The 143,457-nt window shown below is 45.9% G+C and overlaps 1 protein-coding gene across 1 annotated transcript; it reads left to right on the top strand.

The window, feature by feature from the left end:
• The first annotated feature begins 40,337 nt into the window (after positions 1 to 40,337).
• On the top strand, positions 40,338 to 142,588 carry FGF12 (fibroblast growth factor 12). The gene is made up of 5 exons (XM_068406414.1): positions 40,338 to 40,536; positions 63,291 to 63,401; positions 71,545 to 71,648; positions 133,357 to 133,555; positions 142,151 to 142,588. Exons 1-5 carry the CDS (start codon positions 40,338 to 40,340, stop codon positions 142,267 to 142,269), a joined length of 732 nt encoding a protein of 243 aa, XP_068262515.1. The 3' UTR covers positions 142,270 to 142,588.
• The last annotated feature ends 869 nt before the right edge of the window (positions 142,589 to 143,457 follow it).

Here is a 143,457-nt window from a genome sequence, read left to right as displayed (position 1 = left end):
CAGTAAAGAGTACAATAACCTACTGGGAAAAATGGGGTGGTGCTCAAGCCATAGGGCATGCTAGGCTGTAACTTCAGTGAACCAGAAGCTGATGATAATGTCCTAATAGTTGCCCGGCTGAGCTGGTTTGGCTTTACTGGTGGATCCTGTGCTGAAGCATGCTTGATGTGTATGTGGTGATTGAATCTTTCCTTATCTCTCCCGCTCTGATGGAGTGACACTGAACATTGTATAGTCTTTGTATTTAATGATGTTGTGCTATAAGGAGGTAGTCCATGGGAATGATCTCCTATCATTATCTTCAGCTGACATTGTTCTCTGGGTACTAGCCCTATGCCACGAGCCTGAGCACTCCAGATGTCATCTATTGCTTTGAATCAGGCTGCTAAAGTATGTTCCCTCTTCTTGGCTGCATTTGTTCCTTTTCCATTAAGGTTGGGCTTTATGTTCTTGAAAAATGTGTAATAAAAATGAAAGCTTCCACCTTTAAAGGGGTCGCTGTGGGGCTGGGCCTGCTGGAGGAGAGAACTCATTGCCATTTCTTCAAAGGGGAAGCATGCTTCAGGAGATAGGCGTATACTCCTGCATCAGCCCTAAAGGTGTAGTGCTGTGCCCAGCATGGCACTGTGGAGGCTATGCCAGTCAGAGATGTAAACCAACAAAAGGATTATAAATTACAGGAGAGGAAGGACCATGGAAACACAGACTACAACAGCAGTGGCATAGAGCACTGTGAGCTACTTACATGTCCTTGATCCTCCAATCTGAACAGTTATACTAATAGTAGGTGGTTTATGCCAAACTATTTGGCACTTTGTGCACTTAAGTTGAATGACAGATTGACTAAGCCCTTTGCCTTCCTCCTACCTATGTTTTCTTTAATGCAAACAAGTCATAAGGATGTAAGCATGTGTTTAAAGTCAGATTCGTACTTGTGTGTTGTGCTGACTCAGAGCCTTAGACCACTCCTGATTCTGACAGAAACTAATGCACGATGCTTCAAAGAAAAACAGTGAAATATGGAAGATAGTTGTAGAGTACTGTGCAGCTCTGTTGTGAGATGCTAGCAAAAACATCAGCAAGATTTTTGTTATTGCTATGCGAAGACCTCCCACCTTTACTCTTAGCTAGCTCTAGCCTGTTGTTTTCGTACGCTCCACTTCTGAGGTCTGCTGACACTTGTCTTAGTCTGTGCAGGGGGAGGCTTTTTTGGTTGCTTGAGCAGCACCTTGCAAAATGGGGGTTAATGGGTCTCCAAGGCACCACAAAAGTGCAAGTAATTCATAGCAATGCAGAGCAAGAGATTTATTCCTAGTCCTTTGTGTATTTCTTTGCAAGTATTTTAGCATAGCAATGTCCTGCATCGTCTTCCAGGTGTTTCACTTATCTTAGTTTTAGAATCTGTAAGCTGACTGATTGTATTGCATTTGCAGAGATATTTCACTTCTGGATGGTGCAATCATAATTAATTTTGTTAAGTATTTTTTTAGTTAATTTATTTTCTCTGCTAACACCTTTTTCCCCTTTGCTTGGGAGATGTGATTTGCCAGTCCAGAATTTTTTTTGCTTTTGGCTTCCTAGTCAACATTATGATGTAGATAGCTACTACACTTTTAAGTTCGAGGTAAACATCAGATAATGATTGTAATGTTGATATAACTGAATGGAGTTGTGAAAAAACATTTCAGATGACCTGTACCTGGTTTGCAGCCACTTTGATGCAAAAGGCCATGTATCTGTAGACTGCATTAATAGCAGCATGGAGTTTTCGATTAGTGAGTGTTTCAGTCCTCCTCCATAAGGACTTCTTATTTGGCTGTGCGAGTGGTTCTGTCTCATGCCTCTTCTGCCCTTGGCTCCTCTACAGGCTTTCCTGTGAAATTCATCATGGCTAAAACTTACAGATATTTCTCACGTCATCACATCTGCTAGCAACAACATTCAGCAGCAATGCATTTTCAGCTTTGTTTTCAGTAGTAGAGGCCTGGTTGTATTCAGACACTGATTTATTCCCACTCAGGTAAGAGTACTTCTCAGTTTAAATTCCTATTGTGCAAATTGATGCCTTCAGTAGAAATTAAGCTCATATTGAAAGTAAACCCTGAACTTGGCTTCCCTGGAGCTCTCACACTGGTAAAATTTGGAGATGCTCCTGGAAGTCTGCTGATTGATACTGGCTTTATGGTAAATTAAAATAATGTCTGGCACAGTAGGTCTTCATATTTCTCTTAGAGTTACAGCACGAAGTTTAATATTTGGAGCAATAGGAATGAGCGTTCTGCCTAGGTGGGCAGGGTCAGATTGTGGCTTAGCCTGTCTGTTACTGCCAATACACATCTTTGCATTTGTCCGGAGACTATTTGGGGCACTGTCATAACATGTCTGCAGTGTCTGCACATGCAAGACATCTCATCTGCAGATGCAAGTGGAATCGCACACATAGGAGGTACAATTGCATATTCAAGATCAACATTTGGCTCATGACCAGAGCAGGGGTTCCTTGTTTTGCTTGTGCAGTGATCTCTGCATTCGTGTACACTTTACTTACACACACTAGTTCTAGAAAGTTTTCCCACTGCTATTTATTCCAGTAGACAGAGGTTTATAGTATATAGCAAATACTGTACAGTCAGCTTCAAATTAATGGAAGCAATAGCTCTGTGTACATAAGTGACAGATAGTAAAACTTGCAATTCCTTTCTGAGTTTAGGGAGCACTGAGAGCCCTTCTGGTCTGTGGCAGTTCAGTGTGGTATGTGCGTTGCTGGTGGGAGATGGGAATGGTGGCTTAATGCTACTGAACTGGAGATGGGAGCTGGTCACGCAGCTGAGAAGCAGTGATGTTGCACTGGGGGTCATCAGCACTTTTCCCTTCCTGCACCAGGTCTCTTGCCTGCCTTTTTCTGCCACTCTTCAGAGTGTGTCAGTGTTCCTGCGTACATTTTGCTCAGGCTGCCTTTTCCTATTGTGTGTCTTTGGAAAAGTAACACTTGCTGACCAGCTGAAATTAAGTACCTGTGCTGTTCTGGTGTAATTCTTATTGTTGACACTCGTATGCTAGTGAAAAGAATACCTTTGTCTGATTTAGTTTAATTCACCTGGGAAATGAATTGAGCAAAACTCTGAAAAATCTTTTTTATTTTGTAATAGGAGCACTCCTCTAGGGTATTATTCAAGAATAGCTATAGCATTTTAAATCCATGCTTTCCTTTATTCTGAAGTAACCTTCTCATGTAGACATAGGCTAAGCACCTCTCCTGGAAGCTCATACTGCTTGTGCATCTTTGTAAAAGAATCTGTTCTGGCTGAGCTAGAAATGATGGATTTGATAGAGTTTTTATTTGGTGAAATTGCTTGGTTTCTATCAAACAGAAAGTTTAGAGACATAGATTGTAATGAACTTAAAGTTATGCGCATATAACTGCTTAAAGTGCTCACAGCCAGTTCTGTGTAGTAATGCGAAGGAAAGTCTTTGGTATTTTGCAGGATTTTATTGTTCAGTTTGCAGTAAAATATTTCATAACTCTTCAAAAGCAAGTGTGGATCCAGGGGGCTCCCTTGGGTGTAAGGTGCTTTGGCAATGCATAGTTGTCAGCCAGATGTCTGGGCTTACAGAGCTGGGAGTTTGGGATTGCTGGATCTTCACCCAGTCTTCTGAGTCTTGAAACTTGTCTGGGTCCTACCAGAGTGTCACTGATATTGAATCATATTTGTGAAATGCTTTACTTTCAGTGAATGAGAAAATTCAGGCAAAATAAGCTTCATCTGATTTTTTTTTTTAAGTAACTGTAATCAGGGCAATAGTACTCTGAAGCAGAGGTTGGCTGGTTTACGGCAGTTCTCACCTGGAGGCTCACATGGTTTTGCGATGGAATAAAGTTTAACTTCCTTCACTTCCCAAACTAAACCAAGGAAAGAGGAAGAGTTTGTCTCCGTTTGAATAGCGTGTGCAATTGTGACACTTTTTCCACTCAGACTTACAGTTTATAATGTTAACCAAGAATGTAATTGAAGATTTTTCCAGCTTTTCCATCAGTTTTCCTGAATAACTCCATACACAAAATACTGTCTTCTGTGTTCCTACACAGTAAGTAGGAACAAAAGAGTTCAAGTTCTTAAGCAGATATTTAAAGGTGATGACTTTCAGAGCAAACGCTTTCAGCTTAAGAGCTGTGTGAAGATCGTCAGGTCACGTCCACTCAAAGACCAAGGAGTATTTCCGGAGGTAGGTCTCAGTTCAGCGAGCCGTCTCAGTGCACATTGAATTCTGCGCGTGCACCTAGTCCTGTTCTAAGATGATCATGTGCTTGAATACTTATCAGAATCATTGTTTTAGATGAGTGGCTTTCAACCTTTTTAAACCTGTATCATCCCTAGAATTCTTCCTGTTTTCCCTGTCCGACAGATCATTGACGGTAGGCTTGTTCTCTGTTTTCAGCAGACCCCTCTGGAGGTATTCACAGCCATGAGTTCCCAGTTGAAAAGCCCTGTTCATTAAAGAAACTCCAATCCTACTGCTTTGTTTGTGAGAATTATCTAGTTTACTGAACTTTGTCTCCAAACCAGTCCACTTCTCTTCCCACAGCCCTTTCTGCTGCTTTCCAGAAGTAACCTGTTCCTTTTTTACCAATCTGATACTAGTTGTAAACATTTTAAGCCAGGTAGTACAGATATCATCAAAAGTTCAGCAGGCTCTGAAAGCTAGATGAGTTTGCTTATGCGATGGTAGTACACAAAGCTTTCAATCGTATGAATAGATGTATGCTTAAAAGGTCTTTAAATAGATTCTTCCCCTTGGAGGAAAAGAGATGTGTAACGTTTAATAATAAAACCAGCATTTCTTTCCATAGCCTGAAATGGCATGGAAGGAGGTAATCGTGTTTTGTATGGCAAAGCGTTTTTCTAAATGGCATGTTTATGCTTTTCCAGTATTGTGGCTGCCATTGGCTGCTGGGTCTATTTGCATGTGCTAAATTGCAGTCCCGGAGATCTGTGAAAACAACCCAGCAAAGCCAATCTCAGCTGGGAGCAGGGAAGCTGCTGCTAATTTTGTGACGAGCCACCCACAGGCCCAGTGTGAGTCATTATCATGGTTTTGTTTTCCAGAATTCGGCACCGAATGCTTCCAGGATCCAAAGTGTGGATTATCTCTGGAATTGTATTTATTCCCTCATAGCTTTGTTTGTTTCAGATAAGAGGAAAGAATAGGGAAAAAATCTGTTCTAAAAAATATGAAATAATTAATTGTTTCCTTATTAATGTCCTCTTCCTGCTTTAATGTGCGTTCACAGCCATTTGTTGACTTGAAAACTCACTTGTGCGTAGCCTGGCCGTTGTACTGCTCAGTCCTAGTCAGCTTTCTTTGTGCCACCGAGGAGATGGGTGGGCAACAGTAGGTACAGTGGGATGAAGCGACTCGACTGAAGTCATTGCTTGGCTCTGGCAGAGCTGAGATGGGGAGTTTCTGCTCTCTGTTCTCGTATGCGTCCCACTAGTTTCTCAGTAAGTCTTTTTATAAAGTCACAGCTGTGCATGGGACCGGCTGGGTTATCCATTTGCTGTAGGTCAGGAGTCTTTCATTTGAGAAACACACTGGCCTTGTCCCCAGGATCGTAGGCCTGACACCCAGTTGCTGAGGTTGCTGGTCCTCCTGGAGATAGGACAAGGGGTTGGGAGAACAAGAAAATCCCCTGCCCTGTGCTGGGATTGTGACAAATGTAGTCAATTTGGTCTTAGTTTTTAGCCGTTCTTCCAGGGTACCTTGTCCAACAGACTTCTTTGATGTGCCAGTGACCATGCAAGTGAACGTGCAGGGAACGTGGGCAGGATGCAGAGGAAATGCTGGGTCCTTCAGGGGAAAGGTCCAGGAGCAGGAGCGTGTGTGTGTGTGCATACAGAAGCATGGAGAATTGTTTGAAATGCAAAACTTGGACATGCAGTGGGTAGATAAGACATGGACAGTGTGGGAGGGCTACGTGAGCATGGGAGTGGAATAAGGGGCTGAGAGCACTGACAAAGAGGGATGGAGAAGGGGGAACTTTTAATGAAACTGGCTTAAAAATGTAGCGAGACATGCTGCACTTGCTTTGTGGATAAAAGTACCCAACAAAGTGCTCCCTGCTCTGCCTTAGTCTAGTGACTTTTCAGGATGCCTAAGTCTGCTGGGAGGACCCAAGGTATGCTAGAACAGAGAGACTCTGACAGTCTGGGGACACCTTCCTCTGTCCTGGTGCATGGTGCTCCCCTGGCTCCCAGCTCTTTACTTACCTGCTTTGTGAGTTTAGAAATAGCTTAGGGGTGTTCCAGGTGGTGTGTTGGTGAGGCTGGAGGGACTGTTAGGTGTTGCTTTTGAAAGGCTGATTTCCCCAGGTACACAGGTTCTGTGTAAGCAGGTATAATCTTTGTAAATATTTGGTTGGTTGATCTGACAAATATGTGTATAAATATTCATGTATGGCTCCACATCCTGTGGCTGTGCTTGGGTATTCCTCTCCAATAACTGGGATTTACCTTTTATGGAATAGATAAAGAAACTCTTTTGCCTTTTCCTCTGTTTCTGCATTTACTGGAGGTTCTGTGATGAATCCTTCACTGTTCTCACCCTTAACCCGAAGCGGCAGTTCTAGGGATATAATTCCTGTCTCCCAGCCGCTTGCAGGCTGCTCAGCAAGTGAAATGTTCCTTCCCTGCCTCCACCTAGCCTGGTAAATGGCTGACATACATATTACAACATCTTGCTGGAGATCTGTTACTGCCCTGCAGCTCATTCATAGCACCTCGGCCAAGGAGGTGACATGACTTGTTTTTTAGGGTTGGTTTGGTTTGATATTTTTTTTGAGGTTAGAAAAAGTGAATTAGAACAATGAAATTTCTTCAAATGGTATGTCAACATGAATAAGGAGCACAGTTAAGTGGGAGCATGTCCTTTTCTGAGGAAACACTTTAGTCAATGAATTTCGCACTTGTTTGGCATTTCTGGCAAGTGGTGGGTGTTGCTGAGAGTGCTCCTGTGAGAGCTTCTCTCCTGCCCATCAACAGCCCTTGCCCTTTGGGTCGATACTTCTCTAAGACGCAGGCTGGCAAGGCAAGCTCTCCCCTGAGCTAGGGATGCTCCAACCTCCCAGAGAAGGTCAGATAGTCTGCTTAATTTAAAAATACTCAAAACAGAAGCTTTTCTTTGTTAGTAGTGGAAAAAAGAAAATCCAAACTGTAAGAAATATCCAGACAGGCACACTGCTTCGTGGAGTAGCAGGCTGTACCAGCACAGGGTGGCTCCTGCACTGTGGGGAGAGCTCATTGCCTACGTACAGGTCCACTGAGGAAAAGGGATTTTAATAAGAAAATCCTGTTTTGACAAGGGCCTGGGAGGGTGCAGAGAGAAATGCAGAGCCCTGAGTGTGCTGGAAAGGCAGGTGTGGGTCTGACTCCCACCCAGAGCAGGGAGGAGGGGCTGTGTCCATCCCCCGTGCTCAGCCCGGAGGTGTCACTTCTGTTTCTCTCTGGTCCCCCTGCTCACTCGGGTGAGCTCCAAATGCAGTGCAAGTCTCAACCCCACCAACCTTTCCCCACTGCTTTGTTGCTCCTAGGCTGCAGAAGGGGAGGACAGCACAGTGCTGGGGAGGAGAGCAAGGCATCGTGTCTCTATTCTTTATGAGAATGTTAATTTGGCTGGTAAGACACTGCTGGGATTAAATGTTAGAGAGGAAAGATGTGCTCGCTACTGAATGAGCACACATTGCCCCACTAACTGCCAAGGGACAGTCTTCTGTTACAGCACTTTTATAATTTCTCTTTAAGCCTTGAGACCAGGAGCCAGCATGTCTTACTCCCTATTTCAGCCTCACTTTATCCACAGCACTGTTGTGTTACAGAGCCAGATCTTCACTGGGTTTAATATAGACTGGAGAGAATTATTTGGCAAAAAAAAAAAAAAAAAGCAGCCTGTCTGAAAAAAGTTACCAAAAAAAAGGCATATGGAGGCAGCATCAATTAACAGGAAAATATGAGAGCAATTAAACTGGGCCAGACTAAAGTGTCCATCTAGCCCAGTAGTCTTTCTCCATCCATGTTAAACAGATTTAAAAAAGCAAGAAAGCAGCAATATGATGTGTCCCCCAAATGCTTTTCCAGCTGCTAGCTATTACCAGACTCTCCTTGAGTTCACATACGTTTTTAGCATCATAGTGTCCTATGGGAAGGATTTCCCCAGACCTATTGCATGAAGAAGCCCCTCCTTTCCTTTGTTTTGAACTTGGTTCCTGCTGGCTTGGGGTGATACTTTCCTGAGACCTCATATAGAATGAGCTGGTGAAGAACTGATCCTATCCTTCTCTCCTGCCACTTTTGATTTCGTGGACCTCAGGCATACCCCTCCTAAGCTGTCTCTCTCACAGTCTAAAGAGTCTTTGATCTTCTTTGTTGCCTTTCTCTAAACCATTCCCACTTCTAGTAAGTGCTTGTTACGATGAGAGGAGCACAACAGCACACACAAACTATAGCTTGAACATTGTAGGGCTAAATGGGAAAAATTAACTGAAACCTCCTCTTGTGCTGCTTTCTGAATTTGTTTGCTCTTGAATGGTTTTCTGATTCTTGTGCATGGAAGGGAGACACTCCTGGGTTTACTGGAGGCTCAGGTTTGCTGTTCATGTTCTTCCCTGTGATTTCTCCCTCTCTGTGGCTGTCAGCTGCATGCCCAGCTCTCCAACAGAGGCTGAACTAAAGCTGAAGGAGAAAGCGGCTGCACTGTCAAACAGCCCATCTCTGCATTACACTTCCATCAAAAAGCTCAAGCAGACATCTCTCACAAACCAGTTTGCCATGGAGGAGAACTGAATTCTAGATAAATCCAAATCCCCACAACTGCCTAAGTTCAGTGTGTCCTCCAGAACGAGAAGTCCCTTTTTGAAGAGCAGGAGGATCTGAGGCAGACTGGCCTCCATGACATGCCATGTGCGGTGGCACTCTCCATCCTCACCTGGCAGTGCCTGCTGACAGAAGCAGCTCTTCCATTCGTTTCCTGGGGCCACAGTCAGGCATCTCACTCCTTCATTCCTTCACTTGTCTCAAGCACCAAGAAAAACAAGGCAAAGCACCTATTTGCTTTGCTTTCATTTACGATGGACAAGATGGGACCCTGCTCCCATCCACAGGGGGTCACAAACAGTGGGGTCAGTTCAGCTGGAGAGGTGCTGGTTGTCTTGTGGGGTGCAGAAAGGAGCGCAGGCTGGTGAATAGGCTGTTACGGCCAAACAATGAGTTTCTGTATGTGTCAGTCCCTACAAGCCTGTGATTAAACTGGTATCTCAAGCCATGTGTGGACTCAGCCTTAGTCAGCCGTTTAGCCACGTCAGGAGATGAGGATGGCTGTGCCGAAAGCCCTGTGTGTGATGAAGCGTGGGGGATCACCTTGAGACATGATTTCATCTTTTGGATGCTTTGAACTCCATTCTGCATGATGAGCTGTGGTGGCGGTCCGCTGCCCATGGACCAGAGCAAGCGGCAGGGACCCGGTTCCACACTGATGCGAGATGGTGGGGCAAGGGGTGAGGTGCTGCCCCTCCAGTGCAGATTTCTGTAGCTGACCTGGGCTTGCCTTGCAGCCAGAGGAGAGGAACTAGAATGTCTGGGGTACAACTGAGCTCCTTTGTAGTATGCATCTTCTGTATGGTGAGATGAGCTGCAGCTTAAACCCTGTTGATTGTATTGACAAGATGTCCAGCAAGTATAGGGGAAGCCAGGGAGAGTTGCTCAGTCTGACATTTAGGCTGTGGGTGTCTGCATGTAACTCCACCCTGGGTGCCACCACAACTCCTTCTGCCTCGTTGCTCCATCTGTGCAATGGAGACAACACTGCCTTCTTTGCAAGGTAGCTGTGGGACTAACTCAGGACCTGTAAGGACCACTGAAGAACTCTTAAGTTTCAAAGTAATTTAATATTACTCTCTCTGGACACTGGAACTGGGGGAATGGGTTAGGATTTTAGGTATTTAGCAGAAAATGAGCCATGAGAATTTTAGAGTACAGTTGAGATTCCTCATTTGTGCTTTAAGAGGCATTTGAGACTCCCAGCTATTCAGTAAGCTCCCATTAAAAGCCCATGCATTATAAATTTCTCATGTAAAAGTATTTAAGGTTCAGTAAGAGTGCAGCTTGCCAGGGAGAATATGTTGGCTGCCTGTTAAGAGAGGCAGATGAAGGCAATTGCTTTCTAAGGGTTAAGTGCTAGCTGTAAGGCAAGGCCTTGCTAACCTGCAAGTGGCCAGCCGCAGCTGGGGTAGCGCAGTGATGGATGTGTGGATAACAAGTGCCTTGTCCTTCGTCTCTCCAAAAGAGACCCTTGCTCAGTGAAGGTTTCTAACACTGCATCAGCAACAACAATCTGAAGTGCTCAGTTACAGCTTCTGCACGAGGGCAGAGCCACTAAATGTCAATAGAGGTGTCTCAGGAGGCAGATTTCAGAGAAAACAGGGTTTTCTCTGTTGTTTGGGGCTTGCTTAGTCTCTCTACATCACCTGCAGCAGTGTGCTAATGCATAGGCAAAGTGGGCTGTGACCTCAATCAGCTAGTTAATTTTAAGCCCATGCTTAAGTGATTTGCTAAAACTGTGCTTATTCAGAGAAGGAAAGCAGACTGTATTTTCATTGCTCAAGCTAGGTGAATTATAACATGTGATTTTAATGATGAAAGGGTAAATTATGCTTTGAAACAATTATTTAAATTTCCATAAAGAATATTAGTATCAGACAATGTCAGATGGTAGATAGTCATGTTTATACTTTGATAATAGCCCCTTCAAAGTTACCTGAAACATTCTATTGTGCATTTACATTTTTGTCTCTGTATTTTTAAGATGAGAGGAGCTCATTAAACCAAAGTGATTTTATGGTTTGTGTCAATAGAAAATGTTCTTTTAAATGTTCAGAAGGAATTGGTTACAGAAGTGTGGGAAAGATAGGAGGGGATTGTTTTCCTTTTGTGTTCAGGATATTCTTCATCCTTTTGCTTTTTGATGACTAAACTGTTCTGTATTTGCAATTGAAAACTGTTGATTGGAAACTCTTGTGAGAGTAACACAAATGAGGCTTGATTTTGAAAAATGTGTTCGTGATTGTTTGCCTAATTTGTGTGTGCAATTAGCATGATTGCCACTGGAAATGGCCATCTGAGAACAGGGTTTTGGAGATTTTCTCTGATCTGTTTTCTCTTTCTTCTTCTTAAGGTGCCAGCTTCTGTGATGTCTAAATATTACCTATGGAAGTTTAATTTGATAATATGTTTATTGATTTCCTTTCATCTCTTACCTCTCCACTTTCAGATGTTTGTTAAAAGCCTGAGGATGATTATTCCCTTCTGCTTCCTTAAGTCCACTTGATGTGACGTAAGAGAGGTTCTTTCATCTAAGTGGTTGATCTTGCAATTTAGAGAGTCAGATCCCACTAGGGTCTCTGTAGATTCTTAAACGGCCATAGTAATATTTAAGCAGTTTCCAGGCATGCACAAAGGATTATGGCTCTCATCTGTCAAGTCTCTTACTCCCTCCTGAGGAGACTTGTGCATGCAGGGGACATTTCTTGGTGACAAGGTGGGATTTTGTTTTGTTTTGTTTGAAGTATGTGATGAATTTAAAAGGTAAGATAGATGAGTCTCTAGAGTATTCTCATCAGGAGGCTGAGAAACCTCGTTCAGGTGAGGGATTTGCAGGGCACATTCAATCTTTGAGCTGACTTAGAGGTTGTTCTTGTAGGAGCATGGTACTGAGGCTGCAGTTCCTCAGTGTCTTCACTGTTGTGTAATGGAGGGGAACAAGCCTGTGCTCCCATCATCTGTGGGCACATACGCTCATTCCCTCCCTGTGCTGATGCTAGTGCTGGGTGGCAAGCCAGAGCAGGAAACTCGCTCTTTTTTTTAAAAAAAATTATTTATCTGTGTTTTGCGTGATGAAGTACTGCACCCCTCTTAGTGACATCTGCATCATGTTCATTGCTCCTGAAATTTTCTCCATCCTGAGATACAACTAAGTCAAATCTAAAGATTAGGTGTCCCTCCCATTTTGGGATGTGACTCAGACCTACAATTGCAGAGGTGGGCGAGCCATGGCAGTGTTGCAGAAGACAAATATCCCCTAGATCATTAATTACGGGATGAAGAGCACACTGTCTGATTGCTTATTGGCTGTGGTCTTTCATTAAGAATAAACTCAATTTTCCCAGTATCAACAGCTGCCTGATGGAGGGGCTGTGCTCTGTGGCAGGCATTGAACTGCCAGAAGCCAGCACCCAGAATACAGCTGTGTGTCAACAATGATACCAGCAGTGTGTTTCCTTCTTTTCTTCTGCTCCATGCTCTGTCCTTGTTGAGAAGAAACAACTTCTAGGGATGAGATGTTAAATATGCCAGTCCTGGCCAGGCTGCTAGCTAGGAAATGCTGGGACATTAATGTACTTTAAGTGGAGAAGCTGGTTCTTGTTTGTCCTTGCTCATTCCTGGCCTGGGTTGGGACTGATTTAATTATAGAAATGTAGTACCACTGCCAAAAAGTCCCCCAAGCCAAACAAAATCTTTGTTTTCTTCCAGCCCAGTCCTTCTGATCCTTCCCAAAGCACAAACGTTTACTGGGCTGTGAGAAAGAACTTTGAAAAGAAACAAGCAGAGCACGTTTTGCCAGGGACCATCAGTTTCTGCTGGCCCCAGTGGTGCTCTTCCCCCTGCCCTGTCCAACCAAGGGCCCTCTCCATCAGCACAGCTTGCTCGAGCATCTTCCCTCCTCATTCTGAGAGCTGCTCCAGCCCCTTCCAAGCATATAATTATAGACATGAAAAAATAAACTTGTTTTTATTCAGCACCTGATAAAATGGTGACTCAGGCATTTTCATTTTGCATTGGAAATGCAAGTTCTCACACATTCAGAGTGCTCACCAGCATGCCGTCTGAATCTTAAAAGGAGCTGTGTCTGCCCAATGGAAGGGCAAAATGGTTACAAATGCAAAATGCCACGTGGAGGCTTTCATAACTAACTTACTTTGTCCACGTGATGAAGCAAACCAAGGTCACTTACCTGTCTTTGCACTTACCCTTGCAGTGTAGTTATCTCAGCAAGACCCTGAACTGCACCTAGCAGTGGGCTGCAGAGATTTTATCTTCATATATTTATCCATTCCTGATAGTCAGGATAAATATTCTGCCCTTGATATCAGACAGCCTGCAGTGGGTTTTGCTAGGCAGACCCCTGCTAAGGGGGTCTATTTTCTGCCAGCTATACAGGAGAGTAAAGCAACTTGGTGTGTGCAGGGAAATGTCGAGACTCTCAGCCCCTGGCTTTACCCACTAGACAGCCTTGGCAGGAGGGAGCACAGCCTGAGGCATGGGAGGTCTGAAGAGCATCTACACTCCTGGATGGTCTTCTGGGCAGTGGGACTCCATTAAGTCCTAACTGCAGCTTCATGCTTTAAAGAAAGATGCCATATAGAGCAGAAGAGCAGGAAGGAGAAATCTTGGACAAGGCAATTCCTTGCTTGTCCCTGCAGACAGCCTCATCCAGGCTTCTGGAGTATTTACTTAAGCCAAACCTGCAAACAACTAATGGGGATTCATGTAGGAGTGCCCACGTGAAGCTACGTGACCTTTTGATGCATTGGCAATCAGATTAAATGCACAGGAACAAATGAGAGAATTAAACCAGGCCAACTTGGCAACCAGGAGCTCTCTGGCCACTGGGGCTGCAGGTCCAGCCCAGCGTTTGGACAAATAGTGGAGCAAAGACACCTGATGAGGTTTAAGGTGGCCCTTGGGAACAGGGTGACGACACCCTGTTCCTAATATAAAGATGTTTCTGTGCTGTGTCAAGAGATTGCTGGTGTACAGGCTGGAAGCAAGATGCTTGCTGAAAGGTATAATCTTTCTAACCTGCTTCAGTTGAATTATTTTTAAGCTTGGGGCAGGCAGTGCTATGAATCCCATCCCATTAAGGCTGGAGGAGTGGCAGCCAGCAAGATGGGCTCTGGAGCATGAGTCCTGTCTTCCTCCTGCCCACATTGCCCTGTGCCATGCAGAGAAAGTCCCCAGGCTGTGACAAGAGTGGAATGATAACAGGGGCAGCAGCTGAAGCAGCCATGCCCTATCTCTGCCAGGCTCTGGGAGGGAGGGCTTGAAAGTCCTCCTGGTAAGCTAGGTAGGTACAGCATGTTGTTTGATTTTGTTTTAGAATTAATTCGTTAAATAGTGTTTTATTGTATGTGTCTAGAGCAGCCAGAGTCATAGGATAACACAGAACAGGTGCTGGGTTAAGGAAAGAGGCAACAGATGTACAAATACATGTTTTTTCCCTTGCTTCTACCTGAAGGTCTCTGAGGACTTTGCTGGAAACAATTATTTCTTATACCCCTTCTGGACATGAAGCTTTTTTGTATTTTCACATAATTCAGGAAACAAATGCATCCATGAGGCAAAAACCAAGTCTGTACCTGCTTCTTCTCCACCTCGTGCCCAAACCTAGCACTCCTGGCAGCTTTTCACAGGAATATACTGAACCAAACCCAAACTGGTGGCTAGTCCCTTTTCTCCAAGCATTTACACTTGCATCGAATGCTGATACAGCTGAGTGAACAGGACCCCTCATGGGAAGGACTGTAACATCTCTGAACATGAGCCAAAATCCTTTAATCGTAAAGAGATAATCCACTAAGTAATTTGAGCTCAGCGGTCTGCAGGGCATGGGGGATGCTTTCTGGCTTTGCTCCCAAAAATTCACTAGAAATCACTGCCCTAGTGAAGGAAACAGAGGGCACAGCCAGTAGAAAAAGATATTTGGATTGGGGGTTTTGTTTTTTTCCCATGATAACGTAACCTGCTAAGTAAAAAAAAAAAAAAAAAAAAAAAATCTTGCTTTGTTCTGGTTTTGGTTTGTGTTTTTTTTTTACTCTGTTGGGGAAAAGTTGAAATTCCTTGTAGAAAGAAGGATCTTTCCACAGGATATTTCCTACATCTTATTCTCTCTGACAAAATGCGGGTGAATTTTTACTGATGAAAAAGTCTTTCCCTACGTGTTGAAAGATGTGGAAGCAGTGGTGCTTTACAAATCATACTCTGTCATGAGCTACAGATGAGCGTGTATGTATTTGTGCATGTGTTCCCACTGCCTGTGGTGAGCTCTCACCAGCTGTGTTGTAAGCCCAGTAGCATTAGCAGAAATGCCTCCCCAGCTCGGGCAGGGAGGGGATATGTTTTGGAAGGGCAGGAGCCCAGGCTATCCATCGTGTGGTCCAGACCAGGTTAACGGCATGCTGGTGATCCATCACTGTGGCTCGTGTGACACAGAGCTGCGATAACTCCGTTGCTTTGGCTCTGGTGATCCAAACACAAGAGTTTTCTCCTTGTTTCTATCAAGTTGTATGAGGCTCACAGTGCGTGATCCAGCATCAGGTGGGAAGTCCCTGGTCCCCCTCCAGATATTTTAGGTGGTCATGTGGGCTTGTCCTACCCAGCAGTTCAAAGGAGGCTTCCGCCTTTTGCAGGGCCTAGAAGGAAATTTGCAGGCAGCCTTGCAGGGAAACTACATTGCAGGGCTGCCGTGTGCTTTGAGCGGTGTACAGGGCGGAGGAAAGGTTTGTCAGTGGCCCAGTAGCAGGATGTTTGTCAGACCTACAGTTCTGGCAATCTTAAACTGCTGACAAGAGGCTGATAACAGGAGAAGGGATGGAGAATTAGGATGGCACTATGGTGGGGCAGAGCCTCCCTTGACCCTGAGCATTGCTGCAGTACTGTTAGGAGAGCAGGGCACGCTTGTCAGCAGGGACTGAAGGGCTACCTGGGAGGCATCCTGCCTCTTGGTTACAAGAGAGTCCTTGCTTTTCCCCTCTGTCAGAGAGGTGGAGGCACCTGTGGTGCTCATACCTCTCTCTGTTGAAGGCTTTTAGTGTTACGGTGCTTTGGGTGATCTTAGGTCAGCAATGACAGCCTCCTTGCAGGCTCTGTCCCTGAGAGCTAACCAGCCTCCTTGCAGAGCTGGGACCTCCAGCCTAGGACTCTGCGTCACCTCTGTCCTCTCCTTGGGTGAGTCGCCTTTGATGCTGTCTCCTGGAGCGTCCATTAGCAATTGCTGGGCTCCTTCCTCTCCCCATCTTTCATGTAGTAGTAGTCCTTTTTTTTTTTTCCTTTAGGATGTTTGCACTGAATTTGGAGATGTGCAGAGCAGAGATTTGCATAATTTGCTTTAATCTAGCTAGGTCCAGCAGCAATAGCAATGTCGATGTGTTCATCACATAAGCATATGCCCAGAGCAGCCAGTGTGCTGGTAGAAGTTATGCTGCAGCTCAAGCATTTTATTTTTTCTGCTGTTTTTATTATCCAGGATAAGTAGATTATAGTTAGATGTGCCTACCAATAGCTGAAATACACCTTCAGTTCAGTAACACTCCACCTCTGACCCATCCTCCATGGGACTTTCCAGTTAAATTTATATCCCATAAGAAGCACCAGGATTACTCTTGTCGACCATAGTTAGTATTCTTCCAGTTAATGTGATCATCCCCAGAACAGAAAAATTTTGAGCAACCATCTATTTTCAGCGAAGCCCCTGACATGCCCAGCTTCTACCTCTTTGACAGAAAAGCATGGCCAAATTATTTTCTAAAAAATATTCTTAACTTTGTGGCTACTGTTTCTTCTGTACTGGAGTTCAATTTGTACTTATTCTTGAAACTAGCAAGAGATACATATCCAAATCTGCTAGATAGTTTTTCAAACTATAACCTAGTTTAGATGCATGTATGTGCCTTTTATTTTAGTGGTAACCCTTGGCAAGCTTGGAAATTAGTGATACGGACTGATAGCTATTCCTGGAGGCAACCATAGCCTTAAAATATCAGCCCATGTTTCTGTCTTTTATTTACTTGTTTATTGTCTGTACTGTAATATTCATAGAGTGAAGCAAAATAAAGAACCGAAAAGAGCATTTTAATGTAATTTGTGATACCTGTTAAGTGCTTTGCATGCTTAGCTGGATAATCAGTTGTGCAAAATTCTGTGCTCTTTCTGCCTTTTCTGTGCAATATCAACATAATCAGTGTAGGGAACCAAAGTAAGTACCATGTCGGGAGCAGAGATGCAGATGGGGAATATCTGCTGCAAATTCCTGTGATGGTCAGGAAAGAGGAGTCCATCAAGCCGGTTTTGAAGAATGACCTGTCAGAGCTGGACTGAACTTGAACGTGTCCTGGTACATTTCCATAACGAAGCAGAAAATCCCGCAGCGAGGCAGGCTGATGGAGTCCTGCCGCCGGCTTGAGCAGCCCCCGCACCTCCCGACTGCAAACTGGGTCTGATCAGAGTGGGAGCAGCCGTGGCTTTAAAACGTTCCTTGCCATATGTTCTAGTGCTGCTTGTGCTCGCCAGCCTGACCTGCGACTGTGCGTGACACAAACAAAATCCCAGTCCAAAAGATGCCTGGCAGGCAGAACATGAGATCCTTTTCTGCCTGCTCTCCAAAACACTCGCTGCACTTTTTGCCTCTGTAGTTTCCAGAGTTTCATCACCTGCAGGTCACGGGTGTTTTTTAAAGGCTGGAAAGAAAAAAAAACCCAACCACCTTCTGATTGTTGTCTGTGCTGCAGCTACCAGCACCCTGCGGGCATTAAGGCCAATGTCACCCACACCGTGACCCAGCCAGAGGCAGCTGCTGGCAGGGGAGCCGCTTTCTGCGGGAGCAGGGAAGGGCTGAGGCTTCTTGGTGCATATGGTTAATTAAGAGGCAAACTAGCTGCCTGCTCTGCAGCGTGGATATCTAGGTTCCTTTCAGACAGGTATTTGCTTGGCGGGGTGCTTACGCTTTTTGAGGGGTCTGAAAGCGCTGGTGGTTGTGTTTGTGCAGCTGCGCCTCAAACCTCACACGTCAGGTGCTGTTAGCATGCAGCGATGCCAGCTTCATTAAGGTAATTGTGCCCAAGGCCTTTCCTTCCTCCTCCCGGTTTAATGAGGAGCCAGAGCATCCCCTTGATGCCTCCCTGCGGCTGCTCAGCCGCACGGCTTCAGCGAGCCGGCGGGTGGGAGCTGGAGCGGGTTTGTCCTCTGCCCCTACAGCTCCTGGGGCTGGGGAGGGTGCTGCTGCTGTCACCTGCAAAGGCAAACACTGGGAAGGGGAAGGTGAGCTCCTAAGAGCACGTTTTGCTGATTAAAGCAATAGCTTGGCTTCTGAAGATGCAAAGAAATTCGTCACTCCCTTTTAAACGCTCGCCCCTATTAGAAAAGCTGTGCAGGTTGGTTCTTGTGCCGTGGGGACAGGAGCCCCTGGTCAGCCCTTCCCTAAGCAGCTGCCAAATCCCCGGCGGAGCCGGCAGCGCTGCGGCAGCCCGGGCAGGGATAAATGGGCCATGACTCTGCGGCGCGTTGGGGGCATGGTGCAGGGACAGATTAACCCTCCTTTGTGGAACCGGTGCAGCGATTGCAGCTGGCAGGAGCCCCTCTCCCTGCGGGGGGGACAGCCTGAACATGGGCACGTGGCTCGGGGAGCTCCAAATACCTGTGCTTAGGCAGACATCGCTTAACCTATCTGCCAAGCCTGGCCTGTTTTCTTTCTCTCCACTGTTCTCACTGTACCCATCACAGGAATGCCTTTTCCACAGGGACATGCATTTTCTATGCCCAGTTTGTGATGCATGTGACACATTTAGTGAAAATGAACATTTCTCCTGCAGCATTTGCAGGCTTCTGGGTCCCAAGAGGAGATAATGAATGGGGGTTTTTCAAGCCACAGCCCCAGGATCTTTCGCTAGGGAGTTTGGGGAACACCTGCAGAAATGCACATCTGTGCCCCAATCATGCAGCTGTGGTGTTGTGCCCAGCAGGTTTCCAGCCTTATCATTCATTAAAGATGATCCAAGATGATGACAATTAATTATTCACTAAGAGTTGTTTTGAATTTTCACTGGCTGCAAGAAGGCGCCTGGGGGACCACGGGAAAATGGGCATGGCAGTGAGACATGGGCTTGGTCCATGCCGGCACACTGGGTCAGAGCCCCCCCCAGCCAGCACCCCACTCCCTGAGGGGCAGGCAGGTGCTGGGGGGGCTGCAGCACCGGGCCAGCCTGCTATGAGCTCACAGAGGCAATGACAGGAGAGGATGAACGCTCTGGGGCCCCAGGAGCCTATCTGGGTTTCTGTGCTGTGTTGTAAAAAGCAGAGCTGTCCAGGATCCAAGTTTTTCCAGCTATGCAGACCCACAGAGGAACCAGGGGTTTATTGCACTGCAGGACACATTTTTCCCCACTGTGAGGCAGAAACCACTAGCTCAGGTGCTGTGAGAGGAGGAGAGGGAAGCCCATAGCCAGCTTGTATTAAAGGATGTGATAGAGACCACCGTGGTTCGTACCTGCGTGAGTTTTAGGCAGGCTGGTTTGTGTCCTGTCCGCAGTCCAGCTGCTGAGGGTGATACCAGCCTGCGAGGCTGCGCTGAGCTGCAGGCTGTGTGCCGGGGTTGTCACCGGCAGCCCGGTGAGTGCGCGGTACCTCGCAGCACCGTGTCTGCCTGCATCAGACTCAACAGCGTGAGAAACGTGAGCTTGTTCCTGGTAGTCCCTCGGTAAGTCCAGGGTGACTCCCCAGATTTCAGAGTTAAGTAGGAGCAGCATTTGCACCTCCTTGGCTTTTGGTGAGGCATCATGTGCCTGAGTCGGGGTGCTGCTTCACATTTCTTCATATTTCTGTTCACATCGATGTAGCAGGCATTGGCTGGGAAGTCTTTGTAATGATTCACCACCAAGAAAACTGGAAGAATCTTATAAAATGAAGCTATCTCATAGAACCCCTAATCCCTTCCCCTATCACAAAGCTAACACAGTGGAGCACTAGCTATGTTCTTTTCAGATCATTTTATTCCAGAGTTAATCTTCTACCTGTGCTGTGCCCAGGGCTGTGCTGTTCTGGAGGCTGTTCTGGCTGTTCTTACACCTTGTTCAAAACAAAATCTGCTGGAATAATTGTGAAGAGGAGAGCTCAGTGTTGGCCCATTGAGGCTTTGCAGCATCCTGTGTGTACTTATTATTTGCTGTGATCAATGACACTGCAAAGGCTGTATCCCGGGGTAGGAAATGCCTAATTGTATAAACAGGCTATACTGGGAAGGAAAATAGTACCCAGGAGAGAAAGCTGTAGTGCATTCGAAATAATGGGCTCTATCAGTGTGATTTTGTTGGGCAAGGTAACCTCAAAGATTTATTTAAATAGGCCAGAGATGTGAGTGACTGCTACATTCTCACTTTGTAATACATGTGCCAGTCAGAGAGCAGCTAGCAGTAAAGCCACTACTTTTTACAGCATAAGTTCATTTAAACCATGGCTCTGCAGTACTTGTTCTGTGGTGAGCTAAAGCAATGCCCCACACGTTTCTCTGTGTAGGAGAAATGGGTATTCAGACAGGAACAGCTGCATTTGTGGCTTTTTTCTGTTAATTTTCTGCAAATTTTGAAGATCTCCTGAAGAACAAATATGGAATAGATCTGTTTCCTGAGAAAAAAAGAAAACAAACTTAGAAGATTTGCCCCTGTGATTTATTCTCAGTTCTTGCTGCGGAGTCAGGATGTAGGACCAAGAGAAGTGTGGAAATTTCCTTTTCCCAGGCAAGCAACTAGCCAGTGCAGCACAAACCCGTGTTACTCCGTTAAAATGGAATATAGTGCTTGATATTAACGCTTCGGTGGAAAGCTGTATGCAGCCTCTTTCCTACGTTAATTTCCTGTTTTATAGGACAAATTACAAATGTTGGGCTTGCATGACTGGCAGAGCAAGAACTGCTCAAGGCAACATGAACAAATAGCTATGAATCACAGAGCGAGTGGGGACTTTCACAACTTGCTTGCAGAGAAATGAACAAGCAATACAGCCAAGGCCAAGCTAGTTAGCTGATGTTTTGCTTTGTAATCTGTGCGCCTACGTTACCCTGCAGGTTGTAGGATCTGGAGCTGATGTGGTGGTACATCTGTGTGAGGGGTGTCCCTTACTGCTTGGCGGTATACCCGGAGCCACTCACTGGATTTTGCTGGATGTATATTCAGACAGCTAAGTGCAGAATCTAAGCTTCCCAGCTCTCGCTATTTGTGTAGGATGACTATGCTAAAACAGATGGTAAAGGGGCAAAAGCTGCCTCCTTTGTTGTGAATTTTGTGTATGAAACAACTGCAGGTCCAGACTTGGGCAGCTGCCTCCTGCTTCTGAGTGAGTCCTGACTTGCAGCGACCAGGACCAGGCAGGAGGGAAGGAGTGTGTAAGAAACTGTTTCGTACCACTTATGGGGTAGAAAAAAAGCCCTGAAACCCATATGGTCCCTCTGGTTAGCTGTAAAACAAGGCCAGGGTGATTAATGATGCCTGCTCCAACACTCTGGTCAGCTTCTGACTTGGCTGCCTAGAACTTGCTCGAAAATCCCTGTGTTCGTATGCTGTGCTGTCCCCTGGCCAGTCTCGCAGGGACGTTGCAGGGTGTTGCTCTGTGCTGTTAAACAGGTGATTTGTTCCACCCTCTTGCTGGTTGCATTTTCAGCTGGGATTGAAGTGACCTTGGTACGTACTCAGTTTTCTGGAGTCTGTAAAGCAGAGCAAGATCTGTGGAGGCGAATAGGCATCTCCAGCGTAAGTTATAGACCTTTGCATTTAGCAGCAAGCAATTCTAGCTTAGAATTTGCACTCGGATTCACTGGGTATGGAGCACAAGGGCTGCATGCTGCGAAGGGGAGAGGCAGTTTAACTTAGTGCTGGGAGAACAACAGATCTGGGGCTTTGTGCAGTGGCAAAAAGTTTGGAGGGAAAGAATGAGATTCGAAGCACTTAGTCCAAAACTCCAACAGAAAGAAACACTCTAACTTGATAAAAATCTTTGAATAAAGCACCCTGAGTAAAAGAATAGGCAAGCGTTTGACTTGCAGAGAAAAACATTTTCCTTGCTTTCAGTTCTTTCAAGTTTTTTTCAAACTAGCACTGTAAAATGGCACAAATTCACCAAATATTCTGGTCAAACCATATGCAGATGTCTTTTTGTTTAAATGTGGAGATGATGAGACAGATCATTTTATTGACCTGTCACCTGCAGCACAGGGCACCTGTGCTTCTGTTGCAGAGCTGCCAAGAGCACAAAATCTCAAGAGCCTATTGTTAGGTGAGGGGAAAAGCCCTGTTAAGAGCAGTGTGAAGCTGTAACACTTAATCAGGAGCACGCGGTGGCCCCGGGCAGGCAGAAGAGCCACGGTATTGCTGGAGACACTCTTGCCTTAGAAAATGGCCTCGGATAGATGGGTTCCCCTGGGCAGGGTCTCGTGTGGGTTGCAGGGGGGTTGCTGGGCTGCTGCTGAGCTGTGCAGTGGGCGGTTGGTGTGCGTGTCCCCGTCCCTGTGAGCACCAGGTGGCAGTGCTGCCGCGGGGAGCGCCGCCACGGCGGCAGGGCCGGGCCCCGCTGCCTCCGCGCTTGCTTGCGGGGTGCTGGGGTGCGGGGGAACGTCCTGCCCGGGAAACGGCCGGGATTACCGGGCAAAGGCCCTCAGCCCCCTCCGTTGAAGGTGTTGAGCATCCCTCTCCCCTTGCACTGATTTTCCGGCCATGCCTGTTTCACAAGTTTGAGCCGAAACTTTATTTCAGTTTTCTGTTGGACAAGAACCCCCAGCGCGCAGGGCCCGAGCCCGGCAGGTTTTGCCTGGGACGCGGCCAAGGTGCTGATGTGCTGCGCGCAGCGGCCGGGGGCTGCAAGTCCTGGCAGGTGGGAAGCGGGTGGTGAGCTGCCCCGGCCCTGCCCCGGTTCTGCCCGGCTCTGCCCGGCTAGCCCTGCGGGGCTGGAGCGGGTCCCTCGTTATTCACTCGCTCCGCGGGCACGCAGGCGTTTAGAGGAGCACTCCCCGGCGGCCAGCAGCCCCGTGTCCCTCCCGCTGACCCTACAGCAGGTCCTGGCCCCTGGTACCACCTCCTGGGGCAGCTTTGCTGCCGGGGTGAGACCCCGCTCCTCGCTGCAGACAGCAGGGGGGTCCTCTGCCAGGACCTTGCTCAGGGGAACGCTGCCGAGCTCCCAGCCTGGTTTGCGGGGCGTTGGTGTGCCGGAGGCTCGTGTAAATGAATAGAGGCTCTCCAGACAGTTGTGAAAAAAAAATCTTCTTCTGCATTTACACTCTAGAGTTTTTTTCTTCCTTTTTTTGGGAGGGTTGTATGTGTCTTCTTTTTCCCTTTTTTCTTTTTTCTTTTTTTTCTTTCTTGCTTTCCTTCTTGCTTTCCTTCTTTTTTCTTTTTTTCTTTCTTGTCTTTTTTTTCCTTTCTCTTTTTTTCTCTTTTTATCTTTATTTGCTTTTTAATATTTTGTCTCTTTCTCTTGGTCTCTCTCTCTTTCTCTCTCTTTATGTTTTTCTTTTTCTCTTTCTCTTTTTCTCTTTTTGTCTCTCTTCCCCCCCTTTTTGTCTTTTCCCCTTCTTTTTCTCTGTTTTTTTCCCCTCTTTTTTCCTCTTTTTTCCTCTTTTTCCCTCCTTTCCCTCATTTTCATCTTTTTTCCTCTTTTTTTTCTCTTTTCCCCTCATTTTCCCTTTTCCTCCCCTTTTCCCCTTTTCTCTCCTTTCCCTTTATTCCTTCCCCCTTTTCTTCCTTTTTCTTTCCTTTTTCCTTTTCCTTTTCCTTTTTCCCTTTTTTATTTTTTCTCCTTTTTTCTCCTTTTTTCTCCTTTTTTCTCCTTTTTTCTCCTTTTTTTCTCCTTTTTTTCTCCTTTTTTCTCCTTTTTTCTCCTTTTTTTCTCCTTTTTTCTCCTTTTTTCTCATTTTTTCTCCTTTTTTCTCATTTTTTCTCCTTTTTTCCTCTTTTTTCCTCTTTTTTCCTCTTTTTTCCTCTTTTTTCCTCCTTTTTCCTCCTTTTTCCTCCTTTTTCCTCCTTTTTCCTCCTTTTTCCTCCTTTTTCCTCCTCCTTTTTCCTCCTCCTTTTTCCTCCTCCTTTTTCCTCCTCCTTTTTCCTCCTTTTTTTCCCTTTTCCTTCTTTTTTTTCCTCTTTCTCATTTTTTTCTTTTGTTTTCTTTTTTCCCTTTTTCTTCTTTTTATCTTCCACTTTTTTCTTTTTCTCTCCTTCCTTTTCCCTTGAGTCGGGGGCGGCGCCGCAGGCGCCCTCATGAGCCGGGACGCTCTTATTCGGCCCGCGAGCCGCTGGGCGTCGCTGCCGCTCCGCAGCCGCGAGCCACCCCCCGCCCCCCCCGCCCCCCTTTGTCTTTTTGCTCGGTTTCATCAGCAACACAGAGACCATTGGAAACAAAAGTGGGAAAGCTTAGTTGCAGGGATGACCAAGGCGCCCCCCAAAACCACAAACAATGTTGGATTTAGAGGCAACATGAGAACTTTTCCCAATTTTGGAAAAAAAAACCCCATAAAATCATAACCTGGAGAGTTTTACTTTGTTCCAAATCATTATCTAATTACACTTAAACTTTTTCCATGAGAGACAAATTCCAGGTTATTTTGCAATCCCCAACCCCCCAAAAAAAAGAAGTTGGAAAGTTTAAAAAGTTTTGACGTTTCCTCAAAATTAAACTTTTAAGGGTTAAATAGTCTGGAAAAGAAAAAAGATTCATTTCAAGCAAAATAAAATCGTTCTGTGAACCCCAATATTGTTTTCCTTTTCTAAAAAAAATTCTTCAGAGGAAAAAAGACAAGTCAGTGCAATGCTATTCATTCTTCTTATTTTTTACTCTCCTCACATGCACAAAAAAAACCCTGAAAAATTTCTGAAATTGCCTGTGCTGAGAGCTTTAATCCTATTACCCTTTAGGGCGCAATTGTTCTTGCCATACTGCTGAAGTCGGATCCCTCAGTTGTTTATGCAGGATGGAAAAGGATGCTTCTGAGTGCGAGGCATCTCTGGGAAGCTCTGGTTCTTCCCAGGAGCTGGATGGAGGCTGCAGGTCTGACCACCCTTTCAGCGTGCTGGGAGGACAGGGCTTCTCCAATACCTGTGAGCTGTGTCTCTCACTAGTCAGGATGATTTTGTTGGTGCAGCCCCGAGGTCTGCGAGGGTCTGGGTGGGATTAGCGGGTCCCTGCTGCTTTCTCGGTGGCTGTTGGGGCACAGCGTCAAGTGTGCCCCAGCCTGGCTTGGCACCTCCATCTTCTTCCCCTGCTTCTGGACTGCTGAGCTCATGTGTCATTGTACTGAGTGCAGGGGGACCGTGGGTCTGAAAAATGAAGTACTGGTGAAGGGAGGTGGCAACCTTGTCATTTACAGCAGTGCCACAGAAATCCTGTGGGCTGTAAATACACTGTGAGAGCTGGCGAGCGGGGAGAGTGTGGCTGGTGGGGCTGGGGGTCCTCTGCAGCAGCAGTGCCAAGCCCTCTCCTTAGGGCCTCGCAGGGGGAGGTAAGATATGACAGGATCTCTGCTCGTGGTGGAGAGGAGCTGCTTACTGAGCTGGACACCGAGGGGACGCTATGTGTCACGGTTTAAAGCTGGGCCAGCTATTAACCAGGTGGCAGATGCTCTCTGTTAACCCTCTCCCCCCCGCCCCAAGGGAAAGGGAAAAGGGAGAGAGACTTATGGGTTGGAAAGTTAAAACAGTTTTAATAAACTATAATAATGAAAAAGAATATAATAACAATAATAATAGAAATAACCAAATATATACAAATATGTACAAAACCAAGATCAAGAGCTTGGAAATCCTCCTCAGGCAGAGTTGCTCCCCCAGCACAGGCAGAGGGGAAAATGCAGTACCTTTCCCCAGCACGGGCAGAGGGGAAAATGCAATAGCTCACCCTGCCATCACACCTGCAGGCTTTTAACTGGAAAATTGGCAAAGCTGGTACCAATCAGTGGGAGACAGGAGGGCCCCTCCCTCCTGGGCCCCACCTCCAGGAGGCAGTGGGTTAGTGATAAATAGGAAAGTGAGAATGACGTGTGTGGGATGGAATACCTCGTTGGTCAATCTTGGGTCACCTGTTCTGTCTGCTCCCCCCTGCAGCTGCGACCCCCCTTTGGCTCTTCACTCGTAAGCAGTGAGGAATTTAGCAGTGACCTTGGTTTCTCTAAGACTAATTGGCCTGGTTTGGGCCAAACCAGGACACTATGAAAGGTGTCAGCTGAAGAGTGTGTCGGTCCTTTCAAAAGGGAGGTGCCTTCCTACAGCTCTATCTGTGCGAGTGTGGGGAAAGTGGGGGCTCCTCCGTCAGCACCCCTTACCTGCATCGCTTGAAAAATCCCACCCTGAAATCCATCTGACCCCCCAGGAAAGTATCTTTGCAAGCTTTCCTATGGTGAAGGCTCACAAAAGCAGTACCATCGCCCTCATTTTATGGATGGGAGGAATTTGAAGCATGGGGAGGTGGGTGCGCGCCTGTGGTCACTCTGCGGGTTGGTGGTGGACGTGGAAGATGAAGTGAAGCTTGTCAACTTGGTGCTATGCTCTTGGCATTGAGGATGATCTGCAATGTTTGCATCTCAAATGCTTCAGTGCTGTGCCTGTGAATCAGGCAGAATTACTGCTTTAAAAACAGGCAGTCTAGTTTTAGAGCTGGCATAATCATAATTCCTACACCACTAGGAGCAGGGGGGGGAGGAGCAGATAAAAATCAGAAAATTAGAATTTATTACAATAAAAGCCAAAGTGCTAAAAGCCAAAACTGTCATTGTAATGCGAACTCTATTTTGATAGTGTCCTATTACATTGTATAAGAGGTTGAACATGCGTAAGAATATCTTGGTTGGTAATTATCTGATTTGTGATATGTAGCTAATGTGTATTTGTTGTTCTGCCGTACATTATGCAGCAGCAATTCATTTCTAAACAACATTAACTGGCAATATAGCAGTTCAGTGCAGAAATTACAGGCATAAATGTTAAGTTTTACTTAGGCTGAGTAGCAGCTATGTTGAGAAACCAGCAATCCTGGTCAGGGGAGATCTTCTGGGGTGAAGAGCTGAGGGTATGTCTCTTCCTAACTCACCTGGCCAACAGAATACCCCCTCCCCATCAGATGATACTAGGGATCCCCGAAGCATCCAGCAAGCAGAAAAGACACACGCAGACAGATGTGGGTACCAGCTGGCCAGGGGACCCCGCATGTGGGAGCTGACAGCTTCCCTGCTCTGGAATGAGTTTGTAGAAAGTGGTGTCTCTGCAGACTGCACCGATCAATAGCAAAGATCTGCAGGAGTGGTTTCCAAATTAGATAAGCTTTGGAGCTGATGTCTGAATGATAGTAACAATATAAACACTTGACTGAATGCCCTCCTGTCATTGCATCCCTAACAGCGCTTACATAAGACCATTTGTTTTTTATGGGATCTTATTTTCTTTTGCTTTATTTAACAATGCCACTAAATAAAAACACTCAATAATATTGTTGCTTACTTTAATTCATCAATTAAATAAGCAGGGCTATTAGGATAGATTTATTTTAAGACAGAACAATTAGCAAAGGTTAAAGGGACAGTGCTCATTAAAAAAACCTACTGAGTGTGCATCAGGTGTTTCCCCATTCTTTTAAAGACCAAAAGTATGGGTGCTACAGATGAGAGAAAGGGTCTCTTGGCTCACGTTATTGCAGGCTGTGTCACACTGTCTTTTCACAGTGCCCTGCCCACTGGTCCTATTGGAAGTGTCTTACTCCTCTGATCGCTAGAAACCATGTCTAATTTCTAGTCTAAATTTATTCTTGGCCAGTTTCTACCTGTTTGCTCTTGTGCCAGCATTGTCCTTCAGCTTATCTGTCCTTTGGCTGCTATAATTTATGCCTTGTTTACATTTCTTTCTGCCTGGGCAATGAAGATCTATGAAACATGTCCATTCTGCTTTAGTTTGTAGCCAGTTTCACTTTCTTAATTGCTTCAGTGCCAGGGTTTCAAGCAACGCAAGGGAGCATCCTTTGTTTTAAAAAGAAAAGCTTTCAAGCTGTACAATATTGTGGGCATATTTTCTGTTTGATTGAAGGTTTATGAATGCTCCATATTTTTTTTCTCCACAAAACAGAGAAGCTGGGACAAATTCAAGCTGATGAGCCATGTGAAATGGTTAAATAAATAACAACAGAAAGAAGGCTTTTCAGACCGTATATAGTGCCGGGGTCAAGAAAGAAAAGTAAGAGGATTGCATTAGTTGCTGGAGCCATCCAAGTGCAAATAATAAGGCTGGGAGTAGCATGTAGCCTTTTCTAGAACGAACACCTGGTGCCTGACTCTTTATGTCAACTATTTTTTTGAAGGGGAGCTTTGCAGGAGTCAGTCTGGCGTGTTTAACTGGGGTGAGAGCTGGTGCATGCTGTGCAGGGGTCTCTTGCATGCGTCACGTTAAGCACAGAGCATTGGTAGTGCAAGGGGCTGAGGCTGGAGCTTGCGGGGGGATCCTTGGAGCATCAGTGGGATCTGGAAGTCTGGTTCATTTATGTCCATTTTGATAATCCCAGCCAATGTTTTTTGGCTCATGACAGTTAGGACTTGCTGATGAATAAGCAAGAACCTGAAAGTTGTTGAAGGTAATGAAGTGTCTATGAAATATGCTCCTTGACAAGGACATGTTTGTGTTGCATATGCTCCTTTTACTGCTACTGTCTTCAAGCTTCTTCACCTGCATCTTTAATAGGGAGGCAGACACTGCTCTGCTAGCTACAGATCTTCACACTTAATTTCCTGAGTGCCTGAGTTTGTCATGAGGAAGTTGCTGCAGACTTAAAAGTAGCTCTATTTCTCAGTCACTTCATTGTCAAATCAGTCTTTTCATATGAGGGTACCTTCTTGCACCCCACTTTTTACAGCATTTGAGGTGGGCTGGAATGGGTATTAGAGAGGGTACCAGTCTCTAGAAGTATACGCTATAGTGGACTGAAGAAATGATATATTTGCCTCAACACTGAGAAGGGAGCATGTATTGTTGGCATTCTTTAAGAAACAGAAAGATCCCAAAAGCCAAGCAAATGGGAGATAAAGCTTGCATGAGGCTTTTGAAAACAAGTCAGGGAAGAGAGAGCATCCTTGGAGCTAGGTCACAACTAACCTGCCCAAGCCACTGACAGGAGGCATAAGTCAGCCCTCCTCAAGGCTGGAACTGCCCAGCACATTTTGCTCCAGTTTCTTTGGATGGGGAGATTTTCCAGGAATTCAGGGCCTCTGGGGCTGCTGAAGACAGAGGCACCAGCGGGACTCACTTTTGCTGAGGAACAGGGACCTCGAGAACTGAGTAGCTTCACAAAACCAATTTTGTGCATCCTGTTCCCTGGTGCAGAGGATCTGAGACTGTGAGAGTATCAGGATTTCAGCCTTGCTGTTGCCCTGGCCCTCTTTCAGCTCTGAAGGATGCTCTTTGGGCAGAAAATCCCACCATGCCTCTGCAGCTAATGGATAGCTGGTCATCTCTCTGTGGAGTGCTGATGATCTCTGTTGCCATATTGCCACCTGTACCCAGCACAAAGCCATGTTCTCCTTAATTACTAACAAAAATGTCACTTCAGAAGCCTCCCAATAATTACTCAAGTACCCACTTAAGTGGCTTTTAATTTAGGCTCCCCACCTCCATGCTTGTACATTTTCCAATTGCCAAGCACAGCTAGTCTTATGTGTAAGCTTCTGCCAAAAGAAAATGCAAATAACTTGCCCCCTGGTTTATAGTACCTTGCACGAACTTCAGTGAGCCCATAACATCTCAGAAGATGGTATTTCCAACAGGCTAGAGTAGGAGCATTCAATCATAATGAAAGATGAAGGCTCTTATTGTGAGTTTCCTTCCATCTGACACTTGGCAATGCTACGGCACCTTTTGTTGGAGTGCTGCTCGCTGCTTTGCCAGCTCGTCTCGTTACCAGAAGCTGCCCCTTGCCCCTGCGCTGGGGCAGGAGTGTCACACAGCAGACAGCTGCCCCAGGAGTGCCCATGGGCTGCTGTAAATGCCATGGGGCTGGTGGCATAGCCATGTCCACCGTGCTGGGTACCACAGGATGGGCAGCTGACACTGTCCCTGGGGTGGTGGGCAGGGAGCATTCCCAACTTTGCCACCTTCTTTGTGGGGGTAGAAAGGGAAACTCAGGGGATCTTGTCCTCTCATCCTGAAGGACCTGGCCATGTTCAAAAGGGAAGGCTTTAGGACAGGACTTTGATGGGTAAGCAGGGTCCATTCCCTGTTTCTCCATGTCTGATAGAAAGCATTGCTCTCTCCACTTACTTCTGCTGTTTTACAAGGGTAGTCTCTGGACACTGAATTCAATCAATGACTTGTCTGTAGCAGGCTCCAACAGCCCTTTAACTGAATAATGTTTTTTTTTTGTGTTATGTGACGGAATAAGACCAAAGAGATACTAACTCTTTCCTTGAAGTGGGAAAAGAAACATGCATATGAAGGGGGAGGACAGGCAAGCGTGGCCAGAGAGGAGGAAAGAAATCACACTGTATGGGAATTCCTTGTCCAAGATAGCAGCTGTAGAGAGGTCATGAATAAAGGACGCAAGGAAACAGGGTTGCCCATGTCCAAAAGCTATTCTTGTAAAGCCCCAGAAGAGCCCTACAAAGTGGTTAGAGCAGCTGTGGCAGCTTCTGCTTTAAGCACTTCTGGAGTTCATCAGTCTGAGGGCAGAAAAGGCCAAAACTGTAATTCATGTCAGGGAGACATATATGAGTGATACAGGTTGGGAGGCTGTGACGGCTGCCTGTAGAAGGAGCAGCCAACCAAATCGGTAGTGGTGCTTTTTTCCTTTGAAAAATGCCACTTTATCAAAACTAGGGGAGGGAGAAAGGAAATAGTCATTTCAGAAGAGCCCTTTGCACAGGGATTTGAAGACCCAGTTTCATGCCCCTGCTCTGCCTAGTGCAGAAGCAGAGACTTGAGTCTTGGTCTTGAAAGTGGTGAGACCACCAGTTCTACCACAGCAGCGTGCTTGCTTGCTCTTCTGGCATTTCATCGTGAGCTCCAAAAGGTCTCATTTTCATTCCTTATGGGGAAGAAACATAACTTTGAACCCAAGATTTTCTGCAAAGTGGATTTCTGTTCATATTAGCTCTAATACTGACTGACACCGGGTGAGTCTCTGAAGTCAGGCAGGACTGTTTGTGACTGCGTAGTCTGGTTTCCTGCTTCACTCAAGACAGGACTGCACAGAGCAACCTCAGTAAGTCCTCTGTGACAGGCATATCAATAGGGCAAGGAACTTTTAGATAAGTGGAATTTGGACGAGATGTTAGGAAGAGCCTTTCTCAGCTGAGGGTGGTGCAGAGCTGCATTCCCAAGGGACCTGTGGGATTTCCACTGCTGCAGGTTCCTAAGCAGGGATCAGACCAACCTTGTCAGTGATGATGGAGGTACTGCTGGCACAGTACAGGGGTGACTTCTCCAGGGTCCTTTGTACCCTGTGCGCTATGATATCAGCTCATCTATTTTTGAAAGAGGTTGGCTCTTAGGGTGAAATGATAGAGAATCCATCACAACTCTTGCCATATCATTCTCTTGATGAATTACCTTTGCTATTAACAACAAACACGAGCCTTGCCTTGACTCATAGCCTCCAGAGCTCATCTGACTTTGCTGGATTGAAAGAGCCCCTCCTTTCAAAAATGTTCGTACAGAGAGGTGAGAGATTTATCAGTCAGGGCCAAGTCTTCTCTGTATTCTCTTGGATACAGAGGATCTTAACCATTTTTCTTCTGTGGCCAGATTTTCAGCAACAGCAAACTATCAGTGGCCACAGTATTAACAGGCTAAATACAGCTGAGTACCATAAGCATTTTCACACGGTGGCCTCATGTGGATTCCCCATAGATGTGCTTATTACTGCATTAAAGAGACTGAACTGCTTGATTCTCTCACTATACCCGTATTCTTTGTAGACCTCAAACCCTCTTGGAGCTATGTTCTGATCCCTGCCACTTCTGAAGTGTGGCAACCAGACTTTGTAACTTTTGTGATACCGGTGTTTGCTGCCCTGGGTACAAATGTGACAGAGCATTTCTGCTTCTGCTCCCTATTGCTCCATGCGTGTGCCCATGGGCTTGGGCTCTCCTAGCTACAGTTCTGTGGAGAAAGCCCCTGTTCAGCTCGCTCTCTCTCATGGTTTCCAGTTCCCAGAGTCACTACTTTCTGGGGGAAAAAGTGTCCAATCTCAAAGTAACACAGACTGCACAATTTATCCCCAGAGGTTTGCTGGCTGTGTTAAAATGAAACTTGTGTCTGTGAACTCAGTTTCCATATCAGTTCAGTTTAGTCTCTTCACCAGACCTGCTGCGATCACTAATTACTGCTACATTAGCCTTTGTATCCTTGGCAAACTTAGATTTGCTTCCAGGCCACTGCTATCTTTATTGGTGTCTGGATTGCAGTAGCTGTGAGAGTTTGGGGAGAGAGGACATGGGATTTCATTTTACTAGGGAGATAGAAAAGTTGATTTATTGCTGGGGAGGGAGGTAAATTACAATGCAAATAGCAAGAGGTGTGTTTGGAGGCCAGGGGTATGTGGGGGAAGTGATGTATTCACCCAGATCCTTTTTACCCAGCACTTCAGGTCAGCAGGAGATGAGGGAGTCTTCAAACCTTGTCCTAGCTGTATGACAGCTGTAATCTCTTATTTATGTTTAGTGTTGAGTATGCCCTTGCACTATGCGGGAGAAATAAGAAGGTTTGGTTAAATAAGATGCAATCTGGATGCATGTAACTACAGAGGCATCCCGAGGGCAGGATTAATGTCCCAGCACTCCTGTTCTGCAGAGCTTGATGGCAGTGGGAGTACCAGGTTTTGTCAGTCACTGCATTTCCCGTGAGCTCTCTGAACTGCAAGGGGTCTTTGCTGGGTGAGAGCAATGGGCTGCCCCTTTGAAGCATTGCTCTTCTGACCCACCAGGATCTGAGATACGACCTGGCTCAGGATGTAAGTGCTGAGCTTCTTATGGATTTGGAGGCTGCATGAAGGGACAAATGAAGTTTGGGGTCATGGAAGGCCTCTTTAGGTGTGGCAGAATCCACTACATGCAAGCAGAGAGATTTTATGGGTCTGGAGGGAGTTTGTTATTTCTTCTTGACAGCTTCTCTCTCTTCCTCCCCTCTTGGCCTATGCCAGTGCAATGCATGTGCATTAACAAGGCTGATGTCTCTAATCTCCAAACCCTGACTTGCTGCAGAGCAGACCGTCCCACAGCCCTCCTGGAGAAACGCGATAGGGGTTTCATTCTCCCTCCCTTCCTTTTATCATTCTCAATCACATAATCGGGCTGTTTTGCCTCAGCCAAGATCTAATCAGGAAGGATCTGTTTGACTTTCAGCAAAGTCAGCTTGATGGAAACTTTAAATTGAAAGGCTTTTCCTGACATGCTTGAAAACGGTTTTGGTTGGAGTCAGTGCCTGGCTACATGGTTACAATGTGAGGAGGTTTCACAGCATGAGCAGCTTTCCTTCCTCCCAGGGAGAGGGGAAAAGCCTGAGCAACTCCTTAGACCTCCTGAGCTCAGGGGTTTGGAGGCCCTCAGCCTGAAATTGCACCATGGGGTCACACTCCCCTCTCCACCCAGACCACATCACCTTCAGGCAGGTGAGATGTAAAGCCAGACACAACCAGGTTCAAGGTCCATGGGAACTGGGCACCTCTCGCATTATTGGAAGCGGAGGCCAAAATGGGCTACAGGCTGCCATCAAATAGGATTCAAAGACAGCGATGGGCATGGCTAACCTTTCCTAGGGAGGGGAAGGTTGTAGGAGTTGTCTTGTTCATGAAAGTGCTACTACCCTGAGGTCTGAGGACTAGGTCTCTGCTTCAGACAGAGAAGGGCATGATGCGTGTGTATTCAGTCTCAGGCTCACAACTGGGGTTGTTCTGTGGGGGCTGTTTCATCCTCAAGCTCCTGCTCTGCATTAAAAGCACAAGGGATGTGGTCTTTTTGTCTGTCTTGCATGCTGTATATGCAGACATAAGACCTGGGATGAAATCTCAAGTCTGCACTCTTCCTCCCCTTCCAGTTCCTTGCAGTTCCTGTGGCTTAGGGCTATTAGATGGGTGGCCACGGGTGAAGAAGTCCCTAAGGGGGCAGATGGAGGGAGTTGCTGGAGGTTGGGAGGAGACCAGTGAGGAAGAAGAGGTGGAGGGAGGGAGGAAGGGAGGCAGATGTCTGTCCTGTCTTTCAAATTCAACAGCTATAGTGCAGGCAAGGAGATACGCTTAGGTGGGTGCTTCTAAGCCTGGAGCAGCTGGTTGGCTGTGTGTCCCTTGCTCAGGAAGAGAGGGCTCTTAGCTCTGCCTTGCATGATGTTATCTGCAATAGAGTACCTATCCTTTCATTGCTCCTTGATTGGAGACCATTCAGTGAGGCCTCCTCCCTGCACTGCCTTAACGGCTGAAGTGCTGTGTGGGAGCTGTCACTGGGCAGGTGTTTGCAGGCCCTTTCCCTTGGACTCCTGCTACTGATGAAGCCACAACTGAAGCACATCACTGCGAGGACAGCAGTTTTTCATGCCCTGGTCCCACTGGGGAAGGCAATGGCAGAATAGCTGATGAACAGGACTGCTGGGGTGGGGTGGTAACAGCAGCTTTGAGGTGAGCCCATCTTGAACATGCCTCAGGTCTTGCTCTGGCACATGGGACAGACACTGACCTGTCTGCAGGGGAGTCTCTCTTTGTATGTGGGAACAGTTTCAGATGCCCCCTGGTACTGCTCCTTTTCAGGCTTTGTTTTGGGGAGACAACCTTTGCAGCAAGGCGTAGGCAGCAGAATCAACCCTAGATGGTGTCCCTTCCTGCCATTTCAGCAGGTGCTTCCAGGACCCAGGAGACAAAGTCTGTTCAGCCTTCTAGGAGGCTTCTTGAGGAGAAATGCATCATGGCATTTTCATCCCTAGACAGCCACAATTGCCTTCAGTGAAGCAAAGCTTTCTTGTGTTCCCCTGCCTCCACCTGGTATAGGCAACAAGTCACTGAGGAGAAATAAAACCTTTGTTAAGTAGAAATCCTCTCTTAAACTGGAAAAAATATGTATGAATATATAAAATCTGAGTAGAATTATTTCTTTTTCTGGGCTCCGGTTGGTTTTGTTGTGTTGGTGCTGCTTGTGGCCAGGTTTTTGCAGCAGTGGTTTCATTCTGCAATCTGCATAACTGCTTACCTGCCACTTGCTTTAGGACACAGAAAAGCCCAACTTCTTCCCAGGCTAGAGCTGTTTTTAAAGACACCGGGTAGGCTAATGAATACTCCTGGTGACAATTCGCAAATTTTGTTTTAATTGAATCTTTGAAGCCAAAAAAGGGGGTGAGGGGCCTATTAAATAAATTATTTCAATATAGCAATCAGATGATGCAGGATCTTCTGTATTTATTAAAAGGCCTAGTCAGCTCAGAGCTCAGCTGTGTGAGAAAAGCCCAGAAAGCCAGCCAGTTTTCGTACTCTGCTGCTGTTTTAGGGCCAGATCTCTCTCCCCGAACAGCATATTTTTAAGTGGCCATGTGAATTCTTATTAGGCATCCAAACATAGATATAAAACCATGCATTGTAAACAGAATTACCCTGCACATAAACTGAGCAAAATACTGTAAGGTCTTTTCTTTATCAGGTTACCCAGGCATGTTTTTTTTAAAAAGTCCACCCACACAGAGAGGCTGGGGAATGCCAAAGCTGCATGAATTTTAATTATGCTAGACACACAACAAGGGGCTACCTTGTAAAGAATAAAGTTAATAAAACATGGATATGGGCTTAATTCTGCTTAATAAGCAGCCCTGGCAATGCACATTTTAGATGTAATTTGCACAGCGTGGAAATTGGGTACAATTCTTAAGAGGTGTCTGCATGCAGACTTTCAAACTCCACAGTGCCTTCCTATTGGAAGAGATTTGTTGCTATGCTGCTGTAAAATGGTGAATTAGGCCATTCATAATCATGGGCCAGAGATGGGTGTCTTTCTTTTCCCCATTCAACTACAGCAATCTGCATATACATTTTAAAGTGGTATTAAATTTAAATCTCTTCCTTAACTTTCATGCAAGCATTTTCAGTAGCTATGCAGATAAAACAGCAACAAAACTGCATACACTTCTATCTGTAGTTAGCTCTGTGCGTACAGAATTAGTAAAGCAGAGATATGCCTAATGATTGAATCTACAGAACATAGCCTATGGCTTTTGAAGGCTCTATGAAAAATAAACAGGATATTCTGTTAGCAGCCCTGCGGGAATTATTGCACTTCACTAAGGAAAGATGCCAGTAACCTCCGTTTTGACCTAGATAGATCGTTCTGTTTAGGAAGGTAAGGGAATGCAATTCTAGTTCTCTTTTCTAGCCACCAAAGCCCTGAAATTCAGCCAGGCCTTCATTTTAAACCTCAGCGCTGAGGACAGAAGAATTTATTTATCAAGTGAACAAAACCTCAGAAATGACAATGTCTTGAAACATTTATATTGTCCTCTGTCCATAGCACGCGCCTAATGCATAGGCGCCTGTATGCTTGGGGTGGGGATATTTAATAAGGATTGTGAGTCTGATTCTCCAACAGCCATGGGGAGTCTGACCCTCTGCCTGCTCCTGTGTGCGGGGTAGGGTCTTTCTGCACAAACTTCAGGAGAAGCATTGGCATATCTCTCCAGAGTGATCAAAACACTGTCGTGCTTGTTCATCTTATGAATCTGTGTTATCCACCCTTCCCTCTTCATAGTGCGCACTGTGCAGCTTTCCAGACTGGGACTGGAGGTGAAGAGGGAGCCCAGGGGACAAGAAGTGGGGGAGAAAAATTGCCTCAATGTTTATATAATATAGAGATTATATATGGATAAATATGTAAAAAAAAAAATGTGCCTTAAGGAAAAATGCCATATTGGCCCAGTTTGGTCAAACAATTCAGCGTCCATTGGTGGCAATGAGGAACGCAGCCCCTGGATTCAGCAGGGGCTTGTTGGTATGGAACAGCATAGGCTACACTACCCTCAGAGAGGAGTAGCTGATACAGATGAAAATGGGATATGTTTTGAACCCTGTTTGCCCAAATGGAAGTTGAAGGAGAGAACTTCTACTGGCAGAGACCAAAGCACATGGAGGCTTTTCTGTTTCGCTTGGCAGCCCACCTAGGGTAACGTTTCACCTGCAAGAACGATAGTGCAGGAGCATGATGAGGCTGGTCTTCAGTTCTCCAGCTCAAGACCAAGCTCTGGGCTTGCTTAGTGTTTGTAAAAGCATGGGCCGTTCAGAAAATTTTGTGAAGTTGGGGCATGATCCAGAGTGGTGCAGAGCAGATGTGCATGCCAGTAGTGTCACCAGGAGTTCATGGCGCTGTACCTGTGTTCAGAACTAAAGCCCGTGGATTCCTTGGCTGTCTATAAATAAAAACGGACCTGGATGTTAGCAAATGCAACGTTATATTCAGTTTCACAAGCTCTGCTTTAATTTAATTCTGTCACTGCAGAGGCGGAGAGACCTGGGAGAAGTATTTCTTTTTAGAGTTGTGGCAGCTCTCTTTTCAGATCTGCAAATCACCAGAAAAAAAAAATACTGTGACCAGCTTTATCATTGATTAGGATCATTTTTAAGTGCAGAGCTGCTGCTCCTAGTTTACAGCTACACAAGAAAACAAATTAGTCGCATATCAAAATAACTGAAACTTATCTAATATAAGGGGGGAATAAAACAGCATTCTTTCACTAGAGATTTGAAGAGTACAGGCAAAAAAGTATCTTTATATATAGACAGAAAACCTCTTTCTTGGGAAGATAGCAGATTTTCTCACATCCTTTGAAGATGAAGCTTTGGATAATTCACTGGCAGTTCAGGCAGTGATTCTCTGATTGCAAACAGCTTTCTTTAGGCCATGCCTGTTCCTTGTACTGGAACATTCTTTGATGTCAAGTGAAATAATCCATCAGAGAATTAAAATATGAAGCATTTTAGTTACAGGAAAGGGAAGAAAAATCTTTATTGATTGGGACAATGAGATCTGCTCAAAAAAGTTGGCAGCAGTTAAAAAGAGATCAACAGCCAAACATTTATATCTCCCAAATGGTTTTGAATATCTTCCTCCCCTGTTCTCTCCTGGAGAACCTCATTCCACCTTATTTTGGCATGCATAGGGATTAAGAGTGAAAATGAGGAAGTAATGCCAGAGTTTAGTTAATCTTTATGGACATAGTGGGTGTTTTTTTTCAGTTGCCTGTTTTTTCCAATACATTGTAATAGTTTAGAGCTGAAGTTCTTGCAGTGAAGTAGTTACAAAGATTATTTTGCTGAAGCTGGTAATTCCCCGGGGGTGCCACCAACTAGTTTAAAGTGCTCTCTTCAACTGGGAACATGCTTCACTCCTATAGCTTCAGGGCTGTATTCAGTCTCATCCTGCCGCTAGTACTTGCCAAAGTGTAGCTGGGGCAAGTCCCCTCTTCCCCACTGACATCCCCTCTCCCTCCCTCCACCCTGACTGCTGTACGCTCCCCCAAGTATCTTGCTCATCACTTTCTCCGCATACACTCATTAGTGGTTACTTGAACCTGAAATCTGGTGAGCACCATTCTTACGGCAGCAACAGCAGTTACTTATGTGGATAACCAGGGACATATTTCTGCATCTTAAATTTTGTTCAGTGCAGTTTTGCGGCTGGAGACACGAGGGAGCCAGCAGCCCAGCTCCTGCGGGGTGCCCTGAGCAGAGCACCTGCTGAGAAACCGGTGGTCTGCCTTGGGACCGCTCGTACCCAGGCAGCCTGGCAGTGCCCACCACTGCAGTCGGCTTGCACCGACCCCCCCACCCCGGCAGCGCAGCCCTTGGGGTGCCGGGGGCTGTCGCCCTCTCTCCGCTTGTACAGAGAAGCAGGGAAAGCCGCGGAGATGGTCGGGGGCGGGTGCTAGGGCACCTCCAGCAATGGCCGAGGAGGTGGCCAGGGTGGCTGCACAAGTCGCAGGCGGGTCCCTCGGAGGGGGCGGGCGGGGCTGCGGCTCCGGGGAAGCCCAGTTCTCTGCGGGGGCGGCGGGCCGGCCCGGGGGCTGCCCGGGCGGAGGGGCAGAGCCGTCGCGGAGCTGCAGTCGCTTTGCTCTGCCTGTGCGATTCTTCTCATCCAAACCTCGATCACGTAGGATTGCGTAGAGGAGGGCGAGCGGGAGCAGCTGCAATTCGCCCGGAGCCCAGCTCCCGGCCGGCACCGACCCGACCCGCCCGGCCGCCGCGGGGCTGCGGGACTCCCCGCCTCCTTGGCGTGGGTGTGCGGGGGGGCTTCCCCGGCCCCTCCCTCCCCTCTCGGCCCCCCCCCTCCCGGTTCCCGGGCCGGAGGATGCGGGCGGGCGGCGGGCGCGGCTCGGCTCCTCCTCGCCCCGTCGCCGTCGGGCGGCACCGCGGAGCATCCTGAGCCCTGCACGAAGCGACAGCGGCAGCCGCACCCCCCCGCCCTCCCCCTCCTCCTCCCCCTCCCCGCCTTGTATCGCTCCTCCCGCCGCCGTCCCCGCCGCGGCAGCCGGGCCCGGTGCCGCCCCGGTGCCGAGCGCTCCGCGGCCTCTCGCCGGGCCGGACGATGTGGGTTGCTGCCGTCGGGGAGAGCCGCTGCCGGGGCAGAGGCGGCGAACAGGGTGGAGGGAGCTGCGCCAGCCATGGCGCTGTGAGCCTGGGGCGCGGAGCTGCGGCGATGTGAGCCCGCACCCGCGGCCGGGACGCTTCTTTTTTTTTTTTTTTTTTTTTTTTAAATTAATTTTATTATATCGCCTCTTTTTTTTGTTCCTTTGCTGGCCTGGTGCTTTTTCCTGTGGCTGCTTTTTCCTTCCCCTCCCGCCCTCTCTGCGAGCGGAGTGGGGAGGGGGGGAAAAGAGGAAGAGGAGGAGTGCAAAGAGAAACGCAGCGCAGCTCGCCCTGAGCCCGGCCGCGGGAGCGGAGCCGCGTCCATGTGCGCGCAGTGCCGCGCCGCGCCTGGGAGCCACCGCGCTGGGGCCGGGACCGGCCGCGGGCCGGGGGGGCTCTGACTCATCCCACGGCCCCTCGCCGGGGGGCGGCCGACGGGAGGAAGCGCCGTCGCCTGCGCCCGAGCGGAGCGGCACCGCGCCGCAGGGACCCGCGGATCCTCCGCGCCCCCACCTCCCCTTTGGACACAGCTGCCGCCGGCGGACCTTTGCAAGCGGGGCAGCCGCCTCCCGGATTTACAGGGCGCGGGGGTGCTGCCAGCCCGGCCGGGGGTCTCGCCGACGGCCGCCCGCGCCGGGATTTGCGCTCCCCGGGGACAGACCCATGGGCGGCGGGGTCCAGCGGCCAGCCATGGTTGTTAGCCCGGGCACCCTGCTCCGCCTGGCCGGCTGAGCCCTCCCCGGCGCCGGGACTCGAGGCTGCAGCGCGTTAACCGGGGCGTCCCCGTCCCCGCAGGGCGCGGCGGCGGCTCGGCCCCAGCGCGCCCGGGCGGCGCCCCCCGCAGCGGAGCGGAGCGGCGCGGGGGGCCCATGAGCGGCGATGGCAGCGGCTATCGCCAGCTCGTTGATCCGGCAGAAGCGGCAGGCGAGGGAGTCCAACAGCGACCGGGTGTCCGCCTCCAAGCGCCGCTCCAGCCCCAGCAAGGACGGGCGCTCCCTCTGCGAGAGGCACGTCCTGGGGGTCTTCAGCAAAGTGCGCTTCTGCAGCGGCAGGAAAAGGCCGGTGAGGAGGAGACCGGGTGAGTACGGCGGGCCGGGCAGCCCCGGACCTACTGGGGTGGCTGCTCCGGGGGGGTCCCCCGGCACCTCTGGGTGCCGTCTGGGGACGGGCTTGCTCCGCCCCCAACTTTCGCCCGGGTGCTGGCGGGTCCCCTTCCCCGGGCTGGTGGGATGGGTGGGCACCGAGAGCCGCCAGCATCCCTCCGCCGCTGTCCGACGCGGGAGCAAAGCGCGTCCTCGGGCAGGAGAGTCCCGGCGGCTTAGTCCGTGCTATCTTAACCCCGAATTGTATTTTTCTACCTCCCTGTAGGTCCGCTTTTCAAACAGTCTCCTCTTATTTTCTGCGTAGTGACAAAGAAATCGATAAACTGAGGATAAGTTAGAATTGTGGCCATTTGATAACTAGATCCATCAAGTGCTACTTCTCGAGCAGAGTTGCATAGAGAATTTCATTAGCTCAGAAAGCTTTCCAGATGGCAGCTGCACGACTGTTGCACCTAACAGTGAATTTGCAAGAACCTAGAAATGCTTTTTAGGCTAGTCTCTGTCACCTTTATTTTATCTTTGTGTGTGTGTGTGCACTCAGTCTTGGTTCCTTGTGGAAAACTTCAGCCCTAAGTGTACATGTTGCTCACATTTTCATGATGAAGCCCCACCACCCACAGTTTCAGTTCCGAGCAGTGCTCTGTGCTCTCAGCTGTCCTTGGTAGGCGTGAGAACTCAGTACCTGGCAAGAGTAGGCCCTCTGATTTCTCAGTGGAATTAGTATTTACTTCTTCCTTTATTTTTTCACTGCTATAAATCGCCACTAAGGTAAGAAAACAGCGATTGGTTTGAGAAGCTGCTGTGAACATACACTTTTCTCAGGTGTCTGTTAGTATCACAGTTAAAAAAGTGTGATACTCGTTTACTCAGCTCTTAGGGATGTGCCATCAACCTGTGTAATCCTTCCATGTTTCCCATGTATTTTAATATTTTGTTCGTTGATTAGTCTCTTCATGAAGCCACTTTTCCACACCTGAAGTCTGTCAGTCATGGCTCTACAGCAACGTGTCAGAGCTAGTTGAGGGCTGCTCTTCTGGTCTGTAGATTGAGGTACGTGACCTGTACTCAGCTGAGAAACAAAAAGAAATACAGGAAAAGTCTTTCGCCACAGAAGGCCACTTACTTTGTCAATGAAGGGAAAAGAATAATTACTCTGTTGGGTTGCTGTCAGCACCCCTGATTCACAGGCTGTGGGGCAGGGACTATATTGAGATAGCAAAATGCTTTGAGACTTGCAGTGCAGGGGGTTAGGCTGTGAAAACCAGACTCTTTAATGATCTGTTTTAAAACAGTTACCGAAGAGGATGCCAAATACCTGAAATATAGCATGACTTGAAATATTCAAAAGGAAAAATGTTGCCTCTTTTTTTTTTCTTCTCAAGTTATGATGACTGGTAGCTTGCTGGACCATCCTGTATATTAGTTATCCTGCGAGCACAGGCCAAAAGGTGGCTCTTGCCCAAAAATTGTCGTCATTTTGTCTCAGGAATCATTCTTCGTAGGATCGAGAGTGGGACCTGGGAGTCTCACTGATGAAATCTTTTCTTGTTCCTCTTTCCTCCCCATCTCCATCTGCTATTGAATGAGGTCCATCAAGGACTAAAAGGGCTGGGAAGTCTAGACCTGTTACTTCAATTTCAAGATGCTTCGTCTCATTAACGTCTGAGTGACTTTTATGGCAGGGTGTGGTTGGTGAGGCTTTTTGTTGGTCCTACCACAGAGCTCCCAGCTGCACAGGTCCAATTCTGCTTCCTTTGGACTCATTAAATGCCTGTGAAGAGTTGATGAATTCTAAGAATTCCCTCAACTTTCATGGACTTTCATGTTGAGGAAGGTATTCGATAACTTACCAGAGTGATTTAAGGAAGACTTTTTATTGACTTAGAAGAAGAATCAATGCTACTCAGTGCTGTAAAAATAGAGCTGTTCAGTCTTTAGAGCTGTCAGTCAATCACTCATAACCAGTAGTGTATTCATTTTATAAAATTAAAGAAGTAGAGGAATTAAGTTGCTTTGAAAAAAGTTCAAGTGTCCTTTCCTAGGCTGTGGACTGTGTCTGCTTTAGTTCCCTATATCTATCTTTTAAATAGAGATTTATTTCACTGGTGTATCGTATTCCTGGACTCAGGTGTGCTGCTCAGAAGGCAGCATGCCTCTGGGTTTGCTGCGACTAGGATTGTTTATTCAGGGAGTGTATTGTGCCCAGATAATTTATTCATTGCAGAGTCACTCTCCTGCATGGAGAATGACATGCAAATGAATTGAAACTGGTTTAAAGAAATGTATGTACATTCTGCAGTGACCCACAACCCCAGTGATTATGTGTTCTTAATGACATGCTGGCTCAGTAGTTTGCAAGTCAGTGAAAGGAACGTGAGAAATATCTACGTTCAAAAGGGTTACAGTCCCATTTGGAAATGGTACAGAGAGGACTCTCCCCATTTTACAGAAGGCGAGACCAAGGCCTGGAGCAGTTACCTGTCACAGAGACCTAATTCCTGATGCTCGTTCCAACACACCGCGCTGCCAGTGAGCTTACGATGCGGCAATGGCGGAGCTGTAGCAACTTGCACCGTTACAGAAATATAACCCCGATGGTGGTTTATGTTCCCTTTGCTCTTTGCTTTTGTAAAAGTAACTCCGCGAGCTTACGTCAATTACGTGTTTTTTAATATGCAGCTCAAACAGTGATGTAACTAAAATCTTCAGTAGAGGTGTGCGTGAGCACAGTTATTTTGCACTGGTTGGCATCTTGTGCTCCGCTTCACAGCCTGTGTGAAGTACTCCTGCTCTTGTATGGGAAGGGAGAATTCGAACCTAGGAGAAGTTCAGGCTCGTTCGGCGGTGGGCATGAGTAGTCGCAGGTTTTGGCAAGCTATGGGGAACCAGCTCCGCACAGGGACATCTTGTATAATCAAAGCTATCAGCTCCTAGGGAAAACGGACTGCAGAAACTTCTCATTTGTTGGTTGCAATAAGCACTGTGGTGTAAAATGAGCACTTGTTTTGTCTGTTTTTTCGATGGGCAAAGGCAGCTCTCTCACGTGTGTGCTCTATGTTCTTTTATATCTCTTGCCTACGTTTGGCTCTAAGATGACTTATCAGTTTAAGACAAGGGTGCTGAGTGCTGTGGACTAAGCTGAAAATTTGGACATGTGGACTTAATCCCATTAGCGTGAATTAATACAGGTCATTGGCCGCAATTGTGCAGGTGCCAAGCAAAATATGCATATGTTGAACAGCACCTGTATAAGGTGTATACATGTATAAGGTACAGCTTATACATGTATAAGGTACAGCTAGAAAAGATTAAATTATATATTTTGCTTTGACCGTAGTAACTTGACAGAGGATTCAAAAGAAATTGCTGTATGACATGGCTTTTTGGTGCAGGTTCAAGAGATGGATCCTTCATCAGAGAATGATAGATCCAAGAGTTGAATGCAAAAGACTAGACAAAGCAGCACTCTCTACATGACTTCTCTGCCAACAAATGGTTGAACCAAGTAGTTTCATCCCCTTTGTGGCTGAATTAAAGCATCCAGGCATGTCCCTTCTTCAGCTGTTTTGTAACAGGCTGGAAACCCTGGGCTTGTGGGTCCAACTTGTTTCTGAAAGCTGTGGCTGTTGCTTCACTGACCATCTTAGGCAGAGCTTGCCGCAGAGAGCTGGGTCGGAGGTGGTGTTCCATCATGCCGTGGCCTTCTGTCATGCCATGGCCACTGCATGGCAAAGCCGAGGAGTATGGGTGCCTTGCACGAAGGGAAACAGGCTGGAGCATCAGGCACAGTATCTGTTGGGGGTTGGTGGAAATTTTATCTGAGTGAAGCACACTGAAGGGGTGTCTTTGCTTGGGGAAATCATATTTGAATTCAGGCAGCTTTGGGTCAGGTGGTGTCAGGCACTGTGTAGCATCGTCTCTGTCCCTTCAGGTGTTGCTTCTGTAGGTGAGTTTCCAGCTCAAAATGTGGAGCTCGGTCTCAAACAGGCTTTTTACCCTAGGAAAAACAAAAAAAATTCTGTGTTGTTTTTTTTTTTTTCCTTTTTTTTTTTTCCCGTCTGATATACATTTGATGCTTCTCCAGGGAAAGAATGCTTTTCCTGAAGGAGATCTAAAGGCTTCTTCCAAAGTGAAGGAAACGGCTCACAAATAGAAAAAAAAGCAGTAACTTAAAACATGTTTTACCTCTGCGATATTTCTCACTTTGAATAATAAATGGAGATTTGGAATTTAAAATATATGTATGTAGATATTTTTGTAGCAGTAGAAGTAAAATATAAGAGCAACTTTAGCTGAAGGACACAGAAGGACTTTGTTCATTCAGAGATTCATTTAAAACATTTGAGAAATCTGTCACCTCTGCAAGCTGTTAAATTCCCTGAGTTAAATCCTGAAGTCCCTTCTGATTTCATGCAGGGTGAAAATGATGATTGAAGCTCATGGTAAAAACCACCTTTTTAGCTCCCCGTTAAATTTGTTGTAGTCCTTGCCTGCTTTTATGGAGTGGTTCATCTCAGAACAGCTGTAATATCTGCCTAACCTGTGGAATTTGGCCCCTCTGTTGCTGCAGTGTCCTGATGCTGGCTACATCATCTCAGCACATAGCTGCTATCTGCAGTAGGATTCAGGCTGGATCTGAGTGCTTTTCCGTAGCGTGTGTATGTGTACGTGGGTGTGCGCCCAGCCAAGGAGGGTCCATCACATTCTTCTGCCTGCTTGTCTGCAGGAGGTGCTGTGCCCCATCTCTGAGGAGTGGTTGGAGGGAATGGAAATGTCTGGAAACACTGGCATCGCCTTGCCAGCAAGAGCTGTTAGAAGCGCTAGCTGAGGTGAGGGCATGTATGCCGAGTTCCCAGCCAAACATGAGCCTGGATAACGTCAAGGGGAAGGGGCACAGCATTGAGGGTGTGAGTCCTCCTTGTTTTGGGCAGTTCGTCGTCAGTGAGGTCTGCCGCTGGTGCTGTAAGCTCCTTCTGCACCCGCTAGTGCTAGTGAACGCTGAAATAATCAGGAGGGGGGAAGAGGCTTCCTCCTGCTCGTGACATCTCGGCAGATGGGTTTCATTTTATCAAATCAATACCCGGGGGTGGTATCGCACCCGTTCGTGACTTGCAGATGTGGTGACTGTCATCTGTGCTCAGATATTAGGGGAGGGGGGTCAGATAGCAACCCCAAGCTCTCTGTCTCTAAAATCTGGGGAAGAACTGCAGGCTCCTGGCTTACTCCAGAGCATGGAAAACTCAGCAGCCAGCCTGCTTCGCAACACAGATTGCGGGTGAGCGTGTCAGTCAGTAAGCCACTTCGTACTAGTTCTGGACTGGTTGATGCCAAGAAAATCCGTGGAAGTCATCCAAGCTCCTGGAGGGATGGATATCTTCTCTCCCCATGGCTTCAGGGGTAGCTGAGCTTGTGGGAGCAGTGAAAATCATTAGCCAGCAGAGGAGGTTCACTATTAGAGCAATACAAATGATTGATTCTTCCATCACCAACCAAATGGAAAAGTCAGGGTGAAAAGAGGTTCATGAGTGATTATTTTCCCTCCCCATAAAATAAAAGATCCATATAAATCAGTTTATCATTGATTGATATAACTGTTTTTTTTGGGGAAAAGGGTGCAATTTCATTTGTAGGATTTTTATATGTGTATTTTTCTTTAACTTTCAGGTATACTTCTAAATGAAATGTTTTAGAATAAAAACCCAAAAGCTTGAGTTCCAAAAATACCGAAATGAAGACAAGATTTCCTCCCTCCCTCCCTCCCTCCCTCCCTCCCTCCCTCCCTCCCTCCCTCCCTCCCTCCTCTCCTTCCTTCCCTCCTTCATTCCCTGAATTCAGCATGAATTTAGAAAAATTTCAGTAGACCAGATACTGCATATTTTAACAGATAAGGTATCTATTACAAAAAGAATTTCAACAGGTTGACTTGGGCAGTGTGGAGAGCAGAGCTGCCACAGGAGCTGAAGAGATTGTAAGAATCTCACTCCTATGAGAGACAAGCATGATCCTGAGTCTCACTACGTTGAGGAGCAAATGCAGACTCCCTTGGGCTTATCTTCTTTCCCCTCCCCAAATGGGCACACCATGAACTGCCAGCTAGCATGGTGAGGTAGGCGTTTGTTCCATTCCACTGGCATTCGTTCCATTTGATCCATCCCTCCAAATGGTCATGTGCACATTATTTCTGGGAGTTTCCTACTCCTGCACAGTTGAAGCCAAGCTGTGATTTATTATTATTAAAATCAAAGCAAGAATTTTAACAAGCAAAACACGTAAGAGATTGACATCCCTTTCATATTTCCAAGCTCCATGGCTTGGCAGAAGGTGACCAAGAGTACAGGAGAGAGCAGGTCAGGGAAAGCAGCTCCAAAGAGCTAACCCTTAAATATACAGACATTTCTGTGTGCTCCGTGTGCTGTTATAGCATCATTGCCATGGCTGCATTATTGTTGTGCCTTAATCTTGGAAGTCTCTTACGAAGTAACCTGTACTCAACCTGTCATTGCTAGGCCACTCTCCATCATCTTTGCTAAGTCATGGGCAACAGGAGAGGTGCCTGAGGACTGGAGGAAAGCGAATGTCACTCCAGTCTTCAAAAAGGGCAGGAAGGAGGACCCGGGTAACTATAGACCGGTCAGCCTCACCTCCATCCCCGGAAAGGTGATGGAGCAACTTGTTCTTGGTGCTGTCTCTAGGCACATCAAGGATAGGGGGATCATTAGGGGCAGTCAACATGGCTTCACCAACGGGAAGTCTTGCTCAACCAACTTGATAGCCTTTTATGAGGATGTTACCCGGTGGATAGATGATGGTAAAGCTGTGGATGTGGTCTATCTCGATTTCAGTAAAGCGTTTGACACGGTCTCCCACAGCATCCTCGCAGCTAAACTGAGGAAGTGTGGTCTGGATGATCGGGTAGTGAGGTGGATTGTGAACTGGCTGAAGGAAAGAAGCCAGAGAGTAGTGGTCAGCGGGACAGAGTCCAGTTGGAGGTCTGTGTCTAGCGGAGTTCCGCAAGGGTCGGTTCTGGGACCAGTTCTATTCAATATATTCATTAATGACTTGGATGAGGGATTAGAGTGCGCTGTCAGCAAGTTCGCTGATGACACAAAACTGGGAGGAGTGGCTGAGATGCCGGAAGGCTGCGCAGCCATTCAGAGAGACCTGGACAGGCTGGAGAGTTGGGCGGGGAGAAATTTAATGAAATATAACAAGGGCAAGTGTAGAGTCCTGCATCTGGGCAAGAACAACCCCATGTACCAGTACAAGTTGGGGACAGAGCTGTTGGAGAGCAGTGTAGGGGAAAGGGACCTGGGGGTCCTAGTGGACAACAGGATGACCATGAGCCAGCAGTGTGCCCTTGTGGCCAAGAAGGCCAATGGCATCCTGGGGTGTATTAGAAGGGGTGTGGTTAGCAGGTCGAGAGAGGTTCTCCTCCCCCTCTACTCTGCCCTGGTGAGGCCACATCTGGAGTATTGTGTCCAGTTCTGGGCCCCTCAGTTCAAGAAGGACAGGGAACTGCTAGAGAGAGTCCAGCGCAGAGCCACGAAGATGATTAAGGGGGTGGAACATCTCCCTTATGAGGAGAGGCTGAGGGAGCTGGGTCTCTTTAGCTTAGAGAAGAGGAGACTGAGGGGTGACCTCATTAATGTTTATAAATATGTAAAGGGCAAGTGTCATGAGGATGGAGCCAGGCTCTTCTCAGTGACATCCCTTGACAGGACAAGGGGCAATGGGTGCAAGCTGGAGCACAGGAGGTTCCACTTAAATTTGAGGAAAAACTTCTTTACTGTAAGGGTGACTGAACACTGGAACAGGCTGCCCAGAGAGGTTGTGGAGTCTCCTTCTCTGGAGACATTCAAAACCCGCCTGGACGCGTTCCTGTGTGATATGGTCTAGGCAATCCTGCTTCGGCAGGGGGATTGGACTAGATGATCTTTCGAGGTCCCTTCCAATCCCTAACATTCTGTGATTCTGTGATTCTGTGTACCAAAATCATCTATTGTGTACCTGGGCTGTACACATGTATTGTTGTGCCTTAATCTTGGAAGTCTCTTATGAAATAACCTGTACCAAAATCATCTATTGTGTACCTGGGCTGTACCTGGGCTGTACACCATGTATTCATGGTTTGTCTCTATTCCTTAGCTAACACAGTATTCTTCATATTAATACGTTATCCTTTCTGAGCATAAAGCAAACTGCTACATCTATTGTTTTACCTTTACCCTGTTCTGACATGTAGCAGAATCCTGAAATAACTTGGCCTTTCCGGAGGCTGGTTTTACTTTACATCTCTATTAAAAGCCATAGTAGAGCCATGGACACACTTTGTGCCCCTCACCCAGCAAACACCACTAGCGGGGGCTCCTGGAATAAGTTATTTTTGAAGGGGGGGTTTGTGCTTTGAAGGGAGTCAACGTGGACACTGAATTTTTGTGGCACGGTAGCAGGGCTGTAGGGCTACAGCTTCCTGGCAGTACGGTCTCTGAAAATAGCAGCTACGACACATTTTTAAAATGGTAAACCAGAAGGCAGCTTTCTGGAGAGCTGTGGAACACGGGTGTGGTATTCACTGTTCAGGCAGACCACTCCGGCTTTGCCAGCCCCCACGCTGCGGCACAGACAAGTATCTGCTGCGTTCCAAGTACTGAATCGGGGCTCTCCGAAACCCTGATGGAGCTTGCGCGGCTGCTGAGAAAACTCAGCCGATGCACCCTGACACCTGTCAGACACCTCTGCTGTCCCGTGCTCATTCCAGGTTGTCCTGGCTAAAGGTTACAGAGGGACAAAGCCACGGGCGTAGAGGCAGGGTGGTGGCCTGAGCCCTTCTTGGCCTGGCTGGCTGGCTCCATGCAGTGGCTCCGGCCGTTTCTGCTCTCTGCCCTTTCCCCATGGAGTGGGCTGGGCTGTGCGATGAGGGTTAATGCTGGAAACAGCATCATCACTGAATGGGGCTTCGCAGCTCTGTTCCTGCCTCTCCTCTGTGGCTTTGGGTCTGTCCCTTTCCCCCAATACCACGGGGAGATGGCTGCGCCGCTGTGCCTGGGGTCCCTCTAAGGAGATGCCATACAGAGTTGTGCTGCTTCTCGCAGAGCTCTAACTTTGGAGGAGTATTGAGCTCTTGTGCAGACCCTGGCTTGGGTCAGGGCAGGGGGAGGTAGCAATAGCAGCTCCTCTCTCTTCTCGGCACCACATGCATCTGTTGTACCTGAAGTTGTACGTGGGAGGAAGGGGGGATTTTGTCCAAGAGTCTGCCTTGTGTCAATGCCCCCTTTTCCTTCAGCATTACTGAACACAAGGATGAACTGTATTTTGGATGGTCCTTGGCACTGTCATGGTTCCAAAGAGAAACGCTCAGCTGGGACCTGTGGCACTTCTCTGGCCAGAAGGTGGGCAGCCGTGGTGAAAGGAGGGGAGTGGTTATGTTGCCGCCTGCCTGTGCTCCCTCTCTTTCTTTCTGGGGCCTTTTCAGTGTGATAGTTCATGTTTGGAGTGCTTGACTCCATTGACAGATGTCAGAAAAGGGGAGATGTGAAGTGGCTGGTTGTCTCCAGTGGATGAAGATCCAGGGCTAGATACAGGTGCTATGGTGGTGGAGAGCACAGAGCTTCTCCCTCATCCTGCAGCAGCATCCATGGAGCGCACTGTGCAGAGCCCTCTCCCCATGGCGCTCCCGTCTCACTCTCCCTCCAGCAGTGTGCTCTGGTAAGGGGATATTTTACATCCAGTGGATGGCTACATGCTGTGAACTGGCAAAATATCCACAGAGAGGCAATATAATTCTGTTACTTGTTCCTCTTTCCCAGCTGAAAGCTGATTGCGGTCATGATAAAGATAAAAAACCCCCAAAACATTCCTTTATTGAAATATGTAAGTGTTTTGGATTGAAATGAAGGAAGAAAAGAGCCAGGTCTTGGGGTTAATAGAACATGCTCACTTAATTGATATTTATCTAGAACAGCACAGTTTGCAGTCCCCTCCTCTCGCTGGCTGCACAGATAGTTTCTTTGCTTAGTAATTGCCACCCATATTGCCCAAACTGACAAATAAATGTATTTCCTTCATTCCTCAAAGCAAAACTGTTTGCAAAAGTATGGGACTGCTGCAAGTGAAGCCAGGCTGCAAAAGTATGGGACTGCTGCAAGTGAAGCCAGGCTGCAAAAAGCCAGTCCACATCTTCCAGAAAACTGAAACCCAGTAGAAATTAGCAAAAAGACACAGTGGTTTTGGCTTCCAGGGGTGGGCTCGGGGTTGGGAAGCACGTGGCGGTTGCTGAAGGATGCTCCCCGGGGGCTTGGGAGCTGCTGGGCTGCAGGAGATGCAGGGATCACATGTTGGCAGGCGAGGGGCTTGGACCGTCTGCACATTCCCGAGCTGGTCCTTCCCCTGGCACAGCTCCTGTGACTGGATCCGGGTCTGAGCTGCTGGCTGCCTGCACCCTCCGCCTCGTTTATCGATCTGCAGCCGTTCGTGCGGGCATCCTCTGGTGACCGATTTTCTGCGAAGGTGGCTGAAAGGGCTGGCAGAGCCTGTGGTATAACCACCAGTTCTCTGCTGGCTTTTTATAGCTTGGTTTTATGCTCTTCAGTACGGGGTCTGCCTGCTGGCTGACACACAGCATCGTTATTCAAAAATTTATAAACATTTGTTTTGGCTTTTATTTCATTTCCTTCTGTGCTTCCTTAAACATTTCTTCTGTTATTTTTTCTTTCTATTTCTTCAAACACACAGCTCTACTTTCCATTAAATCAATTTTAGGTTTTAGAGCTAGAGCTTGATAGCAGCTCCTGAATGACTGGAAAGCACCAGGTGAAGTTGGAGAGCTCCTTTGCTCTGAGCCCTTGGGTGGCGAGTCCCTCCCGGGCAGCCGGAGGAGCAGGAGCTGTGTCCGGAGACCTGTTGGAGAGGCAAATTTTCTGTTTTCACTCCGCCTGCGCTGTGTCATCCTGAGCACACACATCCCTGAGTAAATAGTTTGCTATTTACAGCTCTCTCCCAAGATAGCAACGGGGTGGCTGGTGAACCTGCTTGTCTCGCTTGAGTCCTCGGGGCCGGCCAGCATCGGGAATGGGGTGTTTGTAGTGAGATACGAACCATGAAACAGCATCCTTATTCAGAACAGAGCTTTAGATGGACTGAGGCGGACGATGGCTTTCTCACACTGCGAGTGTTTTCATTAGGTTGAAGGAAGCCTCTGGCTCAGATGGAAAATTAAAATCATTCTACAGGTAAAAAAAGATGTATTTTCACAAAGCAAAAGGAAAGAAGAAAGTACTTTTGAGTCATGTGGTGAGTTTTGGCCATCTTTAGCATGATCTTCCTTTAAAGTGTAATATTGTTTCAAACCGGAGTACCACGAGCAGCACATTTTCTTTATGCATTTGTGTGTTGTGTAAGATTTGTCGAAATTTAGTAACATCATAATTTTAGGTCAAAAAATGCTTGCAAACTGCTACAGGAAGGCTTAAGCTGCATTAGTGCAATAAGCAAAAAACATTCTTACAATACAACCTGATTGATTCAAGCTTTAATTTTTCTACAACACAGGCTCATTATCTGGTAAATAAAGAAGTCTCACACCTCTCATCCCTTTGGAAAAATGCTGAGGGAGTGCGTGAGGAAGACTAGCAAAAGGGGATGTTATTGCCTGGTGTTATTGAATGCTTGCAGAGTGACACTGGGTTGTCATCCTGAGTTGCCATCCAGTGATTACCCAGGGCTATTCTGCAGGCTGGTGTTGGTAGGACCAGGTACCCTCCCCAAGACCGATAGCATCTTCAGTGATTAATTTCTGCTCAGTGCTTGTTGATAGCGTGTTCTGTCCGTTTTCTATTTTAATGAATTTATTTTTCTAGGCATGCGGAGCAGGGTGGAAGAATGATGTAGTTGTTCCCGTAGTGTGTTTTGTTTGTGTGAGGGACTTCTTGGTGTTTCTGCAGTATTTCAGGCCTGCTGGATTGATGGGGGGAAGCGGAGAGATTTAGCATCCGAGAATAGCACAAATCACAGCGCCGTGGCAGGCGTGAACAGCAGGGATGTCGTCTGCTCTGCTCGTGTGGGGACTATTAGTGATCTGGTGCCTTGTGTGGGGCACTTCAAGGCAAGGGGAGCTGAGGATGGTGTCGTGGAGCCCTTTGACAAACTTGGGGTGCAGAATTGTGATAATATCACCAAGTCGTGGTCTCCTAGAAGCAAGGCTGAAAGGACCCCCACATCTGAGCGGTCCAGCCACAGCCCTGCACTGACACCAGGCGTACATCCGCAGACAGGTGTTTCTTTAACCTGTTTTTTACACCCTCCTATGGAGCAATTCTAGGTAGAAAGAATTTCCTAATATCCAACCTAAATCTTTGAAGGGAAACAGGAAGAAATATGCTTAATTCACAGTGGAGAAGTTTTATGTTGCACATTGGAGTCAACAAAATGAAACACAGACTTTCCAACCGTACGAGTGGCAAAGCGCTGCCACAAGATTGCACAGGATTTCTGACCCAGCAAACAACTCCTTAGGATGCGCCTGGGTGATGCGTGGTCCTGTAGGAAGCCCTCTCCCCCTCCATCGCCCTTTGTAGGACGAGAGGTGCAAGCATGGGGAGAGGGCAGGGCTATTTCTCCATTTCTCCCTCCTGCCAGCTCCAGGCAGTAAAGCCCAGCAAGCGGCATCTCCAGGCATCATCCTCCGAGCCTGCCTTCCCACTGCCCCTGGGGGTGGCATAGCTGTGGCCCCTTCTTTGCCAGTGTGTGCTTTGGGCTCAATCATCCCTCAACCCAAAAGCTCTGTGGGGCAGGGGGACCCATTCGCTGAATCTTCGTGCAGCACTCAAGCTCCCAGTGCTGTTACGGGGAAGATGTGGATTTTACCCCCAATGTTTACCCTTTGTGGGTGCCCGCTTGGGAGCTGGCACAGCCCATGGGGGCCAGGGAGAAGCCGCCGCGAAGAGGCACACGCGCTCGGTTGGTTCATGCAGTCACGTTTGCACCCAAATGAAATGCGCTCTGTGATTATGGGCTCACACATAATATTTATGCTATCCTCTGTTTCACTCTGGGTGAATATGCTGTAATTTTGGCTAGTTACACAATATGTCAGGAATAATTGCAGGGTGTTCCTCAAAATAAATAATATATCTTGCGTGCTCTGCTATCCATACTTATGAGCATGCTTTAACCTTCAGTAGCCAAGGCATTGACTGTGCTGGAAAATGACAGCTTAGGCGCTTTAGCTACAACTTCCTTTTCATTAAACTTCTCATTTTTTAAATTCCTTTACCTGAAAAAGCTCATCCTGCATAAATTCTGGAACAGCCCTACATCTCTCCATTATGCTGTCCATTTCTGTCAGGCTTTGGTTTTTGTCTCATCAGAGCTCAAGTCAATACAGGTATAGGAGATTGCTCTTTAAAGGGAAATGTTTTGAAATTTTGACTGCTGGTAAAACACAGTAGATCAACAGAGCAACACAAACCGTGTCCTGGGGGAGACAAAGACAAACCCAGGAGTGTAGCTGTATGAAGAATTGATTTTTTAGTTCTCTGGTCAAATAAAAGACGTTTGTAGGGAGGAGGGGATTCAGATCCAATGCAATATTTCGGTCTACTTAAAATGAAACTTTGGCTTTTATCTCCAGCTCTTTTAACATCTTTTTTTTCATTAAATTTTCAAACACAACATTGTCTCAAAAGAGAAAATCAAAACTTTTACCCTTTTCAGGTTTCCTTTTTTTCCCCCATTAATGAGATGGAGTTTGTGTACAGCTTCAGCTGCTCTTACTCTGAATTTTTTAACAAAATATTCAGCTAGGAGTTTCACCCAGAGGTAGTCAGCAATTCTGTGCCAAAATAACTGGTGGCAGTTAGGCCATCAGTCCTCTTCCACTTGCCAACCTGTTGCTTTCACCTGCGGTCGTCTTTGGGGGCCTCTTTTGGCCCTGCAGTGCTGGAGATGGCTGTCTGGTCCTTAGCTTGTGTGCAGGGACTGCTTAGGGAGTAGCTCATGTATCATGTACATTAGTTTGACATTTACCTTCTAGGAAAACCCATCCAAGACTTCAGACCTCTTTGTCCTTGAGCCTTGGACCTTAGGTGGCTGTCGCATGGGGTCAGGAGCTGGAGAGGGAGTGAGCTGCAGGGTGACTTCTCTAAGTCCTAACATCCATAGGCTTCTAGGAGAACGGTGGTCTGGGGGAGACATGTAGCAGTGGCTCCATGTTGCACCCCCAATTTTCAATGCTTTATATGATTCCTTTCTCTGCCCCTTACCTCGGACTTGTATTAATATCCGTGTAAAGCTGATTCCCTGGACATGGGAGAGCCTGCGTGACCACGAGTGCCGTGCAGCCACATCCTTTCCACCTGTTCTACAACTGAGAAACAAGACTTCCCTGGAGGGACTCATCTTTGTAAGAACAAAGCAGGCGTAGTGCAGAGCTTTGCACATGTCTGCTCCGTGGTAGAGGGGTGCTGGCAGGCAGCTGTGCTCAGTGCTGGAGGGCTAATTACTGTTCCTCCTTGCAGGCATGAGCACAGGAAAGGAAATCACTTCTCTGGATGCTCTTTTTGCCTACAAGGTGCCATTCTGCTCCAGTGACTTACTGACGGTGGCAGGAGGTGATTGCTTTGATGGGTGCTGTCATCGACTTGAGCCCATCATCCCTCTGAGTTAGGGAAATATCGTTTTAGGAAGCTTGTCCTTCAAACACAGAGGCCATCCCTGTCAGCACAGCCTGTTATTTCATGTAATGCATCCTGGAAACACCAGTTGTCTCTCTGTGGTTATTAGACCTGGCTGGAGATTCGCACTTGAGATGAGTAAATACATGAGTGTGCCATGCAGCCCTATTGTCTCAGAGTAATTTTCTTATCAAAATAAATTCCCTGTAATTGGAGGGTGACACTAAACCTGTAATCACGGTGAACTGGAGCTGGGCATGGCCTTTATTCTGCATCACCGAGAAAGGAGTTGGGATCAACTGTTCAGTGCTCCCAGAGTCACAGACCTCAGGAATAAATGTCTTAGCGTCAGTCAGTCAGTGTGTTTACATCTCTCCATCCTCCTCACAGGCTGGGTGATGTGCCCATGTGTTAAGCTGTATGGCTGTATCTAAACTGAAGGGGCAGCCTGAGGAGGCGTCCAAATGCAAACGCCCACCAACGCTGCTCACCGCTGATGGCTCTGTGGGTCATTTGCCCTCTCCCTGCCTGCTCCTCAGGATGCTACAGGCTGCATTGCCCAGTCCATCCAGGCCACCTGCTTGTAGGCTTCCTCGAGGCAGAGCATGTCCATCTGCTCTGGATAATTTTGCTGAGTTTAGCCACAGAAGCCGTGAAGAACATTTTGTGGGGCTGGGAAACGTCCTCCTTGCCTCCGCCTGTGCGCTTTTCTGTGTTCAGTGACTCCTGTGGGAGCTGAAAATGCTCAGCACTTTGCAGCAGGATTTCCTACCTCTGCACCTGAGCGACACAGTTGGTGTCCTCCACAGGATCCCTGCCTGTTGCTCAGGAGGCTTCGACCTGCTTCGTGCATGACTCGCCGCAGGTGCAGTCACAGACAGCCCCGCGCAGCGTCTGCTAAAGGCTCGCGCTCTGCCATGGTCACAGCTTGGAAGAGCTGGGCAAGGCGTTTGGCCGGGAGAAATGCACTCCTGGTCTTCGAGGGCAGCAGCTCCTGTCGCAGCCGCAAGTGCTGTTACTCCTGAGCTTCCCAGTTTGGGTGGATTCAGTGAATCATCGTAGTGAGTTGAGCTATTAAACTTACGCCGACAGTGATGCATTTAATTGGAGACAGCCACTTACTTCATCTAAACTCCAAACACCCTGGAGAATTTAGCAGCTCCTGGATGGGAAAAAAAGCCCAACGTTTTTCTCCCTCAGCTTCTGATCTTCCCTTTCTCCCCGAGTTCTGTGCTGATGCCTGTCACCATAGTAATCTGCGTGGAGCTCACTGATGCATTTTAGTGCCGAGGTAATACAAGCCTTCATTAATACTGTACTTCTGAAGGAGGTTTTCTGTGCCCTTCTCTATCAGCATGTGTTTGCAGTATTTAGCTTATCGAGTGTTCTGGAGCCCATCCTTTTCAGGGGAGGGGAACTGCAGTTCCTGTGGTGGCACTTTAAACGTGGAGTTAATCTAAGTAAATTAGGAGCAGTTTACGCTCCAACTTGAATGCCGGTTTTGGTGCGTTAAGGATTTGAGTGCTGGTTGGGTGAGTCATAAATCAGCCTCCCATTATGACAGCCGCAGCCTGAATGGGGGAAAATAAGACTAATGGAATGTGTAAATTCCAGGCTAAAATGTTTAATTGAAATAAACAAATGTTTAAAGAACATTTAGGTGAAATATGCTCCTGAGATGTATTACAGGTCCTGTGTTTGCAGTCACATCCTCAGCAAAACTGTTGCGCAGGCACAGAAGAGAGTCAGCAGTGTGCCCAGCTGTGGTTCACATCAGGGCTGGAGACACTTCCTCCCTTGGCCAGACCGGTGTCCTTAGCAGGTACCAGGGGGGCTGTCTCGGGAGCCTGCCGCTGGCATCTCTGCCAGCCCTGCTGTGCTAAGGCCGGGCAGAGGCACTGAGTCAGAGCGTGTCCTGCTGCAGACAAAGAGAGCAAACAAAAGGGGGAGTCTCCTGTCAAAATTACGCAGTAGGTACCTTCCTTCTACCTCGGTGCAGGGTGCTGAATATAAAATGGCTGCTTGCCATCGGAGCTAGCAGAGTCCTCTGGTGTTTGGCGGCTTGTTGTGCGGAGAAAAGTAACCCCTGGAACTTCAGAGGTTGTGCCATAACCGACTCAGAGTACCACTGGCACCCAGCACAGTAGCTTCTGGAGTGGATGTAGCAGCAGTTCTGCACCAGCAGCCGCGAGCAGAGGCCTGCCTGCCAACCAGAGCATCGCTGGGAGTCGCAGGAACCCTTGGAGCCAGTGGCTCAAATCCCTGAAAGGTCACTGAGCCCTTCATCTTTTGAAAAGATCGCTGAAAAGCAGCCCCTCCGAGATCCCTACTGAACTTGGAGAGTTCAGATTGAGGTGACTTCTGTGAGTAGGGTCTTGTTGAGTGCCTTTACATTTCCCAGCCCAAGGCAAAGCGGGGTCTGGCGTGCTGCAGCCTCAGGTAATCACGTTGCCGTAACGAGAGGTGTTCTGCGAGGCTGTGGCAGGCTGCCTGCCACTACGGAGGGAGCCTCAGCTGGAAAGCAGTGTTGTGCCCTGTTCCTTGGTCTTCCACAACGCAGGGTTTGGATTGGATTGAGCCACCCTACAGTGCTGAAGAGAGTGTAGGGTTCCTCACCCAGGGGTTTGTGCTGCTTCTGTGGCCAGATTGTGTGTGTGCTGCTGCTTTGCTGATGAGAATAAGCAAGAGTTAGTGCCCTCAGTGGGGCTTTTCTAAATGCAGCGTTGGTGCGTAACCTCATAGGTCCTCTCTGCATTAAGGGGAATTACCCTGCTTGTGTGTTCTCTGTTTTGCAGTTAATGGGGTGAGTTCCGTAGTCATCTTAAATAGCAGAACTGAAAGAAAAGGTCATTAAAGAGCCAGCGATACTTCTGATAAGAAGCATTTCTGCCAGTGTCCCTGCCAGAGCTCTTGCTCCTTTCCCCATAGCACACAGCAAATACCTTCAGCAATGCCTGTGATTTGGGGGTGAGGGATATGACTCTGGGGGGTAGCTGGTCTGGGTGTGATCCTCTGGCCTTCTGTGAGCATGATCCTGGAGATGAAACAAAGTATGTGTGAGCACCCTACACCTATGATGTCCTTGGCAAGCCCCAGGAGAGTAAAAATCACTGTATAGCTGTACAATAAGGTAGGAAGCACAGCAGCTGATGGTGAACTGGGATGACTTTAAGGCTCAGCAGTAGGACAGCTGAGATGAATAATGGCAGCATCACATTACCATTTAAGTAGAGACAAGGAGATTAGCAATCAGATCATGACTTAGTTTGCCTCAGCTGTGTCAAAGGGCTCAGCAAGTTAAAAGCAGGGCAGACAGAGCTAGTAAGTTTGGCCTGTGGAAAGGGGAGCAAGCAGGATGCTTTTCAGGGGATGTGCAGTGAGTTGGTCACTGGCTCTAAGAAGGCTCATCAGCTGAGGACCGTGTCTTCAAGCCTAGGGAAAACCCCCAGCCTGGCAGAGGCTGCAGGCAAGGAACAGAGCCATGACTTAGCTCTTGCTCCCTGCTGCTCTTACTGGTCTGTTCTGCACTGTGACTGTGCCCATTGGGGATGCTTCCTGGACATGATCTTCTCCTGCATCTTCTGGGAGCACCTTGTTTGAAGGATTTGAGCTCACTGCATAAGGAGAGAGTCTACTGAGCTTTCTCCAGCACTGAACAGCTGTGTATGAGCAACCAGAACAGGATTTTTAAAGTAAGCATACTAAAGTATAACAATATTACTTATAAAATGAGAGTAAAAATATCCCTTTGCATATCACGTGAGAATTCTAATAGCATGGGGTCTGCACTGGGAATACATGCTGTCTGGAAATCTCTTGTGTTTAATCTGTTCTTTGGGATCAAGGCAGTTATAACTTCCTAAGTCCATTCTGAAGTACTTTGTGTTTAGGGAGACGCTAAATTGGTGCTGAAGTCTTGTCCATGTTAGTTCAGATCTATTTCTTCAGGGAAAGCTGTTTCTACAGCAAAACAGTAGAGTGTATGGAGGAGCCCGAGAGGGAATAATAGGTTTATCCCAAGTGCGTTATGCAAAATGCATTATGCAGTATTGCTCCTTTAAAATCAAGAGGATCTGAGTCCCCCTTGCTGTACAAGAATGAGGTTAGAGAGTAGGTTTGAGTTTGATTCCTAGTAAACTCTGTGAATTATAAAACAAAAATGCTCGTGGCAGGGTTTGTGCTTATCTGCACTGCATTTTTTTTTATGTTTTATTTCTTTCTCTTATTGATTATAGTCTGGAACAGTATCATTGAGGGAACTTTACGCAAATAAAAGTGTCAAGGTTGTGCGGTTTTATTTTAATTCTTCCCCCCCCCCCCGCCCCCAGTGCTCCAGTAAGCACTGGGAATATTGCCTGCTGGGAAGGGTTGTTTTCTTCCTTTTTTCTTCTGTTGCTAAACTGTGAAAAGTTCTCAGTCTGTTTCATTGTCTTTCTGCCTTCTGTTCCAACTTACCAGGCTGTCCCACCATCCTTAATTGAGGAGACATTCTGGTTTTGAGATTTTGCTACAAACTGAGGTTTTCAGCATGATTGCTGCAGCATAAGGGATAGCAGTGCTGGAAGACTGATAAAATTGCTCTGTAGATGGAAAGAAGTGATGTTAAAATATATGATAGGACAAAAGTAGGGAGTCTCTTAAAAGTCATGTGCAGAGTTTTGCCTCTGGGCTAGCAGGAAAAGATCTGTCCTGTGATTATGCAGTTCCATCTTCAAGTAATAACTCTGTAGTGAGCTTTGGGGAGAAAGATGGGTAAATCCTTGTTCAAAGCTGCCTTCACCTAAAATTTTGTCTGTAGGCCTCCCAGCCATGTGCTCTATGAATGACAAATCGCAATATCCCACTTCATGCCCAGACATGAGACTGGAGGTTCCCTGGCAGGAAGCAGCTCTTCTGCTGGCTGTTGTCACCAGCGTAGCTGATTGTGTTCGAGCTGGTCCCTTTACAATTAGTGGAGAGATGCAGGTGCTTTCAGGACCCCACTGACCTGGCCTGGCTTGTCTCTTGATTTTTGGGATGCAAAGGGAGCCCAGGTCAGGTGTAGAGAAGTCTGTACTGGGTGAGACAAATCACCCATTGCCCAGACAGCTCCCTAACCCTCCTGTGCTGTGTTCTGCGTTAGAGGAGAGAACTCACTCCTGGCTGTGCACATCTCTACGCTGCTTTTGTATTTAGTTCAGCTAGGCACCCAGAGGTGCAGCTGCTCACCAGCGCTTCTCTCCTGTAGAAAGAGACCCGAGAAAATGCAGAAACCACAGAAGTAGAGATCTGTACATCTCCAAAGTGCTTTCTGACTCTTTGGTGTCTGGAAAAGGCATTTGTTCACTGGCGCTGCTTCCTAAATTAGTCTGGGGAGCAGGGATGCTCCTGCAGAAGAGATCTGTGCATGGAGAGACAGGAACACTGCTGCTGTCAGACTGTGTTAGGGCCAGAGGAACGTGGTGGTTTTGTGTATGGCTTAGAGCCATACGCTCCCCTTGAGTTGTACTTTGCGTTTGGGTGTGAGCCTCAAACTTCAGCATAACCAGGTCAGGTCGGGGAAAAAAGCACACGTAAGATAAGATTTCTCATCCAACCTGTCCCTAGGCAGGCACTGTCTCAGAAAAGCCTGGGATTATGAATAGGACAGTTGTTAAAGCTTGCATCAGACTTGACTGTGTTTATGTCAGATCAGTAACAAAAAGAGACTCTGGTGCTTTACTCCATGTTTTGCTATGGTGACATTTAGCCTTCTGGTGCAACAGCATTTGCATCTATAGCATGGATGTGAGGGGACCTCAGGGGATTTTAGGTGCTGTTTGGGTAAACTCTAAAAATGACATGAAGCTACTAATGATGAACAGATTTGCTCTATATTTCATTTAATAGGCTATTTAGTAAAATTGGGAGAGGTTTTCATGTCCTTCCAAAATCATTTGCACGATTGAGGTGTAGTTTGCACCCTGAAGAAGGAAAGGGCCTTCTATCCTCTAGCCAAATCCTCTTCCCAGGTAAGAGGAAAAGGTCAGGACTGGTTTTTATCTCCACTCCTCTTATCTTTGAGGGGCTTTAAGACAAGATTTCCCCCCTTCCCCAGCACACAGAAAGCCTCAGGCTGCAGGGGCATCTTCTAAATCTCTCCTGCAGGGAGCTCTTCCATTTTTTGCAAAGTACTTTAAACATTAAAATTTAACCAGAGAGTAAAAATGAGGCTAAGACTTATTCAGGGACTCATATCAGAGAGTGCCTATTAGTGCTATTACTATTGTGGTATTAGATAAAAGGGAGGAAGCTGACAGGCTCGAGGAGGGTGGTGCAGTCATCAGTGCCTGAGCATACAGCTTTTAATTTCCTCTAGCTTTGATATGCTTGTTAGAAAAGCAAGTTAAATCAAGCTTCTGCATTCAACAAAATAGATATTTTGTTTTGGTAAGAAGAAAGCAAAACACTTAGCTCCATCTAAGTCTCAATTTGACATATATTGGCTTGACTGATGTTAGCTCTTAGTAGATGGCCAGTACAATTATGCTTATTTACTGTCCCAGAGTTGAGTCTTGCTGGAGGAAAGCCTGCCTGCAGTCTACAACACTCTCGTTGGTATGAAATCACTTTTTTAAGGCAGCATAGAAACCAGCTGACACTGATTTATTCAGTGGCTTTTGTAGCTACGAAATAGTACCTGACTATCCCCCGGCTGGTGGAGGGGCTGCTGAAGCTGAAATCCTTTGCACCAGCAGCCTGTCTGCATCCAAGGTCCCCACTTGCTGCGGGGGGGTTTGCCTGTGCAGAAGCAGGGCTGGGAGTGCTGTCCTCAAATGGGAGTTATACAGCGCGGTGCAGAATCGTTCGAGATGGGGGCTCCTGATGGGAACACTTAACGCACAACGTGACTGGAGTTATGTAACGACTATGGCTTATTAAACAGCCTCACTAGATACATGAAAGACAGGAAGCTGATGAGATTTTGGTATGCTACACTGGATTTTTTCCTGTCTAATGAGCCAGCAATAACTAGGTCTTATTTGTTTACTTTTGGTGGGTGGTCACATAAAACTACAAACTCCTGTCACGCAAGGAAGGTCTCTGCCATCCAGCTAGTGTGTCTGTTCACGTGTAGCCAGCTAGCTCGCTTTCAGAAGCAATGCCTGTGACAAATTGTGAGGCTGGCATGATTAAAATTGAATTTATTTTTGACTGCTTAATTTATGTTTGATCGGTTGGATGGCAGGGAGACAGGCAGTAATGCTGCAGACCTAAGTCATGTGAAGTTCAAATTGTTTCTGCTTTTTCGTGTTTTCCTTTTCCTCATCAGCACAGGTGTAAAATGTTGCAGAGGCAATAGGGGATCTCCTTGCCAGTCCATGTACAGGGGCTGGGAAAGGACCCTGCTAAAGGCAAAGGGTGATTCTCATCTACCAGAGCGTGTGGCATGTGTTTTGAGAGGGAGGAACATGCAGGATTTTAAAACAGAGGCGTTTTAAGGTGCCCATAAATGCTTCAGAAGTCATTTTTGGAGGTGTCGTGCATCTGTTCCTTTCAGAATTTTGCTCCCCGAGTCCCACGCAGTTGGACTCATGCAGCCTGATTCAGCACTCAGTTCCTTTGGTTTTACACCACTAGAATACCATTGATTTAAATAGATTGGCACAATAGTGAATCAGCCATACAGAAAGCAAGGTAGTTGGCTTCACAGGCAGAATAAGAAACAATAAGCAAATTCTTTGCAACACTGCTAGCAAATATTTTTCTGAACGAGTGGCATATTCAGAATACATAAGATGTCTAAAGGCTTTCATTTGGTAGGTAACTCTCAGTGACGTGATGTTCCATAAATCTGTGACTTTCTACTGCACCAGCTATGCGTTGCCTTTTACCTGCTCATCTGATCTCCATTTTATTTGCCTGTACGCCTATTTATATATGAATATTTTACAACCACGCTTGAAAGGAATCACAGAAAGATGTCTTATTTGCCAAGCACTTCTACATTTACTCAGGGCTTAAAGGGGACCAAGCAAATTGGGTCTCTTGCTACTTGCTGCATGTTTGGTATATCTAATAATAATTATTTTTTTTTGTAGAACCCCAGCTGAAAGGAATTGTGACAAGGTTATTCAGCCAGCAGGAATACTTCCTGCAGATGCACCCAGATGGTACAATTGATGGGACCAAGGACGAAAACAGCGACTACAGTAAGAAAAATTAGCCTGTTTCGCAACCCAATTGCAATCAAATACATCACCTAGTGGGTCTCACTTGTGCAGCTTTATTTTTGAAAATATCAAATTAGGAAGAAGCCAGCGGTTTTCTGCACACTTTTTCTATCTATCCTTTCCCTTTAAATCTTGCCTGTATAATTTCATATGTTTCCTCTCCAATCTTCTTCCCTCCTGCCCTGACTCTGTAACTGCCATCTGGGTGGGGTGGAGAATAAAACCCATGATTTGAATTGCTGCCAGAAGAGAAAGGAGATTATATTTATACACATGCCATGTGGGTAAAGGATACTGGGAATTCTCTCTCCAAGGAGAAGAGGAGAATATTGTTTTCACTATTTTATCCTGAAAAATTCAGCAAGCATCAGGAATTTCCAGGCTGAAGAAAACCAGGTGTTCACTAAAGTCTAGTACTTTGAGGTTAGTGTCAAGGCTTAGGGTATCAAATGACCTTTCCAAAGGGGCTGGGTTCATGTTTTCCAACAAAGGACAGCAAAGTGCAGCAGAGCCATGTAGGTTTAAAAATGATGCTCATGTGCAGGAACCATATTGGTTCAAATAAATGCAAGGCAGTAGCCAATCTTCCTTTTGCAAAAGAGTAGTTTTGTCAATACCAAGGCTTCTCAAAAGGTTAAAGATATTTTCTACAGGATCTCTTCATTTCATAGGCCTCAGACTGATGCATCTGAAGGGGCAGTGATAAGCTCAGATCCTTGGTGCCACAAACTGCATCAACAGAGCAGGACTCAAGTCTTGATTTGAGTCGTCCTGGGTTGGTTTGAAGCTCCCCATGCCACTGCTGAAGGGACATCAAAGCTAGCCCGTCTAGCATTGAAAGTGTCTTCCCAATCATTACTAGAGATGAAGAGAAGTTGACCTCTGTGGTAGTATTGACAGAAGCAAACTTCAGTGTACTTTGTGAAAGGAGGAACCTACTTAATTTAGGGACAAATCTTGTTCTAACGCAAAGAAGCTCCTAGCTGGATTGGAGGCAGGGCCGGGGCTGCAGGTGAGGGATGTCTGCAATGGTGCAGTGCACGTAGCAGGGCATGGATGTTGTCCTGTGAAAGTGTGCTTGGACAAGGGTACAAGGTGGCTGCAGCCCCACATCCATGATGTTTGCCTCTTCCCCAAGAAGCTGGCAGGGTGCTGTGACAGGAGTGTTGTGTATGGTGGGGCTGCTCTGCTGCAGCCAGCTCAGGGCTGGGTCCACGTGCAGAGCAGTGCATGAGAGAGGAGCTTTGAGAATATGGCAACTGAAATTGCAGGAGGCTGGCAAGCCCTTGTGAAATGACCCAAGAGGCTGCATTCACCAGAAACTTAGCTTGTAGCATGCTGTGTCAGGTTTTAGTCCCCTTTTTCATATGCTAGTCTTGAACAAACTAAATACCACAGATTGCAATGACACAGCTTCTAATTTATGTTGGAGCAGGAGAATATGCAGACCTCTGCACACCCACTTTTACTCCATGAGAGTTTGAGCAGGTCTCCTCCTGCAAGAAGAATCTGGCCTTGTGATCTTCAGGCAGACACCAACACGTGATGAGTTCAGTGGGCTTTAGTGGATGAGTAATGACCCAATGTTGGGTTGTTTTAGCTGCTTTTTCTTAAAGAAAGAAGACATAGGATGTTCTCAATCTGCAGAAAATCCCATTGGACACCTCTTTGTCAAGGACATGGGAAGAGCTGCTAGAGATGACAGGGATTCATTACCCTCATCTATCAATGAGGACTGAACAACAAATTAATGGGCTTAAGTGGAAGCAGAGATGAATTTAGGTAAACAGCACAGGAGAATAAAATGTAAGAGCAGTTCTGCAATATTTCAGGCTGGCAGGGGAGACGAGGGAAGCTGCCTCTGGCTGCACCTCGGTGGGTGCAGGGGAACCTCCTGAAGTCCCCATGACTGAGATTTGGGCCCCAATTGTCCAAACAGCTCTTATTTCTGTATCGTATTGGAAGTGTTAGAGATCGGATCGGCAGGGTGCTGACTACTTGTGAGCCACTTCCACCCAGTCTTCTTAACTGGAAATAGATGGGCTGAAGGGCACTTCTAGAGCGTAAATTTATCTGGTGAGATGGCAGCCCTGCCTTGGCAGCTTGGTGGGACAGGAGGCATCTAGCTGAAGTGTGCCAAGCCACTTGCTCAAAGTCATGGGCTATGTTGGAAAGTTTAGTCTATATATGGGGTGTTTGAAGTTTTTGAGAGAAGACTGAGGCCAAAGAATTCCCCATTCGCTGACCTCAAAAGAGGGGGATATCAAAAGAGAAAAAAAATCCAACCCGATAATATTTGGCTTCTGAAAATTAAATGAAGAATATGCATTATTCAGTTTTGTTTAACTTTTTACCACAGACTCTCCTTTATAAATCTTCAGTTTGAGTTAACATTTTGTATTATATGAAGCTTCCAGTTATAGCTGCAAAACAAAATAGCATTTTTCACTTTGGAACTGCCAAAATAAAGCACACTGAGTATTTTGCCCTTTTCTATTACCCCAAACATCTCAATTTTTGACCAGAAAAGTCAAAACTCACTTGTCTAAGTGAACAGCTTACAGATTCACTCCACTGATGTTTTCTGTTTTAAAATATTTCTCCAGAAGATTCCTGACCAGCCAGTCAGCAGTATGTACAGTATTTCTGTGCAAGGGCAAAACTCATCAAAGATTAGATAAATAATATTTCCCTATCCCTGGAGAAGGGTTGGTTAACTCACATCCACTGGCAGAGAAGGGCAATCTTGATGGCCAGAGCAGGACCCTCCCCACCCTGGATGTGGGGATGACCATCTTTTCTCCATGCAGAAGCCATCTTAGCACAGTTAACTACACGGTGAACATTGAGTTCTATACATCAGCTCTGCGTTTTGTAGCTGCACACTGATTATTCAAATTAGCATTATGAAAGGAAGCTTAATTTTCATGGAATACATTAGGTTGGTTTACTCTGGCAAAATAAACATTTAAAATGAGACACGACATGTCCCTCGGATGCGTCTGGTGTAATTAAAAGTTCTAATAAAAATCCAGTTACTTATATAAGAGGAACTGCTAATATTTAAGCAATTTTTAAAATTAATTATCTGGTGCCCATTTTATGTGTGTTCTTGAGAGGCTGATGGCATTTATTTTCCACCTCCTCTCACTTAAAGAAAAAGAAAAAAAAAGCCCCAAACCCAGAAGCCAAGTTCTAATGGCATTTGAATGGGCATCCAGCCAGCTTCCTGCGAAACAGCGCTTGGGACATCTGTTCCTTATACCATGCAGTTAAAGGCACGCCATCTTAATGTAAGCAAGCAGACAGATTCTCTGCCTGCTTGCATTGGGATATATGAATAATTTTCTTTCCTATTGGAGTGCAGTTTCACGGTTTGTGAGTGCAAACTTTGTCTGTGTTCTTAGTAATGCTATATATGAACCTGAATTTGGGGCAGTATCTTTTCCTTCCAACTCTGGTGATCTCAAATAGTCTTTCAGGGCTGACTGTTGCTGTCAATGCTTGTGTTGTTATTGCTCTTTCCTGGGCTGAGCAGGGTAATGCCCCTTCTTCATGACAGCAAATGGACTTGTTTGCCAGCATAATCCTGCTGAATGTCTGAAAAGCCTCAGCAAATGGACAGAATATAAGGGATAGATCAACTGTACTGACCAGGTGGAAACAGCCCAGCATATCTAGGATATCGTTTAAAGCTTTCCAGCCAGAAACAGAAAAAGTTTAAGACTGGGGAAACTTCTGGAGGACTCCAGTCCAACATCCTACTTGGAGCTGGGTTATCTTCAGCTGTGCAGAGCCTTGTCTAGTTGTTTCGTATGTCTCCAGGAATGAGCCATTTCCATATCTTCGTAACCTTTCTGGTTCCAGTGCTGCACTGTTCTCATTGTGGAGAATTTTCTTCATATGCAGTCATAATTTCTTTCTGAGACTTTTGTCTAGTGCCTCTTGTCCTTTCATTGTGTTCCCCTGAGAAGAGTCTGTCTCTGGCTTTCCCTTCTTTGAGCTACACAAACCCAGTTCCCTCAGTTTGTTCTCTCATATGTGTTGCACCACAGCCTCTTGATATCTTAGCAGCCTTATTCACTCTCCTTAGGTTCTTAAACCTCCCCATCTCATGGTGCACTGAGGCTGCCTGTTGCATCCTCCATTAGGTCTTCCTTATGCACAGCACAAATGTACTGCTCCACAATGCATCACCTGGTATAAATGAGTTTAGCTTCTCTGACTTACTAGTGTTTAAATCAGCTGAGCATATGGACCACATCTTCTATATAGCATGTCTTGCTTTACTTTTCCATTTCTGTAAATAAGTTAGCCCAGACTCATAGCCAAGTGTGCGTTCAGATTTTAAAAACATGGTATTCAGCTGATAAACTGCCATAACATAACAGTGAACAACATACTCATGGCCAAAGGATTTAGGAGTGGAGCGTGCTAAAAGTAGTATCATCAGTAAACAGGGTCAGGTATAAATCTACTGATGGTTGAAAATGGTAAAATGTAATGAAAGAAAATATGCAGAAATATTCAATGTCTTAATTTTTTCTCTTTTCTGCCCATGAAGTAAAAGAGCATGCCCATTTCATGCAGTTGCAGATGGCATGGAAAATTTACCATTTGCAGTGGAGAAAGAGTTCTAAAAACATTTGTTAAATTTTCTTTTTCACATCAGCACACCCTGTGGCCAGTCCTACTTGACCACAGCTCACCCTCTTCCCCATTTCTAAATCTGCTGTTTCACATTAACCATTAAGAATTTTTTTTCCTGACAAAAAAATTAGATGTCTTGCTTTCAAGGTTGGTTGAGGATTTTCCCTGACTTCTATAAGCTTTATTGTAAGAATGCAAAAGCTTTGAAATCTCTTCTAAAAGAAGATTAAATATGCATTTGGAAGCATGATAACAAAAGGCTTGAACTTCTTCAAAGATCTCTCTAGATTTGAGTGCAGAAACAGCTCTGAGAATTTACAAAGTTTTGATTGACCCAAAGCACTTTCTCAATAGAGGAAGACATTTGCTTCCTAAAACTTCTTTGGCTGTCAGTTACCTGTCAGATGGATATCCTCCTGCTTGCCTGCCCACTTGCTCCCCTCCTCTGCAGTATGATGCAGGAGATGCTCTGCCGTGCCTAAAAGCCGTGATTGTGGGTGTTGCTGTCATGGTCTGCAGCAGAGTCCCAGGGAGTTTGGGAACTCGCAGTGGTCTTGCACACAGGGCACAACAGGATTGTTCCTGTGCTCCCTTAGCATGTAGAGGTGGAAAGGGAGAGATTTAGAGATGTGGGTGCTTCCAAGTGGAACTTCTCACCCACTAATTCTGGGTATTATCACCTCGCTGCCTAATGAATGCTTTCAGTGGTCTGTCACAAGTTTTCTATGCAAGACAAATTGGCTGTAGGGAATGAATGATTATGCCCATCTTGTTTCATTTTTAGCAGTAATATGCTTCATTTTTCAGTGGGGGGAAAATTAGGGTAGGGGAATTGCCTATAAATAGACTTGTTAATTGCAGAGGGTTTTAGACCTTCATGGTAGTGAGAAAGTGATAGAAGTATAGGCTTGCCTTGGTTAGTGAGCTTTTCAACAGTAGAACTGTACTCTAATGCAGCTCTTTAATGCTGAGTAGCTGCACTGGGGTGTGTTTGTCTCATCTGGAGACAGCATCAGAGTAGCGCCGTCCTTGACTTCGGTTGTTCACTGACCAGTACCCATGCTGGACTTCATTTGCCAAATACTTCTGTTGACGTCCTCCCCCAAGATCACATAAATAAAGGCACGGGCTTTGAGACTTCAGCACACACACTTTGATACTTTACTGAATATGGTGCTTAAAGGCATGAAAAGGGGCTGACGGTAGGCTTCTTTTCACCAAACTGGGGGTTGCCTCCCTTTTAGGCAGCTCACAGAGGGGAGTCATCCAGTCTTCCTTGGGAACTGAGTGAGAAAAAAGAGAATTGAGTGAGAAAAAATTTACATCCCCATTGTAAATGGGATTCATGAACCCCATTTTGGAGACAATTCTGAAATCAGCTTAGCAACGGCACTTGTTAGGTACCTTGAGCAAAGTGACTTTGTCTGCTGTGCTTTTTTCAAGTTTTACTTCTGAAAAGGTATCCATCTCTGACCTTTAATCCAATCCACCAAGAGCTTAGGTCAAACGTAACCAGTTTCCCATGACATTTCACACACCCTTTGGGCTTTGCTTTTTCTCTTAGAAATTGTGTGGGTCCTGGGACTTCAGTTCAGAATTTGTAGTCTGAACCACTGGCTGCAAGGAAAGAATTAAGCTACAGTTTTGAGTCTTCCCTCCCCCCCGCCCCGTCCTTTCTTTGCATGTTGTCTAGAAATGTTTTTTTTTTCCTTTGGAAAGGAATTGAAACAGACTTATGTCTCCTCGTCTCTGCAATAATTCACAGGCTGCACATAAGGGAGGTTCTTGGAAAGTATCTTGTGGCTGAGTTATATCCATGCATTAGCTGGCATGTGCACATCTAACCAGTCTTCTCGGAGTGGGGGGTTGATGTTGAGCTGGACTCTATTCCGTTCCATCATACCAGGATTCACACTGTCCTGGCCTGAGGAGCTATAGTATTTTGAATAGGCTATTTCAGCAAAACCTGCTTTATCCTTCAGGGCTAATGTTAAATCAGAAGTGGCCCATCTCCCAGGGAAGGAGAGGCTGGGAGATGGCACGGTGAGAAGGACTCTTTCTCCTACAGCTGTTACGTGAAGGCCCCTTTGTGCTGTACTTGCTCCAATTTGATGTGTCAGCCACAAAACTTTGTAAATGATCTATAAAATGAATCAGCTGGAGGATGATGTCCTTAACGGTCAGCTGGAAAATAAGAATGCTTTGCTGCATGCTCTGTCAGTCTTTCCTCTGCACTCTGCCCGTTAACAGGTCCCCCCTGGGCTAGTTTGAACACCCCAACACTGTTGAGAAGTTTTAAGCAGGCTTTTGCTAATAAGTAAGTGTGTTAAAAAGCCATAAGAAATGCTTCATGAATGTGGAAGTGGAAGTCTGACCTAGTGACTAGGGAACCAGGAAAAATATTATTGTTTCAGGGCAGTTGTGCAGGAAGACACCTGGAGTGAAGTATTTTCATTGTGTTTGTGCTCATGTTTTTGCACAGCCCTGTGCCCATCTTTCCATAGCCTCAGCTCCCTGGGGCAGGGGCTAGTTAACTCTTTGTAAGCTGAAGCACAAGAGGTCCTACACATCTGGATATTCTTGTCCTATAACTCTCAGTGGGAACACAGCCATGCTAGTACCTCAGTGCTCAGTCTGTCAATGGTGACAGTCCTCTCCTCTTTGGGCCTGTTCTGTTAGAAATATAGCAAAAGCCTGACTGTACATTAATGTGTGTGCTCACAGGAAAGGTCTTTCAATGAGATACAGGGCCTACTTGGAATCAAGCAATGAAGTAAGTAATTGGGAGGAAGTGGTTGCAATGCTTTAATCAGTAAGATTGCAGCAAAACTGAGTGTTGAAAGGTCTTGTCCTCTTCTGTCCTGTCTACTGCTGCTTCTGAACGAGGAGCAGTGCTCTGGTCCTGGAGTGGAGCAATATCTCCTCCTGAGTTTCTTCATTCCCTTGACAGCAGGGATCCCAGGGGCAGGCACACAGTCAGGTCCATTTGCATCCTTCTGGCCGTGGTTGCTGTCTGTATGCTCTTTTAGCATATGGCAAATGCAAGAAAGTGTGACTAGGCTCAAATCTGTTTCAGAGTGAACTAAACTAAGTTGTGTTGTTACGTTTGCCGCGGGCAAAGACCTGTACATGTGCAGTTACCACAGTTCTGCAGGCCCACAGAAAGCCATGGAGATGTGCTAGCTTGAGTGCACATATGAGCGCTTGGCATTGCAAAGGTAGTGCTCAGACAGACTGATGGGTGTGTTAAGGCTTCTGGAAGGCAGCCAAATTCAGTACTTTTAAAAATTTGCTTTCAGCATTGGCCCCAAGGCTGCAGACCTTTCCTGTAGCTGGAAGCAGGACTTTTGATTCTAGTTCAATATCTTTTGTTAAGAGCCAGGTGTGGGGTGGGCTAGCCCTTGGGCAAAAAGCAGCAGTGGCCACGCAGGGTGATGTCTCCATAACCTGTGCTTTTCTTTTCCTTCCGCAGCCCTTTTCAATCTAATTCCTGTGGGTCTTCGCGTGGTGGCAATTCAAGGGGTGAAGGCAGGTCTGTATGTTGCCATGAACGCTGAGGGATATCTCTACAGCTCAGTAAGTACTTTGCGCTGTTGGGGTCCTGGAGTGGTTTGGTTTTGTAGGCTGGAGGGAGGAGACTGCGTTGGGACTTGCAGCTTTTTCTGAAAATGGTCACGTATGAGCAAACCTTTAAAAGCAGGAATGGGCGGGGGGCTGCTGCGAGGCCATGCAATATTCACTTCAAAGTGTCTTCACGGAGATTTTTGGCAGTATTTCCTGACCCATGAAGATACATTTTGTGTTCCTTTGAGTAGTTACTTAATGTAGGTCACGTTACAGAGGAGGTTGTGTGGTTGGCTGGTTATGTTCTGGTTTCACATTTGTGAAATGGCACGGTCTGAATGGAATTGCTTCTGAGTTGTGCCCAGATAACTGATCATAGGTGGTGCCCCAGTGGGTCATACTCTGCTTTTGACTGCAGTGTAAATTCATAGCAATACACTGACTTAATTAAAATGGTTCTGGACTGTTCTGTTGGCAGAGTGCTTCAGCAGAGCACAATTTCCCTGTATTTGTGTGGTCTTTTTAATGCACATGAAAGATAAGTGAGGCATTTTTTACTGACTAATTCCCCTATAACTTTCTTAGATGGCATGAAAGGGCATGAGGTTATTCATAAGATTCTCATTTGAAGTAATTGATTTTCACAGTGAATAATTGATTCAGTGATTTATTAAATATGGCAGCCCTTTGCCAGAATTTTTTATGCTTCAAATAACTTTGCTCTAGTTTTACATAGTAAAAAGTGGTAGTTAATAATACACTTCTCATTTCTGTAGTTATGATATCTTTAAAGTGTATAGCTGAGATTCTAATATCATCTGCCTTTGTGTAAATTTACAGTGCAGCAATTCTACTCTTGTCCAGGCATTTACTTTGCTTTAAAAGCATACGTGAAATTGGAGATAGGACCACTGAAAGGACAACAGTCCAAGTTGCTCCTACACAATATTTCCTCACTCTTACCATCTCTCTTCATTCCTGGTCAGTTTTAAAGCACACACATGGTTGGGATTTCCCCCTTTGCTTTGGGAGGTAACAAAGCTCTGTCTCCCCAGCGGCTCAGGGTAGAAAACAGCAAGTGGATGTGTTAGTATGCCTGGTGAGGTAAGTCTCAAAACTGGCTGCTTGTCAAGAAGAGACAGAGAGATCAATCTGGATCTCTGTGGATGCCAGACGCTTCCTGTTCTTTCATAGCCCAGTGAACATAAATGACTGCTTCTAAATAAATTACATCAGTTTACTAACAATGAAAACCACCTCTTTTGTAAAGCTATCGGAGTCCTAAAGGTAATACCAAGCATGATGTGGTACTGCATTATCGTGTGTGCTTCCCTCTAGGCACATAGTCGGGGGGTCAGGACTGACATCTTGCACTGTGTTTGTTCAGTGCTGGGCATAAAGGGGTCCTGGCCCGGCATTGAGGCTCCTCGTACCACCGGTGCCCTCTAAATGAGGGCTGCAGGAAAGCAGCTTGTGTCACAGAGCCACATCCAACCTGGGTGTGTCTTCTTGGAGCAATGAGGGGTAGCATTTTCTGAACAAATAGTGCAGGGGAGGGAAAGGTGTGGGGCTCAGGCAAAAGGAATGGAGAGCTGGACAGATTAGAGCTGATGCAGAGAAAAGGATGTCTTGCTAGCAGTAGTGAGATGATGCAGAGGGTGGGAGGAACATACCAAGAGGTGGTGGGCAGCAGGAAGACACGCGTCCAGGAAACGTATCTGCTAGTCTCATGAAATTTCCTAAAAGACACCGGATCATACATGTATTCAAATGAGGGTGGTTTAATGGGGCCTACTTATTCCCAGCAAGTGTGCCTATCTTAAATAGGAAGGTTAATCAGGGAAGGCTAAGGATGCACCATGATGGCCACTGCTTAATGAAGTGGACCTCATTACATGCCATGGCTTGATGGCATTCAGCTCTGAAGTAATCAGAGTTAAACTGTTCATTTCAGCAACATGATGCAAGGTTTCTGCTTGCAGTAAATGGATGCTACTGGCACATCTCTAATCCAGGGAGATGGAGGTCTCTGGACCCAGTTTTCTTCTTCCATTGACTGGTAGCTCTTTTCTTACAGCAGTAAATCAATGAATACATTGTGCTTTGGAGCAGACCCCAAGGCAAGAAAAAAAGAAAACTTGTGGATAACCGAGTGTGAGTCAAGCCACTCATAGCATTGAAGATGAGGGATGAGACCAGGGTCCTATAAGAGAACTGGATATGGCTGAGAAGAGCTCGGCCTGTTCAAGCAGTCTCTTTTGGATGCTGCAGTTTTCTTTGTGGTGCTGGGATCCCACTCCAAGCCAACATTTGGCATGGCTGTGTCAGTCTCAAAGACTGCTGGAGAATTGCTTTGGCAGGACTTGACAGTCTGTTTCTTTCTGGGGTGAGCAGGGCCCCTGGCCATGCCGCCTGGCCCTGATTGCTGCCCACACCAAAGGACATGTTGTCCCTGTTCCTTTGAGCAGACCCTAAACTACAGCTTTGCTCTATCTCAGGCCAGTTTCCTTTGGTGTTGTGCATGTACCTGTGTTTTTCACTACCCTTTTCTGAGGGATTTCTGGGGAAAAAAAAAAAAAGGTCAATATTCCCCATAGGTATTGTTCACTCATGCAGATCCATTGATAAATGAACTTTTTCTGCTGCTTGGCTGCTTCCCCTGCTGTCTGTCCCAGGCCTAGCCCTGCTAGGACTTCTTGTAACACCCTCAGGCCCAGGATTGCTTTCAGATAAAATGCAACTGTCCAGGGAAATAGTTTTTTGTTTTTTTCTTTCCTCCTCTTGAGCCCAGATTGTGGCTGTAACTGAACACATCATTACTTTGTTTTGTTTTTGTTTGGTGGTAGTTTGTTTTGGTGATATTTAATCTGTGTGCGTCAGCTGAGACCTTGGCTGACATCCTCTGCCCTGGATCAAACCAGAAGCTATTATCAGCCTGGTCTCAGAGATGGTTTGTGCCAGCCCCTTCTGAGTTTGGGCCAATGGGCTCTTGAATGAATGTGTTTAGAATAACCAGCCCCTGGAAAAAGTCTTCCTGGTGCCGATCAGCACAAAAGCAGGGCTGAGTGGGATCCTCTAAAGCCAAACTTGGTGAGAAGGCTCTTTGTAGAAACATGCAAGACCCTCCTGTGTACTCGGCCACATTGACACCTTTAGCAATGAGTTTCTGCATCTCTTCAGTTAAGGATGGGTAGGGAGAGTGTGGGGTTGGGTTGCTGGGCTGAAGCCACCTGTATATCCCTAGCCACCTGTATATCCCTAACCAGTTTCAGAGGCCTAAATGCATTAGATGCCAAAGCCTCTTTGCTTGGGAAGCAGCTGTTTATGACTTTTGTGTGTTGTTTACTTACACTAGATACCTGATTTTTTTTTTTTCCAGACTAGCTTATTGCTACCTCTGAGGTCTGGTGGGGAATTAGATGCTTAGTAGTCAAGTAGATCAGATCTTGGTCTGAGGCACCTGACTTTGCAGACAGTAGGATGTAAAACACTGTCTTCACAGCAAGCTTGCAGAGTCATTGGTGTGTTCCCATTTGATTTCTTGTAATGTAGAGCAGCTCTAAATTCCCTAATGGTGCATGAAGGTTTTTATCAACACCTGTTCTAGGGAGTGACATGGCTCTCCTGAGGATCCACTGTTAGCATTTTATGCCAAAGTTAAAATATACAGAATGCATGAAGGGCAGTGGGTATCACTTGTGCTGCCTTAGCAGTTGGGAAGCTGAGACCAAAGGCTGGTTGTTGCAGAGGAGAGGGAAACACAGAATAAAGAGGTACGTCCTGCTCCAGTGAATTTACAGCCTTATCGTAACAGGAGAAGACACAGAACATGCTCTCCTGTCTCTGTCTGGAGTTAGTAGTTCCACCACCAAATTAATTCCTACTCCTGTGTAACCTTTCTCTGTGAAGTTTCTCTCTGCGGTGCCCAGCTTTCTCTCCATTACCCCTGCTGCATCAACTCACAGGGACGTGGGGAGGGGAGGGCCTGTGAAGTGTTTTTCCTGAGAGGTAAATCTGGTTCTCCTGGAGCAGATGCTCATCATGGGGCTGTGGAGCCTCCATTGGCCCACCCAGTCACTCCAAGTACACTGAAATTGCCGCTCTCAATATGATGATATGTATAAATCAGTGGCTTTACAGCTGGGATTGGTTTTGCCCCAAGTACGTAACACTTCTCTTCTAAAATGTACTGCTCTCAGATATTCCTTGTTGTTTAACTCAGAATTCTAATTATTTTTGAAATGGCAAATCGTGATACATAATTTATTGGAAAGACTGAGAAAACCCTAGCAGAGATACAGAACACAGAGGAAAAAAATGGGTCACTTATGAGAGCTCAGTATGGTTTTACAGTATAAACCTGAGAGTTTGAAATGCTGAAATTAGAGCTTGAATCACTTCAAAGGTTCCTGCTAATAAGGGAATGATTATGCACCAAAAAAAAAAATCTAAACAGCATTGGAAAAACCCAAGTCATGTTAAGAGCTCAGTGTGTCTTTGCATTTTCTTTTTCTCTGCTTTTTTTTTCCTGCTGTATCATCTTGCATAATAAACATGTCTTGCATAATAATAAACAAGCATCTGGGGAAGTCTGTGTATTAACTGTACTTTTTTAATCTGCTTGCAATGCTTTAACTATTTTGCTACAACTCCTCTAGGGTTGCTGCATTCTTACATCATTTCAAGGTCAGGGGCTGGAATCAATAATACTGTATTCTCTCCCCTAATAGTCTTGGGGTGTTAAACCTGCTCCTGCCAATGCCATTTCTTTAATTCCTATTTGACCTCCAGTGGTGCTAGCTGGTTTGGTCAGAAGTACAGATAGGCCAGGCAGGTATCCTGAATATCTCCCTTCTGCACACTTGGCCAGCAAGCACACTTGCTGGGGGGATTCCCTAGTTTACTGCCTCATTAGGGAGCCAGGTCAGTGGAGAGAGAGAAATGTCTCCAAAGGCAAAGCACAGCAGGAGCCCAACGTAATGTGCTTTTAATTTCTCTCCAGAGTATCTGCTCTTCTTCACTGGCTGTTGTTTAAAGGGGCTTGCTGAATGAAGGCGTGAACTGGGAGCTGTAAAACTCCTTCTGTCCCCTGGCTTATTCATACATACTGAGGGAACAAAATGGATGCGCAGGGAAGCAGCTGTGCCGAGGAGAACCAGCCCCTGGGAGCAGATTCCTGCCTTGCATCGAATGTTCCTAAAATACAGCTCCTGGCAGACACCCTGGCATGCCACCCTTGTAGCATGGAAACTTGTAAACACAGCTATCAATAGCAAAGTGGTCCCTTTTCCCTCAGTGAGGTGCTGCCACCCACGTTGCTCTGCTTGGCTCTTGGGAGCTCTTCAATGGTCCAGCTTTCCTTTCACCCCATCCTGTGTGACTGGTGCAAGATGGGCAGGCCCAGTGCTGGCCCATACCAGCTCAGGGGTTATTCAGGATGTTGTAAGAGCTGGAAATGGGTATGACCTCACTTGGCAGGACCTCCTGGACTGCTCGTTAGACAAGGAGAGCTGGGACAGTGCAATACTGTGGCTTTTTTTTTGGGCAGGTTTCCCATCTGACATCCTGCTGAGGGACTGGTATTCCCTGAACTTTCATAGCACAGCACCATGGTGGGGCTCCCATGGGGAGGGTGCTGCTCTGCACCTTGTTTTGACATCTGGGATGAGTTAGGTCAGGCTTAGCTTTCACCTATTCAAGTATTCAAGCAAGAGATGGTTCAGAGGACAAAATCGGTAACAGCAGGACCTAATCCTGCTTTCCTAGCTAGCTGTTCATTGTTGTATATGATAGCAGTGCATACTATAAAGAATACATATGCTTCAATAAGAAGCGCCTTCTCTTAGCCTTCGTTGCGCAGGATATTTAGGAATGTGTTATGTTCCACTTAATGCCAGCTGGAGGAGCGGGGATGGGACACTCCCCTTTGAGCAGTGGTCTGTCAGTATTGGGATGCATTATGATCTTTTGCTGAAATTTCATTTTGAAAGAAAATCGGGGAAAAATGCTCCAGTGGTGCTGACTCATCTCATTTTGACACTTCCCCAAAGAAACATTACAGATTCCCATTTTGAAAGAACTTCAGAGTGTTTTATATTGCTTTACCGTTCCTAATAAAATGAGAACAAAATGTTTAGATTTTGGTTGAGCATTTTGATCCCACATGATTTCCTTGAAGTGTGGAAGGGGGAGGAGGGTAAAACACTGGCGGGGAGGGGTTGGAAAGCAAGAGTAGAAGTTGCAGAGATGAATCAGTCGTAGCTGCCATCTTCTGCACAGCCTTCCTTCTCCTGATTTCCTTGAGGCCAAACATGCAGTCTAACCTTAGATAAGCATGTAGCCGAAGTCTTTGGAGCAGGTCCTAAGCAGCAGTAGCATTGCATAGAGCTTGCCCATTTTTTCTCCTGTGCATTGTGTGATCAATTAACCACTGTAGGGGAAATGATGAGGTTGAAGCCGGATGGTCAATGGCAATGCAATGTTAGAGTTGGGTTTTGGAAGGAGGCTATAGGAAATGTCTAGGCTGAGGGATAGGACTGTGCAGGGAAGCCCTTAGTTAGCAGAGATGATGTGTGAGTGGAGCACTCATTCCAGCAAACGAGAACCAAAAGCTGACTGTCACGATGTCTCTCTGGAGAGGCAGTCACAGCAGAAGTCCCTTTCATTGCCTTCCCTTTGCATCCTGCTGGCTGGGGGATGCAGGAGCAGCCAGTAACTGAGCTCTTCTCTCCTCTCCCTGGGCTATATATTTTGCTTTTCCTCAAACTCTCCAGTCTGCTTTGCTTGTTTCTAATACCATTTATCCAGTGTCTGGTTTGTCCATAAATAGTGCCATTGTCTGTTTTCCACAAGTAAAACCTAGACAAAACTCCAGGATATCAAGGATGACAGTGGGACTATTGTTAACATTTTATTTTGTAGTGGAGGGAGGACAAATATTGTACTTTGTGAGTCCAGGACTCTGATATGAGAAGAAATGAGAAAAGTTTCGAGCAAGAACATGTTTGGCTGAGGTCAGGTGTGTGTTAATGAAGTGATTCGGATCTTCTTTCTGAAAACACCAAACTCAAATATAGAATGGATAAAACTAGTGATTGGTATGCCTTTGCCAAACAGTGACTAATGACTCTAGAGGCAAAAGCAGGAGATACGACAGTCATAGGCTAAGAAACCCAAGGAAAAAACCTTACTGACTGTGTGCATGTAATTATAACTGGGAGCCAAGTGCTAGAAAACTTTTAAAATGGAGAACATTGTTGGGCTGTAATGCGGTTTTCCAGAAGAAAGGGAGAGAGGTTCAAAATACCTGGGCTATTTCAAGCCAGACTGGCTGACTCTGTGGGGAATGTAGCATACTGTACTGTAGCAAAAAGGCCTGGAGGGGAGCCTGAACCATCCCTGCTTTGCCGTGAAAGGGTACTGTCCTGACTAAGCACTTGCAAAGCAAAAATAATTTTCTTTAAGTCTCTGAATCACGGGAACTGGGTTCTGGTCCAATAGCTTTTAGTTCCCATGAGTCCCAAGATATAGGGCTGGCTTCTGTCACCTATAGTTACATAGCACAAAGCCCACAGGAGCCTCCTGAAATTGGTGCAGTAAATGTGCTCGGTGGGAGTTATGGTTGAGGAGCTGAAATGTCTGTATACAAGATCCAGTTCAGCAAAGTACTGAAATTGCACCTTGATGCTTTGTGGAATCCGTGCTCCCCAGTCTCCCCAGCCGCAGGGACGTGGGCCTTGGGGATTACCAGCCACTTTCAGTTGCCTCTTCTGGCATCTCTTCTGGAAGAGCCGCTCCATACTTCAAGGAAAGCTCCATATCTGCCCAGCTTTTCTTGCCATGGATTCATCTGTGAAGCTGCGGGCAGGGTGGAGGGATCTGTTCGTGCTACTGGCAGCCAGTCACTGCTGTGATGTGTTGCATGCTGACAGCGTGCTCAGCTCCGCGGAGCACGTGGGATGGCCGGCGTGCTTGTGCCAAGGAGCCTGCAATCTGTGTGCGAGCAGGGAGGAACCGAGGGACACCTTGCCAGCAGCACTGCCCGGAGGCATCGTGGCAGCAGAGCAGGCAGGACACGGCTTTGAACCCGCTCCAGGCCCTCCCGAGCCATGGCTGGTCCTTGCGTCTGGCCTCGTGGTATGAGGTGTTAGCAAAGAGGCCCTGCAAGGTCTGTCTTCTGTGCGTGCTGGCCGAGGCTGAGCCCGATTCTGGCCCTGTGGCGGTGGGTGAGAGGGCAGCCGAAAAGCAGTGTGCATCAAAGGCAGAGCCTGTCCTTCCCCACCCACCTCGTCCGCTGACACAGGGGCTGAGTTTGTTTTAAAAATATGCCTGGCCCTCATGGAAGGCTGAAAACGTCAGCCCCGAGGGGAAAGGGCTGAGTTTTTTCGATCTGCTGGTTTATTACTGCGGTATTTAATTACATTATCCAACTTGTAAATTTTGAATGAAAGAATGAACTGGGTAGAATCTGGACTTAAAATAGCTCTTTAAAAATGTTCTGCTATAAAATCTTTTTTTTTTATTTAGTTTTTTCTCTGGAATGGAACAGGAGGCTCTGGGCTGGGGCCCACAGTTTTGAGATGCTGCCACCCAACACCACAGGGCCAGGCAGGTTCTTTAGAGATCCTTGGCAGAAAGATGACATGACATCATTGCTGACACAATCAAAACTTCATTTTAACCCAGGCCCTCTGCAGACAGAGCAGGATAGTTTAACAAACATCCAAAACCCTCTGCAGAGCAAGGTTTAACCAATGGCTTAGGCCCTCCCCATGGATGCAGGATTATGAGAAAATGTGAGATTTTGAAAATTCTGATAGTAGTCGTGGCCTCTTCTGGGTCGTGAATAGGAGGAGGAGATCCTCGCTTTGCTGGAGGCTGAGCCCAGACAGGATGGTTCAGAGCAGAGTTTGGACTTGTGGCCTGGCCCTTGTTCTCCAAGCTTAAATGAAACTCTGCTGCACCAGCAGTCATCTGTAGACTTGTAGACTTATAGGACTAGAAAACCAAGTAATCATGGTTGGAGTGGTACCCATTAGTCCCTGTATGGTGTATCATCGCATTTCTGCCTGCAATTAGGTTACATGCTTGATCTTTTGTGACTAATGTCCCTTGCTTGCAGTTTTACTGTTTAGTTACACCTTCCAACAGCTTCTGCTCCTTGCCTTGTTGCTGTTATCCCTTTTCCTTTTCCTTAACCACTTTTTATTAATCTCACATCAGTGAGTTTCAGACAACATACCCAGACCAAAAGATTCACCTTGGTGGGTTGTTGCTAGGTAGACTTATGGCTGTGGCCTCCACTACAGCTTTTGCTTGATTAAAAAGGGGACCTTCATCCCTGCTGATGAACTACAGATTGCATCCTTTGTTGTGTGGAGGTGGCTACTTTCCTGTGGAAAAGCCTGACAAGCCCTGAAACTTTTAAATTACCTTAAATTAATTGTCCCTCTCTGAAATCAATAAATTTCTCACATGCACACACGAGTCACAGGTTAATTTGGTGGTTTGATATCTCAGCCATCAAGAAGGCAGTAAGGAGACTATGAGGATGTCTGGCCACCTCTGACATACATAATAGCATCTGTGGTGCAGAGGAGCTGTGCTTCAGGAACAATGGTAGCCTTTCATGCAGCTCTTTTCTATAAGTTAGATGAATCCCAGAAAGCTGAAAGTATTTTAATATTCACAATGTGCTCTCTAATCTCCCAAATACATATCTAGGCACCAGCCCCACGTTAAAAGCTTTCTGAAATGTGAACACCCTCTTGACATAAATAAGACATGGCACAAAGATGGTAAGTCTTCCTATCTCCTCACCACTTTCCTCCTGAGAAGACAGAAGGATTGACTTCTCTTCATAAGAAGCTTCTTTGGTCAGCTCTTCTGAAGGCTGCGCATCAAATGCATTATTGATAACAGCACTTGGGAGTTGCATGCCCACATGCACATGTTACAGACTCCCAGATGCTGTCTGGAGCACTGCAGAGTAATTACTGCAGCTGAACAAAGATTGTCTGCTCCTCTCTAAAGTCTTTGAGATAGAAATCAGCATGAATCTCCCACGTAACCTTTTCTCTTCCACCACTAAATCATTGTAAGCATGAAATAGAAAAGAGGAAAATGGAACCTCAGGGATTTTGAACAAGGCTGTTAGGTGAGAAGGCACCGAGAAAGATAATGTCCAACTTTCTAGGCACGTGCAAAGTGAGATGAGGAGCAAGATTTAGCCTAATTCTGACATTCCCACAAGCTCAGTGGCCATGCTGGGCTGTTGCTTCACCCAGCAGCAATCTCTCCAAAGCAAGCAGGGGTCGAGAAGGGTAGTTCTTGGTATGCCTGCTGCGGTGTTCAAAGCCCATGCATTCGTGCCAGATGTTGTGTGCCTTTTAAACTGGGAGTTTCCTACTTCTGGTGGGTTGGGGAGTCACCACGTTGTCCCATATTGCTCTAAGTTGATTCATGTGCACTGCAAAGAGGTTTCCCCATTGCTCCTGACACTGGATAACTACTATTGACAGAGCTGGGGCAGCTGATGGGTTTTGAGTTTTGGACTGTACTCAGTGCCAAGGAGAACCACCACCACCTGCAGTTGGGGGATACTGTCTGTTTCCTGTAGACCCCTCTCTTCTGCACTGTGCCTGTTCTCATGTCAGGTAGATGGCTGCAGAGAGGCCCTTGCTTTCCAGTAGGGCAGAGCAGACTCTGGCTGGAGGAAGGACCTTTGACAGGGATCCAGCCAGCTTAGGAGAAGGGTCCTGTGCAGGGGTGCAACCAGCCAACTCCAGCTGGGATCCATAATATTGGTTGTTGCCTTCCTAGTTCTTAGAGGAAAAAGGCTCACAACTGTTGTACTGGCTTGTCTAAAGCAACTTCCATCTTCTTGCACCTTTTACTGCTGCTGTGGGCATTTTGGCTGGGCAGAACCCCTGTAGCTGAATGGCACTGGCTGTGCTGTCTTGAATGATGCTCTCTTAGCTTCTGCCTGCCTAGCTGCATCTGCACAGAGGCTTAGCAGGATCTTGTCCACAGGAGATGTCTGTGGATGTCTTGTAGATGCCTGGTGTGATAGGATGGCATCTAAAATGCTACTGCCATCCAATGCTTCTCAACTTGTAGACCTGTCTGGGAACAGACATGCCCTTTTTGTGGCTTAGCATGGAAAAAAATTGGAGAACTTGTACAGGGGCTTCCCTTCCTCCACTTTTCCTCAGTCCTTGAGTGCAAGGCTGTGCTCTGCCCTAGCAAGCAGTCTGGAGGCATTGAACCCAAAGGCAGACATGGTCTCTCCAGCTGGAGAAAGTGGAGGATCACTGCAGGAGTCGCATCTATGAGCTTTTATTTAGGGGTAAAAAATATAAAAGTATGCTCTAAGAGCAGACTCCAGCTTGGCCAACTCTGTCATGATGCTCATTGTCCTGCTGCACTCATTGTTTCCAGTTTAAACTCTGTCACCTGGTTTATGATTTACACTTAATGCCTGTAGCAGAATTTCCCTGTGGATTTTGGGGAATCTTACTGTACCCCGTGGTGAGCAGGAAGGGAATGGAGCAAAGGGAAGGACTCTAGAAGTATTTGAGGTGAAATCAGAAGCAGGGTAGTCTGGCGATAACTGCACAGTGTTGGACTAGGAGGAAGAGGAGGAGCAAGAGAGCTCATGCTGAACACCAGCTTTAGATGGGAGGCTAGGTCAGAGAGGTGCTGTGTCACTTCAGTCTCTGCTGGGAGCACTGCATAAATACTGTCAGCATAATGCAGGACCTAGCCTGTGGCTCTCATGTCTGGTAGATACAGAGCTGTTAAAATGCAGTTCTTTTGCCTAAAGCTACATCCCATGATTGGCCTTCAGGGATGTGCTGGTCTGAGGGTGTCTGGGTCATCTGGATCATTGGCAGTGGGAGGAATTAACTTAGCTGGGGCTGCAGAGGCCAATGGTGTGGGCCCTGAAAATAATCTGTTGTCACTTACCTGTGAGTTGCTCCTGGCCTCTCCCACGCTCTCAGATAATTTTCTGCTCATGCTGGGAAGCTTCATCACATAGTTAAGGAAACTGAGCATAGAGGAGTGATGTGACATGTCCAAGGTCATGCGTGGAGACTAGATTAGGCCTTCTGTTCTTCCTGATCCTAATTCTTTGCCTTAATCACAAACTTTCTTTTGTATCACTCTTATTCATCAGTTCAGGGAACTGATGGATCATCATCAGCACAACTTGTTTGTGTAGTATCTTGTGTCTGAGCAGATCAGTTGGCTTAGACAGCTGTGTGCTGTGTAGGCAGGGCTTGCTTCTCCCTCTCTGTCTTCCCATTTCACTTCTTTTCTGGCTCCTCAGCATTTATGTCCCTAGCAATCTTCATTGAGGATAATAGGAGCAGGCAAAAGAACCACAGGAGACTCGTCCTCTGCCAGCCATCTTCCCTCGCACATCTTAATACCATATGTCAAGTGCAGTCGCTCAGGGCTCCACAGATATCTCTTTTTCAGCCACCCAAGGAGTTGGGGCTGTTTATGGTGTCGGCTTCATAAGATGGCAGGTGGAGAATTGGAAACAGCTCCTGAGAAGCTCAGTATTGCAGCAGTGCTGTGGAAAGAAGCACTTGTAATGTGCTGATGCCCCCAGGAGCTGAACAGCCAGGCCTTGCAAGAAAAACACTTGCAATAACAAAATCAGGCATGGATTTTCAGATATTTTAAAGCCCTGCTGTCAGAGGTTTTGGGCATCCAGTACCTCCTCTTGCTCTCTCTGAAATAAAACTAAGGGGTGACCTCATTAATGTTTATAAATATGTAAAGGGCAAGTGTCATGAGGATGGAGCCAGGCTCTTCTCAGTGACATCCCTTGACAGGACAAGGGGCAACGGGTGCAAGCTGGAACACAGGAGGTTCCGCATAAATATGAGGAAAAACTTCTTTACAGTGAGGGTGACCGAACACTGGAACAGGCTGCCCAGAGAGGTTGCGGAGTCTCCTTCTCTGGAGACATTCAAAACCCGCCTGGGCGCGTTCCTGTGTGATATGATCTAGGTAATCCTGCTTCGGCAGGGGGATTGGACTAGATGATCTTTCGAGGTCCCTTCCAATCCCTAACATTCTTTGATTCTGTGATTCTGTGATGGTTCTTGTGGGTCCATTTAACTCTGTGTCCAGCTCGAGTATGTGCCACCCATGGGGGTGACAGCTAGGAGAAACCAGTAACAGAGTATCTTATTGAGCTATCTGACCACTGAGAAAACATCTCCTTAGGCTGTGCAGAAATACCTGTTTTTTCAGAGCTAGGTTGGGTACCAGAAACCATCCAGGTGGATTGCTGGGCAGTCTGTCCAGCATTCACGGTGCTTCAGCAGTGCTTTCTAGCCCTGGTATAGTGCCGTGCACTGTGTCTTCCTCTTCCCAGGGCATCTTCTTGTGCCATCCAGGCATGACCAAAGACTTGATGAGAGCTATGGGCCAAACTCTGCACTGGTGGTTTTGCTTGGAGATGAACTGGGTGTGACTCAACAGAAAATGTTGTTCTGTAGGTTTTTTTTAGTGGTGGAAACATAGCCGTAAAGCATCACATAGGAAAGCAACTGTGGAAGGAACAGTACAGTTTCTGTGGTATTGAGGGATATTACAGTTTCTGATATATCTGGTACTGGTTTGTATCTGGAGCAAACCAAGTGGTGTTCATGTAGTTAGAAAACTGAGATGAGTGTTTACCCCAGCATACCTGAGACCATGGTCTGCTCAGTCATTTGGGTAGTGTCCAGTGAACATGTGCACGCTCATATTACTGCATATATAGGAAACCAGTTTGTTTCTGAGGCATTGGAATATGTATTTTCAATTAATTGTATTTGTTAAGTGTTTTAGGATTTTAGTGAGTAAATAGTAATCTCTTAGAAATGGTGCCTGTTTTGGAAATTGGACATTGTTGTGTCTTTCTGTGAAGTCATAGCAAGACCTGCTTTTCTACCAGAAAGCTCAAAGTGGTTTCCAGAAAAAGGAGAGAATTATCCACTTTCTTATGCAAGAAAACAAAGGTGTAGAAAAGGGAAAGATGCCTGTTGGTCACACTTCTCTTGTAATTGCTTAGTTGCAAAAGCAGGCAAAGCACCCAGATTCCCACAGCCTCAGTTTCTTGCATGACACTGGCTAATTTCAAGTCATTTTCCGAATTTTTCTACACCCCCATGAAAGTGTTGGCCACTGGATTCCAAGTGTGAATGTCTCAAACTACTCTGCAACAACCTCTGTTTTTGTGAGGACCTCTGAGACAAGATTTGAAGTATTTTAATTACAGTTTCTTGCATTTCCAGGAGTTTCTTGCAAAGAAGTTCCTTGTGAAAGTTTGTTATTCAAATTTGGAAGGATGGAAGGAAATCAATTTCCTCCTTCAAAACTACCTTTTTTCACCTACTGTATTCGCTTATCACTCTCTGCCTTGCCAGGATTATTCTAATCAGATTTCACATATAAAAAAAAAATAATAACATAAAAATAATTCTCCTCTTTCAAGTATTTGGGAGGCTTAAGTAAATTAAGACATTGATCAGATTCTGCTCACTGTTGCAGCAGTGAATACAATGGAAGGTACCTGGTGTGACTGGGGAAAGATTTGTGCCTGATATGTCTTTTATCTTTGGAGAGAGGCCAGAAGGGAGGATTGAAACCAGCTTCGTTCCTGGGGGTTGTTTAGTTAAACCTTTGTTTCTGGGTGGCAGCTGGGATGGAGACCTGCAAGGTGTGTGGACGCAGCCCATACCAAAGGGGGCAAATGACAGAGAAGAGATGCTTGCGTGGCTGCAGGTTGCACTGCAGGAAGCTGCTCTGGCAGCCAGACCTGCCAGGCTGGTGCTTCGCCACCACCTCTTTCACTGAGCTGTTTCAAAGGGGAACCAAATGTCCGAATTGCTTGAGTGGTTTTGCGAATCTGTCCTCAGCCTAATGCACCAAAATAACAGCCTGCAACAAGGCCAGCACAGCTTCTCTGCATACAGCTTATTTCTGATTTGGCAGCTGTTTGAGAACCTCGTTTGCTGTACATGTCAAGACTGATGGTACTCCTATGGGGGCTATGACCTTGACCATCCTTTCATTCTTCCTCAGTACGCTCATTACAAGCTTCTAAATCATCATCAGGGTTTCGCCATGAGCTACGATGAAAGTGTCTTTCTGTAAATACTGCCACAAGGAGGTAGAGTCACCTTTCAGCGTGAGGTCTGGGTTTGTGGACATGGTGGAGGAAGGCTACTCTGATACTGATTCTGGCTCCTTGTATTACAATCTAAGTGTTTCTATTGAATTTGACAGAAAATAACTCCGTATTCCGTAGGTAGGATCTTCTTGATAGTGGCTGAAAGATGATATGGATGTGTGTTTGTACTCAGCCAGGAAAAAGACAATACACAGGCAGCAGTAGTTATTTTGGAGGTCCCAGGCACATGAAACTTGGCTTTAGTAATAATATAGGACTGCAGTCAAAACATGAAAAAAAGCTGGTGTCCCTCTGCAGATGGAAGGCAATTCTTGTATTTAGGGTGCTAGCAGGGCAGTTTGCAGGGTTCAGCTCCCTGCTCTGCTGCCAATGCCTTGCCTTGACTACAGGATTCAATTCAGTTGCCTAAGCCTAGACATTCATCTCCCTCTGCAATGTGCCAGCACATCCTGCCTGGCCTCCAGAAGACTGTGGATCTTCCTTAGGTCCTGTGTCCCGTGTGCCAGCCCTGTACATGTCTTGCATGCCCCAGGACATCTTAGATGGCACTAGAAACTTATGTTTAGGTGACTAGATCAAGCCCTTAGCTTCTCTGCCTCAGCTGCTCATCTGTATGGTGGAGATAAGATTTCTTTCCTACTCCAACAGAGACAGTGTGGAGAATAAGTGCATTGGTGATTGACAGGCACTCAGATGCTATGTTGAGGGCAATGTGTAAGAGCCTGAATAGATAAGAGAGTGACTACATGACATCATGAGGGGTTTTTTGCTTTGTTTTTTACTTCAAAAGATTTTCTCCTTCACATGTCCTTTTCCTATCAGGATGTTAGTGCTGTGAAAGAGAGATGAGCTCACATGAGCCTCTCATACCTGAAGCCTTCCCAGGTTGACATTGCTCCAGATCTAGCTGTGTTTCTCTCTGAGTCCAGCCATCCTGGCCCAGTTTGACCTATTTGTCCCACGTTACTCAACCACAGAAGAGTGCATATGCCTCGGCAGCATTTGGAGGCAGTTTCCGTTTGGGATATCTCTATTACTCGTTAAAAAAAAAAAAAGAAGAAAAAAGAAAAAGCAAAAGCAAAAGGAGGCTCTTGGTTTTCAGGTCTGCCAAGTTGGAATGGTGCAGGGAAGCAGGGAAATCACTGTTTGACTTCAAAATGGAATAAATTGACCTGGCACCACCTGAGAGAATAAACCCAGAACCTAGCTATCTTATTTTTCAGCTAAATCACTGTTCTGGCACCTAGTTACTTCATTGCCAGTGGTGCTGTAAATACTTGCAGCTCCCTGTGGTTTCAGTGGGATTTCAAAGTAATCACCATCCCTGCAGTTCTTTCCGCTTTTATTTACAGGCTTCAAAAGCTCGTTTTATGCTCATCATTTAGGACTCTGTTTGCTGACATCCATTTGGAGACTGTCTGAAAGTAATTTTCTATAGCCAGGAGATCTTTTCAAAGTTTCCTCTAAGGGAACCAAATACTGGAAGTCTCTGGGACATAAAAGACCAGACTAGCATAGACACTTTAGATAGTCACAGCTATAGACCCCCATTGAAATCTAGGGCAGGTCATTAGGTCATCTCCTTCCTCAGGTCTCCTCTGAAAAAAACAAACCATTATTCTCTGCAGCAGAGGACTCCCATGCGCAGTGGGATAGGTGGGTGCATTGAGGGCAGCAAGAGGAGGCTGTGAAGACCTCCGTGCTCTACAGCACAAGCTTTAGCCACACAACTGTCAGAGAAGAAACTGAGTAACTATGTACATTTTTCCAAAGACCCTGTAAGAGAGTCTGCAGCATGCACTTTTTAGGTCATTGTGTCCTTTTATTTATATCTTCACTTTCACAGTATCCCCTTTCTCTGTGCCTGTAGTCATCAATCATATGTTCAAGTACTTGGGTATAACCTGCTCTCAGTAGTGTCACTTCGAATTGTAAAGTTCTTTGCGGTTAACAGTTTCTCAGTTTCTGTGAACAATGCATTCACGTAATTATCAAAAACGTACTTCCTCTCCCACAACTCTCGAATGTCTAGTCATTGAAACATCCAGAAAGTGAGCAAAAGCCAACAAAGGCCTTCTGAGCGTATTTGTACGTCACTGGCATTGCATGTATTCTCCATTCACTTTTATCCTTTGGGTTTTTACTGAAAACACTCTTTAAGAGAAGGCCACGGTGGCCATTGCTGCAATTCCTCCCCTGCGTTGCTAGCAGTTGCAGGCAGGAACCCTTCATATCCACCCAATTCTTGCTGGATATTTCTCTGGCTGGTTCAGTGGCCTTATACAGTAACTAAGCCATCAAGGATGTGAACACATCCTTAATTCAATAGGAAAACTCTTGTGTCTCCAGTTACTCCTGTGTTCAAGTACTTGGCTGAACGGAGGAACTGTTTTCCTCCAGAAGATCCTGGGGGACTAGCTTTTGATCTAGACTTCAGGACAGCTCTTGTGGCCTGCAAAACTTGGCAGCATCCATCTGGTGAAAATATCCCTCCCTGCATTTTTCTTACTCATCTTTCTGTAGGAACCATCTGTCTGTCTAATCTTCCCAAGCACTAACAGCTGGCTGTGCTTAAGAGTTTGACCATCCAAATAGAGTCCTCTAATGGTGAAGGCAACGATGCAATGATTGCTAGTGCATGGTGAGCACTGTGCAGCCTTCCTGCAGCTGCTTGCTTGCTTTCTTTCACCACTCAAATCTGCAGCGTAATTTTAAAAATGAACATCCCAGTTGCCACTAATCTCATGATTATAATGCAAATATTGACCACTTTTCCATTGAAAAATTTGTGGAGGAAGAAGGAGGAATGCTTCAGTGGAACTACATTGTCAGCTATACAAAGCTAAATCCACATTCACTAGGACAAAGATGAATTTACATACTCAGAATGGATAATTGCATAGCAAAGAACACAGTGTGCATGCTAGGTAGGTAAATTATAATACTCCGAGGCTGTTGTAACGATAATGTTGAGGGGACAAACCAGATTTACATATTTGAAGAAGTGGGCTTACATACAGTTCTTGTTCATTTAGAGAAATCAGCTAATGTATTAGCTTGATACATGGTGGAAACAATAGTCTGACTCCTCATATATATATTCAGAGAAAAATAAAGATTTAGAAACAATTCTTTCAGTAAATAGGGGGATTATCCACAAATCCAATAAAAATCTGCAGTTTTTATTTCCCCTGTTACAGTAATTTCTGGCTTGAAAGCATTTGAAATGATGATATTTCTTGATTAGATACCTTTTTAGAATTCCCTATCAGCCATTTTCCTATATGTATTTATTATTTTTGAGCCTTTTCTGCCTCTCAATAATAAAAGTCATTGAATAGTTCTTTAGTGTGCGACTGTGGAGTCAGCAGAAAACAACTGTCCAGACTGCAAAGGAGAATTTACTTAACCTGGTCTTTAGATTATGGTGAATAAATGAGAAGGAGAAATGTGTTCCTGGATGTTTTCAGCCTTCAGCAATTCAGTAGCTCTGCCCTTTTCAACCTCAGCTGACTGAAATATACACACCTAAGGAAGTTCTGTCTTTAAATTGTGTTCATGTTTGGGGTTTTTTTTAGAATATTTTCATTGCCCAGAACAATGACATCTCAGTAACTTTGTCAGTCTGTCCCTTTTCTGCTTAGGACACATCCCGTCACCTTAGAATACCTGCAGGTTTCTTCGAGAAAGCAGTTGCAAGATAGAAAGTGGGACTGAACTGGCCGGTTTGGCTTTCTGTGAAAAGCAAACTGTGAGGCCTCTGTCAAACTTGGTTGAATGATACTTACCTGGAGCAATATTTTAATGAAGCAGCTGGGCCAGGACTGGAGGGTTTTCATCTATCCATTAAGGAGGATGGTGTATGCTGAGTGACTGCTTGTTCTCTCACAGCAGTTTGGAAGGTGCCTGGAAAGTTTTCATGTGATGTGACAGAGCAGAGCAAATAGGAGACTAATTAGATGAAGGCACACAGTGGGGCAAAGCAGGTCCTAGAGGCAGTGAGAGTGTCATGTATGTTTGTGTGCAGAAAAGAGAAAGAGAAGGAGAAAGGTTCAAGCCTAGAGGCGAGTCCTTGGAAACACAGCCCCACTGAGCATTTCAGAGGAGGGTGAGCCTCATTCTCTGAGCATCCCTGCCAACATTGTCTGCGAGAACGTTAGCAAGTTTAAAACAGAGAAAAAGAATATTCTTCACATAATGCGTGATGGCTGTTAAAGAAAAGGATACTACAGATGGCTGGAGAATTCAGGGCTGTAGGCCGTGTTCCTACGCTCCTCACTAGTACATCCAGTACTGATCCCTGCCAGCAACAAAATACTCATCTAGATGGACCTCTGACAGAAGGGAACCTGTGTTCAAGAGGGTCTAGGAGCAAAGGCATAGAAAAGGATGCTCTGAATGAACCTTGACCTTTCTATAACCTTCAAATACCCCTCAGTGGTGGGGTGTCAGCAAAGCTGTCTCTGACAAAAGGGTTGCTGACTAGGCCCATTTGAAAGCAGGACAGCAGAGTTAGAGGAGGTTCATGCAAGTCTACCAATGGTACATGGGATGTCTGTGGAAGACCTGAGCATTTACTTAGAATCATGATGAAAATTCATCAGTCTACTGCCTTAAGTATTGGACTCTTCTTCCTCTCTTAGCTCATCATGTTTCATACAGCCTTTTCTCTCAACATTATGTTTGGTGAGGACATTGGCCCACAGGCCTGGGAAACAATGCAGTAAACTTTTTTGGCAGAGCTGGATTTTTCAGCTGGCTCCAGGACTGGAGGCAATGGGCACAAACTGAAACACAGGAGGTTCTGTCTGAACATCGGGAAGCACTTTTTTACTGTGAGGGTGACTGAGTTCAGGAAAAGGTTGCTCAGGGAGGTGGTGGAGTTTCTCTTTTTGGAGAGATTACCTCCATCTTTGATTTCTGGCTTCCCCAGTAAGCTTTAGTTGTCTTTGCAGATGGTTCTGGAGATGGGTTGCAAGATTCAGCTGAAGTGGCTTACCGGCTATGGACGCTAACCAAGGGCCAGAGAGTAGAATAAAGTTATGGAATGTCTTTAGATGGCTTTAAAGTGCAAATGCAAATATGTTGCCAAGGTTAGACCCAGTGAAACAAACGCAGCCACAGAGCAACCTGCTGCAATAAGCTAGTGCATAAATATCCCAGCGGAAAGGTTCAGAGCCATCTGCAAAGATCACTAAAACTTACCGGGGAAGCCAGACATCAAAGAGAGAGGTAATAATCCATCTTCAGCATCTCAGAAGCATACGGATCTCTTTCTGCATTGTGCTACATGAACGTCTTTTGCATTGCAGTATCAGCCTTTAGCTGATAAAAAATAAAAAGAGGGAGGCACAACAGTTTTAATAGAGAGCTCAGATACAGACTGAAGCTGTTAGCTTGCTGAAAGTCCTGGTTGTTTTGAAGGAGCAATCTGCTTACCATTTAAAAAGCAAAAAGAAAAAAATCTCCATCCCCCCAAATTTTTACATGTTTGCATTTGTGTTAATAGTTCCCTTTTTTCTGCTCCATAACATGCCTTTTTTCCAAGAGGTAAGAAAAAAGTGACAGGAAGGACACTTTGACAGGAATGGTAGAGAAGGCTTGGGTAAGGGAAAGTGGGTGGTGGAGGAGATTTGTTATGTGATGCAAAACCTATCACCTCCATGTCCAGATGCCTCTTTGTCCGGCTCAATACCACCCTCATAAATCTCCACCTGTTGGCTAGTGTCCACATCCAGGCCGTATCATTAGTCACTGGTGACAATTACTATTAGTCATTATTGCAAGTACAGAAATTCAGTCTGAACAGGCTGGCTGGGACTGCAGAGAAACCAGTCTCTGTGTCTGTGCTAAGGAACGTTTGCTGCCAGCAATGTGTGGTCTAGGCGTTGGTACATCTGTCTGTTGCCCAATGCTCTCCTTGCTGCATTTCCATGTGTTGGGCAATACTTGCTGTTCTTGTGTTACCAAGTTTTAATGAATAGTGTGTTGGTATGTATGTTACTTCCCTTAGTGTGCATCAGCCCTCTTCCCAGACACTCCAGAAGCTCTGAGATGATCCTGCAATCATCCGTAATAAAAATGTTGCCACTTAATTTGCACTCTCATTTCAGAACAAGGAGATAATGTTCCCAATGATCTGCCTTTAAAGGGAGCTCGTTTGTTGCTGTTACTCAGCGAGAATCCAGGGAGATTATCTTGTTCATTTTGGAAACTGCAGTGTTAATTAAAAGGTCTCCAGAAACCGTCTGTGAGTTTTTATTACAATTTGAAATTTGTTCTCACTGGTTCCTGTAGTGGGGGGGAGAGCAAGGGTTGCACGCTGATGGCTTGTAATTGCTTCCACATTTGTGTATTGACCACTGTGGGCACATTCACAGCAGAAGTTATTAAGGTTAGTAGTGCCATCTCACTGTTTACCCTTTATGGCATTTTCCCCCAGTCACCCAAGTTCTCCCTGTAAGGATGTTTCCTGCTGTTATGTATCTGACATTTCTGCGAATGTGAGTTTATTCAGCAGAATTCTTCCAGACATGCTGTCGTGGATTGTTCCAAGCCACAGTCCAACAGGACAGAAGGTGCCTGAGTTAACTTCAGCAGTGAAATTGTACAGCAGAAGGCATTATTAAAAGTGGATCTTTAGTCCAATGAGTCCTCCTCCTTTATGAGTCAGAGATTGGGAGGAATACAGAGAAGGGCAACAGAAACAGTTACAGGGCTGAGGGTTGGGTTAGAGGAGATGTGTTAAGAGAGGGAAAGGTCTCAGCATTTGGTACGGAGAAAACTGAGCAGGTAATGTGCTGTACTAAGAATGGGGATGTGTTCAGGAAACCAGCAATGAACATAAAACATTGCAAGAGTTACATGGAAGTTCCAACCTGGTGATGGGAGTGCACTAGTTCAGTGATTTTAGCTCTGCAAAATGGAGATTTCCAGGTGTGTAGGGAATATAGATACAGGTATGTGATTTAAATCACTGTCTTTGCACTGCTAGGGGTGTGTCCTTTGACTTGGCCAGTAGCCAAGGGTGGGAAGGGCAGGGGTTACTAGTACCCTCCCTTTTGATACCTGTATGGAAGGGACATTTTTGTTCCAACAGAAGAAAAATCACAAATTGCAAAGGATAACAAGTAATTTGGGAGTTGAAGAAAGCTTTTCTTTTCCAATGAGTGTGTGTTAATTAACTGACTGTCTCACAAATGAACTATTAGTAGAAGGTGCTTAAGTAAAATGCCCTGAAGCTGCCACTTCTTAACCATCGTCTCTGGCAAAAGATGTTGGGATCTGCTGTGAAGCCCAGTCACAGAACTGAGGACAGCCTGCAGCAATCCTGCAAGAAGGATGCTGGCAGCATTTCCATCCTAGCTCTGTTAGATCTCTTGGCAGCTTTTCATTTCAGTGATGACAGTATGCTTTTAACCCACCTTTTATACCTGTGAGGTTTTCCTGGAAGCACCTTCTCTGGTTTGCGCTGCATATGTTCGAGGCTGCTGGATTTTGGATCCGTTATGCATGTATGTCTAGCATAGGTGCATCTGATCTTAAAAACTATTGGTTAAAGGAGCTTCTAGATTTCTGGCTCTGAGGTGATGCTGATGTTTTGCCAGCTCATTAGGGGAACAGCATGTGCCATCATCGTGACTTTTGACTGTTGGGCTCCAGCGTGGCAGGGAGGGGCATGTGGCTTTTTTTTCTTTTGCTCTATTTGTGGCTGAAGGTTGTAAGTATTTCCTTGTGCCCGCTCTGGGTGCTAGCTGTGTGGCCTCTGTTTATGATTTTGCATTAGGATTTTTTACTCTCCTCCTCTGCTGCTTACCTCCTGAGCCACTTCTTTTCCTGTGAAAGCATCATGGTGACTGAGACTGCTCTGCGAACACACCCTGCTTCCCTTTGAGGGACAGAGCTTCTCTGTTCAGGGCACATGGGAAACCTGAAAAAGGCAGCAGGGATGCGGGCAAGGATTTGTCTCAGCTTGTCAGCTACCCATCAGAACAGACGCGAGCAGCGTGTTTCAGTCTGATACCTCGGCACCTCCTTTCCTCATCTCCCTGGGAAGGCAGAAAGGACAACCCCAGCTCTATTTTCACCAGGGGAAAGTGAGAATTACTCACCGCAGCACTGCGCAAGTCGGTCTGGGTTTATATTGGCGTGACTGAAGTGGGGTCATAACATTGGGGGAGAAGAGGAGTCTGAATTGCTTTGCTTCCAGCGTAGGTGGCTGTGCCGTGGAGCAGGCGTCCTTGCCCTGAGCCTCAGAGCTTATTTCCATCAGCAGCAGGAGCAGACGGGGGTTTTGGGCACATGGCACGGGGTGGGCATGTCTCCCTCTGCTCCCTGCCGGACTGTTTGGTTCCCAGTGTTAGCAGCCCAAGGCACCAGTGATACCACTGCATACCGAACTTTGCTAGGACACAATAGGTTGCACAATGTAATTATTTTAATCGGAATTAACAGGGAAAATAATTCCCTCTTACAGTACGAATAAGAAGGATATGGACTGTCAGGGTTTTTTCAAATGAGCTCTGCTGAAGGCAGAGGTGCAGAGACATATAGTCAGCCTGCTTTAATGAGATTTTGCTGTGATTTTGTGATGAAATTATCCTAGGTTAAACTCAAATCACAAAAAATATGTGTTTCATTGTATTAAGGCATATTTGAGACTCAAAAATCTCATTCATATTAATGGTGAGATAAAAACTATCAGAAATTATGTTATTTTGAGAGATTTTTGTTCTCCAGTTAGGTATTGGAGAACAAATACTGCTACTAATGCTGGGCCCAGATATACCAGGATGTGATAATTCATGGATTTCTTTTCCAAATAGTTATTAAACTAAGTAAAAGCAATGCAGATTTGCAAAATATTGAGATTATTGTAGAAGACTTAGATATAGAAAACGACCTTCAGCTGAGAGATCGAGTTATTTCAATTTAAATTAAATAGAAGGCTAAACATTCAACTGTAACTAAGATTTATTATTTCACAAAAGTGAAGGAAACTAGTTATAGAGGCAAACTAGGCTGTAGAGCTCAGGACTTGAATGTAAAAGTGGCTTGGATTTTTTTTTTCTATGTGAGAGGAAAAAACCTGTAGAATTAATATACCAGACGAAGGAAAAATCTGATAGGAAAAGACACTTAGTCTAACAGATTAAAAAAACCCCAACTAAACAAGAAAGCTAAAAAAGGGATATCTGATGCAGGCAGGAAGTCCACAAAAATGCAAAATGTGATTCAGCGAAGAAAGCTATTGCTCTCTGGTCAGACCAAAAAAAAAAAAAAAGAAAAAAAAAAGAGTGAGAGGAAAAAAGGAAAAAAAAAAGAAAACAAATAGTAAAACACTGTTTAGCCATTAAAACCAAAGGAAGAAAGGAGAAGTGAGCCTGATTTGCAATGAGGAGCCAGCAGAGACTGAAGGTGATTTAAAGGGATCCCCAGATATGTGAACAGAAGGAATAGTGCTCTTCGTTGCTTAGCAGGGAGGGTGTTGCCAGAGAGGATGGAGAAAGTCAGTATCTGGGAAGAAGAATGAAGTAACTGTGTCTAAGGAGGAAACGGTGCCCCAGACTGCTGAAGGATCTAACGTACCGAATTGCAAGTCTGTTGACATACAGTTTTATGAAGGCTATGTGGAAATACACTTATACTGAGGAATGCAGGAATTTTATTTAAGAATCAGCAAAATAAGTATTATGGGCATATACAGGCTCATCCTTTTGATGTCAGTATACCCAAAAAGGGGATATCATTTAAAACAATGGAGATAATGAGATAAAATGTAACCTGAGTTTAATAAAGGTAGATTGTGCAGATTATTCCATTACTGATCTTTATAAAATAACTGACTTTCTAGATAGGGGGAATGCAATAAATCTGGTTTATCAGGATTTTGGTAAAGGGTTTGCTATCATATCACACGTGTTACTAGTCCAGTTGGGAAGAGCCGGATTGGCAGAAGAGAGGATTGCAGAGGGAGCGAGGATCCCCACAGTGGAGATGACAACAGGTTGTGCTGAAAGGGTGGGTCTGGCCTAGCTGCAAAGCTGCTGAAGTTTGGGTGAGGGAAGCGCGTGGTGAAGCCAGATCTGGGAGATGCCGTCGTTGCAACGGGCAGCCGGAATATCCCATGGGAAGAACGGAGTAATTCTGGGGCACTGGAGTTACAGAAGCAACACTTGCACAAAAAATTGTCATATTAAGTGGATATTGGAGAATTTGGCCTAATAATAAGAATTTGTGCTCTAAGTTAAGTTTGCTGGAAACAACAGCTTAAGCCTTGGCTGTATTATTTACAACAAGCAACTGTGAACCATTAGTGAAATGCCACTCAGAAAATGCCAAATGACCACGCAAGTTGTAAGAGGCAGAGGTTACCCATAGAGAGCTAAGGGCATACTGAAGCGCTAAAGAAGTCATAACAGAGACCCAGACTAACTTGTGCATGCATTTCTGATTAATTGTATTAAAAAACATTGAGCAGAGCAAGTTCAGAGAAGGTCTTTTCATATTATCTGCATTCAGCTGATTTGTTTAGTCCCCAGCAAAATGGAAGATGAAAATGCATTATAATTACTGTATAAATTAACACCATGGGGTAAATACCAGCAATGTTTATGCTGAAGGCCAAAGCTGGCACAAGAACAAATGGTCACTGCCTGGCAGTGAATCTAACCCAATAACTCATTTAAAAGTGAAACTTGATGGACTTATGAAAGGGATGGTGAGATATTGCAAGGAACAGGACAGTGTGAACCAGGAGGGTACTTTCTCTCTAGTAATTTTCCTCTGTCTTGAAACAGCCATTTTTTATAGCTAAAAGTCCAGTTATGGTGAGATTGTTTTTTTAAATTGAAGTAATTTGTAAACGACATTGAGGAGCAAATTATAAATGGCAAAAGCCCTTTAAGTATTCCCTTGGAAAATCGCAAAAGTGCTTATAAATGCACCTTTGTAGGATGCTGCCTGTGAATTGGAACACGCAAAAGAAAGGCAATTCTAAAACATGGGTCACGGTGCTACTGAAGGACATTGCAATGTAAGTCTCTGTAAATGGCTGAAGTTGTTTTCCTGTTGTTAAACGCACTTATCCCTGAGGGACTTTTCCCAGCTGTGACCTGGCTGTCTCTGGTGTGCAGGACATGCGTGGGTGGCCAACAGTCTTGGTCCATCAGCCATGTCCATAGCTGTGGGAAAGGGCTTGTGAATCTTTCCTCAGTCATCCATGTGGGAGAGCTTTCTTCTTATTAGGGGAAGGCACAGTGGAGTCCCATGGCCTGCCAGGCTGCTCTCTGGTACCTGAACCCATTTGTTAGAACTCCCCAGCAAGAAACCTATGGGACCTCATACATGTGCCAGACCTTTTATTTGTATAGCATTAGGGAGTCAGAAGGAGAGATGGTCTCAGCTGGGAGCTGTGCTGGCAATTCCACCTGAACACTATTTTAGAAAACCATTAATTTTTCCCATAGCTAAATGAAGTTAATCACCTGCTCATCTCTTTGCATCTTCCATGGTTCCCCCGCTCTTTGCTGAGAGATGCAGACGTTTATGATGTTTTTATCTCACTTGTGGCTCAGTGATTAATATTCTGCAAGTTGCTGAGCTTATGGATACCAGCGATTTCGTGCTCTACTTAAGGTACTTAAGTCAGGCTGGTTTGTTTTTCTTCCTCTTGCTGATATCCACCTGGTGAGTTAATTGTGTAGGAAAGCACCCAGTGCAGACAGAAAATGCAGAAAACACAACATCAGGCTCAGCTAGGAGTATTCTGCAGTTCAGACCTACGTGCGTTAGAGAAGGGAGTGTAGAAGAGGCTAATGGCAAAGTTTGCTGTGTTGGAGGAAACTGTTTCTGCTGATGTTCCCTTGGTACGGTCCTGAATCATGAGCAGGAGCAGTGTGCTCTGTCCTGAGCTGTCCTGGTTTGACTACAGGGAGGGACGAGCCATGCGTGGATTGTGCTCTTCCTCCCCAGAAGCTTGTGTAAGGACTGGGTGTCTTTCTTGAAGGTGAATAGGTATAAATATTAATTTAAAAAATTTGCCCCCATGTTCCTCGGTATCTGTTGGCCGTTCTGAGAAAGAAGGGAATTCAGGCTTTGTTAGTTTACAAGACTTAATTAAAACAAAAATGCTGGAGGAGAAGCATGTCTTGTTGGGTAACTCATTATCAGGGTAAGGTAGACCCTTGTCTATTGAGAGCATTGAGACTTGCATCTCCTAGCAGATCATGTGAAACAGCAGCACTTGGGAGTGCTGGACCCAGTACTTTGGTTGCACACCTCCACTTTGTGTAAATAACTATCCAGTGGATCGGGGTTTTGAACAAAGGCCTCAAGACTTGAGGAGGAGCGGTGTAACCACCAGACAGTATGGTGTATTGAGGCTGGGCTGTTTTGGTGTCTCCCGGGGGAAGTGTTCCAGTTCATAGAAAACATCTGTGGTTGGACTAAGAGTGTCAGTGGTCTCCCCTTCCAACCCAGCCCTGCTTTCTTCCTGATCTGTTTTCTTTCTTCCTAGCAGTCTCCTTACTTATTCTTCCTTCATCTTACCCTCTGAAATCAGATAATCTCAGTAGCTCCCTTTATTGATCCCTGCCCAGTCTGTCCCGGTTTAACCTCTTGCCTTTCTCATTTTCCCACATTTCCCTTCGTCTCTCTTTCTCGTTGCTGGTCCAACTTTCATTTGTATTCAAATTGGCCAACTTCTCCATTTTGTCAGGATCCAGCAGAGAACATAGATGAAAAGAAATCTCTTTACTGTCAATTCAGAGCAGTCCTGGCACAGCCTGTAACCATCCAGAGTTGAAATTGCCAGGAATTTGTTCACTGGAATGCATTCAGTTTGGACAGAATCAGTAGGAAATAACAGCTCTTGAACTATAGCACATCTACCCTGTACTCATTTTCACAGATCATCAGCTTAGCTAAAGCTTGGGTGAGTATTTTTTACTCCAAAAGATGAGGATGAGGGATGTTTCTGCAAGAAAACTTCACCAGAATTAACATATTTTTTCTTACTTTTTTCCTGGAAATGTATGAGCTGTCATGGCTGAAAGTTTCCAGGTGAATTCATCTTGAAACAGTTGAAATTGTCAGTCAAACGGTAAAAACTTGACAAAGTTATAAGCAACTGAAAACAGAGGGTTATCATGGGATTTGTCAGACAACCTTGATAATAGTTTCACCTACAACAGCAAAATTCGGTAACGCAATGTAATTCTGAGGCATCAGCACTGCACGGATGAACACCATTAGATAAATGGGATCTAAGAGAGTGCAGAACACTAGTACCGCAGCACTTAAGGCTGTGGCTCTACTTTTGTATTTGTAAGGGTTATGAGCGTAATAGCAAAGTGGAAGACAGCTTGTTACTCCTAAAACACGAGCGCAGCAGAACCCATGCAGAACCCCAGCACCGTGTCACACCTTAGCCTCTTCGCCTGTCCCGTATTTCCATCTCGTGGCTCAGGTTTGAGGGAGATTTATGGCAGTGCCAAACTGATGGATCGCCATCCCGTTTTCTAAAGTGCCCTCCCTGACAGCACGGGCTGTGCCAGCAAATCTAACCGAGAAAATCCAGGATAGGAACCCCGGGTCATTTATCAGTTCAGTTTGAGGCTTGCAAGGTAGAATTTCTAACTTCTCCCAGTGTCAATACCAGGAGTACAAGGTATCCATCCCCGGCAGGTTTCCCGTGTGTCAGCTTAGCCTATCTTTGCTGAATAGATGCAAGAGAAAAAGTGCGGGACAAATGGAGTATATGCCTCCTAGTCGTGCTCACCCTCTCTTGCTCGGTTTCTTGACAGTATTTTGTTGCCCTTGGTCTCTCCTGTTACAGATATCATTGACTTAATACGAGTTTGGTTTCTGCGTTCCAACAGCGTGCGTCTAAAAGCATGAAAGTAGAAAAGTGAGGGTGACTCTAGCAGAGAAAAAGGACTATGAGTTTTCACCAGCTGGGGAGCTGCCTGGGGCTGTAGGGAGGATGTTTGAGACTCTTTTGCAGATTTGTCAAGTCTAGTTACTGTTTATGAGCTGAACTAGGATGGACCTGCTGTGTGGACTACTCAGTGCCATGTAGCATGATGCTGTGAAAGTGCTTTGAGCTTTAAGGCATTCTCTAACTACTAGAGATCATGATGAGACCAAATATAGGGTACTTCCCTTTCTGATTGCTGTCAGAGACCTTGGACCTGCCAGCTCTCGTGTTTTCCAAAATGTTCTGCAAGGAGGAGATTCCATGAGTCATCCTGGTCATGGTGATGAGCCGAGCCGAGCCCGCATGAAAGTGTTGGAAGCGCTTTGCTGTGACATTAGCTTATGACGTTCTTCTCGCCACAGGGAACCAGCGTTGCAGTGGGATAACGTTAGTGGGAAATGCAGGGTTGTTTCCATTCGCTCTCCTCGTTAAATGGGCTGAATTGTGCAGTGTGGTTTGAAGAGATCAGCCCAGGCTCTCCTTCAGCCGGTTTCCTCTTTAGAAACATTGCTGCCTAGACAACCAGCCAGCTTGTGCATATGTCTCATAGTTTGGGCAGGCAGGCAGTTGTCATGGTTATGGATGCTGCATAAGAACCAAAATAGATGTATAGAAAGATGGTGATAGAAGTTGGCGCAGATCCTGTCTTCTCTGTACGTGAGCTGACAGGATGTAGCACGGGGGAACCACCTGTGTCCTGGCTCCCTCCTGCTCCCTCAAAGAGAGGACTAGCCACGTGGTTGGCCTTGACAGCTGCAGACCGCAAAAGAAGCCGAGCTGTCTGAAAAAGGAGAAGTCATCCTATGTGAAAATTTTTTGGGAGAAAACAGACAAGAGAAGATGTTAATTTGTTAGAAAAAAACACATTTCTTGAGTTTTAGATTGCAGGGAATGAAAAATATCAGTGTCTGAGAGTGTCAAACTTTCTCTTTCATTCTGTTATTTCTGTTCTCCCTCTTGGAGGGAAATATCAAGACATCACACTGCCTTTCCTCCTCTAAAACTGGTTGCCAAACGCTATTTGTTTTTAGCAATATCTTTTTTACTGTTTCTCATAATCACAAAACACTTCCTTGGGCTTTTCTATACAAATGCATCAAAACTCAAAGGCAGGGGGAGTTCCAGTGAAGACACAGTGAGCTGCTCCTCAGTGGATGGCTGCTTCAGATGGCCAGCTGAGTGCAGAGGGGGAGCAGAGCATCTCCTCGGCTCCTGCTGCCAGGGTCCATCAAGCCCCTGGAGCAACTAGGCCAGCCTGTGCAGCAGCACCACTTTGTGAATCACGCGTAAACCACTGAAGGCCATGAATCTCAGTCACAAACCCCTGAGAACTACTGGGTAGAGTGGTTTGTCTTTGCAGCAGGCAGATAGGTAAGCAGCTGAGAGGTTGCGTGAGTCCATCTTCTCCTCTGGGTTTGCAATTGCACCTGGAGGACAAGGGAAGTCAGAAGACAGAAAACAAAGGCACTGGGCAGAGGTGGTGGAGGCTTTAGTCAAAGGTGGTGCAGGGTTTTGGACAGAGCCTTGGTTGAGCTCTGCACCCACGTCCTCACAGGATCCCAAACAAGAATTTGGGTTGAAATCAGGCTGCTGGCATCAGGTCCTGCACTATCATGCCTTACTCTAGTACTTTTCCTCTGTCCTCTTTCTTCTACAAAGCCTAAAACTACCTGGACATTTGCTTGTAGCACAATGGGATAAAGGGTAAAAGCAGAGGGGTTATTCTGAATGCTTTTTAACCCAGTTCTCCCTTTTGAAAGCCTCTTATAGTAGGGTTTTAAATTGGTTTAGGGACAGAGCCTGAATGTGATAAGATGTTAGTTAACATGATGGGGTAATCAAGTCACTTTGATTTCTCCCCAGGCAAGCCTCTCTACAGTCTATTAAAATGAAATAGGATGCCACTGCTGTTTCCCTCGGCTGCAGTCAAGGAGATATTTGTTTTAATTCAGCACAAGATTGCCCCACAGGCTCCGATTTCTACTATCCATATTGACGTTTGTAATTTATTGCCCTTTTACAATACACACTAAAAGGATGTTGTATTTGCCAGGCTGGCTTTTGAGAACTGCACCCCCGAATCAGTCTGTATAGGATACACTGAAATTGTTCTCTGTCGTTAATGTACTGTGTCATACAACATTAACACAGGCTCCATTCGTTTTTCAGGCAGCCTTGGGTTTAGTAAAGGATGCAAATAGAATATAGCACATTCACAGAATATAGTGATATTATCATGGGTATGATTAAAACAGAAGGACTCTCTTGTCCCAGCTTGTATGGATGTTCAACATGTTTCTGATGAGCTGGCATTTCGCCTTCAAGTATAAATGACCTGAGAAGGTACGAGGAACTGGACCATAGGTGATAGTACGTGTTACTGGCATGTTTCATCCAGCAGGGATGCGTTTCATTCAAAGGTGTGTAATTTATCCTGCATGTTGGGACAAAAGATGCTGCAAAAGTGTAAAACCCTGTTTTAAACTCCCAGTTTAAGCAAACCTGTGAGAACTGGAACTATCTGAAGGTTACAGGCACCGAGGCCACGTGAAGCCGTGCTCGGCATAATCCACAGGTCAGAGCAGGTGATGCAGGCAGCTACTTCCACTCTTTCATCTAACATATTTTCTAGTTGGCAAATCTGAGTTTCATAGCACTAGACTTTTTCAAAGGGAGAATGACAAACTGACAAGATGTTATAATTTTTCAATTAGATTAATTGAAACAAAAAAATCATTTTGGCATTGACATGTCATAACATTATGATTTGATTGAAAGTGTCCTTTCCGCTGTGACTGATTCCACTTTCATTTCTCCTGTTCCTGATTTTTTTTTTGACTGGTTGATACATCAATATCTTGTCCTGCTTTGAACCAAGAACATTCCAGACATTCCCAGAGAAAGAAACTTTTCCTAGCAAGGCTGGTGGTTCACTCCTACTGTCATGTATGTGGTTGTTCAGCCTGTGATGTGAGACCCTGCAGCCTCGTGCTGTGTTATATTCTGGTGGTTACATATCTCACCATTTTGTTTCTTTCGGAGAGCAAAACAGTGGCAAAATTTGGCCCCACCACATGCTTGGAACCAAAGTATCATTGCAACTAAATCTTTTGCAGCGTTTTATATTTCTTAAGGCTAAAGAGTAGTGGGAAAGAAAGGTAAAAGCAAGGCTGCTAGATGGAAAAAGAGCTGTTGAACTCATTCAAATTAGGTTCCTTTGGGACATGGCTGAGGATTTATAGTTGGATCTTGTATCTCAGTTTGTTTGAGATACTTTAGTGAAGCATCAAGGAGATGCATAAAACCCCTTCATCTTTCCTGTCCATCTCCTTTTACTCTTACCCATCTCAAAGGCTTGGCTTATTACAAAAATACAATGAAAGACTACTTGCAAAGAATGGGGGATTTTAATGACTTCATTTACATATACAGAATTAGTCTAAGATCAATATTAGGCTGTCAGAAAGGAGCATTAGCTGAATTTTTTTTCTGGGTTTTCGTGTCAAGGAAATGTAAGTTTACGCAATGCAGTTTGGAATACTCTTTGGGATTACTTTCCTCTTCCTTCCCAGCAGCTCATCCTCATTCATTTCAAGACTTTTTTTTTTTTCCCGTATGAAATTCGAGTATAAAAGGAACTTTGAATGTTTTCTTCGTATTTGTGGCAAAAAGCTGGCCAGTTTTATCTGCAGATCCGGTTGTTTGATGGTGTCAGGAAGGGATAGTGCGTGTGTACCTAGAGCCTGAAGTCAAGGCTGAGGAGGAAACACTGAAAAATATGTTGACTCTTTGTACCATGTGTAAAATGCCTTACATGCTAATGCCACTGCCTAAATGACAATAAATTCCTGTGATTTCCATAGAGGTCTCAGGAGGCTTTTTACTACTCCCAGAAGGGGCTGCTGGAGTCCCCGTACTTAGTGCCAGTGATTGAGTTTCGGGGATGGGGGGGAAGTGAAACCTGAGATTTTGGAGAATGCAGAGGCCATTTAAAGAGTTGCCATTACATTATGGTGATATTGAGCTGGTCTAAACTGAGAGACATGTTGTGGTTTCGCAGAGCTGTCGCTATACAGAGCTTCTGTAGCCCTCCTTTGCAGAATGTGAACATGGACCCAGATGCTGAACCCCCACATTTCTGCAGCTCTTTGGCCTATCTATGCAGCGGCTGTTTTTGCAGGTCCCTCTTGCAGCCACCAGTGAAGTTCTGTCGATTTGAGATAGACAATGTTGATTTAGATTCATCATGCATTTCAAGAATATTTTCCAATCATGATACACTCTGGATTAGTTTTAAATTATCCAAGCTTAAAGGCATAAAGAGAAGAAAAAGTGTCTTAAACCCAAAGATATTTATTTAGTTGTACATTAAAAAGAATAGTTTTTCATCCTGAATTAAGATTTCTCCCGATATATACATGATAAAGCTCAGCAAAACAATACAGTATCTCTTTTCATGTGCACTAAGGCTGATTCATCACTGACATGAACATTGTTCCCCTTCCTGCCAAGGGAGGAGTTAGCTCAGTCTTTGATCTTCAGAGTGACTGGGGATAGAAAAGCTCTCAGAAGTCCATAATCTCTCTTTTTTTTTCAGCCTTATCTGCGTTGAGAGAAGGGTCCTGCAGGTTTTTCTATATCAAACTGCCTGTTAAGCTTGATTGAAGGTTTTGATTTCTGTCCCCCTTCTTCTAGGGGTCTTCCTACTCTGTGGTGGATCTACACGTATCCACACACAGGTGTTGGTGTTCCATGTCAGGATGAAAATTGGCGTATGTAAAATCTTAAAGAATGATAACCACAAATCTAAGAAGAGTCAGCTGGGTTTCCCTTGTGATCTCCTGACCTGACCTACAGCTCCTATGGTTGGTGGAGGTATGGATTACCCACTAACCACCATAGTGGTTTAGCTGGGCAGAAATGAGTAAGGCATCTAGAAACGAGTGTGGCTTATCTCAAAGTTGGGAATTCGGACATAAGGCACTTCAGTATCACCTCTGATGAGGCATCAAAGTGTCCTAGGAACAAATGGTGGGGAAGGGTATACACCAGGGAAGGGTCTGTGCTTCTACAATTACAAGTAACTATGTCATTGAGTTTTACTGGATACAGATTCACAGAATATCCACCCTGAGTCCCACAAAATGCTTCTCTAAAAAAGATCAAACTTAAAGGACATAATAGGAAATGCCAAAGGCCACAATAACCGTGTTAATTTTATGACTACAGAGGATAGAAATGAGACATCACGTTTGAATTTTGCATAAAGAAACGATATTTTTATATAAATGCAAACAAAAGCTCGGAACATTTTGACCTAATATTATTTAGTGACTCTTGTTCTCTCCCAAACAGGATGTTCCAAAAACAAGACAGAATATATCCATCAGAGAATCCACTTGCCTGCCTCTTCTGTTCATAAAATATGTAATTCCTCAGTCATCATTCGTACACGTACTATTACATTGATTTCCTTGTCTGTAGTTGATGAAAATGGTTCCATTCAGGCAAAATTTGAGAGGAGAAACAAGGACAGACATGTGCGTGGGAATAGAACTGAGCTCATATAGTGAGCCATAAACCACGTTAATGCCCAGAATTTTCTAGCAATACAGCTAAACTATGTGTATGTGGACCAAAATTATGCTAATAGTTTAGTTAATTAAACCATTGCCAGCCTTCTCTTGTTATAATACCTATTAATCCCTAATACTAAAATAGCTGAATGTACCCACACACTGCAAACAACTTTATGAATTGTGAACTAATTAACCCTCAACCCACCCTATATAGCTAGAGAGAAATTATTGCTTCATCTATTTTATATAACCCATGTTCTGAGTCCTGGTCCTCTGCGCTGTCAGTGGACAGGGCACCATTCATTACCTGTTGCTAACAAGTTTATGAACGGAACTTGAAAGCGTAAGTTTTGTACTGGGAAAGCCTCTTAATAGGTGTTTCCAGCAGCTGTTTGATAGGTGGAAAGAAGAATGAGGAAAAGTAATCAAAAACGTCTTAACTCACAGTCTGTGTTGAAGAGGAGTTGTGTGATACATGGGGACAATCCTTTGGGACTACCTGATGTCCAGTGGTTACTCTCATGGTCAGAACTCTTTTCGTCTCCATTTTTCTTACCTCATCTTCAGGTTAAGTAGGTCAGGTTAAGTCTTTGCCTAGAGGATCTCTGCTATCCAAAATCTCCTTGTGTGGGCTCTTCCTGCCTGTCATTGGGCCGCTTTCAAGACTTCAATGAGCAAAGCGATAAGGGGCAGCTGGAAAATCGTTCTGTTCCATGGAGTTCTTTGTGCCGCACAAGCACAAGAGCTTGGGAACTGTTTGGGGAGAGCAGATGAGATCAGGGTGCCCGCTCTCCGCTGGAGCACCCAAACCTGGGGAGAGCATGGAGGCGCAGACACACACCCCAGACCTCCCACTGGAACTCTGTGCAAGGCACAGATACTTTGATTTTGATGAAGCACTTTTCAATGGAAGAAGTTTCTTTTAAGCTTTGGGGTTTTATTAGGCAATGCTATGCTTTGCTTATCTGTCATTCTTTAGCTCCACTGAACAAGATCCTGAGAAAATAAGATGTGTATGTACTCTGGAGATCCCAAAGTCAGTCTTTCTCTGGCAGGCAGGGCTGGCTGTAGCCGTGGTGGGGATGGGGACGGGAGGATGGGTGTGCAGTGTGCCTGTGGGGGCTTGCCAGGTGTGACCTCCCTCCTTGCCAAGTTAATCCAGCCCTGCTGTCTCCAAACTTGTGAGCACATCTGGGGAGCTGCCTCTTGGCCTGTCCTCACCAGCAGATGGAAAGACTGAAAAGGGAGGGAGGATCCTCCTTGCAAAGCCCCAGTGCAACTCCAGGGCAGGCAGAGGAGGGGTTTTAAGGCACTGGGAAGGTTCAAGGTGCCCTGCCAGCACGTGTGCATGTTCTCCTGGGAGGATTTGGGAAGATTTTCCACAGGTGACAACCAGCCACCTGTGCAGGCTGTGGTTCTCAAACCCTTCCTATCAGCCCTCAGACGGGAGAGATCACAGCCAGTTCATTTGATGTTTGAATCAAGTGAGGCTACATTCAATAAAGCAGATCCAGGGAGCGTCTCAGACCCCCTGCTGCTGCTGCTGCTGCTGCCTGTGGGTTTGTTGTCAAGGTTGTTTAACAACCTTGACAAATGTTCTTAATAAGTGGCAGGCTGCCTTGGCAGGGTTTCCATGCACATCAAACGTGCTGCTTGAGGTTAATCCAGCCATCCCACTCCTGCTCGGGAGGGACAGGAGAAACTCCTCAGGCAGAGCCTCGTGTTTTGCGGGATCAGAGCCACCCTGCAGTGGGGATGTCCACAGGGAGCCACGGAAGTCACGGTCCCGTGGACATAAATGGCAGGTCTGATGGGGTGGTAACATTTCTTTGCTTATTTATTTTTTTTTATCTCTACAGCTGCGATCTGTCAGGGCAGACCTGCCAGTGTCATTTTCTGTCCTTGGTCAGTATGTGACTTTTTTTATGATGGCCCTTTATAAGCCACATTATCTTCCCTTATATTGCCTAAAAATCTATTGCCTTTTTATGCATCAGTTCAATCTCCTTTTCTGCAATGAACAGCTTTGTGGTAGGACAGGGAGGTTCAAAAATGCTGCGGCTGTGGATTTCGCTTCCCCAGGAGCTGAACTGATGCAGTGACTTTTTATTTAAGCCAGCCTCTAAATTTTGAGGCTACAGAGGAAATTTTCCTTGAGGCAAGTTGTGCTATTACTGTCATGGTGGGAGCAGTTGCACGCTCTCTGAAGCAGCTCATGCTGCTCAGAGAGGGCATGTTTTATTGGACACCCCCAGTCTTATCTGATGTGGCAACTCCTACATATAGTAAGAGAACTTGCATGCAAAAATTGGATATGTGGCTGGAGTTGTCTGTGTCCAATACAGATATTAACTGGGATGATGGCAAATAAAAATGAGGAAGTACAGTCTGAAGAAGTCTTTGGTGGTTTTGACAGTTGGTGCCCTTTCAGACACGAAAAAGATTTTCTAGTTTGTCAGGATCAATACTGGGCTGAGCTCTGCACAACTGGTCGCACTGTCATTCATTAGCACAGCACCCAGAGGCAGATTTGAAATTACCATGTCACAGGATTTTTGCAAATATTTTTTCCTTTCTCCCTTGCCCTTGGTTCAGTACCCGTATCCTCGTGGTGTCAGCAGAGCCCAAATATCAGTTGCAGATAATGGTAAGAATCATCAAAAGCTCAAAGGACGTGCTTTTCCCTCTGTTCTGCCTTGACAGTCAGTGTCTGGCATTAGACACTGTTGTCTCAGCCAAGGACTGAGACTGCTGGAGGATGAGAAACAGGATCCCTGCTCTCCTCTCTGATTGCAGGGCCCTTGGATTGCAGCTCTGCAGGTCTTACACTTTATAATATAATTTACCTACTATTTAAGTCTGCAAGACTTATGCTAAACAGAGGCATTATAGTATGTATTTGCCTGTGCAAATACACATTTTCCTGTACTTACAAGTGAAATTTCTAGTGGTTGAAGTTAAGTTTAATCATTTAATTGGATTCACAGCCCTCGTGACTAGTAGGTAACTGTCACTGTGTTGAGTGCCTGTGTAGTACGTGTGTATCCAGATATGTTTCCCTGGCTTGCACAGAGCCTGTCCACTCGTATGCCACTGGTAGTTTCTATTTTGATCTCGAGCAAGGATTTAGCAGCCGTGGCAGAGCAGCAGCGAGGATTCCTGGTACTGAGAATTAAATTACTTTTCAGAATAAGCTGCGGTGGAACGGTCCCCAGCACCCTGTGAAGCAGTGGCATGCATAATTAAAAACCAAACTACTCGTGTCAAGTAAATGAACAGAGCATGTCTTGTCAGCTTCCTCCTTTGCCTTTTTATTTTTTGTTACTGTATGTCAACCGTTGCTTTGGAGTTTGCAAAACTCAGTCATTTGTGGTGCCTCTCGCGTCGTTAGTATGGGAAACACAAGAATCATCTTGTGATAAAAAAACAAAGCACGGCAACTGCCAGGCTAGGTCAGCCCTGTATTCCCATCTCATCCTGCATCTTGTCCGTGCAGAGTAGACAAAAAAAAAAAAAAAATCTCCAGCAGATAGGATTGAGATAATCTGCGAACCCTACCCCATTTGTGTGCCATCAGGTAATTTAGCTCTCCATCACACTCCTTTGCCCAGTTTCCCCAGTTATTCACACTGAATGGATGGCAGCTTGCTCCCAAGCTCTTTTTTGGAGTGAACCACCAGGTTCCCCTGGGGCTGTGGGGGTAGCGACCGCTCCCCAGGATGCAGCAGAGAGGAGAGAGCAGGCCAGGTCTGGTTTCCTCCAATCCTTGTGCAGTTCTCCAGAATAATCCTGGCAGGTCTTGTATTCTCTTACATCCCCACAAGCTATAACCTAGGGCAGGTAACGCTTGGTTCCGTGCTCTAAAACCATCACCCCTGGGCTTCAGCATGACTCTCTCATTATTTCAAGGGCTTTGACCTGAAGAAACACGCAGCAAATAACGATGGTGTGACAGAGCCCCAGGAGCACCTTGTACAGCCCAGACCTGTGGGCCAGGGGCTGTGCAGACAGATCAGCATGCCTTTGCAGGGGGTTGCCTCACCAATTTGGACACGAAACCATGTCTACAGATCTGGGTGGGCTGGGTACATGTAGCATCCTGCCTGGTGCTGGGCTTCAACGCTCACTCAGATTTCTCTTGCACAGCTCTAAAGAACATGACATTTCTCTCCTGTCTCCAGTCCTTCTCCTTGCCACATGCGTGGCTTCAGCCCTGGAAAAAGGTGAAACTTGAACTGAGGAGGGAGAAAATGCAAACAGAGGAATCTTAGGTCTTGGGTGGGGAAGAATCCAAACTGATCAGCGGTCCAGCATGTCCCCTAAAATTGCTCAGAATCTCACAGAAATTTCTCTTATTCTGAAAATCAATAAAAGCCAATTAACTAGAGGTTAGGAAGCGTCCTTGCTGATAAGCCAAACAGACACTTGGCTTCTTCCATTCACCTGCCAGGCTCATTAACAAAATCTGAACCAGTTCCAGGGACCTGCTTGCTGCTTCCCCTCGAGGCTTGCCCTTCCTCCCAGCTCTCATAGCCCACTTCTGTCAAACGGAGCACTTTGGGCAAATCACTTAGCTAGGCAGCTTTCAAACCCTCTCTCAAAGGAGAGCTAGGTTGGGAAGGTTTAACTGAAGATGGGTTAGAAAAAAAAAAGAGAAAGCAAGGACACAGAGGGGCTGTTCCAAGGGGAAACAGTTATTAAGCAGCTGGAGAACACAGCAAAGAAATCTCTGTATAAAGAATTAGCTGCATGAAAGTCCATCCAGTTTTTATAGACTTACCTTGATTTTTTCCACACTCCAGTACCATTATTAACTGCCTGAACCCATATTTCTGAACAGAAAAGATTTATGTATCTGAAAAAACCCAGGCCTTACTCTGCTCTCAGTCCCATTGCATCTACGCAGTGACTGCAGTCAGGATGCAGGGTGATGAGCTCTGCTTGCTTCTTCCAGGACTGTGGTCTTGGGTTAGTATAAAGCACGTGAGATGCTACAGCAGATCATTTCAAACCAATGCAACTGCCGCCTTTGGCAGAGCAGTTAACTGACCTAACAGACAAAAGGGAAGGAATGGGGATGCGATGCACTGTGATATTAGTAAGCCTTTTGAGAACCCTCCATAAGGAACTCCTATCTGGGCAAAAGGAGGCTTGATTAAATTAATGTAAGGTGGGAGGACACATACTTGCAAAACTCACCCTCAGTGCACAGCAGTGTGTTGCAGTTAATTGGGGAGCAGACTCTGAGGAGTCTTGGGCGATTTGTCTTGAGTCTGGTTCAAGCCAATGTTTTCATTACCAGTGCATGTGATAGGAGATCGTACTCCTAGAAAAATGTATGGATTGTGCCAAATTGGGATTCACTTTGAAAGTTATAGTCAGAATTCAAGTTACCTTGATACATTGGAGAAGTAGTCCAAAATCAATAGAGTAGAATTCAGTAAAGATTAGTTTCTTATGAATTACGCTCTAGAAAGAAAACTTAAGTGCATAGATAGAGGATGAAAAATATTGAAGGCAGCAACACTGCAGGAAAGAAACAGGAACTTACAGCGGACCACAAATTGAACATGAGTCAAGATTGCATGGGAAGCTTATAAAATGGCACCTTTTATTCTGGCTCTGAATGGATGCCGTTGGGAAGGGGTCGTTACTGTGCTCCTCAGGTGGAGGACTGGAGCCGGTTTTGGGCACTGTGCTTAAGAAAACCACAGGAAAACTGGAAAAAAAAGAAGGCAAGGAGGAAAAAAAGAGGTCCAGAGGAGAACAGTAAGGTTTAGAGGGAAAAATGTGAAACATTGTGAGGATGGAATGCATTTGTTTTGTTTTTTCTTAGAAGAGAGAAGGCCTCTTAGAAGAGGCATGAAGGATGACAGGCAGGCATGAGAGCAGCATTCACAGACACAGAAAATATTCTTAGGATGGTTGTGAACAATTGTTCTGTGTGACCATTGTGGGAATGGCAAAAAACAACAGGTTTAACTCTCAGCAACAAAGGAAGGAAGAATTTCACTAGCTAGGGGAGCACTGAACCAAGTAGTTAGGGATATTGTGCACGTTTAAGACCATGTTAGGCAAATATCTGTAAGGATTGGGTTTGGTATATTTGCTCCTACTTCAGAGCAGATACACAGATTTGAGGTCACTAGAGATACTTCCTGGCCCTGAAGTCAGTGATTTACATGACAGCAGTGTTTTCACATTAAAATGATGCTTAACTGCTCGAGTGTCTTTAAGCAAAGGCATTTGGAATCATATTCCGTCCTCATCTGTACATCTGCAGTCACTGAATTAATTTCTGTATATGCATAGGAGGCTGTAGGCACAGGCACATCGTTGACCTGGGATGACAGGCTGTAGACAGTCTGTGTGTTTTAACTCTATTCAATTCTTCCTCTTCCACTTTTTGAGACTTGTTTGATTACCAACGGCATAACAAGTCATTGAGCGCTGTTAATAACCCCAGTTAATCACAGAAGCACATTTCCCCTTGAAAGAGTTCAAACAGTGAGAGCGAGCACAGCCAAGTTTAATGCCTCCACTGCAGAGACGATGTGCTCCCGGCCCTGGCTGCCGGGCTTTGCTGCAGGGCCATCAGGACCAGGAGAAAAAGAGCTGCAAATGCTTGGTGTCTCTCTGAGATGGCACTTCTGTAGTCTGCCTGGTTGTTCAAATGAGGCTGAAGGTTTTCATATGGTTTTGGACCAGGATAATAATTATGATCCAGTTTTGCACACAGAAATTTGTTTACTGCATATTTTTTGTTGCATTAGAATTGAAGCCTCATCCCACATCCTGTTATTATTAGAGCCCTGTGTATATAACGTATCATAGCCACTTAGAAGCCTTTAATAGCACTAACAGTTAGATTACTTACAGATCTTTATGCGTCTTCTAGTTCATCTACACTACAACACAGATTTCCAATAGTATTCGGATGTGGAAAGATGCTTACGGAAGCTTTGTGGGATTTACAGACATGCTTAAATGACTTAGGTGCCTAATTCCCTTTGATGCTCAGTGGGAGCTAGGTGCCAAAGCTGTTTCATAACCTTAGTAAGTAAATGAACTACATGTCAAAACTGCTAAATATCTGCCTTGGGAGATGGGCAGCCAAGCATGTACTGTACTCTGGTACAGTCTGTCTATGACAGTAATTAAAGTGGGAAAGACTGATGCTTTTGGGTCTAAAAATCCAGAGCCAGTTTTCCACTTGTGGCCGTCCACTGTGATATTACATCTACAGATCTGACGCCATTAAACCTGGGGCTTATTACTGAACTGATGACAAAATTCAAGGAACCACTCAAAAGCAATTAATTTTAATGCCAAAGGCCTCTGACCCTCAAACCTGAATCTCCACATCTGGCACAGAAAATGGCATGGATTGGTTCCAGGCCAAACTTAGAAAGGTATGAGCTTCTCTGCAAAGTAGCTGTAGAACAAAGGAAAGGAAAATATTATGTAAAAAATGAGGCGATTAATATTCATGCAGGTGCTAAGGAGTGACATTTTGATTCCCTAACACCAGTATTAGCATTTCACTTTTTGTCAGCAAACCTGAATTGATTTTTGGCTCAGTTTTGCCCTTTGAGGTAAATCTGTGGTAATAAAGTTGTACTTTCCCAACTTACTGAGTGTGCATGCATGCGTTAGAAAAAGGTGGCTGTTTTGAGGTAAAATGGGAGTCTGTATAAAACGTAATGTAGCAAGAAACCTTTTAGTAATAGCCATTTCTGTTAGCCGCTGGTTTGTATTTTCATGGTAGCTGGATAGCCTGAGGCCAGGAACACGCAGGGTAGAGAAAAGTCCATCTTCCCAAATTCAGATGGAAACTCGAACAGGTGAAGGGACCGTGGAAAGCAGCGGGATGGACCCGTGGGATGCTCGGACAGGCAGCGCTGGGCTCCGTGACAGCTCCATCCGGCGGGAAGAGCTGCAGGGGCTGTGCCTGGAGTGGGGCTGTTACGGCACAGAGGTACCCGGAGTAATTACTTGGGAGCCACAGTTGTGCGAGGTTATTTGCCCTGGTGTTGAGGTTATTTGTCTCGGTTTGAAGAGCTGCACAGTGAAAATATCATTACTGGCAAAAGATCTCAGAAGAGTATCTTGCAGTGCGGTTGAGTATTCACTGACTGCTGATCAGTTGCGGGACCTTTACGCTCTGATTAGAAGCTGAGTGTGACACTTTTTGTTTTCAGAAACTCGCAATTTAAATTAATCAAGCACAGAAGCGTACTCTGGCTGGCAGGACACTCAGGAAATCAGCTGGGATCCAGGCTGATTTCTTCAGCTCTCATCTTGTTTCACTCTCATTGCCACTGCTTGGTGACTCTTGATTTGAAAAATATTGGCTTAGCAGAAATGGGCTTGTCACCTGTCCAAATAGCCAATCCCCGATATTCTGAATGTCTAAAGGATTTTCACTAGGCGTGACTGAAGGGTTCATCAATAATACGGAAACAGCATTTAAAATACAGAGGAAAGTTTTGTCAAGGGATCTTCAAGGTCAGGGGCGATCAGAAAAGTTTTACCCATTCCTGAGTAGTGTATTTGTCTTCTTTGAAGGCATAGAAAATTGCGATTAATATTATACCTGTATTGACAGAACAGCAGGGAAATCCTGCTGTCAGCCACAGCCAGCCACAACCTATCCCCTCCCTGGCAGAAGCCTTCCAAGAATAACCTCCGGTGTCTTCACCTAACACCAAAATTGTTGCAACTTCGCATAGGCACCATCAGACCAAGGTGAACATTCAGAATCTGATGAGGTCCTTGTTGCTTCCTTCCAAGATGGAGACAATGCATGTCAACGTTTTTTCCCATCTCCACAACATCAATAAAATATTCAGACTTTGGGAATCATTGCCCTAAATACTCCCTTACTTACAAGAGGGATAACTCTGACACCCTAAATTCCCTGGAGAATCTGGTCGCTGGTTTCTGTGCCCCCAAGTGATGAGGAGACACGCACCCTGCAATGAAATCCTCGCAGACAGACCAAACTGCAACACTGCTATCATTCTCTCAACGAATATATGAATTTGAACAAAATCAAACCTAAAAAGCACAAACCGTGTAACCCGCTGGCACCAAACTTGCTGTCTGTGCAGAGTGCCTCTATTAAAAATGTGCCTTTCTCCTGGAGCTGTCAGGTCCCCTGCTTTGTCACAGAGCCACCCTGGTGTGACACGACATGGAGGCTGTGGCTCTGCCAGCCACACTTCTTCCTCTGTCGCCTTTTCCATCCATGCCAGGACCTGCCCAGATTATTTTTTAATAATTTTTTTTTATGTGGTACATGGCTGTATCACTTTTAATAAAGAGAAGACAGATGAGAAGCAAGGACCTGAATGCATCTGCTGGACCCAGAGCTGGGTTAGCACTTTGCTTTCACTTGCTTTCTCTCATCGGTGGTAATGTTGCCTTTGCTGAGGCCAAGGTCTAGTCTCAGTGTGGTTGTCCTGGGAAGACTCTTGTTTGGATAAGGTGGGAATTGATGAGCAAGAGTTACTGAAATTCTCCCTGGTGACCTGCTCTTAAATACAGGGGTAAACAGAAGAGAGGAGATGCCTCTGTCTGCTTGCAGTGGTCCAGGCACATTTTGCATATCTTGTATTTTTAGGCTAAAGATGTGATGGGCCCAGTAGCTGGGGGGATGATTATATGAAAGCAATTTCCTACTAAGAGAAAAAAAAATGCTTTTGCTGCTCCCTGTGTGCAAGTGCTGTGGGGTAGTGGATATAAGTCCACACTGCCACATCTGTGGGATTATCTTTGGGGGTAAGAGGGGTTTGAGGTTGCTTTGTGTTTCAAGGTTGCTTTGTGTTTCAATTTCCAATTATCTTTTCCATGTGAGCATGGGGCTGTTCACAGTGCACTCCCAGCTCTGGGATTACAGTCAGGGCATGCTGCAGAGGAGAGCAGCCAGGCCATAGCACGTGAGCTCTGCTCTTCTGCCCTTTCCTGTTCTCCTAAGAGCAGTGACGGCCTCCTTGCACTGGGGCCATTATGTGCAAACCCCATTCAGTCCCGGTGAATACACGCAGGGTCTGAATTTCTGAGCACAGTTGCTCCTGACCATCGATCACTGCACGCTGCCTCTAAATCTTTCTTTCCTTGGAAACAGCTTTTTCATGGAAATTAACCTGTTTGGCCAAAGATTCTCGCTGTTGCCATTTGGATTATTTTCAAGCGAGTGAGTTGACAACAACAGCAATAAACTGTCATGGTTTGGGCAGGAGCCACATCTCTGCACCACGTACCAGCTGTTGTGAGGGCTGCGTGTGGTGTGGAGGAGTTGGGGGGTAGACCCGAGGGTTCCTGGCTGCAGAAGTGTGGCAGCAGGACAGGATGCTCCTTTTCCATGCCAGAATCTCCCCCAGGCAGAAGCAGAGAGGTTTCTCCAGGAATCCCATGCGAGCAGCCCCTGCACATGTGTAGGTGGCACAATAGATACGCGTCAGCCTGCTGTACCTAAAACGCAGCGTGTGTTGAACTCACCGAGCCTTTTTATGCAGCACCTGTACAGTACTGATGCACCAGGACACGCTGAATATATACGTTTGCTGCGTATGTCGGTATTTCCCGCAGGGAAGTGCTGGGAATGGATCAGGCTTAGCACAGTGCGGCAAGCACGCCCACGAGGCGGCAGGGATGGCGTAGCTGTGGGGCTGCCCTCCTCGCCTGCGGGTGGGTCGGGGCTGTGGAAGGTCCCTCAGGAGGATCCCTGCTGTCTCTCAGGGTGGTGTGAGAGGTGCAGAGCCTGAATATCTGCTTCTGCAGAGTCTCTTTCCCAAATTCCTACCATTATCAGGCATGAGAGCAATGCAGGGATGGGAAACCCCTGTGCCATCCCTTGGTGGGCACGAGGTGCCCTCTTAGCCCAGGCTGGACCAGTTCACCGCTCCTAGCTCTAGTCTTGTCCCATGTGATTAGGCTGCCAGCCAAGGGGCCTTTGTCTGTCACTGCTCTGTGCCAAGATGCAGGATTGCAGCAGAAAGGGTAAGAGATGTGCTGAAATCAGTTGCATGAAACTTATTTCACATGTGCAGCACTTGGAGATTTCTTGCTGACTGCCAGGGCTGAGGCTGTCTCTGTTGGGACAAGACGCTGACAGTGACCTTGGTCCTGTTACTTTCTTGCTCCATCATGCCAGTGAAGTTTCCCATGAGAGAACAATATGTCCCTTTCTCATTACGCTTAAAAAGCCCTTTTCCCATATCACATTTCTGTATGATGGAAGTGGCCAAAGAGAAGTTGCTTCTTACAGTCAACTGAAACAGAGGGGGGGTTGTGTCTAAATGTTTATAGAGTATGGTGTATTCTGTGTGACCTTTGCCTGAAGGACCGGGCAGATCAGCTGAATTTCTGGGTGATCTCATTTGTCTAAAACTGTGGCTCAGGAACAGAAGCTTGCTGTGGTGAAATAAAGTGCCAGGGAATAAAGAAGGATGAATAAGAAGTGGGAAAAAAGATAATGTAAGTAATGAATTGAAGGAAGGGGAAGAAGTTGGTATGATGTGGCATTGCCCATATTGTGAGACTGAACAGACAAGTTATTTGGGGGTTTTAGAGCAAACTGATATCCTCAAAAGCATGGGAGAGAGCACATCCTGTTCCCAGTACAAACAGCCCTAAGAAAAAACACCCTTCAGGGTCATCCCTGAAAGGGCTGTTGTTGGATATGATGAAGATGAAAGCACAGTGCTTCCCTGCTGTCCCCAGCACATTTCTCCCGAAAGTGCAGTCAGTGCGGTTGTTCTGCATGACCTGTGAATGCCGACACATCTCCCCAGCGCCCTGTCCCTGAGTGCACACCTTGAGCTTTCAAATGGCTTCTGGAGCTGCGGGATTGCCTCCCACACCTCAGGGATCCTCGGCTGCTCTGTGGTCATCAGGTTTTCATAAATTGTCTGGTTTCAGCAATTCCCATTATAAACATTCCTAAGTATCTGGCCACAGATTTTCCTAACCCCACACTATCCTAGCCACTGCCTGCGCAGATTCATCCTTTGTCCCAGGATTGTGTAGGGGTGTGGAGCAGCTAACACAGGGGGAATTTGCTTTATGAATGATTCATGCTGGGATGACCCTGATCCTGTTCAGTTAAAAATGAACAGCAAGAAATGGCACAATTAGAACTGGGACAAGAAGAGGCCCTTGAAGCACTGTGGCCATCTCGCATTGCCTGTCATCGCTTTCACTGTTTTATGTCTTCACATGGAGCCGAGGGATGAGGCAGCACCTCATCTCGGGGCTTTTTGAGGAGCCACAGCTTAGAGGGATTGTGCTGGTGAAGCTGTGAGCTGCATCCAGCTCTGTTTCGGCTTTTGATCACCAGGAGCTGCATGTGTCGAGGTACAGCAGCAAGAATGACAGCGCTCTTCATTCTTTTGCCTACAGGGACAACAGCCCACTACTTGAAGCACATGGTGTTCAGGAGCTTGCCACATTGATTAAGGGAAGGCATATCAGGCTTTGACAAGTTACACTGGAGGCTGAACATTGTCAGCTGTAGAGTACATGCTAGCACATATACTGCATGCATAAAAAGCTATTTATCTTTGCAAAGGGAGAAGCTGCCACTGACGGTAGGGAATTCGTTTCCATGGACCTTTTGGGGCTTTTTGATCTCTGTATGCTCGGCATCATTGCTGCAAAGTTGAATGATTTTGTTTCCCAAACATTAATGCTAGTCAGAAAAAAGAGGTGGGCTACAACTATGTTGTGCCTCAGTGCTAGGGCTCTTGGGCTCAGAAGGTGATGTAGGGTGCAGCTTTCCTGCAGACTGGATGTAAAGGGCAGCGTTTTGTGGCTGCAGTGGATCCTGCTCTGTCTGGCATGCCAGTACCTTCCCATACCGGCCTGAATGGGGCAGAGAAAAGCTTTTACATGGAAAGCATTGGGCTGGGATTCAGAAAATCCAGATTCTGACTCTGACACAGCCTTTCCAAGGATCTTATGCAACTGACCTTGTTTCTCTGTGTCATTTACCTCCTCACTATGGTGGGACTTTCTCCATCCCTCGTAGGACCCTTGTGTGAGTGAGGTAAATGAAAATATTCAGTTGCTCTGCTGGTAGGCTCCATTTGTTTGCCCAGAGGGACAAACCTCCACCCTTACTTGTGGCATTATGGGGTTGATCCTGCTTCTGTCCCACCGAGCTGCCTGTGTACGTGTGAGTCTAGCACCACACAGCCAAGTATCATGATGGTCAAAATTGCGCTTGGCAATTTCTTTTCTCCCTAAAATATCACATTTTCTTCTGCCGTTTCCTCCCACCCACCTCTAAATCTCAACACAGGCAAATTCTCCATGGGCTGAGACCTGACAGGGACGCAGCCTCCCCTGAGTTGAGCAGTGAAGTGCAATCCTGGAGCTGCTCTTCCAAGCTGAGCCCCATCAGGAAACCTCCCTCCCATCACATTTCCCTGAAGCCTATCTTCGCTCAGACCCTTCTTGCCTCTCCTTGGGGAGCTTTGTCAGCTCCCGCACCCTGCTCTGAACACACACGACCCGCCACGCTTGTGCAGTCCCACGGGAAGCTGGATGCTTTCCCTGAGCATCAGGGCACCATCGCCGGATCCAGCAGGCACAAGCTCCCTGCTGCTGGGAGCAAGGAGGAGCTTTCCCTACAAGTTTGCCCTCGTTTTACACCTTTCCCTTGGTGCTGCTGCTGGCCACTGCCAGACTGCTGGTCTGGCTCAGTTCAGCTATTCTTAAGTCAGTTTTAATAAGCGTGTTTGAAACAGAGATGGTGCGCTGGAGAAGTTGGTATCCTTAGGAACGCCGCCCCGTCGCACAGCATGCCTGTCGTGAGCGTATGTCTGGTGTCGGGATGAAACCCACAGCGCTGGCTGTGAGGCTGCGGCACGCAGAAGGTTGCCAGCTGCCCGCAAAAAGCAGCTGATCGATCAGTGTTGCCAGCGGACATTGTCCCCTGCATGATGGCCAGTAATTGGTACATGGGGCTGCGCTGTTCTTTTATAATAATAACTTCTTTTATCGCCCTCTTCAAAGGTGGCTTTGCATACAAGACCAAGAGCAAAGCCATAGCTCATTACTTGATTGCATAATTACATTCTGCTACAGAGTAATTTGGTTATGGAGGTAAGGAAATGGATCAAGGTCAGCAGTATGGCTCAGGACACAGGTGGGGCAAAAAAAGGCTGAGAACTTTTTAGTGCGGAATACCACCTTGTTGGTGTCTTTTGCAGCTCAGGTTAGTTTTTGTGGCCCTGCTGCTTGTTTGTCTGGCATCACAGGCAAGATGTGATACATGGCTTTTCCCATGGTCATGAGGTGGCCAGCAGCAGCACCATGCTGGGCTGGCTGGTGGGGTGCAGGCGGTCAGTTTGTTTGGAAAGCCCACTTGCCTGCCTTGCAGAGCCTTTCCACAGGAGTCCCTTGAGACCCCTCAACCTGACACCAATGTCACTGGGGGCTTTGGGCTAGATTTTGGCTGGAAAGCACAAGATTTGTAGCTCTTGCAGCAGTTGGCTTCTGAAAGAGCTTTGTAGTATGAGTTGTGGGGGAAAGAAATCAGAGGGTTGTAAGTGGAGCTTTGTTGAGAATTGGTGGTGTGCCACAGCAAGGACTGGATCAAATAGTTCAGGGAGCCCCTTCCACATTGCACGCTCTCTGTCCTCCTGCATTGGAGCATGGGCTGTGCTGCACCGCAGCAGCTGCTTCCTGGATAGGGACAATACTGGGTGCACAGCAATTTTTTTCCCCATTCACAAAATTGGGGAAAGAAGAAAAAAGGGCTTGTCTGTACATCAAGACTTGTAAAAATGATTGTACATCCTTCAGAACGGCAACTGAAAGTAAGCAACTAAGTTTCTTAGTTGAGACCTTCAGAACAACCTAGTCTTTCTACAGGCTTCCAGAGCCTGATATGAATAAATAATTTAATGGCTATTAATGTGAATGCTGCTGATTTTGAATCTCCATTCCTATCATATTAAACCCTACAGCCAGCTCTGCCCTTAAGGAACATTCTTTCTCCAAGGGCTTTGTATCCATGCAAATGTTATCTGCACCCTCTGAAGAGGCTAAAGCTAAAAAATGGCTTTTGAAAATGTGTAGCGCCAGGATTATCACGCCTCATTTTTTATCAAGTTTACGCTAACAAAAAAACAAAAGAACAAAACCCAAGACTTTTCAATATCAAAGTTAAATTTAGAAAGCAGACTTCTTAAAGCATCCTTGTCAGTTGAAAGCTTATTTTTTTATGACTGGCTTAAAAAGTAAAATCTCACAGCTCTCATTATTTTTCTTTTGTGCCTCACATGCCTCATATTTTTTTACTGCCCTCTTCTAAGTAAAATAATCCCCATGGTGCTCTTACTTTCTGTGTGTTCCTCCAAGTGCACTGGCTTGTTGCATGTATTTCTGTGTGTATTAGCAGTATGCTAATGTGCTTTGGTTAGGTCAGATGCAGTAGTGTAAAACTAGTAAATGAAGTCCAATGATTTTATAAGCATTCTCCCAGTTCCCTGATTGAATTTCTGCTTCACAGGTTTTCACCTTCCAAAGGCTTTTGTGTTGTGAAATACGCTGATAGTCGTTCATGGCTTCACTGTTTGTTGTCCTGTGTGACAGATTTGGACAGTGGGACACTGTTGCTGACCACAACACCATAGACTATAGGGGCAGCAGTGATCGTTCAGGTCCATTAGTATGAATCCATCATCAGATAACAGAGGTTTGCTAAATCATTCTGCTTGCATGAGATCCCTGCCTTTGGTTGAGTTAAATCAGACACTTTGGGACAGGTTATCTTTGTGTCTTTTTCTTCAAGCACCAGAAATTATGTTCCCACAGGACGTCTAGTCTTCTCCTTCATTTGCCTTCTTATGAAAGTGATCATATCTGTTTTAATTGAAACATTCATGAATCAGTGTTTATTCCTTGAACAGAATGTGTAGTCCAGCTTTAGTGATTCTTAGAGGATCCAATTCTGCTTTTGTTGCTGCACTAATGATTCAGAACTTAGGATTGGTGAAAACATATGAAAACTCTGAAATGTTGTGGATAGTGAGAAAGGACTGTTATGCTCATGAACAAATGGTTTCTCTTTTGTGGGTTTGTTTTTGTTTTATTTCGTTTTCTCCCCCTATTCTGGACTAGCACAGAAGAAAGCAGTAATGACATGTTCATTCTTCAAGTGATATAGTCAGGACAGCCCTGAGGTTTCCTTCCCCTTCTTAATGTGCTTGTTAGAACAGATGAACATGATTTCTTTAAAATTTATCATGATAAGTAAAGTATTTTCAGTCCTCTGAAGGATCCAGCTGTGACATGTAGTAAACTCCAGGCTTTCTGCAAGCAAGGTACTGAGATTCAGATAGACAGGCTTTTCTGTTATTATTGCTAGCGTGGCTGTTTCTCTTTGTGCATATTGGTGGCAAGTGCTTTTTGGAAGGCTTCTTGCTCCTATACCCAGTGTGGCTGTGAGGCATTTCAGATCATAAGGAACAATTTGAAGTGCAAACTCCACACGGCAGGAGAAGAGGACCTTGTGTACAGCCACTGCCCGGGTTACAGCATGCTGCTCACACTCTTGTTTTCCAGTGTGTGTTTAGATCAGAGTGCACACAGGGTCCCCAGCTCCTTTTAAGGATCACCGATGTGCAGGAGGTTGCTGACATTTCACATCTATCACATGCCTGTTTCATTATACGCCATTGCAGTAAGCCAACTATCCCAGCCATCTCTGGGATTAGTGTTTTAGTTCAGAGCAGGAGTGCACTTTTGGAGCAATCCCTCCAGCCACCCTCACATATAGCTCTTCGGTTTGCACCACGGGGTGGTCTTAGGCTGTGCAAACTAGATTCATTTTGGATGAAGCTAAACTGAAGGGTGCCCTCCAGGAGCGCCCCTAAAGTGCCAGATATTCAGACCATGGGACCAGGTGGCAGCTAGACCAGACTGAACCCATCGTGAAATGTGTACGGTGCAAATGTCCGGCTCTTGCCACCAGCAGTTTCACTCTATGCATTTGGTTATGTATTGTAGACACAGCCTCTGTAAAACAAAATCAAATGTATACAGATCTGATTGTAAACCCTGGATTTCGCTGAGACTGCATGCTGCAATAAGTAGCTACAAATAGGAAATAGCAATTTTTAACTCTGGATTGCTTTGTTGATGTATTTTGGATCATATAATTTAAAGACAGTTGCACAGTCTTCTGTATACTAGTAACACAATAAAATGGTCTCCCGCTCTACTGTGCATTGTGCCAAATAGAGTTAGTGTATTATATTACTCTCTCTAGAGTGACTATATTATCTTAGATTGGAAGCTGCAGTCATTAGTTGGCTTCTGAACAGGATCAGATGCCAAAACTAATCTGAGTTCTCTAGCAAAGTGTGCAACAGAGTGAAAAATTTCACTATAGCCACTACTGCAAAATCCCTGATGATATACTTCCATCTGTCTGATTCCTGGGAAGCAAAGCGTCAGCTACAATGGGTCACTTGGCTGCATACGCTGGAACAGTCAGCTGTGGCATAGTTCACATCCATTCAAAATGTTTGTGTGTTGTCCACGGGATATTTCACATCAAAAGGAAACAAGCAGAAAAAGAGCAAGTCAGGTTGTCAGCACATATGTGTCATGGAAATCCATTCAAGATATAAATAAGCCCAGTCTTCTCTGTGTAGTTGTTCTGGGCTGTGAGATTTGTCAGCTCTTTCAGGCTATGCAGAGATCCTGTGGTCAGTATGTGTATGGGACTTCTGTCACAGCAGAGTTGGATGATTTTCTGAACTCCAAGAAACTAAATGAACAAGGGACTGTCTGCACTTCATGCTAAACACTTTCTTTCTCCTCTCTTTCTCTCCCAAAAATGTTCTGAGGAGCTGGAGGCTCATTCATTCCTCAGGCTGAGTATCCCTCTGTTGTATACCACCAAAGACAGGCTCTTTATACATAATGGGCAATTTAAAGAATATTAGATGAGGCACCATCCCAAAGTGTCTGGCTCAAGGACACAGAGCCTGGAGGAGTCAGGACCAGCAGAGGAGCCTGCCCTCAGGAATTAAAATCCAATGCCTCAGTTACGTGCCAGGTGTTCACCAACAAGCTCTCTCCACTAGCAGCAAATAATGCTCAGGACCAACAGAAATGTGCCTGCAGCCCCTCTTCACAGTCTGCCTTTATAGCATGTACCCACCTTCACTGGTGATTGGGATGATGAGCAGAGGGGTTTGTGGTTTGCTTGGCTGCGATAAAGCAACCCCCAGCAGAGATGGGGCAGAAACCTCAGGGTCACCCTGGCAGATTTTAAGAAAGCACCATTGATGTTTTTTGCTGGCTTTGTCAGCAGGAACATTGCTGGGACCCAGGCTTTGAGGCACAGATCTCGGTGGGTTCCCTTTGGCTCTCCCAGTGGGCAGCAGAGCTGGCCTTCACCCAAGAATATGCCATGAACCTTTCCTTTTCTCTGTGTAGGCGCTGCAGCAGCTGGTACAAGGGGGAGGGAAAAGGCACATAAATTGTCACACTTCATAACATTTCACCTTGGTTGTAAGACCCTGCCTGTCCAACACCAGCTCACCCAGCCTCAGTGGATGCTTTAGACCACAGGGCTTGCTGTTAATTGGCTAGTTGTAGCCAACCTGTCAGTAAGCTGTCGAAATATTAATAATCTAGCACCACTCATTTTCAGGATGGAAGTTTTAGCAGCAAAGAAATTGAATTTCCAGCCCTGGTCATGACAGCTCTGAAATTGGTTTAATGCGGGAGAGATCTTTCCAGCATTAGGAAGGAGAGAGACCTTAGGAAGCGTTAGGAAGCAGGGAGGCCTTCTAGCAGCCTTCCAGTGGCTGAAGGGGGCCTACAGGAAAGCAGGAGAGGGGCGGGTAGTGATAGGACGAGGGGGAACGGTTTTAAACTGAAAGAGCATAGATTTAAATTAGATATTAGGAAGTAATAAAAATAGCAGTATCACAAAAGTAACTGAAGGCCACAAATCAATTTATTGTGCCCTGTGCTCAGGCTCAAATCAATGCCAAGAAATTCTCTCTGGCCCCATAGAGAGACCACAGGTTCAAAGCATCCCATCTGGTTGTGTTTGTAGGGTTCTTACATTACTATTTTTCTTCATAGTTATTTTAGGCTTTAGCAGATGAGGCAGTACAATGCTAATTTAGGAAATCTGTTTTTCTTGCATGCAGATAACATGTCTTCATCTTGTCCTATCTTGTCTCATGATCATTATCTCTGAGTGCAAAGATGTATTTCTGGATACTGTTTTGGAGTAAGCAGAGTTGATAATATTGTTAACATCGTTAACGATTTCAGACACTTTCTCAGAAAAACAGAAGGTAGAGAAGACAATGGATGAGTTAAGATACCCAGGTTAGAAATTATCCTGGGGTTTCACCAGATCCCCAGGCTGCCAGGAATGCAATGCCAGAGACAATGCTATCAGAAAACCACCCTTCGCAGGAAGCAGTTGCTTTCCTAGAAGTGTGATGCTGAACTGGATGGGCCAAGCGCCATGGGAATGAGCTGTGCTGCGATCACTACTCCGCTTCGTAACAGCTCCAGATTTTAAAAGGCTATAGAATTCCAGCTTGAAATAAGATCCAAAATTTAAAAATGAATCAATCAAAATCCAAATATACCTTATATTTTGAAAAGAAGAGATGAAAATTTATTCCATCCAACCATGAACTTTAATTTGGTGTCCATCATTAAGAAAAAGTGAAACGAAGGACAAAATATGTCACTTGCTTTGTGTGCCCCATCGGTGAGTTGCTCAATGCGCAGGCTTCCCTGGATGACACTGTACACAGAGCTGCGCAGTCATTGGTACCCAGATCTTACTCCCGGAGCCTGTTCTCTCACGCAGCCTACCCAGGCTCTCCAGGGAGGTGTGGAAGTGAGCACCCTGGCTTGAAGGGCTGTCCTGAGTTATGTCCTTGTCAGCACTCATTACGTTGAAAGCTGTGTTCCTATCAGGGTTACATGAGCAGCTCGCCAAAGGCTGATGCAGTGGATTTGGGCATTTTTATCTTTATGTAAAAATGTGCCTGCACGGTGGACAGGCCAAGAGCTGAAAGCAGAAGAACACAATACTATGGTATGGTGGGATGAACAGGTCTGAATTTGGATCCGCAAAACTCACTGCGTTCATCTGCTTCGTAGCCAAATGTGAGACCACAGCTCCTGTGGATCTATATGAGCTCGTTTTGATCTAGATAACCAGTTAGCCGGGGCCAAATGGAGCTCAGCCTCTCTGGCAGAACCTGCCATGGGTTTTGGTCAATACTCTGCAGTGTGCCCAGGCAGATGTCCTTGCTGTTGCGGGGTTACCTTGTGCATGTCCATGCTACAATCACACCTTTGTCTCCAGCATTCACAGACTTCCTCTGTGGTGATAAGGATAATTTAATCAGTCCTTGAACAAGGAAAAGGTACTTCAGGACAGTTTGTGCCCACATATAAAGATCTGCAGCTTAATTACAGAGGCTCATTCAGCACTTTGTTTTTTTTGCCTCTCTAGGAATATTGGGTCAGCTTGCAAGACTTAGCAGACCTGCACTGCACCTCTCACTTGGGTGTTTTAAAATGAAGCCAGCTGAACAAATATGTACCTTGAGCACAGAGAGTTCCCACAGAAGGGAGGGCAGATAGCCCTCTAGTTATATTTTTCAGAGGCAGCAAGTTAGATTACTTGCTAATGCTGCTTCTCAGCTCCCAGAGCTGGGGACCAGACCTGCATGGATGGTGATTTCTTTGAAAATGTGTTCCCTCCAAGCCACAGATGGTCCAGGCAGAGTCAGAATACTTGCAGATACCATCTTGTCTCATCAAGTGAATCTCTGCTCTGCAGCAGGGCTGTACACTGCCATGTAGCAGCTTGTTATTTTAAAACATATCTGCTCTCTCCTACTTCTAAAAGGCCACCAAGAAGACTTATCACCAATCTTTTACGGAGATAGAAGGGGGAGGAAAAGTGGAGTGTGAACAGCAGAATATCACCTGCCATCTGGACAAAGACATGATGAGATGTAAAGTTTGGATGCACATTTGCGGTTCTTAGCACATGCCAAGAGAGAGCTCAGCTACCATTATTTTAAAGCATTTGCAGACGGACGCAGCCCTAGGTCATGGGAGAAGCTATGCTGAGGCAGGAGGATGCTGAGTCGATCAGGCTGTATGCAAGGCATCATTGCCTGTGGGAGTGCTGCTGTGGTCTGCACAGGGCTCGTCCTGTGAACGGGACCTGCATGGTTCAAGATCTGTCCTGGGAATAACAGTATGCCAGGATCAAGTGCTATGGCATGAGGTCTGTGGTCACAAATCCTTAGGTATTCAAGGACTTGTTTATTCTCTGAATTTCCACAGGTTTAAACGGAAGTTGGGCGTTTGCATTTCATCTAGGAGCCCAGGTTTCCTTGAGAATCCGGTGTCTTTGTTTATCCACACAGGTCTATGTGCATTGATACCAATGCTGAATTTCTCTGTTCTGTTGGCATCAGAGGGGTGTTGATTAAACCCTGCTCTGGCTGAGGTCAGTGCGGAACATAGAATGTGCTTTACACATGTGTGGGTAAAGAGCACCATGAAGCAGATGCTCTTCTGCAATGCCATCCTTTCCCCTGGGATGGAGCAGCACTTACACAGGCACAGTGAACACGATCCAGTTGTTCCATGGTCTGCCTCTGCAACCACAATGAAATGCCACTGCTGATAGCTCTGATTATATTTATGATTCCTACTTAATATGTTTTAAATTACTTGATGAGCTCTAAGTATTAACACTAACATCAGTAAGTATCCTGAGCCAGATTCTCTGGGAGAGAAGCCTTGCCATGCCATAGGCTTTGGTGCAGTTTAGTGCTTTTATCCCATCTGAAGATCTGACTCAGTAATTGTGCAGAACATAAAAGAAAAGCCCTAAGTGCTGTAAACAGAGGAAAACTGGTACTCTGGGAGTGCGTTAGATATTTCAACACTCATAATTAACATCCTTTTCCTAAACCGTGGTGCAAACTACTTGCAGAATGGGCTTTTTCTTTTATTGCTGCTAGTTTCGGTGACTAAATTTATTAAATCATTAGATTTGCGTATGGTTGTGTATATTTGCTGTTCTCCTTTGGGCTATAATAAAAGGAGATCTTGAGGAAAAAAAAATAGGAGATCTTTATTTACCTGGCAATTTTGAGAATGTTTGTAGGGAAATGGCAAGTAATACAAACAAGTGGCCTAGTCCAGGGGGATGCTGAGTGAGCAGCTGGGTTTGGGTACAGCAGCTAGTGACAGCCTTCCCTCTGGCTTCCTTCCTGTCCCTGAGCACTGCACATGGAAACCTGTCACCATTCCATACACCACCATGTATGAGGACATCAGGGGCTTCTGTGCTGGCCAGAGCTTGGTCTAAACAAACAAGGGAGGAAATCGCTCACTCTCATGATCAGTACCCAGGAGCACCGTGCTGTTGTTTACAGGGGACCCTTTCTCTGCCCCTCCCGGCTGAGGATGCTCAGGGTGCCAGTGGCAGTGACGCTCCCAGGCTGGTACGGGCAGGGGCTGGCACTGCTCTTGCTCGGAGCAGCATCAGGGCCGTCCACTGCCCTGGCAGCGCTATGCCCCCACCAGGGCTGTGACACTGTTGGATCAGCATTTTTTGAAGGAGCCGAGCTATCCGAGGGCAGCAGTGCGTTCCCTCAATACCCTGTGGCCTCATGTCCACGGGTTGGACAGCGGTGCTTCTCCACCAACATTTGTGGAGCTTCTCCAGTGCAAAGGAGAGTCCAATCAAACTTCTTATGTTCAAGGCCAAGAGGCTGGGTTAGGTTTACCTGAGCAGGGCAGGTGAAAGCTCAGGTAGATTAGAAAAAAAGATATCTGTCCTCTCACAAATCACCCCCAGCCTGTGCTGCGGAGTGGGGGCAGACAGGGACAGACATTCCCAACACCTCCCTGAAGGACCAGACTGGCCCAAGTGACAGAGAGACTGGCTTATGCCTGGAAGTCCTGTCCACATTCCCATCTACAGATGGCAGGAGACACTACCGGGATCAAGGATAAATGAAACATCTTGTTTTTCTGAAACAGAAATAGCTTTTGGGGCAATCCATGGTACCTTATACCCTCTCTGAGCAAGTCTGATACACTGAATCCCCCCCAAATGGCAGTTGCATCCATTGAGCTCCCTTTGATTCCAAGTGTCACTGAATGTCGTCTCCCTAATTTTCTGTGTGATAGCTACCATTTTATTTTTTTCTAGACTGTGCAATTTCCGATATAACTAGAGTTAGCACAGACCAGACCTTTGTTTTTCAAAGCAAATCTAATTACTGTTCTTAGTGGAATTGTTCAAAGGATTGGATTGAGATACAGAAAACAAGTTGCAGGCAGGTAGATGCTTATCATTTTGCATGTAAATTACTAGCATTTCTTTTACAAATATTTCATGCAGGTTTTTAGCTTAACAATTAAAAAAAGATCTGCTTTTTCAAACAGCTTTCAGTACTATCTATAGACATTTAACAAAATGCCTCAGGCTCTAAATCTCCAAATACGAAAAAAATAAATGTATTTACTTACTTTGTATGCAAGAATAGTTTAGTCAAAGACACATATTTCACAGGAAGATAAAACCAGACAAATTTCCTTTTTTTTTTTCTCCAAATCACAAGCATACTCTTTAATGAGGAGAACTGATGGGTTTTCTGAGTGAGCTGAGTTCATGATGGTGCTGACAGGGAACCGAGAGCTCTGTGGAGTTTGTACAGAAAATAGAGTCACCATTTATTTCTTTGTTTAAAGACTGAAAAAAGACCGGTGATTAAAAGATGAAGCCATCTGTCCTCTCACTGTCTTGTTCCTGGTCATGCTATTTCTGTCAAGGAGAGAGTTGGGAAAATAGAGTGGGGTTTGTTGTAAGCCTATTTGAAAAAGTCCCTGCACCAAGTCAGAGAGTGAAGTGGGGGCTCCTGACCCTAGGGCTTACCATACTGTTACCACTGGAGGAGGATGTCCTTACGCCCCGTCAGAAGCACGTGGTGGACACAGCCTGCGGATCCCTGTGCTGTTTTTACCCACTGTGTATCTGTCGGATGAAGAGAATGTATTGGACTCCAGGTCTGCCCATCAAGCACATCTCATCAACACTGAATTCATCTTAAAAAACAAACCAACCAAACAAAAAAGCTTGCATGCCTCAGAGGTCTGGCCAGTAGATCCGTGATTTTCCAGATTTCAGTTATCTGAGATTTCAATCTGTGCAGCAGCAGCCGCTAAGAACTGCTTTATTAGCATGAAGCCTGTTAGCTCACCTGTACTTTCCTTTCTTCCCGGCTCTTCTCAGCCCAAGACAACTGAAACAGCAGTTCCCACCTGATTCGACATAATTGCCACAATTAATTTTGACAGTGAAGCTTGTAGAGAGGTTCTGCCATTAATATCCCTATAGCCTTTTGTTATTGGTAGCCCCAAAGCCATCAGCAAGAGGCACGTGCAGAAACTAAGTGACATGATGTAGCTGAAGGCTTGACATTGGCCATCAAGAAGGTATCACTGAAGAAAAACATAAGGGTTTGCATGTTAAATAGATTTATCCAGATATCCCCAGGCAGTGGCCTGTGTCCTGCTTGTCTGTCCCACCTCCTTTTTTGGTCAGCTGGGTTTTCCTTCTCTGTCTGCTTGCTCTTTGTGTCACAGCTGCATGTGGTAGTGCCCACACCAAAGATTTCTGGTGCTCAAACCTGTGAAGACCCTCTGACATGTCAATGTGGTGGCAGGATGAATTTCGTCCTGGTGTGTCTTTGTCCCTACATGGCACAGTGGGACACTAGCTGTTGCTGATGAGGTGATATACATAAGAAGGGTAATAATAATGAACAAAAATGGCATTATTTAACTAGAATGTAGCTGTCAAATCTGTGGGTTTTCTAAACTGCCGAACAGACAGCATGGGGATGTTTCTTGGTGGTGTTGCCATGGTTAGTGTCCTAAAATGCTATTTCAACTGAATTGTGGGGGATGAGGAATCAACCAGCCAACTCACAAAAACAGTGGGACAGTTTTGTTTGCTTTTGGGGGAGCTTAAACATTTAAAGGAAATAACTGGTTTTTCTTTATTTTTCTTAAATCTTCATTAGGTTGATGACTTTAAATACATTTGCTTTAAAATAATTAGTAATTTTGCTGGTTTATTGGTACAAGTGGATATACAATATGGCATCTGCGTCTTTCGAGGCAAGACAGAGCCTGGAGATAAAGAGCCGATTTAAGGAGCGCTTAAGCACTGATCTTTTGGGAAGCTACTTCAAACACTCTTTTACAGTGCTCCGAGTCATCTAGTTCTCTCTTAACTTGTTTCACTCTCTTCTTGCGATATTTATTTCTCCAGCAAGGAAGACTCCCTCAGACAGGGCAAAGTGACCCATTGGGCTGACAGTGTTTTTATCTGTGTGGCACTAATGATTGATGCAAACTTCATGGGTGCAGCACAGCTCCGAGCTTTCTGCTGCACTTTATCTTCTGTGGCTTCAAGCCTACCTGGCCCCATAGGTCTGTTGCACGCTGGATTTATTGTCAGACCAGCAACACTTTATATAACACCCAAAGCGCTTGGGAACGCATAGCTGAGCATTGCTGAATGTTCAAAATATCCATTCTTAAATGAGGTCTGCAGTAAATATGTGGCATTACTCCAGATGCTTTGCTCAGATGTTGGTCATGGGTTTTCCTTTAGCAAGGCTGCAGAAGCTCCTGAAGACTTGAGTCCTGAGTGGCAAGGGCTTGGGAGAGAGCATCGCTTGCCTGTAGCAGCACCTGCCTTCACTCACAGGGCTCTGAAATACTTTGGGTCCTAGAAAAAGGGATATTTCTTTTTGATAAAACAGTTTTTCTTAGAAAATGCATATTCATTTGATGCTTGAGCTCTTTTTGCAAGAATATCATAGTTTTAAGGAACCCAGTGGGAGAATTTGTTTGGCCAGGATGAATTTTCTGTTCAAAATCAAAGTCTCGGGGAGAAAACCAATGCACCAGCCACCACATCTGCCTCAGTGAAAATTTGAGAGCCCACTGCCACAGAGTCCCCTGGCCAACCAGCTCTATTAAAAGAGGTTTAATATTTTCCTGTTGTTAAAATCTTGAAAAGTTACGGGGATATGACAAGTTTTGTTCCATAGCTGAATATAGTTTCTTCCTTGAGACTTTGCATGAAGTCAGTGCAAGTGGCAAAGGCACAGCCGCCCCCACAGCCGGCACAGGCTCAGGAGATGTCTCGAACAGGCCCGAGTGTCCTCTGTTCCTGGGCAGGCGTGGGACCAGTTCTCAGTATCTGAAGAAATACTTGTGTCAGAAATCTTTAAAACTACTTATCTTTATTGAAAGATTTCCAGGCTTTGTGCCAGCATTTCCTCTTGTCACTTTTGAAAATAGATAAATTGTTTACTTGCTTTTGTACTTCCATTTCTTCGAATCCACTTAAATGCCCCTGATAAACTGCCTTTTGCCCATAAAAATTTGAAGAAGCCTCAATGTTTTAGACAACCACCATTGCACATTTCTTGCCCATCACAGGGAAGGTAAGAGCAAAGCCAGGGGAAGGCACTGGGAGCAGCAGATGAGCAGCAAGGCTCCCTCTGCTTCTCAGCTCCCTCTGCTTCTCAGCTCTCTTTGTTTTATTTTGCTTGGTATTTCAGTCTAAATCCTGGCAAATTCCTGACTTTTCCTGAACATTTTTCATGCCCGTTCATTGTAGGCTGTTTTGCAAACCACAGCTCTGCCGGGGAAGGAAAGTTTTCCCTTTCAGTGGGGAGTTTTCTAGATGTGTGTTACGGCTGGGAGCTGGTATTGCTGATGCCTGTTGTTTTCTATTGTTAAACTAACTGCAAAGCGTGACCGTCGTGTATCTCTCAGTGATGCCTAATTTAGGAGATCAGTCATTAATTCCTTCCATTGCTTTTTCTTCTCTCTCTCTCACTGCAGGATGTTTTCACACCAGAGTGCAAATTTAAGGAATCTGTCTTTGAAAACTACTACGTTATTTATTCTTCCACGCTGTACCGGCAGCAAGAATCTGGCCGAGCGTGGTTCCTGGGACTCAATAAAGAAGGTCAAATTATGAAGGGAAACCGAGTGAAAAAAACCAAACCCTCATCACATTTTGTACCCAAACCCATTGAAGGTATGGAATCTGCCCACTCCCTCCATCAGTGGGGTGTGGGGAGGGGGAGTTCGCAACCTCAGATTTGGGGCTTCCTGGATGTGGATGTTGGACTGCAAGACCAGAAAGCAAGGACAATATTTGTAATGTTTCAGAAAGGTTTCAGAAAGTTGCTGGGCTGCACTGTTAGCGTTTCATCTGCTTTCCTTCCCATATAATAAACTTTGCGCATCGTCCCAAAGGGGTTTCTCAGCTTTGGGGTGCTAAAGGATGAATTTAAAAGCCCAGCAACATGAGAAGTTACTGGGAAAGCAGAGTGGCTGGCAGGTCAAAAGGAAACCGATTCAGCAGTGGCCATAATGTTGGGTTTTCTGTGAGGATTTTCCCAACATCATTCAGTGGGTTTCCAGTCCCGTGGAGAGTCAGTAGAGAGAGGATTTATCTCACCTGGTTTTAGACTTTGATGCTCTGTTTTGACACTCAGAAGAGAAATGGGTCCTACCAGCACAGCTGTGGATATACTTTATATGTCTACCCTAAGATGACTTAAATCTGTTTTTTCTCATATGTAAAGACATCCTAGTTAGTCTCTGGGGGGTAGAGAAACCTTATCATAGCTGTCCAAAGTTAGATGAGATACTGTCACGCCATATGTCTTCATTACAGTGTGAGGCTTCAGGGAAAGTCATGGAGTTGAAGTTTTGCCCTCCTGCTGCTGACTGTACACTGCTGAAGTGTGCCACAGGCTCATGCCAGGGCATTTTGCTTTTTATGGGCTGGCCCCTGATAAATGGAGAGATGTAGTGTGATGAGCCTAGTACTTAGCAGGTACTAACTTGATTCTGGAAACAAGGAGACCTCTTTGTTGCTTGGAAAAAGCACTACTTTTCGATCCCCAAACTAGGTACGCCTTTCTGACCCCATCTCGGACCTGCCAGTGGCCACCTCAGGGACACAGCAGCCTGGGGCTGGCCTTGGCTATGCAGCTCCGTGCCCCCCCTTGCTACCCACATGTTGGCTGTGGGGTCAGGGCTGGACACATGGAGAGAAGCAATGAACTGATGCTGTCCCGACAGGTACCACTCACAAGTGGTGGAGGCCACAGCTAAGTCCATGCAATAGTAGCTGTTTTAGCAGCTTCCCAGCTAAGGCGCGGGCGCAGACAAGTGTGCACGCGTGAGTGAAAGGCCAGTTCAGGAAGGCAGGCTGAAATCATCTGTTGCACCAGTGCAGCAAACCACAATGAGAGAACTTCAACTCAGAATTCCCAGAGCATCTGTGGTCTTTTCACAGGAGATGGATATGTTGGAAGAGCAGAGACTGGCCTGGAGCCTCTTGCCCTGTGCTTGTTTTCAACAGCTTTTCTGCAGCCTGGAGCCTTTTCTTGTTTATCTGAGGCATTAGTGGGATTGCTGCCCTAAGCCTTCATTGAGTTTTGCTAAGGTACGGTTTTGCTTCAGGCATGGGGTTGGTCACCCACTTCTCTTCCATCTCCCCCTCTCCTGCCTTGGCTGGGAGGAGAGTCTTTTGCAAGCACTAGGTTTCACAGCTGCGTTTCCAGGTCTTTCTGGTATTCCTTTGCTGCCTCGCTGGATTTTGGCACTGATCAGTGGGTTCCTTTGAATCTGGGCTTCTTTTTTGATGCAATGTGCGTGGCATCTGCTGAATGGCTCAATAGTTGTTTTCTGCTTGCATTAAACTAGGCCATTCCTGTGGCTTTCCTCGTGGAAAGCCTTGCCTTAATGGAGGTGCCTGACCCACAGCGGAGCTCTCATTGCAGCAAATGAAAAACCCAGCCCAGCCCGAGAGCTTCCCTTTCCTGCAGTTGCATCCTCCCACGCTTGCTTCAATCACAGCTGTCACATAACCTCCTGAGCGAGTGAGCGCTTTGGAAGTTGGCAGCCAAATTAAGGGCTCCTCCACCTCTTCCCTCCTCCACATGCTTTGCAGTCAGCCTCTGTGAGTGCTGCTGCATCAAAGAGCTGGCAGTCTCCCAAGCCGAGGCACATGTCAGCTTCCCAAAGCATTCAGCTGTCTGGGACTGTGACTCCAGACGGAGGACTCTGTTCCCAAGCCTGAGATTCACTGTAGGTAGCAGAGGCTTGTGGGGAGGGTTGGAGTAAAATGCGCTCAGCTCCTCGTGACTTCACTGGGCTGCATCCATCAAAGTCTCCGCGAGCAGAGCTTGCAAGCAGAGATGTTGTAGGAAAGGGGCAATTCCTTCCCTGTTTTAACAGCTTCTTTCTCATGACTCTATTCAAAGCCCTCCCCTGCTATATTTGCATGTCCCTTCAGCTAAATGCTGTGGCATGCTCCAGCGTGTGGGCTTTGCTGCTTATTCAGGCCAGCACTTTGCAGCCTCCAGCTGCAGTAACACACTCAGGTTTCCTTTCGCTCCAGTGCCACCAGCAGCATTAGCCCTGCCACGTGATGGGTGACACAGGGATGCGTGCAAAGAGGAATCTGGTCCCCTGGGAAGGAGAGGGGTTGCATACATTGCTAGGAATCACTTCACCCACCACTTCAATGGCAATTAGCTCTGAGATGAAACTACCCATTTGTTTGCCGTCTGCAGAATTATGCCGCAGCTCAGTGAAGAGAGCATTCGCGGGGAAAGGAAACACAAAAAAGCCCAGATGACTCCTGGGGCTCATTTGATGCCCATTGCTTCATACTGCTTTCTGAATTCAGAAGTCCTTTCCTCAGAGTCGCAAATGGGCGGTAAACTAATAAATAAATAAATGTGAAATATCCTCCCAAATAACTTCTAAGGACTACATATGTGTCCATGTGCCTATATACACAGTGTTATCTGTGTATGTATGTGTGTTATCTATGGCTTTTAACAGCTACAGCTTTATGCTGTGCTAATCCCACAGATTCTTTGACTCCTATATATTGTCAGGATACTGAAGATATTCAGTGCAAAAGTCATAGATACCAACTGAAAAAGCTTTGTTTTTTTGGTTGGTAGGGCAGGTTTTTTTTGGTTTAGTTTAGGTAGGATTTGTTTGTTTTTGGAAATAGCTTTGGGCTTAATCAATACAAAAAGCATAGAAAACTTGATAAGTAATAACAGGGGAAACGTTAAGTTCCTCTCCCATCTGTGCACAGGCAAAGCCAAGGCAAACCGCCTGGCAGGCAGCAGCTGATGTACTGTGTGGTGCCAGTTTTGGTTAAAAACACACATACGCAACACATTTCTTTTGATATTTTTATTTCTGATCACTGATCATTCGAGCTAAATGAACCCTTGAAGTGCAGACATAAAGCTTGAACCAGACTGCACAAGAAGTTACCTTGAGTGTAATTGTCACTGGGACACCAAGCAATCTTTTAAAACAATTTCAGTCTCTTTAATTGTCTGTAGTGATCAGTGCTGGACAAACACTACTGTCCACGGTGCCTCTTGTTCTTTTAAATATCCAAACCTATCTCAAACAATGGGAGACTTTTCCTGTCACTTAAGTGAGGATTTTATCAGATGCTTATTGTGGATGTGCTCTGTTATTTATATTTCCTTCTTCTTGAAGACATCATTTCCAGATTGCTCTCCCAAAAGAGCTACATTTCATCTCTCACCTGGCCCAAGACAGAATGCATTTGGGGTGGCAAATCTGGCCACAGAAAGCAGAAGACGGCTCTTCCTCCATCTGAGTCAGCAGAGCTGCCCCTAACTCCAAACTCATGGTGCTTCAACCCTCATGACTTGAATGTGTCTCAGAGATGAAGGTGACCTGTTAATAACTAGTCTGATCCATTTACTACCCCTGATGATTATCCACGTGCAAGGAACAGCAGCCAGATCTTTCCCACCATTCTTTCCCAGGGATGCAACATCCCAGTTTTGTTGAAGCGGAGTCCTCAGATGTTGGAAAGAAGTACAAGGCACCGTTGAGTAGTAAGATGTGGTAGGCCTAGTGAAAATGCTTTAAAGGTATCACCTTAATCCACAAAAAAAGTCCGAAAAAGTGTTCTTCAGAAAAAAAAATAACAAGCCCCACACTCTTTGTCAGTCTCTGTTAACACAGCTCCTCTTTTGGGTCTGTCTTTCAAGTGGGCAGGCTTTGGTATGTTTTCAGTCCCACACTAACTCACTTGTTCGTCTATCAAACTCCTAATCATCTTATTAGATGGCAAATGCAATGTATTTTAACCATGCTTTTGCTTGGCTTTTTGTCATCCTGTGCTGCGTTTCTTACCTGAACAAACTGATTCCATCTGGCAGCATCTTGCGTGTTTAGCCGCCAGATAGACGCGAGCTCAAATGCCTCTGAAATGCATCTGCTGAGACTGGGCTTAAAACACAGTAATTAGAGGCAGAAAATGAGGGTGCATAATCACTTGCTCCCTTTTGCCCCTAGTTGCTGCTCAGACAATTAACTCTCTCCACCGAAGCATTAGCTAATGCAGCCGCTACTGCAGATACTGACACCCGGAGCTGTGGCATCCGTCGCGGGGAAGAGCCCATCTCCCGGGCTGCCTGCCGGAGGACGTGTGCCCAGCCCTGCCCAGACACCAGCCCAGGCTGCCATCGGGGCGGGTTGTGATCCTGCAGGGCTAATGACCTGCCTACCTGCTAAACTTGGAAAAAACTTGGTTCCTCCTAACTCGCTAGGATCTGGGGCAGGGAAAGCAGGAGTGGAGCTGGCTGGATGCGATATATCTAAGGACCTTTAATAAGCTTTTCCCCGTATTCTAGAGAAAGGAAATGGAGTTTGTTGCATCCCCTGAACCTCCTCAACTTGCAGCGATGCCAAGTGAGAAATACTAGGATCAGGGCACAAAATGGTGTGTGCTTCCCAAACTCAGCCGGTCCCTGGCACCCAGGGAAGCTGCACAGGGTGATTTCGGTTTCACTGTGTGGGTGGTGCGCCTGGGAAGCAGAAATGAGGCTGGATCCTGTGCCAGCACATAGGTGAGGGATTGAGCTGTTCCTGGGTGACAGGCAGCCCCCTCCGTGCCTTTACCTTCAGGAAGGATGCTCCCTGCCGCCTCCTTCCCCCTTGCTTGTACCTCCAGTCTCCTTCCTGCCTAATTTCTGAGTTGTTTCCTTGTGCAAAATTGATTCCTTGTGCATGCAAATAGCAGGCGCTGCTGGTTAGCAGGGAAGCGGGGAATTGAAAGCCACAAGAACCAGACATGGGCACAGCTCCACTGCCGCTCACCCCCTTCCGTTTATGCCTGTGGCTCTTCAGCAGATCAAGCTAACAGCACTTTCCAATTAAAGCATGAATATGGATGTGTTGATTAGAATCTGGGACATAGGAGCTGATTATCTGATTGAAGCTCCAAAGCATTAGCTTGGTTTCCAGACATTAAGAGCTGTATTTGGCTTGGTGTGTGGGTGTGGGTAGGTGGGAGAAGCAGGGAGGGGACTCTTGTTTTAGCCAAATTGCTCATCCTCCCAAAGCTGCCTGTGCTGTGTGCACCAGCAGATCTCCCAAGCGTCTGGGCATGCCGACTGTCACGCTGCTGCTAGTTTACCTTGATGCAGGTGACGGAGCGGTGTGTCTTCACACACACACACATGCAGAGGAACCCCAAACAGACCTGTCAGTGAGTGCTGCTAGTCCTGAACCACAAAGATGTACTTTAAAGCTGTGAAGATCTGGGCACTCAGAACAGTCCATTTGCAAACAACCCCCTGCCCCGGTCCATGACTAACATCTCCGCGCGTGAGTCACACTCAAGCTTCCTCGGTACAAGGAGTAACAAACTGCAGTCCAAGAGCCTGTGTTACACAACATGTCACAGTGTCCTTAAAATCCCACGCATGTGCAGCTGCGTGCGTACATACACGAGTGTCTGTGCACACACGTCTGCGTGTCGTGGCACACGCGGGTTTGCAGCCGCTGCTGAGCGATGGCCATAGCTCAGCACACACACAAGCCTCTCGTGTAGGAGAGTATCCAGGCACTAGCTTGTGTGTGATGCCATATAAATACTGCATACACTGATACTGTAGGTTTATCTAAATACTGAAAATATGCTTGTCTTATGCTGCTACAGATTTTCTGGCATGATATGTTGGCACAGTCTGTCCGGTACAGAGGCTTTGACAGCTCTGTCTGAAAAGCACAATGTGAGCAGCCTCCAGCCACGTCCCATGTCAGTGCTTGTATCATGCATGAGACTGGAAGATAAACTTATAATTCCTGCCCATTTGCTTGCTAGGTACAGGGTTTCCTTAATTTTTATCTGCAAATGTTGTTTACTTCTGTAGCCTGATTTACATTCATTATTCTGTTGGCCTTGTTAGCAGCTCAGTGTTTTTGCCCGAAGGCCATAATGAGAGGCAGGGAGCTGAGGAAAGGTACCCTGCTGTGGTGCTGCTTCCTGCGGGCTTTGCTCAGGCTCAGCCCTTGTGGTTAAGCATCTGGCCCAGCCCAATGGGGTATTGGGGATGGATGCAGGTGAGATGAGCTTAGTACGTGCAGCTGCTTGGGGGAAGAGCTCACTGAGGTCCCTCCAGCTCCAGCTTGGGACCAGAGAAGTCAGGGTGAAGATGACACTGCACTTGAGGCAGAACTTTTCGTGTATGGGATGTCAGGGGCACTGGTGCAACACCAGCACAAATACGCAACTCTGCTGGACAAACTTCACCGCAGAGAATAAGGTGGGTCGCAGAAGTGATGTGCATCTTGAGCGGCATCAAAAGGCTCTGCAGCTCAGGCTAAGAAATCACAAGGGCACAAGTTTTTCTCAGTTGTTAACCTTTTCACAGTTCTTCAAGCTTTTACTAGGTGCTTCTCCACAACAGGCAAATTCACTATCACCGGGTTGTTGAGTGACACTCATCAAGGTATGAGGGGCAGCTCAGCAACTGAGGGGGATGTGAGATGCCTTTTCCTTCTGTTACCACCTTGCTACACACTGTCTTTGCATCATTCAGACAGCACTGATAGTCTGGGCAGCTGATGGGCAGCCCTGGCATTGCTCATCCTGGCCCAGACCCATGGGACAAGTAATTTTTCTCTTTTTTTCTCACTTTCATCAAAAAATAGCTCCAGTAGGAGTAACAGTTTGCAGATTGGTACCTGCCTTGCAGCCTCGCTGGGAGGCCCAGCTAGTGTGTGTGTTTAAACTGCTTTGAAAGCCTTGCATGAAAAATGCTCTATGGGAGAAGTAATATTTTTTCACTGCTCATATATTCAATGCAATATCCCTCCTGTTAATACACAGTTGACTGCACTTTATCTTGTATTGTTGCACACTGTTATAACTGTTTATCTAGCTCGGAGTAAAATGCAGAGCAATAATGTCATTTGCAGCCTGCCTCTGATTGCCAGGATTTATTTGCAAATCAGGGGAGGTGTAACTGCTTACATCACCCTTTTATACATGGGGTATTTTTTTCATTTCTTCAGATAATTTTTGAAATTTTGTTCTTGTTGATTACCCGGAACCAAAACCTGATGGGCTCTATCCCCTGTGTTTGAGCTCCGTGCCATTGTTTGTGATGTGACAGCTTTACAAAATGAAGCAGTACACAATCATTTCTTTATATCCTAATTTTTGCAAAGATCCAGTCATGACATTTGCAGTCTGGACCTAGCTCACCTTCTCAACTACACTGTGCCTGCCCTTGCAATGCCTCACTATTTCAATCACATCTACACCCCACCGCATTTGCGATGAACTCATCAGAGATGCTCCCTTTGGTATGAGAGCTGAGCAGCTCAGCCCGAGCCCCTGCTCTGGCACACCTCACATGGCACAAGGACAGCCATGAGGACTTAGTCCACATGGTGAGTTAGGTAAATGCTTTATGCCGCGCAGGACGTGGGGATGTGCCATGACGTGGGCAGGCACTGCCTTTTCAGGCTGTCTAGGCTCCAGGAGGTACATTTTTACAGGTCACGCATTGCTTAGCCAGGGTCTAGAGAGACGGTGCCCTCCATCCACACCGTTCTCAGGTGTTGCCAGGTGACCACACAGAGCTGGGATGGCTCCTGGCTTACTGTCACTGGGCTCATCCCCATGTGTCTGCTCGGCCTTGGCCTCGGCTGGCTGTGTTGATTTAGAGTAGAAAAAATAAGTGCTGAGAGCAGACCTCAGCTCTTGGCCAAGGGAGCCAAATGGACTTGAGTCACCACTTCCAGATCCAGAGCTTAACACCCAGAAGGCTTAGATGGCTCAGATGCAAGCGTAGTTTTGGTTCAAGACTCTCAAGGCCGCCTTCTTGGAGGCTAAGGACTGGTGTCGGGTAATTCTTGGACCTGTTATTAGACGATAATCAGCATCTTGAGAAAATACATGGTGCTGTGAACTGGAACGTTTGTTTTATATATATATGAATATAACATGAAAAAACAGTAAGGCACAGGAAACCTAAAAAGACTTCTCTGTGAGAAAGGAAAAGACCCCTGTTTCTATCTGTGCCTTTGGAAAGATTCAGAGACAGAAGGAGGACCTGACTGGCAGCGAGGGCAGGTAACAGATCCTGCTTGGTAACAGGATCTACTGCTGGGTCCCTGAGGTTTTTGTAAGTCTGTGTGTGTGTGTGTTCATATTGGGGCTGGAATTTCATCCTCATATACAAAAAAATAATTCATTATGGTCACTAATGTCTGTGACTTCAGGGGTGTTAACGGGTGTCTTTTCTGTTTGCAGTGTGCATGTACAGAGAGCCATCGCTGCATGAAATTGGAGAAAAACAAGGACGCTCAAGGAAAAGTTCAGGGACACCAACCATGAACGGAGGCAAAGTTGTTAACCAAGACTCGACATAGCTGACAAATACCCTCCCTTCTTCCAACTCCTCCCCTCCCACCCACCTAACCACCCCACCTGGCGAAACCACACTGAGACGATGACAACTGAGCAAGGCAGGACCTACTGGTAGTGGCTAGGAGTTCGAACTCCAGAATCTTTCTCTGTGTAGGACGAGGAAATCAAACCCCAGATCCTGCCTGTTGCAACGTTTTGAAAACCACAAACAACAACAACAAAAAAAAAAAGCGAAGAAAAAAATGTTTTAAATCAGGACTCCATTAACATCTTCAAAAGCAAACTGTTTGCTCTGTGATCAAAGGGGGAAAAAAAATCATCTCTGCATAATAATAATAATAACAAATAAATATAATAATAATAATAAAGATGTCACCTTTAAAAATAAAACAAAGCTTTTCGAAAATTGAACTTAGCATATGATGTGCGAGAAACACGTGGGAAACACAGCCTGGGACTGTGCTTTCTGTCTTATACTTTCACCTCACGTTCACACCACTGTTTTTTCCATCCCTGCTTCCCTGGGGATGGATGGGGTTTTTCACAAAGCAGGAAAGGTAGGGATGGATTATGACTGTGTTTGCTCTGCTATCAATAAAATATGGCCTGTCCGAATTAGGAGTCTGACAGTTATGGGCAACAAACTAGCTGCTCTGTATTCAGCTTTTTCCATCTACATTCAAACACTGTGTAGTTATTTGTTGCTATTGTCACTGAATATGTTTGACCCAAGTCTGGCATTTTATGCCTTTTTATCGTAATTATTTATATTTATAGGTTTGTTTTACTGTATTAGTTGCCAGGGGAATTTCGGAAATGGGTTTTCAAGTCTTGCAGGATGAAGCGATCATATTTATTAGGGAAGAGTTAGAAGATAAAGGGAAGGAGGGATGGCTGCTTGCTTTAAAATACAAAACGGAGCAAGGAATGCTACTGAAATCCTTGCTGTCAGATGGAAACGATGAGGCATGTGCCACGTGAGGGGGTGGCAGGGATTTCAGTGACGGGGAAAAGGGGTGTGGGGAGGGAGTAGGTGGAGTATGGAGGAGAAGGGGCAGCTACAGGGGACCATGGGTGGTTGTGCATGTCCACCTGTGCCAGGGTGAGGAGATGCTGATGTTTCCTTCCAGCAGCTGGGCTCTCCATATGTGTTAAGGCTCCACACACATACCATTTTATGCATGTTCAAA

Source organism: Nyctibius grandis, chromosome 8 (genome assembly GCF_013368605.1).
Source record: "Nyctibius grandis isolate bNycGra1 chromosome 8, bNycGra1.pri, whole genome shotgun sequence".
Lineage (NCBI taxonomy): Eukaryota > Metazoa > Chordata > Aves > Nyctibiiformes > Nyctibiidae > Nyctibius > Nyctibius grandis.
This window is presented reverse-complemented; position numbering and strand designations above follow the sequence as displayed.

Coding starts and splice junctions, on each gene's coding strand:
- FGF12 (XM_068406414.1), top strand. CDS start 40,338: ATGGCAGCGGCTATCGCCAGCTCGTTGATCCGGCAGAAGCGGCAGGCG. Junction 40,537..63,290: donor GCCGGTGAGGAGGAGACCGG/GTGAGTACGGCG, acceptor TTTTTTTTGTAG/AACCCCAGCTGAAAGGAATT. Junction 133,556..142,150: donor TGTACCCAAACCCATTGAAG/GTATGGAATCTG, acceptor TTCTGTTTGCAG/TGTGCATGTACAGAGAGCCA.